A 144,179-nucleotide genomic window follows, 5' to 3' on the forward strand; every position below is an offset into this window, starting at 1 on the left:
TAGTATCGAAATCTACATCAAGTCAAAGCCCCTGCAGTTTCAACTATGCTGACAAACAAAAAATTTAAAGCTGTAAGATTCTACAGCAAAACACATCTTAGATGATTACACATGTTCCTTTCTGTGTAAGGTGGGGTGCATTTTTTCTTTCCTTGTCTCATTCAAATATTAAAAACAGAGTTGTGAAACAAACTCATACCCATAGAAAGAAAATAGCCCAAGAGTACCCATGAGAAATAGACTGGTTACCTAAAATATTTCTGAAATCCAGCACAGAAGTGATGGGGAAATGCCTCACATGAAGCACACAATTTCTGAAGTCCCAGAGAGTTTTCCACTTTCTGTAACTCATGCAGCTAATGAGGAACTGAGACCTCACAAATCAGACTGCTCTTGAGAAACAGATTCCTCACTGTTTGAACAAGGAAGGAAACAAAAAGAAATTGAAAAAGCAGTGGAACTGATGTATAGCTCCACACATTGAGTAAAGCGGGCTGAACTTCATCTTCCCCTATTACCTGCATGCTTGCTTGGTTTCATTCCTACAGAGAAATTGTGCTTGGTTAGAAACAGACAAAATTCAGGCCAGGAACTGGCTCTGGATCTGGCTTTTCTCAGGAGTGTACAAATACACTGCTGTGCTACTGCCCACAGAGGAAAGCAGCAATTGAAGAATCTTGCCATGGAAAGATTTATCATCTATAGCCTCTGGTATCAAGCCCACGTCTATGACTCTGTGATTCCTGATTGTAATATACTCATTCTTTGCATCCTTAAGCCAGCCTATATCAATGAATGCATTGCTTTGAGAAAAATTCAATGTGGTTTTCCTACTAAATATCATGGAGGGAAAATATTTGTAGTAAAAATTCTGACAAACATTTTGGTTGTCTTGTTTCCTTGATTACCTTCTATATATGACATGAGACAGTGTAAAAGAAAAAAAGAAAACTAAGTCTTTATAAACTCTTGTAGGTTCATTTTCTATTATCAGTAGAAATTATTTTGTGTGCAGGCTCTTGGCAGGCCTGGAATTTACATATAAAGAGATAAAACAGCTTCACTAACCCAGAGGTTGCCAGAGAAATCTTGTCTGTAGTAATTCTTTTTCCTCTACAATTACACCAAACACATACATAAATTATTAAATCCATTATTGTGTATCCGAGTCATTCTCTTGCAATTCAGGGTCATCAAAGTCCCAGTTTACTCTGAGCACTTATTCCATCCAAGTGTGTTTGGAGGCCCTTGGTAAGGTCAGAACCAGTCCCGTGTGCAGGACCAGGGTTGTGTTTCCTGCTCCAAAGACTCTGGGCCCTGTGCACCCTGTCCAGGGCACTCTCTGACTGCTCAGCCCCAGATGAGGGGCTCAGGGCTCAGCTGCAGTCTCTGGGCTTGGCTGGGCTTTGCATTCCTGCAGGCGCTGCTCCGGACTGAGCAGGGCCACAGCAGGAGCCACGTGCTCTGCAGCCTCCTGGCCACACTCCACAGCCTTTTGGCTAATTACAGGGGCTGGCAGCTGCTCTGCCTTCATTCCAAGGCAGGCCCTCGCTTCATCTGCCTCCTGCCAAAAATAGTCCGAGCTCAGAGAGCAACAGAGGTCATCTCAACTTGGAAATCTCAATGTTTTCTGCCTTCCTTCTCAATTTCAGGCACTTGTATTGTGGATAAATTTCACTTAGATGCCCTACAACTGACTGTAATAACAACCGTAACTATAATAGAAGAACAGGAATATCTGTCTAACTACAGATACAATATATTCTTAATCCCCTGCCCTCAAACTGGCAGAGCATGAATCCTTGCTTTTGCCCTCTATACAGAAATGTCACAAAAAAAAGTCTTTTGGAAGAAGATACATTGGCACCTTGAACAGCACCAGTGTTTCTACTAAAGCAGTTTTTTAACAACAGAACTGACCTTGGGCTTCTCAGCAATGTCTTGGTTTAGGGCTGTAGTCAAGAGATGTGAGGAAGGGATAGAAGGAGAGCCTGAAAGAGGGCAGAGAGCTGAGCAGGCAAAGGTGGCACAGGAGCAAAGGCTCGGTGTTGCACCAAGTTCACTGACAGTTAAAAACCTGTAAGGAAAGAGTTCAGGTTTGGAGGACAGCAGCCATTTCAGAGGGACTCTGAAAAGAGCCAGGAAATTATCCTTTTCCAAAATTCACCAGCTCTTTACTCCTGCTCCCCGTGGCCACTGCCCTGTGCAGAGGGCTGGCTGAGGCACAGCCCAGTGGGAAGCTCTGAAGTGCACAACTCACTGGTCCTGCAGCCCAGGCTGGGAGCCAAGCAGAGCAGGGACCACTGGTGCTGCTGGGAGGGCTGATGCCAGTCCCTCACTCACTGGAGGAGCTTTCTCCCACACACACCAGGCCCTCCATCAGCCAAGTCCTGCACTCAGCAGAGAGCTCGGCTGCAGAGAGGAACATGCTGTTCTGTCAAACCCCATCACCTCTGACACAGGCAGAGCAGGTACCTGCCCTCCAGGGAGCAGCCCACTTTGCTCATGTGGGCAGCCAGCCGTGCTCTGTAACAGAGCCCAGGAGCAGCAGGGAATATTCCTCTCCACTGATCTTTCCCCTGTGATTGCACCAGGCTGAAAACCTGTACTCAGTTCACTCATGCCAGACCTGCTCCTGAAGTGGCCTCCAGGTGCACTGGTTTGAGCTGGGGCTCAGTGCTGTCCTGGAAGTTTCAAAGGCTTATCCTCAACAAAACCAAAGGGGCTGCATTACACCCTTCCCACCCCTACAGAGGCAGCTGCTTATGTGCATAGCTCCCCATCTCCAGCACCCACAAGTCCTTTTATTTCAAAGCTCTTTGACGTCTTTCATTTTCCCCTCCTTCCATTTTGACTAGCTGTGGCCCACTGGGCCATGTCTGACCAAAAGCATTTCCCAAGCCACCCCCTTTCTGGTCTCCATGCTTTCTGCAGTCCTTCCTGCTCAGTTTTTTAGAGGCTCAATGCCTTCAGTTCAGCTAAGCTATCATCAGCTCTTCCCATGTGCCTCCCATCCCTGCTCAATCTGAGTCACACCAGAAGCACAGACAGATCTTTTCATGGAGAACATTTTCGAGCAACATTTTGGTCTTGTGGACCATTTAAAGTAAGTCATCAACATAATTATCATGCCAAAGTATTTTCCCTGGTAAGTGTGTCAAGTCCTGTCACAGCTGAGATCAAAGGCCATGCTTCTCCTCCCAGCCCTTTTACAGGATTGCTCCCACTGCTATGACACCCTCTGCACATGGGAAGTGAGGGTCAGGGTACCAAAAGCAGAGCAGGAATAAGAGAGAACAAGTTTAACTCCACATCCACTTTCCCCATGAGCTCAGCCTCACAAATGAAAACTAGAGCTGGCAAAATGAAGTGCTGGTATGTGAAACAGTGAAACAATAGAGCATAGCCCTAAGTTTACCATTGTGTGCTGCTGCTGGGCACAAACCAGAACAATGAGGGGTTCTCCAGCATCACCTTTCAGTGCTTCACAGAACTGCTGCTGATAGGAACTGTGAAATGTGACCCAAGTCAGTAACAATTGCTTGTTTAATTGATACACTTTGAAAGATACAGCTGCCTAAAACAAGTGTAGAGGTTTCAGACACTGGGTTCATGGACTAATGGCATTATGAGTTAATATTTAACTGACAGCAAAAACCATCTATATTGTTCATTCCTTTCTTCTTGTTACTTTGAGTTTGCTAATAAATTTAAATACCCTTCCAAGTGGACCTGGTAGTTTAATAAAGTGTTCCCTATCTGCCCACATTCAGGGATGCATTCACAGCTTTAAAAGAAAAAAAAAGCTTAATTTCCACTTTGTATCTTGCAATTTCTTTTTCTGGCTAATGCTTTCCCACTGGGAAGACTCCCTTCTAGCTTAAACAACATGCTAAAATATTGTTCCTACTTTGGCCTGTGGTGCCGAGGCAAAATCCTGCTCATTATTTGCTTTGCAAGACACGGAGCTCAAGTGCTGGTTTACATGCACACACACCACCCTCATTTTGGGCTTCCTTACTATTCCCTGTTGGGTTTTGTGGGTTAAGAATTTATGAGCCATGGACACTGCAGTTAAACATCCTGGCCACATGCAGCTTTGCACAAGGCATAAAATCTAATATTGAAAATCAAATAGCATTAGCACTGACAGCAAGTACAGACCAGTGACCCCAAAACGCCAAAGGCTTTCAGGTGCTGTTAGAGCAGATGAAGCTCTCTGGCATTTAGAGAAAAATGGATGACTTGGCAGCTGATTAGTCATCCAGCAAAACAACCAGCCCAGGCAAAACAAAATAGATGGTGGCTTTGGGAGCAGAGGGTGAACAAACGATGTGTGGCTGCTCATCAGTGTTCCCCCTTCTGCACGTGCAGAGACACCAGCAGTGTAACAAAGCCAGGCCAGTGTGCTTCTCTTGCACAGCAACAGGGACAAGCCTGCCAAGGAATACTGAACAACAGCATTGTGGAAAAGTAGATCAGTTTACTAGAAGAGGCAAACAACAGTGTGTCTGACTGCTGCCATGCATTCCTCTGCCCAGAAACGCGATGTAAGTCAAGAATGAGCCCGGAGCATCCTGGGCTGCCAAGCGCTGCGGGCAGGAGAGCATTCCGGGCAGGAGAGGGAACACCGTGCTGCCAGGAGAGCATCCCGGGCAGCACAGGGAACACCGCGCTGCCACCAGAACTGCCAACACCAGAGGGCACTCCCCGGCTGGAGAAGGAGCACAGATTGTGCTCGATAAGGCATATCGGCAACAAATATTTCAGCAAGTTTAACAAGTCAAGCATCTTTCTGGTAAGATTATTAAGAGAAACAGATGAAATAAAACCCAAAGAGCCCACATTTTATTTTCTTTCAGCTTTTTAAGTCTTTCAAGCTTGAGGGATTTTTGTTGAAGTGTGTAAAACCCAACAGACAAGGAATAGCATGAGACAGGCTAAAAGGACCCAAACACCAGTACACCCACTGCCTCTGAGATGTCAAATCAATCACTAATAGGGCTAAAGCTTATATAAAACAAACACTGTGGTACTGAGGACGGTCACAAAATTCATCATGTTCAGGAGGGGAGTTTTATTTCAGGCACAATTTGTTCAGCAAGTTCCTCTCCCAGGCACTGCGCCTCTTCTCCTGTAGTGCCCTTGTACTAAGGGACATTCTCTGGAATATCACTTCCCTGATTCACCAGCATTTTGAGACTGACCTCCCACTGGAGCTGGATGCCCCACCTATACTCTGGGACAGAGGAAACAGACTGCAGTTTGTCAGGGCCCTTTTTGGGGAGCAGTTTGGTCACTGACCTTGTAGCCTCTATGAGAGACCAAGGATTTGCTTACAGGGACCAGGAGCCATCCCCAAAAACTGCAGACCCTGATCTGTACTGCTTTGGCATTGAGGAAAGCTCTCTGAAATTCTACTTCTCCCCCTCAAGTTTACAAAAGCATTTGAACAAGGACAGGGCTGACAGCAAAGGGGACCAAGTCAAAGAGCCAGAAGTGCTGTTTCTTTTTGCAGATGTTGGTATCAGTGACACAAGTGGGGCTTTGACAAGGTGGCATAGAAGTTCAGGTTCAAAAAGATTATTTCAGACTCCCATTGTAATGTGCTCTGAAAGCAGAGCTCAGTAGGAAGGGAGACTTCCAGGAGCCAAGGTGAAGGCAGAAGAAAACCATGAAGACTCAAAGTAATGAGGTAAAATTCACATTTGTTAGGAGTGTCTAAGGAAATGAAGGGCCAAACCTGAATCCACATTTTGCATCCAGCCCACATTTTTATAAGTTGCCTACTGCGGACAGGAAGCCTATTTGCCTGGACAGATCTGTCTGGAATGACATTCATTTTCAGAAGGGCTCTGCAAGAGCCTTGATAAGGACTGCCAGTGAGATACATTAGTCCTGACCCTTTCCCACAGCATTTTCCAGGCACCAGCACCATGGTGGTAACTGATACCAGCAATTTTTTCATTCTCCTTCCAGCAGCCAGAAGATTATATTTGATTGAGCTTCACTACTGATTAATTTCTGTCTCCAGGGTTCTCTGCCAGCACACAAACCCACTAAGCCCCCAGTATTCCTTTAGCCTGTGACTCATAGGAGAACCCAGCATGCAGTGTGTTTTCTGCTCCAAGACTGTGATCCTAAGGAAATACTCAACTAAGTCTCCTTTAGAGGCCTCTGGAAATAACCACACACAGTCCACTGTCAAGGTAATGTGCTGTTAGACCTGGATCTCACATCTGACATATCTGCTACAGGAAAAACACCACAAAACCCAAACAGGGCCTCAAAGCAAATAGCCAAAATCTAGCTTCCCCGCTTTTCATTTTCCTCTGGGACATAGAGTTCAAAAATCAGCCCAGCAACACCCAAAGTAGTACCAGCCAGCACAGCTGAGGTGGTACTAGTGTTAAGAAAAACTTCAGTTTTAAAGATAGCAAATACCAGTGCTGGGTCCCACACTTTTTGTCAAGGCAGGTGATGGTTTTAAAGAGATTAAATGCAGCTCCACTCTGAGCTTAGGGCATGATCTGTCTCACCCAAGGCTGCAAACACAACCAGAGAACCTGAGCAGAATTGTGGCTATTGACTGCAGTGCTGACAAGTGTTCATCTCCTGAGGCTGCACCCACTGAACTCGCACAATTAAGGAGTTAATTCCTTCTTTCCTTTCTCCATTCCTGACACACAAAGTCATCATGAGCATGAGCTTCTTGGCTTAACATGACCTTAGTGTCATGACTTGGGGCCAGGTTCATGACTTTGAAGCATTTGGAGTTGACAGTTACCCATGACTGGGGCTTACGAGCTGCAGATCATGAGGGATCATGAAAGCCAGAGCAGTTTGCTTACAATGACAAACAGGAAGGATTAAGATGTTTTCTGGACATGGTAGAAAGCTCTAACTTGAATTCTTTTACTTTTTTTTTTCCTCTAGAAGAATCCCAGCCAAAGAGGGAGCCAATATTAAGCACTACAGTCAGTGACAAGTGCCTTTGAGGACAAGAGCCATCCACCCACAGAAAAGGATTCTTTTCTTTATCTACAACTCAAGGAAGGAAACACAATTTTATTATTGGGTTGGCCTAAAAAATAAAAAGAAAGTACTTCTATTCAGGCAGTTAGTTTCATATGTGGGCCAAACCCTCAGCTTTTGTAACATGGTGCAGTCCTCAAAGCCAGATTTTCAAAAACAGAATGCCAGTTTCTCAGCTCAGACTGAGAACCCACAAATTGGCCAGACCATCAGCAGTGTTTTGCACATATTATCTCCTATTGGGACAAAATCTTTTCACATCTGCCTGTAACTCAATGAAACCACAACAGTTACATCTGCAAACAATTTGGCCCACAATATTTTCCTCCCTAGTCATGCTTATGCAAAGGGAAAAAAATGCCACTTTTACAGTGACTACTTTATCCACGTTATTCACATGTACTAATGCCCACTAGCATTGTTTTCTAGAATACCCAGGAAAAAGCAGAAAGGTGTTTTATTTTATTCCTCCCAAAAGGGAATTTCCACAAAAAACCAGTCAATTTTAACTCCAAAATACAACTATTCTATAGCTAAGCAGCAGAACAACTCACTTGGAAATGAAATTTCTCCAAAAGCAATATCACAGCTCCCACTCATGCAAATGGTTTTCATTTGCAAGAGTGGTCGTTCTTGAAGAAAGGACTCACAATGGAATTGGATTCAGAACTCTAGCACTAAGTCTGGTGCTAGAAAGGACATTAGAGCAGAAATCTGCAGCTCACATTGTGTTAGGCACAGACAGTTCTGACTAGAATAACTGACAATTACGTTATTCAATGGCCTTTTGAGTCTCAGAAGCTGGCAGCAAACCTACTATTTCAGCTATTTGGATAAAACTGTTCCTGTCTCTAGGGTATTGCTGTTTATTTGCTCAACTCTATTAATTCCATCTAAACCAGGTATTCAGAAAATGTGTGATAGCAGAATTGATCAGTCAAAACATACCGAACATTCTTTTCCAGAGGATTGTGAAATAGCTCATTTAAGGAGTTCTTTTGCAACATCTTTTGGCTGCACTGTCCCTCCCACCAGCTTGTTATAAGAATCATAGAATTACATCTATTATTGCCTCACTACACTTTCTTTCCCTACTGATTGAGATAAATTATCACAGAGTATTCTCAAAAGACCCACAAGGATCATCAAATCCAACCTTTAAGTGAATGGCCCATAAAGAGATGGAACACACAGCCTTGCCACCATTAGCACCAGGCTCAAACCAACTGAGCTAAGTATTTTTACTTCATTTAGAGCAGAAAGTTACTTTTTCTTCCCTAACAGAACTCAAACCAACTGAGCTAAGTATTTATATCCATTTTTACTTCATTTAGAGCAGAAAGTTACTTTTTCTTCCCTAACAGAACTGTTCCCCACCCATTCCAAGAAAAGAAAGTAAACTGTCATAGCCAGGCCCCAGGTAAAACTGTAAGAGTGCTCACTTCCCACTGCTAGAGCATATTTAAAGGTGGGCAAATGGAAATGAAAAGATAATGGAAAGACACAATCTTAAAAGGAAAACTAGAAAGCTACCTACAGCTTGCAGACAGGAAGGAGCCAGATCCACGTGCCTTAAAGGTTACTTTGGGCAGGTAAGAGACTGGCTTTCTGCACCCTGCCTGCCCTGTGGGGTGTGCTCACTGCAGCCATCCACAACGCTCAGGGGCCATGGAAAGGGTCAAAGTGAGGGGCACTGCTCACGTCTATCCTTGCTGCATTTCCCACAGTCAGAGAGGCATCTCTCCATTTCCTGGAAACTGCAGCATTGTGGCAAGAATGCAGAAAAATAAACACAAAGCTATATCACAAATCTGAATGCTGGATTCCCAGCAGAATAAGGGTGAACAGCATTTGGCTTTTAGGAAATTATGGGTTACTGTCAGAACACAGCTTTGATTTAAGCTCTAGTTGGTCTGGTTCAGGCTTGTGTCCAAACCTTTTAAAAACCAGTTCAGTTCGAACAGTTAAAGAAAGCACTATAGGGTTTACTGCACTTTTTCCTTTAGCAGTGAAATGTTTTGACTGGAAGCAATTAGGGGCAGGAGCCTTTTTTTATTACATGCATATTCAGGCCACAACACTGATCCTGATGGGCTTAAGTGCAGCAATAAATGTGGTGGGCACCCGTTGTTTATTCTCACTCCAGAGTAACTGGTCAGTTTTACCATTAGGTGGCACCAGAGAATACTTGAACATCACCAGGAAGGACCATTGGAACTGGGATAGTCTTAATTAAATATAGTCTCTTTGCTATGCATACGAGCTCTTTAATTACTTACTACAAGTGATACACAGTTCATCAGAATGCAAGTTGCAGCTACAGCCAAGATTTATTAGCAAGTGGTTTTTAATCACACATGAGAAGTATTTAACATGAAATTGCCATACAGTCGGATTTAACTGAGATGAACGGCTTTGTGGGGTTTTATTTGTCTTACTGAAAAGAAAAATATATTTCTGCCCAGACAATTCCAAATGTGGGCTGTTAAAAAAGACCCTTTCAAGAGTCTCTGTGCGTATCTGGTACAATTCCAGCAAGGTCTATGAATAATTTACTAGCTAATGAGCTCTTTTCTGTTTATGAAATAATACTCTTAAGAATAATAAGGCAGGACATAAGCAGTAGCCATATGTTTCTTCTCAAGTTCTAGCCAGACAAATGACCTGAAAATTGCTGTTGCAAGAACTTCCAAAGCATATGGCTAAGTACAGGGAATTTGTTAACTTCTTGTGTCAGATCCAAGAGTTTCTAATTATCAACAAAAGATGGCATACCAACCCAATTACTCCTGATATATTCCAGTCAAAGACAGATTCCAAGTAACCATAGCTGTGTGGGTGTATGTGGTTTGAAATAACAGGAATCACTGCAAATTTAGTGTAAATAAAAAAACTAGACCCAGAGATCACATCCAGACAAATGTGTCCCAGTGTGCTGAATGTACTTTCAACAGGAAGCAGGAATTTTTAGGCATTCTACCAACGCTGACTTTGAGCCACCATAAACTATTAGAGGTACATTTACTTTCCAGCACTACAGAAAACTCCAGCAACAGCTTATTTCATTTGTCAGAGAGGAAAAGAAATGTATCTTTCTTACATAACAAAACAAAAATATACCAAATATTTGACAATTTTTAAATTATTAATTACAGATTGCTTTTTAAGACAGCCTTCTCATCCAGCTGGATAAACAGCAGGACACTGGTATATTATGAATATTGCTGATACATCTGACTAAGCAACTGAGTGCAGTGCCATGTTCTTACTCACTGGAATCCTTAGCCCCAAACCCCTGGACACAATGTGTTTTCATACCACGCCTGAATCATAGAACCTCCAGCCATTCTGCTTGACAGCAAGATGGAAAAGCAATGATATATTCACAACAATGGACCAGAACTCATAAAACCTCTAAGGGAAAAACATCAGGAACCCATTTGTACACTAAACAATATTTCATATTCATACTAAAATTTATTACATCATCTTAAGAGCCATATAAACTGTCAGGGATTATTCCCACTGTACTGGGTCAGTGTGTCAATCCAGGTCAACAACAGCATTTTCTTCACTAAGTTAAGAACGTTTCTGGGTTAATTTTTGTTTTAATGACACATCTTGCAAGGAAGGTGAAGGTCCACAGGTCATTTCATGCTGTGGTTATGTCTGAATTCAGCATGTTGAAAGTAACTGCTTGGGTCCTTTTTTATTTAGCTTCCAGTGACTGACTGTTCAAGGCTTATGACGTGGGTGGTAATAAACATACAAAATGCCAATTATCCACAGACAAGCCAATGACTGGGATGCTTTCCTCTCAGTCAGCCACAGCCCTGCAGGCACTTCTCAGCCCTGGGTGCTCTTGGGTTGAGCTGCTCAATCCAGAGCAGATTCCACTGCACTGCAGAGCTCTGGCTTGCTCTAGGGGGAGTAAAGCCTGACCAGAGGCTGCTGGAGAATCCCTAACAGGCCACAGGCTGAGCAAAAAGCCTGAAAGAAACCATGACACCAGTGAAGGGAGAGTAAAAACCCTACAAAGCCCCAGAACCACCTCCTCTTCCTCAGGATTTCCAGCCAGACAAGTTGATAATGAGAGAGACTGGTCCATTCCAACAAAAGTAAGCAAAATCTATGGAAAATGATCCCCAACTACTTAGTACAGACTAAACATCAAAGTAACTGCATGGGCAAAAGATGTGTGAGAGTCTAGAAATGCAATCTTTTCCTAATGGCTCAAGTTTCACTTGCGTGAAACTGAAAAAACCACCAATTTAACTAATCCTTCCTTTATTATACTGCCTTTAAGAGCTGTAAGCATAAAAATAGGCATTTTTTTAAAGCACAACCTGCTCTAATTTATGCATAAGAAAACAAAAGGTGAAAAAACACATTTTGGATCTGCCTAAATTTATATAACTACAGTAGAAAGATCCCAAAAAATCCAAAAAGTAATTCTGAAATTTACTCTGTCCATGCTATCTGACTGTACATGACTGATGTATTTGTCCCAAACACAAGATTAAGACTAAACTGTTGTTCCTTATCATAGCAAATAATACCTGGCACTGTCCATAGGCATTTCCAATATTAACCCACCTGTAAACCAAAGAAAACATTTTCTCATAGCTCAGGAATCACAGTGCCACAGCAGCTCATTTCTAAGACCCAGGAATGCTGCTTGTGAAACTTAACCTGTTGTGAGCACATAGAAACTTTTCAATGATTAGCTATTGTTTTATCAGCTCCATGACAGAAAAAGATGAGTTTTCACCAGAATGGTAATGATATTTAACTGATAAAGCTGCCTCAAAACCAGAATATAGAAAAAATACTATTTATTAGTATTAGTAGCCAACAGGTTCTCCTAAGTGCCCTTATACAGCTTTTTCTTACTAAAGTGTAGGAAAGGTACTCAAATGCCTGTGCCCCCAATTAAAATACCTACTTTTAAGCAGGAAGCAATCCACTTTCCAAAACCCTATTCCTCACTGCATGTTATGTTCCACTTGTCATGCTTTGTCTCTTTCAGGCTTGTGTATAACAGTCAAAGATAAATTTTAATCTCCTTCTCATGCCATGCTGTTGGGGATCATGCTTTCCTCCTGAAGTGCATTGTTTCACATGGCACAGCTGGAAGTATCACTTCCTTCCAGCAAGAACTAAGCAGAAACATGAACTCAATTAATTAAACCTATTGATTTTGGTGATTTTGTTTGTACACATGAAGCCAGGCTTAAGTACCACAGTGAAAAATGCCTTGATCATCCCACACACTGTCCACAACCATCCAGCTATGTTACTATCAAGGTATGCATACACAATCAGTCAGCCTGAGCTACTTCAGTTGTGTCGATAGAAAAATACTAATAAATATATTTATATAATATATCTGAAAATACTAATAGATGTGTCCATGGTTTTGTGGTATTAGCCAAACATTGATGCTGTGGTATCCCTGGGTATCTGAACCCTGCTCTCCCTCCCCTCCTGAGGGACAGGACACTGCAGGTGTGTCTCTTGACCACTGCACTCTGCAAGGAGGTTCAGGAAGTCTGTTCTCCACATCAGTGCTCAGCATCACTGCAATAGTTGTTCAGCCACTGGGGAGGATTGTCTGTTGTACAGTATTTTTTGATTTTTTTCAATACACAATGATCAAGTAACCTTCCATCTTCCCTCACCTGTACGCCCTTTGTCACCCCACCACTGTGCAGTTTGTTACAGAAAATGGGTTCAGGAGAGGCACAGATTAATTAAGGGAGCATCATTTGGAACACAGCACCTGTACAGATCCCTTGGGCTGCAATATTCTCAGTTACACCTCAAAACTGAGAGGCCTCGCCTCCCTGCTCTTACATCACTCTACAAAAATCACAATGCTCTTCCCAAACTCCAGCAGCTCTTTCTCAGGCACAGTGGCTGTATGGAAAAGCATTGCTCTTGTCAGTTGAAATCCCTGCTGCACCTGTTTGGATTGATTTAGCTCAATGCTCTCAGCCAGTGCTTTTGTACTAGATTCAAAAGATTTATTTTAAATATCCCAACAGAGTCAGATAAGACACACTCGGCCCATTTCAGCATAAAATGCAAAACATTCTTAGAGCAAAATGTGCAAAACTCCCACAACTATTTAAGTTAATAATTAAAAGGCCTTCCCCTAGGGTTAACCAAGTCAAGTTAGTTATTCATCTCATTTAAAGTGCATGTACTAGGACCAAAAAGGAAGACTGTTGGATGATTTTGCATTTCATCCACGTGCATTATAAGCACATAGAGAAGTGCAATATGCTTCCAGAAAAGCACAATATTGCTCCACACTTTGGCATTTGTGACAGAGTGCAGCAAGCCACATACCTTGAAGCCATCTAAGCCTCTCAGATTGCTGTAGAAGACATACCTGCATACCTGAAACTGCTCTGGTGACTGCCCCAGCTGAAACACATGGCATTCACATGGAATGTAGGCAAGCTGGCAAGCTGTACATATAACAATGCATTTACAACGTTACTTGCCCTTCACACCTGCTCTATAGACACCTTTATACCTTACACCTATGGGGACTTGTGGCTGGCAGTCCCAGCCAGCCACTTCTCCAAACAATGCTTTAAAAAGCAAATTTACTTTAATCTCAGTGTCGGTCTCAGCTTCACAGGAAGACTAAACCAAAGGAAAAGGTAACACTCTCCCTGTATAAGTGCTACAGTAAATGACCACCCTTAAGGTGATCATGTTCTGAATAAAATCTGTTCAGGACTGTGTGCTATCCTGTGCCCACTACCTCCAGCCTGTCATCAGATGACTGCTTTTTTAGAAAAAAAGAAAAAGAAAGGCTCCCAGTCAGGCAGCCCTGCTATCTTGGCACACTGGAGAGTCTGCTGAAGGCAACAACAATTATTCCAGAAAAACATCATTAAAATAAGTGCTTAACTTTAGAAATAAACACTACATTACTGCATAAGTATTTCAGACGATTCTAAAATGCCACAGAATCTTCTGGAATCCCAGGCTTTTCTTTACTCTTTGTAGCCTATTCATGTATAGGACAGAGAGCATTCCTACATGATTAATCTTGCTAATAAATGCATTTAGAAGCAGCCCTTTTTTTTTCAAGGGTGGTATAAACGTTTGCCCAAAAATAAACAAAGCAGGGGAATTTTTTTTTCCTTTGGACAGCTAGTCTTTAAAAATTAGCATTCTAGCATTTTGAGATTCAGGTATTTATCAGAAAAACTAAAGCACATGCTTGATGACTTTATCAAAGAACATTCACTACACTGAGATCTCTGGATCAAATCTATATCTGTTTCATGTCCAAAGACATTTACTCCAACATATCTGTGTGAAAACATCCAAGAGCAAAATGTATTCCTACATGTCCACTGGAGTTCTTGGACATTTACAGTCACTGACCTGCAAAACACTATTACAGACTTGTTTTAGGAATGTTATTCAGTCTTTTCCGTGCTTCCTGTCTCTGCCTCTGTGGGCTAGTAAACTTGACTTGAACAGTTTGGTTACATTAACCTAGCTTTCCTTGCCATTACTATGATATTTTTCTTTCTTGTGAGTACTGTGAGTCATTTCCTTAAATCTTTGCTGGTTTGGCTGCAGTCTTCAGGATAGTAGGAACTGCCAATGCTCCTCTTCTCCTCCTGGTTTTAATTGTGCTGTGTGCAAGAACTATTTCTCTATTAGAGTAGATTTATCTGCTTAGTTGAAACAATTACATTTTTGCCTAATGCAAACCATTGAAGTTCAGCTGCCATCATAAGTTCCTCAAAGTCATATAAGGTTCTAGGTGTTGAGGGTCTAAACCAAATTTTTTGTGACTATTGTGATAAAACCCCTGCAGATGAGCAGAGAGCCTTTAGAAACATGGCCATGCCACTGTATCCTATCTTACCTTCATTTCAGCAGAACAAATAGAAAGAAGTCTTTACACCTAATTATATAAAATCAATGCATTCTCACAGCTCAAATACTCCTCTGTGTATTCCTAGGCCTTGGGCAGAGGAAAACACACACACAGAAAAGGAACAAGAAAACTAAAAACCCATCCAGGGAGCCCCTGAGGTAACAAGAAGAGGCAGGACAGGGAACCACCTACCTGAAACACAGAACCAACACCAACCAAGGCAGAGACAGAGGCTCAGAGCCAGGGAAGCCCAAACCAGGAATAAGCTCTGGGCCAAGCTTAAATGGAGCTCCTACAGCCATGGGGACAGGGTGTGGGTGGGGCTCAGCCCGGGTGGGTCTGATCGGGGCAATTAAATCCTGTTAGACACAGAGGGAGCCCTGGCACTGCGGGAGAGGGGCTTCCCAGGGTTCAGGGATGAGTAGTTGTGACAAATAAAAACAGCCATGTTTTGGGTGCTGAATAAATCCAGGTGCTTTTTACAGACTAGTGACTCACCAAGTGCAAACAATTTTATAATAATGAAGCTACATATTAAACTTGTATGAAAGAAACAAAGCAAAACACAAAATCCTCCAATCCCATTTTTTGTTCAGTTTCTGATAGAGACCCCAAAGCTAATCTCAGCAGCTATTACCCTTTACTAATGAAGGGAAAGTGCATTAATTACTTCAGACATTATATGCAATATGAAAACCTTGAGAGACTGAAGGAACCCCTGCAGTGTAAAGATTTTTTTCTTAGTTGAGGAACTACTACAATAATTGAGTAAATCTCATCTGCTGAGACAAAAAGAAGAATCGATTTTTTGAAATGCATCATTGTTAAATGCAGTACTTTAGCCATGCAGGATGCTAAAAAGGATGTACACTGCATCATATCCCAGTAAAAGGAAAGAAATATTCCAGAATATTCCTAATAAAGAAAGTTGATCCATTTGGAATCTGAATCCAGAAAACACTTTTACCTATCTGTAATTTTATTTTCATTAGTTTTGGAAAAAATGGAGAAAAACAGATTCAGTATATATTTATTCTAAATCAAAGTATTAAGTCCAATTGTAAACCTATATCAGAATTTAGTTCAGATACCCTCTCCTTCAATAAAATCACTTTTTCCTGTTTGACATTTTATGTGAGTGAAATAGAAAGAGTTTAAAACACCTAAAAATCACTTGTGAAGATTACAGTGTAAAGAGGCAAGTTTCAAAACAGGAATATTTTTTCTTAATCCAGGAGAGGTTTTTTCCAGTGGCTTCTGAAGAAGAGAGAGAACCTTTCTTGTTCTTAATTAAGGAAAGAACATGGTTATCACATTCAGGATTTATATCAGAAACCAACTTTTCTTTATTTATAGATTAGTAATGCAGTTCCTTTGACAGCAATGTAGGATGTTGACATCTGACATTACAAGGAGATTGCCAGTGCAGGATCATTGCTCTCATCCTTTTTGGTTCTTTAGAGTGCCATATTCAATTCTAATTCATGCTCTTCTTCATTAATTACTCTCCTTACAAATATCAATCTTCTTTTTCTAATTGGTAATATTTAAATCTCTTGTGATAGTGTTTTCTGATTAGGTTTAGAATGTGAACTGTGACTTTGCTTCTGAGAGCCAAAACAGCCAGGTTTCGCTCTTGCCAGAAAGCGCCCGTGCCATTTCCAAGAGTGAAAATTCCTGGACTTCTGAGCTTTGTACATTTGTTTCCAATTCTCCTAACATTTCAGAAAAGACAAGGTTCACATAATCCATCTGTTGAAAACTCTTCCAGAGATTAAGATGTTTAAAACTGCATGGCTCTAATAAATAACAGTGTATATATAAGGTTATACAGCACATTGAATGTTACCAAATGTTAACACCTCGTGTGTGATCACTGAGACTTTTAAGCTGAGATCCAATGGTTTTTCTGCAAGGTTCACCAAGGCTGTATTTATTTCCCTGCTCATTCTCACAACCATTAATGGCTCTCTTTAAAATCCTTTGGTGATGGGTGAGGCACCAGAAAACAGATAAAGGTCAAATATAGTGACTGTCTGTAAAAAGGCAGAGAAGGAACCAATAAATTCTGGACTAGTCAGTTTAACTCCTTCTCCCAGAAATATTCCAGAGTAAAAAAAGTGATTGGAACAGGTAATTAGGACAGGTAACCTAATAACAAGAGTCACACACAGCAAGTATAGCTATGACAAGAATAAATCGTGCTAGACAAATGTGCTACTGTAACAAACCAGGAATGATTGCAGCAGCAGCCACCACTCAGGACTTCAGCAGAGTTTAAACCCTATTTCCTGTGACATTCCCATAAAAGACAGCAGAAGTTGTCAATGACATAAAAATGTGCAATAAACATCCCCACACAGGATGGTTGTGACCATCGGGATGGAAGGATGTATCAAAATAGACAGATATTCTGTCCTGGGCCCACATCTGTTCTGTGTTTCACTAATGATTCTATGAGAAGACTGAAAGTATGCTCTGAGGGGCATAAAAACTGAAGCTGCAGAAGTACAGCATTAGTGCAAATAGATGTCAAAAAACAGGAACACAATCTTTAAGAAAAACCAGGATTAAATTCATTTGGGACAAGACCAGGAGCTGAGCAACAGTACTCAACACCAAAATACACCAAAGAACAATTAGTTAGACAATGGTATTTTCAGAAAAGAACTTGGGGTTTACAGTTCATCAACACAAGCCATGCAGACAGGAAAAGCACTGAATAAAAATGAATATTCAGGAGTACAGGTTGTGAGGCAGCAGGTAAGATCATACCGTTCTGTCCAGCACTGGCCAGACCTCAGCTGGAGAACTCTCCAGTTTTGTGCTTGTATTTCAAGAAGGATGTAGCTTACTATGGAAAAAGTTTGTTGCAGATCAACATGAAATATGACCTCTGAGAATGAGCTGAAAGACTTAGGAGTATCTAGCTTAATGAAGGTAACTCTTAAAGATTAATCAATGCTTGATAAAAGTATTCATAAGCACCAAAGTCTGATAGAAAGAAGAAATAATTCATTCAATGTGTCCATGGTGGACAGGACAAAAACTAATAGCTTTAAGTTGCAGGAAGAATAGTCCAAGTTACTTATTAAAGGGAGAAAATACTTCTTGATGGTAAGTGAAACACAGGAATTTCCTGGATAGGTCATGAAGACCTCATCATTAGAAATTGTAAAGGAGTGAATAAACAAGTATCTATCAGAAATGAACTCAGCATAGTTAGGAGATGAACATTGAAGGAGATATTATCTCTTTCAATCTTTTTATGGTTCCATAATTCTGTATCACTAAAAATATGATTCAGAATCTCTCTGCCCTTTCGGTTAGAAAAAGAATTTATTTGGGGAATTTCTAGGGGTGGAAGAGTTTTTGTAATGGCTGTGGAAGGCATTTTATTTATTTGCTGGTGGGTACACAGTACTTTAGAACACAGTAGGACACATTATATTATTCTGAGAAATTGAAGTTATTGGGATTCAAATGGGGAATATGGCATAACATCATGAAATACAAAATATTACATGCTCTTCTGTAAAATAGTGAATGCAATAAAGCCTTTCAAACCACCACCAGCATTAATTTCCAGCAGCAATAACCTCCCAAATAACAACCCCCAAATTTAACACTCCTTCTAGAAAAGCATTTCTAGACACTACAGATGATGAAAGAATCTGTGTGCCACCTTCTCTTTCCCCACCCTCAAACTGCAGCTTTCCAAGCTGCCCTTTTTGCACCCACCTCGGGGAACTACAGAAAAGAGCACTTTGCTTCATCGTGGTGCTGTGAAGCAGAGAAATTTGAGATCAAGAACAATAAATAAATGCAAGCTGTGCAATACAGACTGTGCTGTATTAAGGGTAAGTTCCACTGTCATGCTCTTTGTTTGTATTTCACTTCTCCTGCAGACACACCCAGCCCTCAGCCCCATGCACTGGGAGCAGCCCCAAAGCAGCCCTGAGCACATCCAGTGGTGCTCCCTGCGTGGTGACCCTCACTTCTCATCCCCAGGGCCAAGGACAGAGCCACAGCCTTCCCAGGAGAGATCCTGCACTGCTCTCAGTCTGGGGACTTTGTGCAGCCCCAAACATGTGGGATTTATTACAGTGGATCACCCAGTCCATGAAGTTCCTTTAAATCCCAGGATCTGTTTCACCCCAGTGAATGTGGACTCTGCACAGAGGCTGAGTGTGACAATGAAACATTCTCCAATTCAGTGATGCTTTCTCTGAGATTTGCAGATATTATGTGTGTGTGCGTGTGTGAGGTGAGGGACCAGGAGGAAAAAAGAAGGGAGAGAATTTAGCAAAATAGACATGGTACACCAGAATGAGAAAGATCCTGTTATTCTTTTCTTTGATCAAGCTATTGGCCCCAGAAAAAATGGCCAACATAAATTATATATGCCAAAGTCAACTTCAGCTGATTTTCTTTCTAGCCATTTGATCTTGTATCTGCCAACTTCCACCTATTTCCCCAATTTTATCCACATGTAATATTAGGTAGCCATTAAAAATGTGTTTTTCTACTTAGTTCAAGTTTTCTGTGTAACAGGCATTTTATTCTTCCCCTGCAATATACTAGGAAAATAAAATGTCATTTATTCAATAAGTGGTAGAGTACCGAATTTAACTACCAATAATGATGCCTAACCACTGTATCCTTTTAAAAGCATTTATATGGATTTAAGTAGGAAATCAAAGAGTTTACTTCTTGTTTTTTAATCTAAAAGCACATTAAGAAAGGGTTCTTTTCAGCGAATAAAAACTAAACTGTGGACAAAATGATTTTTAAGAGGTCTTTGATTGATTATATTATTTTTATGGCTGCTGAAAAAAAAGATTACTTCTGGGTTCAACTAACTGATGAGAAATAAGGTTTCTGTGGCTGTACTGCAGGAACGGATAAAACACAAGGAAAGAGACCACCTGGACTTCCTACGCTGTAGGAATCTCTGACTGTAAATCTCACTAATTTATGAGTGGAAAATACCCAAATAATTGTTTTGCTCAGAGGAGCTAAGCACCTGTAGTTGTTAGATTGTAACTGGTGCTGTCAACACCCATCACTTGTGAATATTTGGATTGTGCAACTGACAGGTCCTGGCATTTTGAAGACACACAACTCCAGCTGGTGTTGCTCTGGGGTGAGGCAGCACACTTCCCTGAATTTCAAGTGTTTTGATAAGGACAATGTTCACTTTCTCATCTACCAATAAAAACAAACAAAAAAACCCGAACAAAACCCCAAACAACCTAAACCAAAACAAACAAACAAAAGGTGCTTGAGGACTGTAAACTCCTCAACTGGGAAGGAAAAGACTCTCACTCTTTCCTGAAACTGCCCCACACACCTATAGTGAAATCACACTACAATATTGAGAGAAAGCCAGATTGCACTGTTTTCAAGACCTACATTCATATTTTGTTCTAGAGTTTTTGACTTTAGGCACTTTATTTCCTGGGGCCATGGGAAGTATCAGAGGACCTTGTGAGCAGTGTGTTGTTACCTGCAAGCTGCTGGCTAGCATCCACAGAGGCTGAGAATGCCTCACTCCATGCACATAATGCACAACTGGAATCCTGGGTGTTGTAGAATCCATACTGTCATGGAAGTAAGGGGGAAATATGGGAAGATTTGGTAAGTCCAAACTGGAACTTTGTAAAAATGAGCACATGTTGAGACTGGGCACAGTGCAGGTCCCTGGATCTACCTGGAGTACCAGCAAATCTCCTCACAAATGTTAGCATGGTCCTTCAGGCTGATGTTATCAACAAGGTGAGGTTACCATCACATCAGCTGTAATTTTTGTACTGCCAACCAAAATGCATCCAGTAACCTGGTTTGGCCACCAGATATGCATGGATGCTCCAGCTCTGGAGGAAACAGGCATCTGCATCACAGCAGTGTAGGATACGCTGAGATTCCAGACCCAGTGCTGTTGGATCATCTTCTATCTGGCAGACTGGAAAACAGCAGAAAAGTGTGATTAAATGAAGCAGAAAGCTTTTGTTGGAGTGTGTGGTATGCAACTTTTTGTGTCAGAAAGCATTTCTCTGATTCAGGAGAAACAAAGCAGACCCAAAGACAGTGGGGTGCCTGTGCTTCACTCTTTGTCCAGGTGGTTTGGGCAGTCACACCTGGGCAGTGATGGGGCTCCCGGGCAGTGTCCGGCTGCAGGACCAGCAAAATGCCACCAGGCCAGTGTGGCAGCTCATGCTGGTGTTTCCTCTACAGCACTGCGTGCTTCTGGGCTCAAACTGTTTGCAAAGTGGTGTGAACTGTGCGGGAGTACATCCAGCTGGGATTCTGGGTGTGGATAAACGCAGTTCTGCTGGGAGGTGAGGGATGCATAACCCAGTCACTTGAGGTGCAGCCGCACAAGGCGCTTCTCCCTGACGAGGCTCCGAGCGGGGATTCGGGGCCCTCCCCGGCGGGAGGGGATGTGCGAGCCGCGGCACCACGCACCGCCCGCAGGACACGGCCGTGGGCTCGGTGCGGCTCAGGACCGCCGCCCGCCTGTCCCGCACCGCACGGTGCTGCCGAGCCGCTCACAGGCTCGGGGGTCGCCGGCTGCGGCGGGATCCCGGCCGGCACAGACCCCGGCTGGCAGGGCACCCCGGCCGGCACAGACCCCGGCCCAGCGCCCGGGGGCGGGGGCGGTGCCGCTGGGGGCGGGGGCATCTCCCCTCTCCTCCCCTGCCCTCCCTCCGTGCTGCCCGCCCTCCTCCGGGGCCGCGGCGCTGCCCCCTCCCGCCGGGGATATCCCCGGCCCCTCCCCGGCGGGCGGCGGCCCAATGGAGGTGGGGATGCTGTGCGGGCTGCGGGCGGGCTGGGGGCGCCGCCGAGCCGCGGACGCCGCCNGCAGATAGCGTCCCGCGGCGAGGCGGCCGAGTGGGGCCCGGGGCGGCGGCCGCCGCGCAGCGCCATGGCGGCGCAGTGCGACCCGCTGAGCGGGTACCTGCCCCAGCCGCTCTCCGACCCGGGCTCCAACAGCGAGCGCAGCGCCGACTCGCCCGCGCCCGGCTCCGAGGAGGACTCGGCCGGGCCGCCGCGGCCCCTGCACAGCCCCGAGTGGGGCGAGGAGCGATTCCGGGTGGACAGGAAGAAACTGGAGGCCATGCTCCAAGGTGAGGCGGGGGCGGCCGCGGCGGCCGTGAGGGGCGAGAGGGGGCCGCGGTCCGCGCCGCGTCCCGGCTCCCCCTTCCCCGCCGGAACGGGAGCCCCGTCCTGTCAGCCGCTTCCCTGGGCCCTGGGTCGGCGGGAGCCCCGTGGGCCGGTCCGCGCTCCGGGCGCTGCCGTGGCCTCCCGGGCCGGGGCTGCTCCCGCTGTGCCGGGAAGCGGCTCCTTGAGCGCGCCGGGCCCGCAGCCCGGGCGGCCAGATGGNGCCGGGGCTCGTCCCGCGCCGCTGCGGCTCGCAGGGTCCCGGTGCCTCGGAGTTCGGTCTGTGCGAGCGGGACAGCCCGCCCGGGCAGGGCGCTGCGGGCTCTCGGCTTTCGAGGAACGGCCCGGTGCGCAGGGAGCCGCTGGAGCCGGCCGGAGGAGCGGGGACGGCTCCGCAGGGCTGACAGCGGCCGCCGCTGCCCTGGGACCGGCGCGGCCCTTGGCTCCGCTGTCTGGGGTTGTTTTAAGGCTTTTTCTTTCCTTGAGGCTACATATTTTATCCCAGTATGTTTTGAATTATCTGCTCTCAGTGGAAGTTACGTAGGCAGGTTTTGACAAAACAGGAGTAGTAATTGCTGGTTTTGTTGCTAAAGAGCACATGAGTGGGTTTGAACCAGCTGAGGATGCTGCTGAGCGGGGTGGTTCCCTCGGGGTGTTCCAGCTGTCTGGTCCGAGGAGCCCGTGAGAACCGAGGTGAGTTTCAGGCCTTCCAGTGTCAAATCTCAGGGTGTGTCTGGATCAACAAGAAGAGACGGTGGTGGTTTCAAGAGGGCGCTTTTTCCTTTGGAAGTACTGTTTTGTAAACATTTAATGTTACACTAACATGGTAACTCACATATTTGTGTGCATTTTCAGAACAAACCCTTGTCAAATGTCTTACCTGGAATGTCACAGAGAAGGCGTTTTGGTCACTTACTGGAAGTTTTAGGTGCTCCCTACATGAGCATCCCCTGTCAGGGCACCTGCCTTCCTCCTCGAGGTGGAAGGCAGGCTGTGGGAGCGAGCAGGAGCTGGTGAGTTGGGCTGGTCACTGAAGAGCTGCGGTTTGACTTGGTGACTACAATGATTGGAATTTTTTTAATTGAGATGGTCTCTCCTGGGGGTGAGTTAATCTTTAATCAGTTAATACTTTAGAGCTAGTAGAAAAATCTCATTATGTAATGCAGTAAAGAGAAAGGAATTTGGAGAAACAGAGCGGCAACAACTATTTATAAAGATGTGCTCATCAAAAGTGTCTGAAAACCAAAACCACATGGGTATTTCTGTGTAAGAAGTGGTAGAGAAGGGTCAAAAGTTAGAGTTCTGTAAGAAGATGAAGGTTGCCTTCACTTTTTCCTCTAATAGCCAAATAAATTTCCATTATCTCATCCCTCACACAGTCCTTTTTTCTACTGCCTGAGGTAGTAAGCATGAAGGAGTAAACAAAGCTCCCAAGCAGAAAACAAATACTCTATAGGTTGTGTCACCAGTGTCAAAATGTAACGCTTTTCTTTGCTCCTTTTTCAAATTTTATTTCTTACCTTTGTAAGAAGAATAAATTAGTAAAAAGGATATGAATGGTAGAGCATAGTGAGTAAATACAAGCAGAAATACAGACAGTAGCCTGTTTTTTGATATGAGGTTGCTGTATGCCCCATCTAGAACACACATTTTTCAGGTGATAGTTTGAGGAGGGTTTGTTCAGATAGTTATCCTTTTTGTGGTGCAAAGTTTATATTGGACTTGGAAATAAGTGGCTTACTGTTAATGAAGAACTGTTTATTAGGAAGCAAGAAGCAAACATAGTAGCTCTTTCTGTGAGAAAACCGAACTGTTCTGTAAACATTTGGTCACTTTCCGTCAGTTTCCTGTCAGTTTCCTCTCTGTGCTTTACGAGTATTTGTCTCATCTCTTGACTTTCAAGAACCTCAAGCACCAAGCAGCTCTGTCAGGGAAGCCAGATCTGTACCTGGTACCCAGAAATTCAGTCAGCTGTGCTGCTGATTACAAGCCAAATTTAATTTTATTTTTTAACTTCTCCCACCCTCCCCACCTTTAGTTTGTCTGTCTTTTGGGAGTGAAGCTTTGGCTTGCCCTATTAGGAAAGGGACAGTGGAAAGGAAGCAGTGTGAACCATCTCCAGGAACAAACTCCAGTTAGATAATTTGCAGGGCTGTGTTCCCTATGGTTTCTAATACCAGATCCTTTACTGGAAGTTCTTAAAATATGCAGAAATTGCATAATGGAAAAGAAACATCTTTTCAATCTAAGTCATGATGAGCAGATTTCTTATTTCTAAAAGTTATCCAATTTTAATGCTTTTTAAAAAAATTCAGGCTGGTGTAAATACAGCTTTTTGTTCATATTAGATGCTTGAAGGCTCCTCTTTTGCTTTTGCCAGCTACTAGATAGCTTGTTTACATTTGGAAGAGTTACTTTTTAAATTATTAAAAAACTTAGAATATCTTCTAAGTTTTGCAAGAGTGAGAATGTATTATGGAAGAGTGAGAATGTATCATCTTTAGTTCAGTTGTCTTTAAAGCCAAGGAGCATCTGTTGAAGGAACTTATCAGGAAATGTTCTCATTCTTGCTCGGGGGTGCCTCGGTGTTTTTTGTTTTTTTGCTCATCAACATCTGTTGTTTACTGTACTAATCGTGAAATGTAAGAAAAACTGTCTGGGAGAAAGGATATGCAGCAGCTCCATGTTCAGCTCAGTGCTTCTGTTACTTTTTGCATTGCTGAGTTTTATATGTGCTGCTGCTGTGGTTATTTTCATCTTTCCCAGTTTGTGGGCAGTTTCCTGAGGGCAGGGGCTGATCCCAGCAAGGCTCACCTGGGAATAGCAGATTGTAGCTCATCAGGGACTGGGGCACCTCGGTGTGAAATACAGAGTAACTGCAGTAAGTGCTGTAGCAAGAGCTCAGTAGTTCTCTTCCAGAAAAAAAAAAAAAAAAAAAAAAAAAAAGGAGGGGCAGGTAGTTTGCTACCAGTTGTATCTGAAGCAGAAATCAAATCAGACTTGAAGGTGTCAAAAAATTTCGGTAGATTTGAGGATGCTTCTGCTACTTTTTTTTTCTCCCTCCACTTCAAAATAATTGTATTGGTATTCCCTGAATGGTTCTGTTTGGAATATCAGAAATTGCAAAAGCTGTGGCAAAACCCTTTCAAATAAGAACTGTTTTTTCCTTGTGTCCATCTTTTTTCTGTGACTGTTTCATTATTTGCACATAGATGACTGGAATTGTGTCCCATAAACAAACCTCAGTCTTTAGAGTGGGATGTAAGCTCTCTTATGCCTCATGTCTTCGTCAGTTTCTTGGTGAACAGATACTTTTAGAATATTTTTTCTAGGAGGCCAATATGAGTAAAACAGATCAGCTCCTCTCTTCAGCAGTGACAGAAGATGGTATTTCCTAGTAGCCCAATTAATTACAGCTGCTCTGCACAAATTCTGGTTAATGCTCAGGTGACTTCATATTGTGGGATGATTTACTTAGTGTGTGAGTGCCTGTTACCATAGGAGCTGAATGTTATTGTAAAGAGGCAGAACAGTAAACTTAGGAAAGCTGTCCAGAAAGTGTAATCTATCAGCTGATGTTGCAGCAATCAGTAGGCTTAGACAAGTTGGCCATGAACATTAAAAAAAAACCCAAACCAAAGAAAGCAACACCTTTTTTTTGCTTGCATGGTGTCTCATCCTTGGTTACAAAATGTTATGCCAATCTTGCATTTCAAATAATCCTTTTTTCTTTGTCATGTTCTTTGGCAGATGTAAGGATTTTTTATGTGGTATGTGTGGTTGAAGCACTCACAGTTAAATACTTTTTGACTTTATAATGTACTATCACACGTTAGTAGTTTGCTAAAGAAATAAATCCATGCTGTTTTTAATAAGAGTCTAAATCTAGCAATGATATGTGGGCCCATATTATATATGGCTCTTTCATTAAAGTACAAAACTGTGCTAGTTAAAATTCTGTGTTTCTTCACTTTTTGTGTTTTGTGCATCATCTTTCATTTTGAGGACTCTTCAGCGTAATTTTAATTAGGGATCTAAAACTTTATGGGTGGTGGGTTTTTTTGTTCTGTGTTTTTACTGGTTTTGTTTGGGTTTTTTTTTCCCTTATGAGGTAATTCAGCATTTGTCTGACTATTTATTGATAAACACATGAAGAAAAGCACAGACCTGCATGCCCAGCAAACTCTAAGAGCACTCAGTTTGCTCACAAGCTCATTTTACAGAGCAGGTTGTGTTGCTACAAGGTGGGCACCTTGGAGAATAGCACTGGGTGTGGTGCTGGCTGTATTGGTTATGTCACAGGTCAGCTGGAGTAGGCCAGAATTAGAGGAATCGTGTAAATGCTAAAGATTATGGTGGATCAGTGGTTACTTTCCAGGCAGTAAAAGTGCTGTCGCCAATTCACTATGAGCAGTCAGTGCAAGCTGCTCATTGAGGTGCCCTTGTGTAGCTCTGTCCTGCCACTGCAGCATTGAGTGAGTTCCCCCCCATCCTACTCCCTCTGTTTTGGTGCTCTTTGCCTGTCATGGGGAGCTAAAATAATGCTCAGCTACTAATTTTCTTCCCAAAAAACCCCTAATTTTTTTAGGGGGAAGTGACATGAATACTTAGATAACTTTTTTTTGCATGGTTTAATCCACACGAAACTTACTGTAAATTGTTCATTCCTTTGCCTAAAGGTCACCCAGAGACCATTGTCAGATCTTGATTGTACTTATGCAATGCCTCTTTCTGATGTCTGGATGATAACCAGCTTTTGTTTGCTGAACCATCAGGTGAAACTTGTGTTTAAACAAGTATATTTTCCCTGCTTAATGCATAACTGTTGGAAAGTTTACTTCAGTGGTTTTCATAGTCTTGTGCACTGGATTGTTTCATCTACAGAGAATGAGAAATCAATGTGTGGCAGGCAAAACTTGGGGGAAGTGGAGTGAGGGGGAAGAAAAGCACTTTTATTGGAATGTGCTAAAGAAGACAGATATTCTAAGAAACTCAGGCTTCTGCTGAGTGCTAGAAACAATGGTTTTATTAGAGGCTGGACCCTGAAGATAGAAATTTTGGGCAAGTTGGCTGCTTAACAGGCAATTGTAATGTTCCTATGATGGTGCATGTGCAGGGAGGGCAAGTTCAGTGTTAAATGAATTTTGGAGTTTTATGTTTAAGTGGCTAAGCAGGAATTACTGATATTCCCCTGGATTTTTTGTGTTTGTGATGGTGATAGTAATCTGTACAATAGAACTTAGTATACTGTGGTCCTTCAAATCATTAGTGTACCTTGCTTGCAGCTGAAGTTAAAAATACTCAGAGTGCTGGTGATTTACACTCCTGTTTACAGTTCCCATGTCCCTCTTGGAGCTCCAAGGGTTGTGAACTATGCCTTGTCTATGACCAGATTTGTACTGAAATATTGTACTCCTTATTTTAGTAGTTCCTAACCACGGCTGATTTTCCTAGAGGAAGCAAGTGTTGGGTTTTTCTACTAAATTGTGAGATTTCTGTTGGTGGTTTTTATTATATTTTGTTCCTTGTAATGTGTCAGCATAACCTATACAAGGACATAGTTGTGGGGAAATTGGAACCTTCCTAATAGTATTTACATTTGGTTTTTAACTTATATGTAGCAGGAAAAAAGAATCCAAGTTCTTTGTCGGGTTTTCAAATCCCCAAAGTGCTGAATAGCCTATTTCTACAAAAAATAAATACATGAAATGAATTTGTGTGACTTGTAGTTCTTGCATTCCACTATTAACAATTGTAATAATACCACTTTCTCAAGTTTCAGTGTTCAAGTAGTACAACGGACTATCATGGTTTGGCATGAGCTGCTGAGTTAAGTATTGCTGGCTTGCACATTCCTGTTGGTTATATTGTAATCTTTACCTCTGCTGGAAAATATGTCCTATTTTGAGTACTCATTTCAGGCTCTTGGCTTTATGCCTCTCAAACAATGAAACATGCTAGTTTTCTTCAATTTCAGACCTCTGTGTTGAAGAACTAATAGCTTTGTAAAAAATCTTTTTACAGTAGTGACCTTTGCTGTGAAGACTCTTTGGTGACTTGCATGAACTTTGAGCTTAAAAACTGGTGTGACCACATGAGTTGGAGTTCAGCTACAGAAAACACATACACATAATAAGCTATCTGAAGGAACAAGCACTTGATTTAAGGTTTAATTCTTTAAGATGCTACCTATTGATCAGTGGTAGTTTTTAAGATAATTTTGACTTAAGCCATTCAAACCATTCTTTGAACATAGCCTCAGCTCTTGTTCAGTGTTTGTTTTTGTTTCTTGCCTCTGGCTCAGAGCAGTATGAGTGTATTGCATGAGGCAAAGGAACTCTTCATGTTTCGGTGACTTTTATAGCTGATTTAGGTAAAGATATCTTCAGTGATATCCTCTTCACTGGAATAAATAGCTTCATGTTCAAGTTCTATTGATGTTTTGAAGGACCACTCCAGAGTGAGAGTGTTATCTCACCAGATAATACAGTCTAAGGAATCTGAGTAATCAGCGAGTTCTCTCATGTGTGAAAGCAGGTTTTGGATATTGGGTGGAAAAACTCTTGATGTCTCCGCAGGAAAAGATGGGTGTGATGGATAGGGGATTGAAAACAAATCCATAACCGTGACCACTAAGTGTCTGGATAAGTCGCTTGCCTGGTAGCATAACTCCATGTAATTTTTCTGCTGCAAGCCAAATTTCATGGAGAGGTTGATGGGCAGGTAGCAACACTGTTCTGTCCTAGCTGTTCTCCTGCTGTGCAGCTCTGCTGAAGTAATGGACACCAGGACACAGAAACTGGGAAGGCACACCATAGGTGTGTGCCTGCAGGACTGTTCCAAGAGAACCTTTACTGGGAACCCACGAGCCCTGAAGCTGCTGATGGTGATGCATGGGTGGCAGACAGGTGGAACTGCAGGGCTGCAATCTCCCTGAGGCTGGAGAGGTGTGGTGGGATAGCTCTGGGGACTGGAGTCCTGCAGTGGCAGGGTCTGTAGGCTGCTCAGAGTGGGATGCTGGGGAGGAGGTGTTGCCCTTTTGTGTGGGGGAGTGGCAGGATTGCAGGGAGCTCTGCCTTGGAGCACGCCACCAGCCATTTGAGAGTGCAGGCTGAGTGCTGGCTGGTCTTACAGATGGCTGCTACAGAACATCTGGGTGGGAAGAAGCAGCACATGAGCCTTCAAAGAGCTGGAGAGAGCCTCCTGTTTGCAGTTGATCCCCATGGAGGAGTTTAACCCCTCTGTTCTCTGATGGGGCAAGAGCCTGGCAGGACACAAGCCATGTAGGAGGTTTCTGGAGTGTTTTTCTGACAGGTGATCTGTTTCTGCTTCCAGACAGGTGATCAAGGGACTGAGAGCAGGAACTGGTTAGCTGGGCTTTTGCCTTGCTTGCAAGGAAAATTAATCATGAATGTCAAGATGGAGGGCAGCCATTCAGAGGGACCCTGGCAAGCTGAAGAAGTGGCCCAAAGGAGTTCCTTGAAGTTCAGCAGAAGGGAACAAGAAGTGCTGCAGGCAGGAGAGAAAACTGTCATAGGCTGGGGCCTGACATGCTTTGCAGCTATGGTGAGACACATCAGGAGTGCTGGGTCCAGCCCTGGTTCCCCAGTGGCAGAGAGACATGAGCATTCTGGAACAAACCCAGCTTCTGAGGGACTGCAGAACTGACACAGGAGGAGAGGCTGAGACATCTGGGATTGTTTAGCTTTAATCTTGAGAAGGCACAGGGAACACCGTATGAATTGTGTGTGTCAGAGGATGTAAGCAGATGGAGCCAGAGTCTTCTCAGTGGTGCCTAATGACAGGACAAGCAGAAAAAATGTCATTTTATGACTTTTCCTCTTTTTCTGAAAAGGAAATAATCTGTAAAATCTGGAGGCTTTCCAGTTTTTGCAGTGTTCAGTGCTGAAGTGAGGTCACTGCTGTCTTTTTTGGACAGCAAAGGAGTTAAAGAATTCTTAACTACAATTTCAATTGTTGAGTTAAAATACTAAATCTGAGATTGGACTGTAATATTAAAGCACAGTGTTTATTAATGTTAGATATTTGATATTACTAAAAATACATTTTTAGGTAAATCCTTGATCAGACAGCAGTATTAAAAACAGCATTTTGCAGCCTGAAGCATAGTTGATAAAGTTGTGATTGGTTTAGGGGTCAATTTGCCTTCCTCAGGGCATTGAGAAACATCTGCTGGGAAAACTGGTCTGTAGACCCCACCTTTGGCAGTCCTGGTAGGATTTGGTTGTGCTGGCCCCCAGGAGGATCCCTGCAGGAAGGCAAGTTGATGGCTGGGTTGGGCAGCTGCTGCCAGGGCAGGTCTTGTTTTTCAGGCACATGAGGGGTGCAGGGGGCTGTGTCTGGCTGCACATCGTGGTGTTGGGGTGCTCTGGCTCACAGGAGCACAACTGGGGGGTCCCTGCAGCCTGGCTGGGTGAGCTGGGACATGGATCTGCTGTGGCAGCACGTGACTGCTGCTGCTTTGCTGCCTTCAGACAGCTTTTGAGGTGATAGTCCTACAAGGATGTAGCTGTGGTTATCTCTGAGCCTCCCACCTGCTGGGGGTTTGCTGAGCTCTGTCGGGTTTGCTCCAGGGATGGGATAAACTACCTGCGTGCTCAGGGGCCATGGTGGGAGCTGGCTGTGGGCTGCAGGGCCTGCCTGGTTCCAGGGCTGCAGTTCAGGGACGCCGTGCTCTGAGTTACACCACATCCTCCTAAGTTTTGTGTTCCTGCTGGTGCTATGTGAGCAAGCTGTGAAAACAGGACCTGGGAGTGCAGCTGGGCTTGGAGCACAGTCCTGTTATCTCTGCTGCTTGGATTCTCTTGTGTAAACCACAGAAGGACATGTTGCTCAGTTTGTCCTTCCTGGAAGTGTCTTCCTTGCACATGTGAGTGACAACAAACAGGAGGTAGCTTGTTCTTTTGGTTTCTTTTCCTGTGAGGGTGAAAGGTTTTTTAAGAAATACATTTATAAATGTATCACTTGTGGTGAGAAAGACAATAATAGATGATGCATTTAAAAGGCATGAGATTTCCAGTCATTCTGACTACCTCCCAAATGGCCAGCTGCCAGCAGCTGTGTCTTGAATTTGGCATCTTGAGATCAACAGTTTAGAAATACTGTGGAGTAAAGCTCCTTTTTATTGCTTAGACTTTTTTAATTGCCCAGGTTGATATATCCTAAACCTTTAAAGATTAGATTTTGTCCCATTCCTTTAGGGGCTGTGAACTTCTGGGGCATGCTGGTGGCTTGAGGAGGTGCTTTCCAGGACACCCACACAATCTGCCATCTGAAGATGTAGTTAGCCCTTGATAAGTGATAGTGTTGTATGCAGCTAAATGTTTTAGCTGTTACTCTTTCTAGAAGAGGTCCAGTGAAGCCTAGTAGAAATTTTACTGGACTGGAAGGAATATTCTCTGGTTTGCTGCTTTGGGACTTTGAAAAAATTGCTTTTCTTTGCCCCATCTGATTTGAGTGCTGAGCCTTTTCCCAGAGGTAGGAAGCTGGTCACTGTAGCTGGTGCCAGCCACAAGGCAGCTGCATTCCCTATTCTGTCGCAATTCCAGGGCTTGCCTGGCATGTAAAAGTTGCAATAAAACTTGTGAAAAATACTCCCTATGTATGAATCTTGATAAATTTGTATGGAGAAGCTTTTTCTCAAATGTATGAAAATAGTGATTCCCCTTTCCTCTTTTGGCTTTTTTTGCTTGTTGGGAACATGTGTAGCTGCAAGTGAGGCATGAGCCATCCATTTTCCATTTACTAAACTTCTCTGCAGGTCAGGTCTGGGAGGCTTTGTAAAATCTTGGTTCCATTTTCCCCTAGAACTATGTGATATGAATCAGGTCTGTCAGAATGGTTTTTGAGGAAAAATAAGCAGCAGTCATTGTGCTTATGTGGTTATTGTCAGGCTTGCTAAGGAATGTTTATTATACTGGGCTTTTATAGGTACTTCTTTTCCCCATCTCACAGAGAAGTTTTTCTGGTTGGTTTGTTTGTTTTCCTGCCCAACATGTTAAGAAGCTATGGGTTGATAATTTTTTTATGTCTTTCAGCCCTTTTCTACAGCTTTTTTAACTTGCAAAAGTAACTTCTGTTTGTAGGAGTTATAATGGCACAGGATTTTGATTTGGCTGCTAAGATATTACAGAGGTTTTGAAAGCAAAAAACTGTAAATAAGAGTGCCAAGGAAAGGAAAAACAAAGCTTCATTCCAGATCATTCAAATGAAATATATCTGCAAGTTCAAATTATGTACTTAAAAAGATTGAGCTATGTGTTTTCTCACTTACTTGGCACAAAGTCTGTGTAAAAGCTTGAATGATTGTCCATACTAGTGATGGGATGACAAGCAGAACAAACCCAAAATGCCATTCTGCTGCTTGTGGAACAGCTCAGATCATGGGCTTAATGTGTTTAAACTTGGTTCTTGGAAAGGAATTTTGCTAGATTTCCTTGTGAGGAGAACTTGCAACATTTTTATGATCAAGCTGAGCTAAATGGTCTCCAGTACAACATACCTGAAAATCAGTATTAAGGCAAGTAAATCTGGTCTGAAATAAACAATGTTAAAAGATAGCTGGAGAGGGAAATTGCTAACAGTAATGATTTATCCTGTTGTTTTGGAGTGCTGCTTTTGTTTTCTGAATCATGTAGGTGTATCTGTGCTGTTCTTAGCTCACACATCCCAGAGCGGGTCAGGAAAGGAGCACAGGGGCTCACTGGTCCTGCCTCCCTGTTCGTCCTGCAGCTCATGGCACAGAACTGTGTCCAGCTGGGTCTGGGACATCTGCAGGGAGGGAGGCTCCACACCCTCTGGGCAGGCTGTCCCAGTGCTTGGTCACTGCACACTAAGGAAGTTCTGTCTTGTGTGCAGATGGAACTTCCTGGGCATCAGCTCCTGCCATTATCTCTTCTACCTTGCTATATAAACCTTTAAATTTTTTGATTGTTTTGATAGTCTAAAGTTCCATGGTGAGGTTGCCACATACACCAAACTTTTAAATAGATTTTCACCTCTTTCTTTTTTGTTTATAAAGCATTTTTTAATTCTACATACAGGTAGAATTTTTTTTTACATTTTAAGCAAACTTTGGTTTGGGGAATCTGTGTTACCACTCTGAATTAGTGGTTTAACCTTTAAGTATGCCTTTTACCTTATTGCAAATCACTTTGTGTGAATGGAGGGCTTTGATTATGTCTATTTTGATTGGCTCTGTTCTGTTCAGACTGTGCCTGCAATAAATTTATGGCAGTTAAATATACAGGATTGGTAACTTAAAACCAAGCATCTTGAGAGATGGAAAAATGAAATCCATAATTCCAAAATAAATATTAAGTCCATTATAAGTGATGCAGTGAAACATTTTTGTGTTTAGTTACATTGATGTCTTCTGAAGATATCCCCATGTTCTTTATGGTGAGATTGTGTTCCTTGAGGGTGTGTGAACTGGGATGTTGTGTAATTAAACCAGGAGCTTTGTTGTAAAGGAGTTCTTGTGCAAAACATTGCAGTGTGGTACAGAGCCATGTGCTGAACAGAAAGGGGTTAAAATCACCTGCATTTAAAACCATGTCTCTGTGTGTGTAATACTTACATTTAAGTGGAAAAAACATACATGTATTTATGTGTAATTGAAAATGCAGGATACATTTGCATGTCACCCTCGCTGAGATATGGAAATCCTTTTCATTGAAGGAATATGAGACTTGGTGTCCCTTTTTCAGGATGTAGAAGCACATCCATGGGTGAGAAGTGCAACAGAGTGGTGAAATAGTAAATTACGTTAGATGGTCTTTGTTTATATGCAGCTGGAGCAGTTAAAATAGCATTGATTTAAAGAGTCTGGATGTGGAATACATTTTTCAAATACTGTTTCATATAGTGGAAAAGAATCCTGGTATGTCTTTAGTTTTTTAGTTAAACAAACACAAGTGCTGTTTTTCCTTAGTAAATTTACTTCCGGAGTGTGTATAAAATAGTGGATAAGAGAGAATCTGTTTCTAATCTGTTCCATGTGCAGAAACAGTGAATAAATTTGATCAAATCTTTAGTTCTTTATAAGCAATTCCTTTTCGAAATAAGAACATATTCTGCACAATTTTCTTTTCTCCCTCTGTGTGGAAGACATTACCATCATCAGAGTGCAGAATACATGGACTCTCAATATGTGTGAAATTTTTCAATGCACTGAACAATTGAACATGTAATGATGTTTTCTGGGTTGCCTAGCAGCACTCAGGTTTTTTACTTTAAGTGGTCTTCAGTGACATCTTTAGATTCTTCAGAGACTTGGCAGAAATAAAAAAAGTCATTCCAGTGTTTGAGACATGAGGAATCATTTAAGCTGTGGAAAAAAAAAAAGAGTAGGGTATTGCAAAGTTTTGTATATATTTAAACATTTACAGAACTTTATATTCTGTGTTCTTGTAAATGTTTGGGGGAAGTGAGTGCTAGAAGATTATTCTGGTGGATTTTAAGTATAATTTTAGGTATTTATCACCTGAGAGATGCAAACTTAGACAACAGATGACTTTTACCTTTACGAAGGCCATCTAATCTAATTTAATATTTCACCACTCTCTCTAGCACTTCTCACCCATGGGTGTGCTTACTCATCCTGAAAAAGGGACACCAAGTCTCATATTCCTTGGACTGAAGTTTTTTTTACTTGGTTTATATGTCATTGCAATTATGTTTTCTGTGTTTATGTAGAGAGCTGAGGGTTCCTGGTGTTTTGACTTGAGAATATAATGCAAATCAATTAAAATGTAAAATGTTAATAAGCTTTTTTTTTTTCCTTAGAGGATATCAGCTGCATATTTACAAGAATCTTTTCGCTGGGTGTCTCTCCTGTATCACTGCAGAGCTTCTGTTGGCACTGCCTTTCCCTCCAGGCTTGAATAGCCAGCAGAGAGCTGGAGACTGGTTTTAATAACGTGTTAAAGAATTAAGTGCTGTCAGCTTCTTGCTACAGCTCTGTGCTGCCTGAGGCTGCTTTTGGTGTCTCCCTTCCCTGCTCCTGCTTTCTGCATTGCGTGAGTTAAAGGAATGTTCCTCTCCAAGTGAGCAGTGGCTCGCTCTGGCCAGGGCAGGGCTGAGCGAGGCGTGGGAGCAGCGAGTGGCTGCGTTCAAGGAAAGAGTGACACAAGGCCTGTGCAGGTTGGCCAGAGCAGAGGGTTACAGCAGGGCAGCACAGCCAAGTCTGTCAGACAGATAGGAAATTTCAGAGTGGGAAATCTCAGGACCCGAGAGGCGAAGTGAGACGTGACTAAGAGGATTATCCAAGTCCAGTAGCTTTGGATGTGCGCAGGAAGGATCTCCCCATACATTGCACAGCAGCCAGGCATGCTGTCTGGAGAGGAGCTGCTCAGTGCTTCTGTTCAGCCTCTCTCCTGCTCTCCTTCTGTTTGTGGTGTTTGATGGGAGGAGAGGAGGAGGAACCACTCACCAGCTCTGTTCTGCCCCCTCCCAGCAGCGTGATGGATCGAGATCACTTGAAGCATGCTCAGCATTTCTGCACCTGGTACCCAGACTTTGGGCTTCTCCTCCTCATGTGAGTGAGAGCAGCCCAGGGGCAGGCAGGGAGAGCTGGGAGCCTGCAGGGTGGATGAACACAGCCTTTTTCCATCCTCTCCTAGCTGCCCTTTCAGAGAGAGAATACTCATTGTTAAACACTGCATTTGAGTGTAGGCTTTGCTGTGTCCCTACCCAGGATGGGCTCTTTCTGTGTGGTGTGTGTCCCAAAACAGCTACTCTGGCTCATCAGACCTGCCTCACGGGCTTGGAGGCAGTGGCAGGATGGTTGGGATGTTTGGTATTTGGGTGCATTTTGTTTGCTGCAATGAGGCAAAGTCAGATGCTGTGGTGCATGTTGACTTCCATGTTGAAAATGTGAACTGGGAGACCGTGGTGTGGAGCTGCTGGTCAGCATGGATTTGCATTTTTCTGAAGAGAACAGCCACAGCCATAAAAGAATTTCTGCAGTCTTCTGGACAACAGTAGAGGCTTAAGGAGTGTAGTCACTTTGTAAGAGATTGGTGTTGTGCTGTTTTACTCATCTTAATTACTTGCAAATGATTAAAAAATAATTGATGGAATATACATATTTGCAAAGTAGCTCAATTTTACCCAGTAGAGTGAAGGTAATGGTAAACTTATAGATGGAGTTTCTCATTCTGAAACACTTGAAAGTACTTAGGATTTAGGTTAAATTACAATAAAATCCTTTCTTCTACCATTTTAATAATCAAAGAAGTAAGAATGTGCTCTGAGTAATTTTATATCCTGTAAAAGGGTTTAACATTAAGCCAAGTGAAAACATGGTTCTATAATTATAAAATATAATTATCTTTGTGGTCTCTTGTGATTCCCAAGTGATGTCATCTTCCTTCTCAAACATTCTGCTCTTGGGCTGTATTTCTTTTACTTCAGAAATACAAAGTCAGTTTCTCTTTTGAGGCAGTCCATGATTTAAACATTATTGAATTAAGGGAGAGTATCTCAGCATTTTTAAGAACAGAAGTAGAGGTGAAGAGGATATTTAGGAGGAAAACACCTTCTCTGGTAAGTTAAATAACTCTTAATTCAATTTCTTTAATGTGCTCTAATGACCCTTGTTTGTTCTGCTGTGAGTGCTGGTTACTGCTGCAGTGGATCCCAGGTTGGCTCCTTTTGCTCCAATACAGACTGGTTTGGGATGTTTCTGGCAGGAACTGGTTCATTACTGCAATATAGAGATTGAAGTGGACTGAACACCTTGGGGACTGGTGCTTGAGTGGTCTCAGCTCCCTGGTGCTGTTTCTTCAGCAATGGAAGAATAGTTGCCCTTCCTGGGGAAACCTCTCTGCTCTGTGGGCAAGTGGGCTCCGTGGAGGCACAGTGAGAGCTGGTTAACATTTCACTATGACAGTTTAGGCAACAAATTTATTTGCTTTTCTAAAACAATTTTCTTCTTCTGACACCTTAAATTTGGTGATTATTTTTTATTAGGTTACAGAGAAGATTTGTATCAATTTCTGCGAATTGGTTTTGCCAAGGCTGTGGGTTTGTAGTAGCCAAGCAGTCTCATGATTTCAGGGTAGAACTTAAAGAGCTGAAAAGTATTTTATGGTGAAGTCCATTTGAGCTGTAACAGAATACCCAAATTCAACCAAAATCAAAACAGAAGAAAAAAATGCAAACAGGAAACATTGCTTTTTTTGGCAGTCTTAATAATAATGGTTTATGAACTCCAGAAATGGAGTACACCCTCCAGACTTTCACCTCTATTAATTCTAGATGGTTTGGGTTTGTTGATTTTTTTTGTTTGTTTTTTTTTTAATTATGCATGGTTGAGATAGGCAGAGATTTTCAGAATATAGTGAGATTTTTGACTGTAACTTCTGGCTGTTACAATGTCCTTTCCTCCGCAAGAGTAATTTGTGAACTTACATGCTTGTCCTTACAGAACCATCTATTGGTCTCCATACCACTTAATTAGTGCTAATTGTATGCAATGCCTCATTGTTTTCAGTAATGTGCCAAAAAAAAGTAAACAATAGCCAAAATCTGTTTTAAAGGAGCAGCTCAAATAGTTGAAATAGCACTGGTAAAAAAACAGCATGAAGGAAGAAACATAAATTAAGGGATAAAGTCACTGTTGGCACAGTAGGAAGCACAATACTCTCATGTTTATCTCAAGAACAGCATAAATTGTGAAGATTGGAGCCACATCTGATGGGTCATACTTGTACTATGACATCTATGCAATAAACTACATGCAGTTGATACTTCTCTGTTATTTTTAAGCTCAAGATTAGGTGCTATTGATGATGGAATGTATTGTCTTTAGAGTAAATAAGGTCTATGTATTTATAATTTTATTGTTGTTTAGAATATCTGGATTTCAGTATCAGGAGGTGGTGTTTGAATCTTGGGCTTGCATTTCTCTGAGTATATGGACTTTTTTCAACTGCAAAAACAGGCTTGGTACAAGAATCAACCAGTCTCTGCAAACTTAGGAACTTGGAAAATTCCTAGGGATTAATTGCAACTCTAGGAAGACCCAGTTAAATAAAGTCAATAGTAGGAGGCTTTGCTTAATGCTTATCATGTGTGGGTAGGGCTGTGTTTGCCATTTTTCTGCAGGAGGCATAATGCAGTTTGTTCTGAGTGGACGCTTGCACTGTGGGGAGGATTTCTCTGAGCTGGAAATGCCCATTTTCCCAGTGGTGTTTGTGTGTGCTGTGTGACAGCCGGGCTGAGCACAGCTGCAGTTCTCTCCGTGGGGACTCATTCTTACCCTTTCTCAATGCATTTGTGATTTAGGATCCCTGACTGCCAGTGTAACTTAGTGTTTAACCTCCTTCCTCTTCCAGTGCAGTTTACTCTGCTTAAAGACTCCTGAAACATGAATTTTCCACACATTCAGCAGAGGAGCTAGAGCAGCAAGTCCTCCATTTTTTTCCTTTTCTTCTTGGTTTTATAGCTAATCCATTTTAACTGCAGGAAAAATGTAATTTTTCTGTTGGCTGCTTTGCACTGCTTTGGTTCACGTTGTGGAACATCTTGAAATCTATATAATTGTAGTGGAAGAAGAATGTTTGGAATCTTTTGTGGACTTTTTTTTTTTTAAAGCAGAGCTTTCTGGATGGTGAAGAGCAAAGGCTGTCATGGCTTTTTAAACTTTTCTGTTCCTCAGTAGCAGGCATTTTTATATTCAAGGGCTCCATGATCTGTTCTCTCCCTCCTTTCTTAGGAAAACAATTGTTGGGTTGGCAATTTTGAGTAAAATACTTAACCTTAAATTTTCAGTTTGGATGGCTTTGTGGCTTATTCAGCATTATTCCAGGCTTTGCATAGTTCTTGCAAACCTGTGGGACTGCTGACCTGGCTTTTTGGATCCTAAGTTGCTCGGTGTGATTCAAAATGCTGAAATAAAGGTCAAAGGCTCACTATATTGAGAAAAACACAGTTTAAGAGGTTGCTCTGTGGAGGTTTGTTTTTTTTTTTTTGTTAAATTATAAGAGTAAGAAGCATTAAATGTCATTTTATGTTATATATATTATATGTTTACTTTTTAAAAAAACTTACAAGTTAACTTACAGAATTTCCAAGTCTAAATCTCACCCAATATGTCAAAGACTTCTTTCCTAAGGGCTTGATAAATCTTTGAGGAAGTAATGGAGGACTTGGAAAATGACAGCTTTTTCTGGGATTGTGATACTTGCATGCATGCATTGCAATTTGGTGTTGTAAAATTACATGGCTTGAAATAGTCATCAGAGAGAAAGTGAGGCTGAGTTACAGCGTGTTCACCTCTTACATAAACTGTGTGATTTTTATTGGGGCTGTTTTGTGTCTGCTATTCGTTGTTCATCATCCACTCCTATTACACATTTTGATAGAGAATGAAAACCTAAAGCAGTTTTTTTTTAAAAAAATTCCTTAGCCGGGTCTGCTTAGGACTGGAACAAGGCTTTGTTGCATGCTTTATTTTTGTTTTTAAGATGAACTACTAGCTGGTGTTTACTGGAAACAGTAGCCAAATGTGGGCACATAAGGGGCATTGACCAATCTGCGCTCCAGGGTGGTGATTGTTTTTCACTGAAATACAAAGCTGAGATCCCCTTGGCTGTCAAGTGGCAGCAGTGCCATTATATTTTTACTCTACAGCAAAACTGAGTGCTTGAGGCTTGGTTTATTGTTAATTCTGTTGAACATAAAACACTCACGTGGTTCGTTTTTGGTTGAAGAAACTACTGATGGCTGTTGCAAGCACACACATATTCATTTTTTATTGATGGGTAACTTGTTTCTTTTGCAGAAAGCTGACCCCAGCACATGCTTATTTATGTCTGGGAATGCTGACTTTGAGCTAGTTCCCCCTGCTCTCCAGTGGACTGTATTTCCTTAGGAAGGTTTGCAGTTCAAAGCCCCCTTGCCTGGTGGAAACAAAGCTGTTGTTTGAGTTAGAAATCACGCATTTGTACAGCGTCCCTGCTTTCCCACATCCCAGCACACAGATGTGGTTATTGTAAATTAAAATACCCTGTTTGTAGGACTGAATTGGAAGTACCTTATGTATGTGCCTGCTTGTGCTTTACATCATATGAGTCACACACAGTTAGGGATTTCTCAGGAGCAAACGTGGCTCCATAAATAAATAAAAGAGCCCTTTTTCCTGTATTTGCTGTCTTTATCATTCCTAGCTAGAATTATTCTCAAGAGCAATCCCTTCTACTGTTCCCTGTGTATGGCTCTTCCCTGTGCTTATGTTAAAGATCTTTGGATAATATTTTTCCTTTTGCCAGGCTTCTTTGATACATAAGTTGATGTTTTATGATGCTTATTTCTTGTTCTTTTTGAAAGACGCTCATCAATACTTCTGTACCTCATTCGTAAAAGCTTGCTTTCCTGTGGTTTCCACTCTAACTTATCTGCTACCATGGCAATCTAATCATTATCTAATTATCAGATGACACTCTGGAAAGATTTTTTTTGTCCAAAAACTGGCTGTGGTTTTGGTTTTATTCACTATCAAGTTCTGAGAGTGACATACCTTGATTATAAAGGGTACTATAAAATTGGTGAGTGTACCATGTCAGCTCAGCCTCAACAGATTTGGTTGTGTGCATTAATTATGTTGGTTAATTAGGGTTACTCCAAAGAACACCAATTGCCAGCTAATAGGGCAAATAGCAAGGTTTCAAAGTAGACTTGATTTTTCTCTTTGGTTCACTGACATTCTTTCCACATTACTAAGCTTTCCATGTCACTTAAAAAGTGAGTGTTTTGGCAAAAGCTTTATGAAAGCATGAAACACATGGGCAATATTTATAAAAACTGGGATATTTTGCAAGTGCAACATGTTGAGGGATGTTACACAATGCTCAGCCCATAGTGGTTTTTATGAATAGTGGTAATGTCATTCTGTGTTTGGTGATAAAGAATTGGTTTTGTATTTGTTACTGGAAAAGGAGCTGATTTTTGACGTAATGCAGAAAAAAAAATTGACAAACTTTTACGGAAAAGGTTGAAATTGAGTAATGCTGGGCAAAAACAGTAAAACAGTCCTGAAAGCAGCATTGCATTAAATCAGCTGCACTAACATCTTGTTACTTAAGCCTCTTTTTGTTTGCAAAAATATGATATTTCTTCAGCTAAAGCCCCCACGCAGGAACTGGAGGCAGAAGTGGGCCAAATATTAGTTCCTTACTTGTTATTGTTTGTTTTTCTAGATTTTGGCAGAAATTGCACATTCTTTGTTTTAATTTTTCACTTCCCCACACTCGACATTTTATATCCTTTAAGTTTACAAGTTTCTTTCCAGTTTATTTTGCATGAACTTAAAGGGTTTTGTATTGTATCAGCTCTTCTAAGCAGGATTTTGAACATAAAAAAGGAGAATTTAATATCAGAAATATCAAGGTTTCTAGATAAATGAGTTGCGTAACTCAGAATTACAGTTGTCTAACCACAAAACAATGCTTTCTTGTTTACTTGTGGTCATTAATTTAGCTTAAGCATTTCCTGCACTGTATCACAAGGTTGTGTAAATGCAGCTTTGTAGAGTTTTCCTGACTTATATATTTCTTGTAAACAGCAGTAGTAGAAATAGCTTTGAGTCCATAAAAATACAAATTAGATAGCAGGGGGCCAGATGCAAGTCTTTGAGATTGTACACTGAAGTCAGTGATTTGCTTGTTCTTGGGAAGAAAGGAATCCTGGGATTTGAGGAACATATTTTGGGCCTGTTTGTGTAGGCAACATAACTTCAGCTCTGCACTTCCTACCCGGTCCTCGAACGCCTCGCTCAGTTTCATGAGGTTTGGACGGAAGGTTCAGCAGCCCACAAAGGCTGGCTTTCAAGTCTTGGGGCACGCACTCCCAAGTGATGTTTATTTAGGGTTAGTCTGATGCCCACGGCAGAGTTGGGATAGGTTTGAGCAGTCCAGGCCTCTGCTGGGGGTTTCACCCCTCTGTGGGGCTGATTCCTGAGTGCTGAAAAGTGCAAATGAGGATTTCTCTCTCATCACAAGTGTAGCAGTTCAAAAGCATTGCCAGGACTTTGCAGTCCCTCAGAGTTTCAGCTACCCCATGGCAGGACCATGCCCCTAGGAGGTGACAATCACAAGGAATCCAGTGGTTAATGCAGCTGGATTTCTAAAGACTCATCTCTTCAGAGCCTCTGGGTGGAGGGAGCTGTGCATTTCTGTGCATCTCCCCTGTAGCCAGAAGGCACAGCTTGGAAACCAAGAAAAATTAACTTGAGCATGTTAATTTATATGAAAGCATGGCCCAAAAATACATACAGGATTTGATAGCTGAGCTATAAAGTTGTTCATAATCTTTATCTCTAGAAGATGTTAATTTATTTTTGTTTAAGTACTGCAAAATTTGCATCTTTGACGAACTTTGTTTTCTTAAGATAAGATAAACCTGAATTTGGGAGGAGTCACCCTGTGAAGAGGGCTAGCAGCCTAGATCAGTGCTTTAAGGTGAAGGGGCAGTTAAAACTTTTCTCTGTGTGTAGCCTTTAGTGATGTCTGCTTCCAGCAAGTCTGTGTTCAATTTCAGCAAGAGCTTTGGGATCTTTGAGGGACAAATCTCAGTAGCATTGAGGTATTTGGATAAATATCACTGTATGTTCTGCCAGATAAGATTTTGGTTTGGGTTTATTTTAACCTTTAGGTGACTGAGTTGTGGTCTCTTTCCTTTGACTCTGTCACACACAGCCTGAGCTCAGTTTTGTAATACTTGAGCCATGGTGCATTCTTTGGAGTGTAGAGCACTTCTGCACGAAACAGTAATGAATCTGTGACTTGGCTGCTTGCTTCTGTAGCTTGAAATTCCACTTGTCTATGCCACCTTACCCATGGTTTGGCAAGAATGCTCAGGTTTTCTGAAGGAGTAGATGGCAAACTAAATACAGCATTAGAATGATTTATCCTCAGGTGTTCAGCTCCTCTGCCACTGTAGTGGAAACAGTTGTAGGTTTTCTGTAGTTATTGATGAAAATTAGTGAGGAATAGATGGTGAAAAAATGTAATTATTTTCTATGTGAATTCCACAAGGATTCGCTACCATTCAGCAGACTTCTCCTAGAAGATGATTTCGTTTGAAAAACTCATTGGTAATAAAAACAAACACGACCAGTAGAAGTGCAGAATTTCCTCTGCAGTTGTATTTTTTCGCCCAGAAGGGGCTTTCTCCTGGTGCCAGCTTAGGCAGTGTTTTTCTGGATACATACATCTGCTAAGTCTCAGTCCAGAACTGTTTATATCTGTAGTGCTGCCTCAGTGGAAAAGCAGGTAGGATTTCCCAGGTGGAGTAATTTCATTTTTTAGGAGATTAAAACATAATTGGTTTAATTTATTTTAAACACCCTAAAATCAGAATGTTCTTGCTTGTTTAAGGTAGCTGTCCTCTTTTTTGCTAAACAGTCCACAATTCTAAATTAAAAGCTAATGAATTATTCTTAACACCTTATGCAGTTCACATCTCCTAATGTGGCATGATTGGAGCTGGTATGGATGCCAAGCTTCTGGCCAAATTTTACCAGTGTAATGTTAACCAGTGCAGGCTTTTATCTTGCTATAAACTGTGTCTAGAAATCCTAATTATACAGCTTGACATTGTTGATTCACTGTGAATGTGTATGTTTTTGTTTACATGCATGCACATAAATGGAATAATTTAATGCTTTGGCAGCTGTATATAGCAGTTGTGTTTTTTTAATATGAGAACTGTTCATAAGAAAAATTCATGTAGATGATGAAAATGTGGACATAAAGCCAGCTGTGAAAATAAAACTTGTTCACCTTTACCAGAAGGGTCTAGACTTCTGTTGTGCTTTGATCTTCTTACCTAAACAATTACTTCATTTCCTTAGTTTCTTAAAAGCAGAAAGATCTTGGTGTTTTGAGTAAACTCAATGGCAAAGTAACTTTTATCACTGTATTTTTGTGCTGATACTTAATTTGGATTTCATGCCTAGCAAGTGGATGGTGAAATGGATGACAAGTTGGTGCACATTTTGTTGTGGTGATACACAGCTCTAGACTGGATGGATGGGTGAATGTACTTCCTCTGCTTCCACCCCTTGGGGGATCCATCCCACTCTCTCTTTACAAATCTGCTTTGCAATTTCCTCAGTGATGTTACTTGAACAAATTGTTTTGGTTCTTGGGTCAAACTGATGAACTTGCCTTCTTCAAATGTTACATGGATTATGATGGTATCCAAGAATAAACTGGCACCCTTTTTTCTTGTCTTTAAAGCTATGAATTGAGACACAGGGTATATTCCTGAAAATGGGGTTGTGTGTGCATTTTACCTTTATCTTTTTTCTTTTTTTTTTTAATGAACTGAATGTATCAGCCTTGCCCCAGTGCTTATGCCTGCACTTACTTACATTTGTTTATCTTATGCTTTTCTTCTTGGCTTTTTAAACTTTTTGTCCTTTGCTACTTAATGCTGGTTTATAGCTCACTTATCCTTCTCATGGAGTGTTTAAGTGGGTTTACATTTTTCTGCATGTATATTTAAGCTGGTGATCTTCATTTAGAGGGAATAAAAGATGCAAAAAAGTTCCAATTTAATTTTGCAAATACTTAAGTCAACAGCTGATGTCAAGTAGGCACTGCTTCAGTAGTACTGTCAGTACTATTACATATTACAAATTACATATATAGCATATTACAAATTTGGTGTATAGGAGTGATTCTCAGTTTTACCCTGAAGTGGAAATTGACTGTTCTAAGCTGAACAGCCCCCTGCTAGAATTCCTCTATTGCCACATGCCTTAGAATCTGGAATTAAAATACAGCAGGAAGCCTGAATTGGATTTTTATCTGGGGAATAATTTACATCCAAGGCAAGTAGTATATTCTGAAACTGATGCATGCAAAATAGAAGACAGCAGACATTAAAAATTATCAGTGTAAGGAAAAAGGAGATGCCAGGCAGCCTGGATGTGTGGATTTGCAAGTGTTACCAGCTGTATGGATGTTCAGGAACAGGAGAACAGATGCCTAGAAAAGGGTTCACAGCATGTGTCATTTAAAAACTGAGGCTGTTGGGTTTTTTTATTCTGGTAGAGACAGAAATTTAGAATGAGTGGGCTGGGACAGAAAAACGAAACTCTTGTTTTGTTCTCCAGATATTCCAGTTTTATCCAGGAAGCTGAAGAGCATGGAGTTGGTTGAATTTTAGAAAAGCAGGAGACTTTGTAATTCCAAAAAATGGGAGTTTTTTGTCCCTGTCAAATGTATTCCAGAATCTTGTTCAGCATAATGGGCACATATAGAGGCAGTATCTCCTTACTGTTGGAAAAGGCCTTGGAGCTCAGTGTTTAACCTGCATTGCAACAGACTTTAACTGGTTTCCTATATAAAGCTTTGTCTTTCACTTAATCTTGGCTTCTTTCCTTTAACTCCACATCTGTGAATGACTCATAACAAGCAGGACCATCAGAAAAATATTGTGTACATTTTTATCCAAATCTGTAGGGCTTTTGTTTCTAATTTTTTGACAGCCTTGCTGCATTCTCCCCTCCCATGCAATGAATCATGCAGTATCTGTACTCATACCTGACAAGAAAAGTGGTTGTGCATTGAGGGAAAGTTGAATGCTAAACAAATAGAAAGAATATCCCCAGCCATCAATCTGCTGAGAGCAGAGCTTTTGCATTTGGCAGGTATCCTCTGTCAGCCCCCGGGGCACTGCTGATATTATGATTTTCTTTCCTCCTGTAAACAGCGAGTCCTGTTAAATGGATACTCTGGCTTGGGGCGGAGTTGGATCTGTCAGGCGCTGGCAGCAAGGGAGGTTCTGCCTCCTGAGGCACTCAAAGGCTTTTTTTTTTAAGCTGTCTCATCCAGAGTCTCAAGGCAGTCCCACCACAGAGCTTTTTAGAAAAATGCCAAGCTTTACATGTCTTATTTCTCCTGCATTTCCATGAATGCTTTGGCCCATTTCCAGATGTGTGACAGCACAGGGGCAGGTCACTCAGCTGTCCTGTCCCTTGTGGAGTGTTTACAGTGGCCACACTGAAGGGAAAGGGCAAAATGCTACACCCTGGGTCCTCGTCTTCCATATTTTTATTTTAAATACTTTCCTAGGAACCACAGCCCCCATATTTAGTGCAGGTTATGTGCATGGCAGCTCATGCACTAATGATAATGGGGGTGCCAACTGAGGAAGGCAAGGTGGAAGAAGGGCTGGAATGGCTTCATCCTGTCACAATGTTGTGGTCTCTTCCCTTGGGTCAGAGAGGAAGCCTGGAGTAGTGGACAAGTGAGTTGTGTTGCTGTGCAGAGAAGTATTTTATAACAGCAGTATGGTGTGATATGTTGAGTTGATGAGTGTCACATTCATATTTTCTTAAAAATCCCTTCACTCAGGTTTTTTCTCCTGGGAAGCTGAGAAGCCTCAGAGAAAAAAGAAAATAATTATCTGATTTGCTTCTCCTGTGGTTTGCTCCTTTGGAATGTGTTTGGAGATTGTTTACTAACAGGTGGTTGTTTCATTGGTTTCTCATGTGAATTGTTTTGACTCATTGGCCAATCAGGCTGTGTCAGGACTCTGGAAAGAGTCACGAGTTATTATTGTCCTTTTAGCATTCTGTGAGTATCCTTTCTGTATTCTTTAGTAGTATAGTATAGTATTCTTTAATATAATATAGTGTCATAAAATAATAAATTAGTCTTCTGAGAACATGGAGTCAGATCAACATTCCTTCCTGCCACGAGGGTCCCTGCAAATACAGTTGGTGAGATTTTCCTGCAGCTGCTGGAGCTGCCCATCTCCAGCTGCCTCCTTCCAAACTGCCTCTCTTTGGGTAACAGGTCAAGGGAATTGATAACATCTAAGCCGTGTTTGAAGCGGCAGAGTGCTCTCAGGGCTGGCTGCACACTGCTGCTGTCAGGTTTTCACTACAAAGGATTTGGAACAAATTAATACAATATGATTTTTTTTTTCTGGCCAGCCTATAATTTTGGCTACAGAGTTTGAAATTTCCTGGAAAATTGAAATGCTGAAAGGCCTGTTTGAAGGTAGGGAGGCAATTAACTAACACCTTGATGAAAATAATAGAAGCTAAACCACATCACCTTTCCTTTACACATCACAGTATAGGTGATGCTTTTTGGATGTGACTGATTCCACTTTGCATCTCTCAGGGAGCTGCTTGTCAAAGAGCAAAGGAAGGCTGAGGTCACAGATGCTTTATTTTTATATATACATGCAGCAAAAATGCTTTATAAACATGAACGTCATAGAATTGTTCTCTTCCCTTTTTATTGCTGCCTCCAGTAGTATTTCAAAGATATTTTTCTCAGAACTGGGGGAGCTATAGTGCTTGAATGTACTTAATGTAAGGTTTCAATCAGGTTCCACTCATGCTCATAGCAATGGATCTTAACAAAGCTGTCTCATAATTCACTTTTTGATAGGCTCACTTATAAAAAAGTGATTATCAGCACAGATAGGAATTTTCTGTCTTAAGAGGATCTATTAATAGGGTGTTCAACTTGGCTCTCATTTAGGTGTCAAAAAGGCATCTTCAGCCATTGATTAAAATGCAAGAAAAATATGGCTTGTAGTTTAAAATCTGAGGATAATAGCGGAATTATTTAATGAAAAATCAAGAAGTCCTTCTTCCTTAGAATTCTCTTCTTTCCTACAACCTGGCAGCTGTGTACACTGTTTGCTTGGATATTCTCCTTTCACAGTACTGTTAAAGTGGTTGCATACTTGAAATGGAAAACTTGTGTTCATTTGAGAGTCCTTACACTTTCAGGAAATCCTAAGTGAAGTTGTGCTTTGTTTGGTTTTGTTTTTCTTGTTGACTTCAGTTGAATTTTATCAGTTAAGCAATTTCCAAGAAGCCCTCTGCTGATCCCAGAAGCAGGATCATTGATTTGCTCTCTGTCAGTCATGGGAATGAAGACTTCAGTGAGGCTTTGAAAATCTGCTTGGAGGCATCAGCTGGCATGTCTTCTGTAGGAAACAGCAGAAGTCCTTGAGTGCATCCGAAGGGTGATGTAGGAGACTTCCAGGAATATTTTACCCAGTTAGAGAGATGATGGAGTGTTTGTGGCTCTGGCAGTGAGCAAGTGGCAGCCAGCAGAGCAGTTTGAATCAGGTAATACGGTGCTGACAGCTACTCGGTTTCCCTGGCTTGTTCTGGAGTGGCTGGCAGGAAGCAGAGCAGTCACCTCATTATCCTCATTAACTCCTCAGTGCCGTGCCACCACTCCCTGGATGCTCCACATCCCACCAGGCAGCGCTCCTGCTCCTGGGGATGAGCTGCACCCGTGTGTGCCTCTCCAAGGAGAGATGTCCACCAAGGAAAAAGGGCTCCCAGAGCAGCCCCAGCTTCACTGCCTGCCTTCAAGCTGTGACTTGTCTCTAAAAATAAATAAACAAGCTGATTTATTTCTATGCAGAGTCTTGGCAAGACAGCTTTTTCCCCAGGGATAAATTTGTTTTGCAAAATTAGAAAAATCTGTTAGATAGCGTAAATTTACAGTTGTTATGTATTAAATTATTGGTTTTAGATAGTGTTTTGTAGTTATGCAACTCAAAAAATATTGATGGTGGAATGGACAAGGCAAGCTGCTTTCTGTATAACACAATTATTTTTTCCTTTTTTCCCTTTCTATTTGTTTTTCCCCTTAGCTTTCAGTCACTAAATCTGCCAGGTCCCTACAAATACTATGAGGAAATCTAGAAATATTTGTTGAAAATCAATGTCTTTTTGGTCCTTAGAGTACGTGTGTTGTTGTTTTTTTTCTTCTTGCATTCTTTCTTGGCAATGCGTGCAGAGCTAGTGGAAGCAAGTGTAGTTTGTTTTAAGGTTTTTCTTTTTCTCTGTGTTGCTGTTCCCTTTATTCATCACAAATGATGGGTGAAGCTTCCTGAGTTCTGGTTGTAGAGCTAGTTTTGGTTATTTGCCAACAATCTTAATTTTAGTATCAACAATTTAATTTTAATATAAAATTCAGGGGAGTTGAAAAGTTAATATTCTACGTGAATATGACTAGTGTTAAGGGGAGAACGAAGATGATGGATGTGTCACCTGTCTGTGTTTACAGTCACATTTTGATGATGCCAGCCTTGATCCAGGGATTCTCCTCCAGCTGGCAGAGGGTCCAGAAAGAGCCCGTGGGCCCTGGATGGCCAAGGGGCTCACTGTATTTCAGCAGCACCCCAGACTCAGCCAGGTTTGTTCTCAGCACTGGTTTGGTGTGTCAGATGCTGGAGCACAGCTGGCCTCTCTGTGGATAGCTCAGCAGTTGTGTATTGAGTTCCTGCTAACAGGAGGAGATACACTGGAACCCACCCAAAACTGTCCAGATACTTGACAGGCTACTTATTGTCATTTACTGAGCATGCTGAGATTCTTCCAGCTCTTCCTTGGCTGCTCTAACAGAGGAAGAATGCTCCCTTATAAACATTTTAAGTTTGTAGCATGGATGGTTTTGTTTGGACTGCTAAAATTTTTTATCTGACTTCTTAATAAAATGTGACACTTTCACCCTCAGTCCCAGAGTCCTTTTGTCACAAAATGTGTAGACAGTGGATAGTTTCTGTAATAGTCCAGATACCATGCAGGTCCTGACTTTGTCATTACTTTTCTGTCAGCTTGTTGTATGCTTTTTTTCCTCTTTTGTTGAATGTTCCAGTAATTTCTCAAGGATTTTGGAGCTTTTTTCCTTTTGCTGGTACCATCAGTTGACTCTGACCTGTCTGTAGTGAGCATCCTCAAAACCTGAAGATTGCTCTGCATATAAGTTTAAGAACATTTGAATGTCTGATTTTCATTCACCAACTCTGGAAAACTCCATGAAATAAGACTCCAAAATAGTGAGATTGCTATGTGTAACAGGTTATTTTATGAAGTTTGTTATAATTAATAAAGTTAAAAGAATACATTGAAAAGCCAGTTAACAGTATCAAATATTTAGATTTTTCATAGAGATTTCTTGCTTGTTTAAGCTGTGCTACTTCTCTTGCCAGACACTATATTTTAGTTGAGTTGTCTCTGAGACTTCTTAGTACCTAAGCTGAAAACTGGAAGTGAGGCTGGCTTTGCAATTACAAGAAAAATGGAAAATTGTTTTGTTTGGATTTCAGCAAATTCAATTTAAGGTCAAATTTTTTTCTTTAACAATGTACGCTCTATCTTTTTATTCCTAAAGGCATATTTTCAGCAATTTGGCTTAACTCTGTGGTCATGGGGGTGGAATTCTTTATCTTGGCTTGATATAAGCAAGCTCTCAGAGCATGTGTGGGTTAGTGTCTGCCTTGGTGCACAGGAAAACACAATCTCTTTATCAGGTGGTTTCTGGTTCAATGAAAGAAGTTTTTGGTTGGGTTTCTTTGTGTATGACAGCAGCTTGGTAACTTTGGAGAAATAGCTCCGGCTTTCAATAAATAACTGTCCATTCCATTTAAAAAGCTAATAAGAGGAAATAAAATTCAACACTGTTACGTAGCAGTTTCAGAAAAAACTCAAATCTAAGTAACATGAGGACACTTCACATAAATGTTATTAAATCTTTCTCATTCAGTGGATAGGAAAGGTAAAGGAGAATTGAGCACTTATCTTCAGGTATGTTATTCTACAGGTTCTTGAAATCATGCTGATTTCTCTAGATAAAATGAAAATAATATCTGGTTATCTGTCATGTTAAAGAGTATTTTAATGCAAGGGATGATTTTTTTCATCACAGTTGAGAGCTGAAGAGCAGACCATGCTTTTTTGTTCTTTTAAAAATGTAGTCTTTCAATGCAGACAGAGGAGGAAGTTTGGACACCAATCAATATAAAGGCAAAGTCACCAACTCAGTCACACTCAGTTACCCTCAGTTTTTGGTAACTTCAAGAGTTTGGAAAATAAGGCACAAAACTGATGTGTGAGATCAGCAAAGTTACGGTAATTCGTTTAAAGACTTGACTTAATCGGTGTTTCTTGGGTTCCCTTCCTGTAAAATATGACCTGTATTGTAATAACTTTTTTAATAACTGAAATAACATTTGAAGTGAAAGCTCAAATTCATTTTTTCCATGTGAACCTAGAAATTACAATTGGGCCTTTTTATGATTTGGTGATTGAGTAGACAAATGGTGCACTTCTTGCGTACCATAACAGTTAACACCTGTTTCAACTGTTTCATATTTGTATTGGATGGAACCTCAGCAATCCAATATGTCTTGAAAAGCAAAAATCTAATATAAAATATTTCATGGTATGGAAGAAATTACAATAAACAGAGTATAGCTTAAAATATAAAATGCTTGTTATGCACATTTACATAGGTTTCATCTGTGTTTCTGAAACCAATGTAGCCACCTTGTGTAAAAGTAATCCTAGTTTTTGTGAGGGTTGGTTAAGTGATTATTCAATACCATAAAGTAAATACTGTTTTCTAAGAAAACAGTATTTCCTGAGTTGGCAGAAATGAAGCAGTTTGCCAGTGAGAGGTCAGGTACAACTGGATTAATTAGCATTTGGTTTGTGATTTCTCTCAAACCTGCTTTGGGGACAGCGACCACTGGCAGAAGGGTGGAGTGGTCTCCTACGGCACGTGCCAGGCAGTAATGTCACTTCTTTATGTTTTTTGTTACTGGTGTGGTATTTTGAATTCAGTAATTTCAGAAAATGTGAAACTTTGTTCATTGAAATCTGAAAGTTTATTTCAAGTTTAGTAGAGATGGGCTCTGTTGTACCTTCCATTCAGCTCAGGTACAGCACTGCTGGCCCTCTCAGCCTCCCACAAAAGCTTGTTGGCTGTGGTATTTGATAACTTGAAAACTTCCTGTTTTTCTGAATAAAGCTTGGTTTGGAAATCTAGTTATTATTATTAAGATTACAAAAATAATTTGCCAGAGTGCATTGACAGATGTAAATATCGTGGGCTTCTTAATATGATATTTCAAAGCTGAAGTTTATTTTGAGAGTCGGGGTTAATACTCTCAAGATTTGTTTAGAAAATGTGATCTTGGCATGTGATGATCTAGGAGATTTTTTTTCCTAAACAGGAATTCAAGTTTGCTTTTATCTCAGTTTATCTGATTTGAGGTAAACCTCAATGCCTTACTAAATTGCATCTGCTTGTAGAGAACACTGCAAATGATTTGCATTTTAATGGTTTCTGCATACATTTCATAACTCTGGAATGCTTCTCTTGCTCATTTCCCTGCAAAAGATGCTGGGTTTGTCTTGCTGTAACCAAATCTGTTTAGCTTTTCAATTATAAGAGAAGTGGATAAATTTGCCCTTGGTTATGGCTATTCCTCCTCTTTTCAGAATTTTCAATACTTCCTTTATCTACTTTAGAGAGCAGAAAGGCTTCAAGATAATTTCACATGAATCACAAACATTTCAGACACATGTTGGAAGTTTTCTTAAACATAGGTGCTTAGATTGGGAGTAAAGATACATGCAAATGTAATTCACAAACTACTGATAGAACTTAAATTTCTTTAACTGCAATTGCTCCTCATAAAAGCCAGATGAAATTTAGGAAGTAAAATAAAAGAGTAAGTAGATAATTGGTACAAAGAGTCAGATCATATGAGGATGGAGGAGAAAGGGAGACAATAGCTAGAAAATAGCTAACCTCAAAAGAATCATAATACATTGATTCATGTAGTTTGTCTTCAAGTTTTTAGGTTTTTTCTTTGATAGTGAAATACATCATTCTAAGTGTAACGAAATACTTTAAGCCACAATTCTGAGCATATTTTCTTTATTAATTCAATGCATAATGGAGATGGTAATGACTAGATCACCTTAATATAGCAAAATGAGGTATGGTCAGAGGCATAGCTCTCCCTGAATTAAATAGTGCTGCATCTTGGACATGAAGTGACAAAATTCCAACAGATTGCACTATCTCTTAACGTGTGAAGAACTATTCTAAGGGACAGACTTTCAACTTCATTGTCTTTCCAGAAACCACCATACAATCTGCCCTGCCTTTTCACAGCTATCACAAGACCTGACAAATGGGTTATCATAAAGCATCTTATGTGCTGAAAGTCCTAATGAAAGACCCTATCTTTATAATATGTGGTAACAACTAAACCTCCTAGTTACTAACTAAAGGTATTTATGAAGTGCCATTTGCTCCAACTTTCCTATTGTCTCTGCTGTTGTGGGTTTTTTGCTGTGAACCCATTTTGGAATGTTTTCATTCCCTCTTCTTTCCCACTTTGTCCGTGCTTGTTGGATTCTTTCTGTTGTGCCATCAGTTGTTGGTGGGGCCAAGCTGTAAATCAGGTCACCAGAATGATTCATATTAAAAATAAACCTACAATAAAAAGCTTGGAATCCTCTTTGTCAGCATTCTACTTAATGCCCTGCAGAGCATCACTGCTATTATCTTAAGCCATCTCTTGTTTGTATTCAGTTTGGAAATTATGCATTTGCAGCTGGAACAAAATCTGTCTGTTCTCAAAACTGTGGCTTCAGCCACACATCTGTCACATTCTCATCTCCAATTTATCTTGTGTACCCACTGATTAAAAGCATGTTGGTCCCATGTTCCACTTGCAGTAGAGTGGTGGTGCTCTCCTCCCTTCCCAAAAACATTCCCTATCGTTTCCTCAGTTAATGGAAAGCATGTCAAGAAATGTGCACCTATCAAGGGGCTGCTTCAAGGAAGTTGTGTTTTTCTGCTCGCATCAGTAGCTTGTAAATCTGGAAAACAAACCTTCCCCAGTTGTTTTCTCTGCTTCCAGAAGACATTGTTCTGGTGAAATATGAACCAGTTTGCTCTTCTCATAAAGGCACCTAAGGGTTTTGAAGGTGGGGAGGGATTTTTTTTTTTTTTCTCAGACTTGTGGAACTGAGGAGTCTGGAGTTGCTCTGCAGCAAGATGAATGCTTGACAGGCTTCATTTGCTGCCTCTGTTCTGGCTGCACTGGAGTTGAATCATGAACTTCTGAACTGCATTAGATAAAACTTGCTAGTGAGCTCTTCTCTGTGGTATTTAAGTGTTGTTATTGAGATTTTGAGAAGCTTATTTCAAATGTAGTGGCACTTCTTCCTCTGGGGTAGAAATCATCTCAAGCCTCCAACCTATATCTGCTCACTCGCATTTGCTATCACATTGCATTAGCTGAGTTAACAGTTCCTCAAGAGTTTGGAACTGGTTGTGTAATTGGAGGAGGAGGGCAGAACTAAGCAGATGAAACATAGCTTTGAAGGCAGGGTGATGGGGTGAGCTCGAGGGGTCTGTTTTGTACATGAGAAATACAAAGTGGCTTCAGTAATCCTCTACCATTCAGGAAACTCTTTTCCACCCTTGGAGGTCTTTTTGAAGGCACCCCTTTCTCCAGGGAAAAGGAAGTTATGCTCTTTGTAATCAGTTGGAGCTGCTGTGTTTTGAGCTGGTTGCTAGTTCAACACAGATAACCTGCAGCATAAGCTATGTGCAAACAGTTGTATCATTTTAAGTGCAGTAATTTGCATTAACCAAACATGCATTTATGGGTTTAAATACAAGTGGGAGATAATCCAGGTCGTGGTCTTGAGATCGCTGAATAATGTGATACTTGATACAGAAAATCTTGTGCTCTCCTAGCTTTCTTTTGATCCTGCTGTTGGTAGAATTGCTGGGCAAAGTATGCAGTGTGACTAAATTGTAACACTTAGACCATGTGTATTTTGTAACTAAAATATCTATCAGTGTGTTAGAGCTCGAGTACCCAAATACCAAGGGTTCAGACTCTGTCCTTGGCAAGAGACTTGTGAAAGGTTAATCCGGGTATTACTCAGCTGTTGACAAATGTTTATTGCAAGAGAAAAAATACCCAGAGTTGTTATTTTACAGTAGCTGGTACTCACTGAGAATTTCTATATGTAAGCCTGCAAATTGTCTCCTGTGTATTTAGTAACCAGATCCCACTTTTGTTTTGCAGCTGCTGCAGAGGGCAAAGGGAAAAGTGGGGAAGACTTTTTTCAGAAGGTAAGAAAGATATTTCAGTTCTATAACAGCATCTGACTAGAGAAAAAAAAAAGATACCAATTATTTGTGCATGTGATCAATTAATTAAACTTCATGTGCAGTTTCCACCATATTGATCAAATTTTTAAAAACTCATTTGAAGTGTCTCCTTGCTGCCAGCCATGCATGGAATGAGATGAGGAAGGTTCTTTGGTGTATGCTCCTGTTATCCATGCACAAAAACAATTTAACAGTTAAAACAGTTCTTTCACTGAAAATGTTAAAATATGCGTGATGAACATTTGTTATACTTAAATTGTTAACCCAGAAGATGTTGTGAGGTGGTCTTAAGGATATTGTCTGTGGATAAATGCTGCATCCTGTTATTAAAATACTGCCTTGCAACTTACTGTGATATTGTTGAAAGCATAAATATTTGGTTGAGAAATGCAAGGGGCTTTTAAAAAAGAGATGCACAATCCACAAAATGATTCAGCAAAGTTTGTGGTTGGACAGGAGGCACGGAAGGACTGGAAAAAGGAGTCCTGCAGCAACTAAACTACAAAATAAAGCATGGTCAAGAGTGTAATGGCTTGCAAATTATTTTTACAAAGCAGCATAGTATTGGGGTTTTTTTTAAATTTGTTTTGGTTTTTTTTCAAGAATAGTATGAAGAACATTGAGTTATTTTAATGAAAAGGTGCATGTTGCAGGCTAATAAAAATGATAAGCTGTGTTGTCTTTAGTACAGAGAAGACAGTGCAAACTTTTCTGTATGCTGAAATGCCATGACACTCCTTTTGGACTTGTCCATTGAAATAATTTGCTGTATTTTGCTAAAATTTTAAGTGGTTGTTTCAGAAAGGAAGATGTGAAAGGTTGCTTTACCCTGCCTGTGACTGTGGGATGCCTTGATAAAGGCTGGTGAGGGGGAGTGTATATGCTGCCAAAATGTTTAGATTTTCAGATTTATGTTGCTCTTAACTGACAGTGAGGGTTATTTTTCCAAATGTGGTGTTTAACTGTCTGATATTAGTGTGCACGGAGGAGAATGTGTCAATAGTGCCTCCTTAGGATTTTATCAAAATACTTTAAGTTTTTTTACTTGTTTCACAAAGCTAAACCATAGTAGTCTTTGCTTTATTCTAAACATTATTCATTTTACCACAGTGTTTTCTCTTCAGATAAGTCTGCTCATAATTCTTAAAGATGTGGATGAAATATTTATTCTTGAGTGCCTTATCTGTTTGATATATGCATTTGATTACTTGATTATTTACTGTAGATATGTGTACCTTACAATTATGTAGTCACTGCTGTAATAGCAGAAAATACCGTGTTGAATTCAATAGGAAAGCAAAATATGCTAAGCTTAAAGTATGTCAGTGAGTGCACTCCTTATCCACACTGATGATACAATTGCTATCCTGGCATTTAGATCTTGTCATATTTGTGCATAATTATTATCTAGGCACAGTGTGGGTGCTGCAGTAGCTTAAATCTGCTTCATTTTAGCTGGCATTCTTCTTAAAATATCATCTCCAGAGTGTAGATTTCTGAAGTTTCTGAGCACATACACACAATGCTACAGCTAATAAAACCAGATGGAAACTATCTCCTTTGAGTTCTCTTTTGTTGGAAGAAATCTCTGGACGGTTGCTCATAGCTTACTCACCGTCGCTGTCTGTGCAATTTCCTTTAATCAGAGTTAAATTTTTCCTCTCTCATGTGAAATGAATAAGGCAGAGTATGTGGAGGTAGAATGAAGACTCATTTCATGTGTTTCAGGTTGGTGCAGTGAGGAAGAAAGTGATTTGTGGCTTAGAAACACATTGCAAACTAAGGCAGCCGGACGCTTCCACAAAGTCAGTATGAAGCTGCGGCAAAGGCGTTTTTAGAGCAGTTCAGATAATGAGACTTCAGGACATTACTGGCAGGATTTTGAGTGGAACAGGGAGGGAGAAGTGCATCCTTGAAAGGCCACATCTAGAACATGAGGGCTTTATTTGCAAAAATAATGCTGTGTTTGGTATGTTCTGATGAACTGCCCTCAATGTACTGAGGTTGGCTGGAAGTGGTGTGTGAGGTGGAAGAAGTTTTCATAGGAATGCTGAAATGGCAAATGACAAGGCCAAAATTCAGGAAGGTGATTCTGTATGTCAAGGCATGCAGACCAAGAGGGAGGAGAGAGGAGGCTGTGCCTGGGGGGTTGGCAGAGACTCAGCCTGCATTGTTAAGCTGCAGAGAGGCTTTTGAAGAAAGTTAATACAAGGGTTTGGTGCTAAGCAGTCTTTTGCTGGCCTTCAAACATGTGAGAAAGCAGTATTACCTGGATTTTCATAGTCAAGCAGAATCTCAGTGGATGTGAACTGCTCCTACTAACTTTCAACTTCCAGAGTTTAATAAAACTTTAAATGTCAAAAAACATTATTTCACTGAGCATTTTAGCAGAAACAAGCACATGTAATGCAGTTGCTTGTGGAGTTACAGAATAATCCCCAATTCTTGGTGAAATTCAGGTAGTTTTTCTACCCTTTTGTGGCAGGGAAGATCAGGTGAAGAAGTGCCCCTTCCTCTGGTCCTAAATTCAAGTGAAAAGTAGATAAATGTCTTTTGGTAGTGTAATTTTTAAAAGTCTGAAGACTTTATCATACTTTCTTCTAATATTTCTAAACTGTAGAGGGAAAAGCTAACATCATCTAATGAGGATTTTTCAAAACCACTGGGAGCTACTAATAATTTAACAGGAAATAAGTAAATAATGGCATAGTTTTCTCTGTAGAGCTTTTGGATCTGCAGTTCAGCAACAGGTAATCCTAAATAAACATGGATTGCTCTGCTGTTGTGTTACATACTATTTATGTAAAAGATCCTTGTGGGCCTTGCTCTCTAAATTGTTTTTCTTATTTATCCTGTGAGGAGAATACATAATATGAAGTTATTACATGTCCTTGATCCAAAGCCCATTTTCAGTTGGTGGTGGATGTTTTCCACCAAGTTCCACAACATCTGGTTCATGCCTCATAGGAAGCAAGGCCCTTTCCCCAGCAAAGCCAGGACATTGTTCCAGGGAACAGATAATTTATGTAGCCCTATAGAGGTGTGTGGCACTCTTATATAAAATGTAAGAAGGTGGTGATTCTCTGTCCTGAAGAGTTCATAATCCAAAACAGGTGAGGGTTGGCCCTGTGGACAGAGAGGAGTTGCATGCATCATTTTGGTTTGCATTTAGCTCTGTCATCACCAAGTTGGTTTCTTTTCTTCTTTTTAAACACTTGGGAATCCTAGTGCTGATGGTAATCTTTCATTCTGAAACTTCTTTGGACAGGAGTGCATCTGTAGCCTTCTCAAGGGCCTGTGAGCAGTGGGGTGGGTGATAGGTGAAGGTTGTGGCTTTAGTGGAATTTGGGTGGAGTTCTTGGGACTGCACGTGCAGAAGGTGGTGACTGGAAACGATGCACTCATGGTGCTCTGCACAGGTCACATCCAAGCTCTTCATTTCAGTATTATTCAGAGTGCATGTGGTAGTGTGGGCTTTGGGAGTGTGCCCACAGGGGCTCCTCAGCTCTGGCTTTCCTGGAGTTTAGAGTTCATTTGCAGAGCTTGGTTTTGTAAGCAGCACAAATACTATCAGCCAGCTCCAGCGAGCTGTAACTTGTGTGTTTTACTGGTCCTGAGTCTTTGACATTCTTTCATGTTTTGGGTTTCTTCTGTACCTTTATTAAGCAAACAAAAGTGGTGTTTGCATGCATTTGCCCAGTTGCAGATATTTAGGGGTTTTTAAGATATCTCTGGATTTAGGCAAAAAGTGTATTTAAATAATGTTTGTGTTTCTCTTGGCTGCAGAGTCTGTTATTCCCTGAGGGAGACATAAGTGTGCTTGGAGCTGTGAAGTTGCAACTGGGCAAATGTTTCACGTGTGTACTAACATCTCTTCTGTTAATTATTAGGAGATTAGGAGTGTAAGGGAAGACTAGTGGTTTCTTTCCATTTTTCTTCCTGTGCTTACATGTAGGATGTTTAAACTGTAGCTTCTCATTTTATTAAGTATTAGCACTGTGGCAGTTACTAAGGCCACTTTGGAAACATGATGTGGTGAAACCATCCTTTAAAAACAGGTGATCTTTCAGTCCAGGTATTTGGAAACAGCAGTAGCAAGAGGCTGAAACAGAAAACAAACAAAGCCAAAAATAAACCCCCTGTAATTATTGGAAGATGTGAAAAATAGCTATATCTAACTGCATCTTTAATCATATTTCTGTTCAAGTCCTCTATGCAGTAGTTATTAATGATTGTGCATTTTTATTTATTTAGGAGGCTCTGGCAGCAAAGGCATCAAGGAATCTTCCTCAAGCCCTGTTTGCTTATCTAAGACAGTAAAAGAGCTTGGTTTGCAACATCCTGTGTTTTCTCTTGTATCTTTGAAAAATATCTTTTATGTTGTTCTGGGACAAACCTAACTGTTGCAATATTTTTACACGTGAATATATTAATACAGTGTTGATGTATGCATTTTGTAAGTATAGGTAGTATATTCTGATACAAAATAAATTTAATTTTCTGTTTGCAGTAGGTCAGGCTGGAGGTGGATCAGTCTCGCTTTTTAATCTCTGAACGTGAAGCATATCTAGAGGTTCAAATGCAAGTGGCTTAGGGCATTTTCAGGCATTAAAAATACTAATCATTGACCTGAGACTAAGATGTCTCAAGCTAATTATTATCCATGTTCAGGACCAACTTCTGAAGGGCTTTTCGTGTGTCTTCAGCCATGACTATTCCCGAGCTGCCTATTTATAACTGTAGTTCCCCCAGGGCTGTGTTTCCATTTCTGGTGGCAGCCACTCAGCTCTCTGTCTCTTGCACTGTTATTTATCTGGTGGTGAGACCTCATGAGCTGGTGGTGATCAGATATTATCATGGGTCTTGTCTCTGTTTCAACCACAGCAGCAGCTTGGAGCTGCAGGAACTGGTTCCACACATTCCACTTTTTCTGGGTAGAAATCAGGATCTGCACTAGCATTAAAATAACCTCTTGATGTAGAGCTTGGCTCATAGCATGTGACAGGGCTAGATTAAGGCCATACCTTTCCAGAACTGGCTTCAACCGCCTGGCTGGGATGGGAATGCTGGCATCCAATTTACACTGAGCTTCCTCTCATTTAGCTTCCTGGGAAAAGGAAGTGACTGCTTGGAGTGGGCAGTGTGGATTAGAGCTGAAAGAATGTCAGTGCAAGTTAACATTTGCAGGAAATCTTGGGATTGAGACATTTGTCTCCCTTTTGGCAAAACCCCACCCAGTGGAAAGGAGACTGTTTAGGTTGGATCAGTTTCTCTAAAAAGGTAAATCAAGAATGCTTACTTAACTTTTTGCTTAGTTCAGGCAGAGCTGAGTGGTGGGAAGGCTTCATTTTTGTGGAAAATGGCACTCATCCCATCTGTAGTATAGTGATCATTCTGCTAAGGCAATGGAGTAATTCCAAGGATTTTTGGTTTTTCTTCCATTTCATCTCCAGTTTCTCTTGTGCTGCCTCTGATAACAATGGGTACTATCTTGATATTTTACCTGTAATACGAAGTCTTAGTTGATAAAGTTCATCTTTATGCCACTTTGTTGCTATACTTCACACTTTGTGCAAGATCTCTTGCATTGTAAAGCAGTAGAGAAGGAGTGGTTTGTCACCACCATCTCAATTGAGGTGCTCAGTGCTTTTCATTCTGAGAGTTAAACCCTCCCTCAGAAGAGAGGAAAGGATTTCCTTCTCAGAAATGTTTGTACTTTTACCTTGGGTTAAAAAAAAATAATATAAAGGAGACAAGTATTATAATGATACACCTCAAGAATATACCCTGGGTTTCTGGCTTCTAAGGAGGAGAATTGCTGGTTTTGGTTTCAGAGGAGAGTTGGATGCATATTGGTGATTTGAACAGTGTTCTATGGGACTTCATTTTTCAGTGATACTTTTCTTATAATTTTTTTGATGTTACTTGTGCAATTCATTAATGCTATACAGACAGAAACTTCTATAGATAATTTTTTGCATGCTTAAATATTCCCTGTTTTTGACTATGCTGTGTCATGTATTTCAAACAAAAGTGTTACCTGTGACCCTTGACTAGTATTTTCATTGAGTGTAAGATAAACATTTAAATCAAGTGAAGGACTTCGGTGTTTTTCCATAGGTAAGGGCATTTGATTGATTAATTTTTAGTCTCACTTAACTGTTCTTGCTGTATTTGTAAATTAAGTGCAAAGTTCTGTAAACATTTTTTTGCAGAAGGTTCACTTAATGTAGTTTTTGGATGCAGCAACAATACTGCAATATTTGCTTAAACAAGACCCTTGTTTTAAGAATCATCTTATTTCTTTTCAGGTGAAGTGAAGGTTAAAATAAAGATGAGGTGTATATGTGCATACATGCATTTGTTCTCATCCTTTCTAGATGAGAAAAAATCCGTTACTGGAAATGGAAACAATAAAAATTCCAAAGCCATATCCATACAGGCAACTTTCCCAATTCCATCATTAGTGATTTAGAGCTTTTATGTACAGTCTGAAAGTTTCATTTCTAAAACTGATGTATTTTACTCTGCTGCCTTTTATTGCTTTTATGCATAATCTCTTCATTAGTTTTAGTATTTAGTATAAAAGTTTTGATGGGCATTGATCAAAACTATGAATAAAATACATTGCCCATGATGTTAACCTTGACCTCTAATTTTAGCTTCAGCATCTCTTCCTCTTGCACATACTTGCCCTAATTCTCTGTGAATACTTTGTGAAGATGGTAAATTTGTTAGAGTCAGTATGGGCTGGCAATACTCCTTGACAGCAAACAGCCTGTGTGCTGCTCTGGGGAAGCCTCAAAGTCTGCACAAAAGTATTGGCCCTGAGAAGTTGTAGGGAAGTGGTGTTGGTGTTCTGCTTAGCTTGATGCGACACTGTGTAGCAGTATGCAGGTGGGAAGCAGGCAAGTTTTCCTTCTGTTCCCCTTTTATATATCAATCAGAAACACATCAATGTTTTTTGATAGTTATTTCAGCATTTAATAAGAACTTGAAATGAAAAAGCACTTTAACAGAGATGGACAAATGAGTAGGTAAAGATCAATTTCCTGCAGTATTGAAGCAAATGACTTGCAGTGGAAGCATGAACAAAAACATATGAGAGTATTGATCCTTATCCATGCTGCTTATTCCAGACAGTAATGTCTAAAATAATTTACATATTACCTTTTTCCAAGACAAGTAAAACTAGGGAAGAAGGATTAGCCAAGCAGTCACCTTTTCTGAAAATGTGTCTGGCCTTCTGACAGTTGGACTATAAAATGGGAAAATGAGGAGCCCTGTCCTTGAAGACACACAGGCACTCATGTCCTTGTGTGTGGGAATCCTGTTGTACCACTGCTCCTTTCTCTGCAGACACACAAGTTGATCCTTGTTGTGTCTGTGCATCCTTTGGTTGTGTATTTTAAACAGATTGCACTTACCACGTGTGCTGTCAGTACTGACACACTGCAGTCAGAGCAAACTTACTAAAGCATTTTCTGTATTTTATGGTTTTAATTCTAGTTCTCTGCATAGGAGATGGGGGTTTTGTCATACAGGAGCACAAACTGGAAGCTCTGGGCAGTATAATCTGGAATGTGGGGGTGCCTGGGGCTATGTGCCATTGCTGCTTCTCAGGAACAGCCCCTCCTCCTTACCTGCAGAATTAGTGCTTACATGGGAGGGTCAGGCTGTACTGTCCAACTTTGAGTAGTAGATGTGACAAACTGTGAATTCTTGATTGGAATTTTTTATGTAGATGACCTCAGGAGGAAAGAAACCACAACAGGGTTTGGGATGTGAATCCATTGCTATACTCACAATGTTGGCCAGACTTCCACATCAGCTGCGTACTTCCACCAGGCTTTGGGCTAAGTTTTGTAATCTCTTCTTTAACTCCTTATATTCCTCAAATTTCCTCACCAAACCAGTAGTCCTTGATGCTGCCCTGCTGATGTGCTCTGACAATGCAAGTGCTTTCTCAGGCCTCACCAGTTTTGGAGTTTGAATTCCCAATGGGTAACTTCACACAACCCTCTTCTGAGTCTCTTTCTTCCTTCCCATCCTCGTTCTTGCCTTACTTTCTCCTCCCCCAAACCAATAAAACAACAAACCATTAAATATAATAATTCTGGTTCCAGCTACACCCATTGCTGTGTCCTTGCTGCCAAAAGTCATGTTCAGGGATTAGTCATCCTCTCAGATTGTGCTGTATCACCTCTTATCCATTGCAAGAGATAGAACTAAGGATCACCCCATGCAGAATTTCATGTCTGCTGTGACTCTTCAGGTCTTGTCCTATGGAAATAAATTTTTCTTTAATTTTTATCTAAGTTATATTCCATGATTCAAATAAACCATAAGAATGAACTTGTTTATACAGCTGTAAATGCATGCAAACTGAGGAGACTAAGACAACTTTCCTGAAAGCTGAAGATGCAAGACGAACACTGAAAGTCTGTGAAACCAAGTATTCCAAGACTAGGCATAACATCTTCATGGTGTAAAGTGAGATTGTCTCTCAGTTACTTTCCCACATGGTATTGAAGTCCAACCTGATTTGAATTTGTTCTTTTCCTCACTTGTGTGGAAAAAGAATCTCATTTAAGTGGGGAAAAGTGGGGAAGGAATTCAGACTGGGAAACTAGAGAAACCCACTAGTAAATGCAGGTTCCTGTCTGACCCATTTTTCCTTTCACTGTGATTAATACCTGAGGCAGAAAAGGCCAAGATGCCCAAATCCCAAAGGTAGGAAGGTCAGAAATAGGTATCTTACCAACACGAACTATAAAGAATAATACTTTGATTTAATGTGCCTGCTTTAAATGAAGAAGGGTCTGTTATATATGTTCTTGTTCATCCACTGTGTGTAAAATACTTCCTTTGAATTCTGAAATACTTGTGGGCTTTGGGGGAGTTTTGTTTGGTTGGTTTTGTTGCATTCAGGACATTCCAGTTTCCATCCAAAATCAGCTAAGCAAAACATAAAGCATAAGAAAAAATAATTTCTTACTGTCTTAATGTAAAAACTCCCCAAAGTGCTTAAACTATAAACTTTTCAAGCTGGAATACAAGGAAGCCAAAAGCTTGTCTTCCAGCTGCCTTAGAGTTAGGGTTTTTTTTTTGTTTTTCTTGAAGGCCCAATGATTTGCAAATGAAGCCAATTTTTTCAGGGTCAGAGTACAGTCTGATTTGTTTTGTTGGTGTCTTCCAGTGTCTTGTCCTCTTCTGTTTTTTCTCCACTGAGAATAGCTTACATATTTTGGCTTGTAAACACTACAATTACACTTGAGGAAAGGGGAGGAAGGAAAGTTGTAGAAAGACAATTTCTTAGGTTTTCCTTTATTTTGAGAAGAAGCACGAGGTTATTTGTTGGGGATTAAACCTTGCTGACAGATATGCCTGATCCCTTTGGTCAGTTGATCCCTCAAGGCGAGGAGAGCACTGATTAGTACTCACTCTATCTCTTATTTTGTGTGGAAATAAGGGAAGCTATGCAGAGGTGGTGTTCTGCAGAGATCATGAACTCTGAGTCATCCCTAGGCTGAATTTCCTCTAAATGTTATGTAACTCAACTATTTATACAATTGGAATGCATGTATTATAGCTGGAGAGCTTGTGAGTTCTCTTTTTCATGTGAGAGCAGAACCCCTGTTCTCAGGGTATGTAGCATAATACTGTTTTCACTAATGAAGCAGTTCTATTGCAACATGCACTTGAGGTTGTCATGGAATTATTCCAGATTTTTCAGGAAAAAAAGTAAACTCTTGGCACTTAAAATTCCCTGGGTTTGAATGGTAAAGCTGAAACAAAAAGTTGATGCAACAGTGATCTATGCAGTCTTCAATACCATCTTTACTTTCAAGTTTAACTGCTCTAATAAAAACTTGATTCCAAGTTTTCCAGAGCTTTGGGACATTCTGCTGTTATAATAAATACAATACGTAAGTAGTAACTTAAATACAATGATAGTTAAGAAGAAAGGAGTGTACTTTAATTTTTTTAAGTGTTTTTAAGGAAGTCCTGATTTATTGTACCATTACAGCCTGGAGTTGAAAGCCAGCAGAGACTGAGCATTTTGATACTTCAGTAAATGTACTTCATTTAAATGCAGCCTGAATTTTTTTGGCCTCTCTAGCATAGGAGATAAACTTGTCTTTGTAGGGACCAAACTGAGTTGTCATTTTTGGTCTAATGTGGCAATTTTTAACATTACAGAGAGCTTAAGGATAGTAGATGGCCAAAACTCAGTGGCTGGCAGTCAGACTGCTTTTGTCTTGAAGATCTTGTATGCATCTTTCTCATATGTCCCCAGAATGTGCAGCTGTGAAGTTGTGGGCTTTCCTTTTATTTTAGTTTAGCATAAGAAACGAGGAGGATTTAATTTCTTCAAGACAGAAGTCTCCAACCTTTATTGCGAGGGTAAAGAACTGAAGGGATGTAACACTTGCCCTGAATGACATGCATTCTTCTTCTGTCTCCTCTCTTGTGGTTCCTTTCATGTTGGATCTTCTGTAACTCAGTCCTGCACCGTTCTTTGTTGTAGCATCTCCTTTTTCCTTTTAGCTAGTGCCTTCCAATTTTCTGTGTATTTCACTGCCTGTTGCACAATTAAAATAAAATCCTCACCCAAAGCCTTTTATCAGAGACAAGTGAATTCTTTGAAACAGCTTTTTTCACATCTGGATTGAAAAATGGTGAAAAGTATATGTATGTTGCTGGTAGAATTTCACCCTCCTGGAAATGTTTTATTTCAGCTGCAACTTATTATCCAATAGTGCTGAAACCAAAAATATAGTATAATGAAGTCTGGCTGACGCTTTCAGTTTTCCCACATGGCATGCTAATCTGGAAGTTGTTATGGTGTCCTTGGGATTTGGATGTAGAAGATAAGAATTAGGAACTGTTAGAGAAATCTGCCTTAATTCTGAATTATACTGTTATGGAAAACTTACTGGTATGGTGGCTGTTTTCTTAATGCATGACTCTTCTTCTTGGAAGTGGCTTTGCTAATTATTTTGACATTTTAATTGCTTTCATTCCATCTTAAGTATGATGAGAGGTATGAGCTCAGCCATGTTTGTTGGTGAGATCTCGGTATAAAAGAGAAGTCCTTTAGTGTCAGTAGACATGCCCAGCATTTCTAGGAGCTGGATTTCCATCCGTCTATCTGAAGTCTTTGGTGTCATGCAGTTCCTTCTCCTGTGTTACAACTAAATGGGTTGGTGAAGCTCTGTAGCTCTGTGCCAGGATGAAATTTCAGTATAATCTGCCTGTAAAAGGGCTGATGGAATTTTCACTGAGCCAAAGGCAGCAGCAGAATGAGAGCTGACACTGAGCTCAGTGACTGCATGGTTTCACAGTGGAAGAGTGTGTGCATAGTTTTTCCCTGTTGGCTGGCTGGAGATGTACAGGTAGGTTACACACTGTGTTGTAATAAATACATGCTGTCAAATGTCTGCTCTGACCTGCTAAAATGAGAAGTAAGAATTCTGGAGTCTGGAGAAGTTTATAATGAAAAGCTGCTTTTGAGTAAAGATGAGGCAAACCAATATATTTTGACTTATGGAGACTCAAAAAGACTCAATTTAAATTTGATAGGCTTTACTTAAAAACCATTTTAAGGTAACTGAAGAAATATTTGTGTTGAATTGTAAAGGTTTGAAACTCCCTCAGAGATGGATGTGGAGTCTGCTGTAGCTATTAGTGGTCATTTGAACTTCATGGAAGCTGTTGAGCATTTTGGGTTTGCTCTGTGGAATTCTTTTGAATGATCAGAACTCAGCCATGCTTATTAACAGACAAAAGTTCTCAAGAAAACCAGAGAAGCAGTTAATGGCTTGTGCTATTTAAAAGTAATAATATTTAACAGTTTAAAAAATGGTAAATATGATATTTCCAGAAAGTGAATATATGCTTTTACAGGAGAAAAATAAAAACTTACTTTTTTGAAAATGCTTTCTTTTTAATAGATTATGGAAGAAACAAATACGCAGATTGCTTGGCCATCAAAGTTGAAGATCGGAGCAAAATCGAAAAAAGGTATTTTGTGTTTTTCTTATTATGCCGTGGGATTAGTTGTTAGCATAGTAAAACCAAAGAATAAAGAATTGGATTTTTAGAGTCATACATCAATTCTGGTCACCTGAAGTATTTCCATTTCAGTTGGCTGTTTCTTAAAGAAATTTTTTGTTGAAGTTATCTTGGCTTTATATAGGTATTTGATACACCAACCCATTTTAAGGAGCTTGCAGTTCTATGAGTATTTATTTAATCATAACTGTTGTATTAAGCATGTATTTAACCTTCTGCTGTATAATTCTGTATCTAATCAGAGCAGTTCTTTTACAGCAGCCAAAGCCAGTGTTTCTGGTAACATTTCAGATGAGTGGGTGTTTTGTGGGGTTTTGTGTTTGTTTCTGTAGAGTACAAAGATGAGTGTTGGCCAAGCCCAGCAGAACAGTAAATACTCATTGTGTCCCTGACAGGGACAGCCTGCATGCTTTTTTGGGTTCTCTAAGAAAACTAAGTGGAGCTGTTTCTTAGGAATGACCAGTATTAGCTTTTAAATTATGTTGCTTTTGGAAGTCCAGCCTCTTAGTTTGAACTAAGTATACAGTCTGGATATCTTTATTTGAAATAAACTTTCTTGTTCTGTTCTTAAGGAGTCATAGCTGTGACTAATTGAAAGCAAAACTTGCTTTCTCTTCTGCATAAAAAAAAATGAGATTGGGAATACTGCATGTGTTTCTATCCAGGCTGATACATATTTAGAAACAAAGAAAGTGAACTTCAGACAATTTCTCTCTATGTTATATATAGAATGTATAGGTGGGGGTGTGGGCTAACCTTAGTAAGTGAATAAGATCTCTTGGGAAGAAAAATGATCTTTCTAGAAAGGTTCAGGATTAATAAAATTTTTATGGTGTAAAGTGAGATTGTTTCTGAGGTACTTTCCCACATGGTCTTAAAGTCCAAATTGATTTCATTTTTTCTTTTCCCCGCTTGCATGGAAAAAGAATCTTGCTTAAATGGGGAAGATTGGGGAAGGAATTAAGACTGGGAAAAATGCAGGTATTAGGTATGTAGGCATTAGTATGTGGAACTAACATTTACAGTAATGCAGGAGTGATAAGGTCTCTGTGCAAAGCTGGGGAGTTCTGTGTGCCCTCTGCTTGGGGTGCTGTGAATTGATGCACACCTAATGCTCCTCAGCAAGAGTTTGTATTTCTTCTAAGGACAGAAAAGAAGAAATAAACTGGTGCCTGTAACTTTTCCCCCCTAATTTATGTGGACTTAGTTCTGAAGATGAAAAGCATGAATGAAAGGCAAAAAAAGAGGGTTAAGAGAGATGGTTGGTTGGGTTTCTGCTTTGGTACTTGGAGTAGCAGCTTTAAAGTAAATTAATTTAACCTCTTTATTAGTGACCTCAAGTAGAAGATAATGTGGTGAATCTCTGTCAATACATGGAATTAATTTGAGTACCACAGGAAATAAAACAGCTAAGAGTTATGAGCTGATAAAACTAAAATTGAGGAAAGGGAGCACATATTCCAGCTGGGCATACTGAGTGTATCTGCAATGGGAATGATTATCCTGGAAAGTCTGTGTGCCAGAAGAAACGTTAGATAGTGAGATATTGATGGGCTGTAAACAAGACATTTTAGCAACATGTTAAACTATTAAAAAAAGTGTTTCAAATGCCTGTGGATTTCAGGGTGGCTCTAGAGTTAAGACTTGTACTCTCTGGCCAGCTCTGGTGTGCTGGGTTGTGTGTATATACACCTAAGATAGTAAATTACAGCATGTCTACAAAGAACCTCTTAACCCTGAGGTTCCCATCCCTTGTAAAATAAGGTGTAGTTTATATGTTCTGTTTACATTTAATACCAATTGTTTGCAATTCTGTAACTTTCCATTTGCAACTACAGCAGCTGTTTATATAGGGGTAAATATCCCAAGTGTTTAACATACACTTAGCTTCACTTCATGACATTTTGTGATTGAGAGGAGAGCCTGCAACAAATAACTGGCTGGCTCTCCAGGGACTTGAACTCAGAACATGCATCTGTGCCTGCCTCCTTGGCTGGAGCGGAGTGCCTGAGTCATTCATGAGGGAGCAGCAGCCATGGATGGACACTGCTTTACCCCAGCCCTACACTGGATCAGTCATCACCAAGATAGCCCAGATTTTTTGTATAGTTTTGGAATATAATCTGCCTGCGGTTTCAGCAGCTTCACATCCTGTGTGGCCTTAGGTCATTCACAGCTTTCCTCCCAATATAAGGGGAAAACAGTCATTAGGAAAACATTGCTTTTCTTTCTGTGATATTGGTCAGTGTGTTATAAGCACTCAGGGCTCAATAGTATCATTCTTCTCGCTGCTGGTGACAGTTTTAATTAGACATTACTGATACTGAATCAATAAGGAGAGACCTTGTTTTGTTTTGAATTGAAACACAAAGGTATTGAAATTTACAGCCAAGGTGTCCATAGTAGGATTCAGCAAGGATATGAAGATTAAGCTATCTACAAGATCCAGAACCTTTTTGTGATCTTTTAGAAAAAAATGTGTTATAGTGAAGCTGAAGCATCAAGAGGGAGATGATTTGTGAACCTCTGTATCATTTCTTTTCTGTTATATGGATTACAAGTTTAAAATTGATGAGTCCAAAATTCTGTATTTTAAGTAATTCATTACCTTACACTTGATAAATATTTTCTGATGGGTTATTTGAATTGCAAAAGACCAAGGTCTGAATTTAGCATAAGCAGATTTTAAAAATTTGCTAATTCATATTCATTATTTAATGTGTTTTCTAAAACACCTCATCACAAAGCTAAATTTGAAAAAAACTATTATCAACTCACAACAGTTTCATAAGGGCAAAAGAGGAATTTCCTGGTTTTAATGAACACCAGATGCTGTAGCCTTGCTCTAGTGATGAGGAGGGTTAAAGTATTTTGGAATAAATGTTTAGAAAACACACAAACATATAAATCTTCCACAGCATCTTAAAGCAAGCCATTCGTTGAGGTTGCCAAAGAGATCCCATAACATTAAGGATTTAGGGAGGGAAGTGAACAGTTTAAAGCTCTTCATGACTGATTCCATCAGTAATGAAAGAATTGGCACTGGCACAGTTTGCTCTGCTTTGCACTGGTGGTGTAGAGCTCAGGGTGTATCAAAGCCTCGTGTTCTGGAGGTCTGGGATCTTCTCTAGTCTGGTCAATTAAAGACCAAATTGAGAGACAGTGACTTTGGCTCTCAACATGCTTTTTCACTCTGTTGTAGTTACTGTTCCTTTGGAATGCTGTTAATTGTCTTTTAAAGATTTATTCAGTGGTATGATGGCATGGGTAGGTTGCCAAATCCTAAATGGTCAGATGCTGTAGTTCCACAAACATTTTCCAAGCAGGCATAAGATAATGGGATTTTCCCTCTCCCTTTCTGAAATGCTGACCTGTCTTGTTCTTGTTGTCCAGCCCTTTCTGCTGTGCTGTCATTGGTGCTCACATGGCGGACCAGGTTGCTAAAATCTAGCCATGGATAATTTTTACTTTTGCAGAGGGGGTGTCCTTGTTAATTTGCTAGGTGTCTGAGCCCTAACTATACATGCTCATATGTTTCCCTATCTGTTTGTATAAAACTGGAATGCTTAATGCCTTGGAAGCAGGTGAATGTCACGTTAACCAGCAGCAGTGCTTGTGGATGGTATTGAAGCTGTTCTTTAGGAAATGGATATATGGCAGTTCAGATTTCACCTCTATTCCTTACTCCTTTTTATTTCTAATCCTCCCTCCCCCATACCCCTGCGTCCCTTTGCATTCCAACAGCCATAAAGAGGTTGTGGGATATGTGTGTCCTCAGAATGCAGCTTGGAATGGCTTTTGGGGAGCAGCCACCGTAAGAATCCTTTCAGCTCTTGGAAACTTAGTGGCTCTAAGCAGGAAGATGATCAGAGTTGGAGCAGGGAATATTTTAGGTTGTTAAAAAAGATGGTAAGGGGAAATGCAAGATAAACTGAACTTGCAGAGCAGGTAGTACTCTGGGGTCTCTTCCACCATTCACTTTTCACTTTTAAAAAGGACTTGTCTTGCTCTTTTTTCTTCCTCTTACTCCCATATTTTCATTCCTCTTCTATTTTCTTTAGTCTCCAGCTCTTTTTTATCTGTATCATATCTTGAAATTACCAATTTCTTTTCTTTCACTTTTAAGCTGTTGTTACTTTATTTTACCTCTTCTCTTATTTGCTGTTTCTGGCATTGTGATTTTTTGTTTTGCTTTTTTCTATTTTTCCTGTCTTATCACTGATGCATTTTAAGTTGGTCAATAAAAATCTAGTCCATGTTTTATTTGTACTTTTTCCATTTGATTTTACTTTTTACCAAGTAAAAAGTAAAATCAAATGGATTTTTACTTTTTTTTTGGTCTTTTTTAATAACTTCAAAAAATTTAAACTGGTCTCTGTTATCAAAACATTTCCTACATGCTGTTTTTAATTAGCATATCTCCAACACCAGTACAGAGCATGTTAAATTCATATCCAAGGAGAATAGCAAAAAACATAGTGGTGCTGAAGGCACTGGAAGGAAGGCAGCAATATCTGGCATTGGGCACTGCTGGCATTGATTGCCTGGCAGTTTGCTTTCATTATTTTTCATTAAACTTTGCCTTTGGCAAATTATTTTGCAAGTGCAACTGTTTCCCTCTTTGCATCCTGAGCTGTGAAGGTAACATGCACAGTGAAGATAATAACTGCAGTACCAACCTTGAGGCAAATAACCAGAGGGACTTCAGCCAAACCAGTTAAACCTCACTCTGGTTTATTGGAATGTTGTTTAGGTACAAGGGAAGCATTCTCCCTGTTTCAGGGGATGTTGTGATAAAAGGTAGAGCCTCCTCTTTTGTTAAAACAAATGTCACTGCTTAGTGAACTCAAGGCCAGACTTGTGAGTTACTGCCTTAGATATCTAGAGTAAGCTAAAATGTTTGTAGTTTCAGACCTTTAAATCAACTTTCAGTTGTTTCCCAGTACTGTGATAGAAGCTGAAGTTTATATTTTCAGATGAAACAGGGAGGGAGAGAGCAAAGAACTGTGGTATCAGGCTGTGCAGCCTTAGGAAAGTGTGCAGATAAAATGCCAGGTTATTTCTTCTTTTGCCATAAGCTTTCTGATAGATCTGATTTTAGGCTTTTTAGATAATCTGCTTTTCTTTTCAAAATTACCTAATTTTCTCAATTCAGTTTGTCAATACAATCTTTTTTGAAAGGAGTGTGAACTACTTTTAAAGCTAAACCTCTAGCAGTGAAATATCCCAGGAGCGGTTAGTCTGAGTAGTTCAGAGTTGTGCCTGCCTGTTCAGCGTCCCATTGCAAGCACTTCATCATTTACACACATGTTCCATGGAGGGATTACATCACTGCTTAAAACAAAAGTGCATCATGAGTTATGCAATATTGCTCTTTGCCCTGCAGCTGAGCTGAATCCCACATTTGTACAGAGGAGAGACTGCCATGCAGAAACTCCACACTGCAAAAAACCCACCTCAGATTAATGGATGCGAGTAGGACTTTGTCAATGCTTGTGTCCAAACCCAGTATTTTATTATTAAATACCAGTGATCATGGAAGAGTCAGTAACCCTCCACAGCATCATTATCTAGAAGTCTTGTGAACTTTACACATCACTATAACCTCTTGTAGCATGTCTGGAAGTCTCTAGAGTTTCCTTCTCCCCAGGCAACACCCAGCCAACCAAAAACCACAACCCCAAAAACCTCCACCAAACCAAAACACCCCTAAGCAGAGCAAAGGGCTCAATGAGGCAGATGTTGAGAAACTTTGAGTAGAGGGAAAAGCACTTGTGTGGTATCAGTGAGGTTTGGACCCTTGCGTCAGGAGATTCTCATTGCATTGATGGTATTTTGTAGTAAATGCAAAGTTTGGTGGGATTAATAGATTTCTCTGCTTTCATTTATCACTGGGATTGCTGAAACACTGAAAGGGTTTTTGGTCTGGGCCACTAGACCTACATTACGTACCTAATCTTTTTCTAAATACTAGGTGTCTTGGTGTTCTTCAGATGCTGGCATGTCTGCAAAGTGCAGTTATATAACCTGAAATTTCCCCAAGAAATTAGCCAAGTCCTAGTTCAGTCAAATAAACATAAAAACAACTAGAAAATGCCTAAGAGTTTGCTTCTTTGTCTTATGTAACTCCTAAGCAGATAATGCTGTGCTCTGTGTGGTTATGTGCTTATCTTCACTGAAGGAATGGTGAAAAATTGGAAAATTGCAACAGGGAAGTGGTGGAGTTGCCATCCTTGGACGTGTTAAAAAAAAAAACCCCACCAAGCAGTCATGGCACTCGCTGCCATGGCTTAATTGACAAGGTGGTGTTCAGTCAAAGGCTGGACTTCATGATCTTCTAGATCTTTCCAACCTTAAATCCTGTGATCAAAAAAAACCCCCCACTCGCTGCCATGGCTTAATTGACAAGGTGGTGTTCAGTCAAAGGCTGGACTTCATGATCTTCTAGATCTTTCCAACCTTAAATCCTGTGATTCCATATAAAATAGTGACTGTTAGGATCACCTTGTTTTTTAGGTCTTTGGTGCTTTCCTTTTCTTTAGTGCTTTACCTACTTGTTACTCCTCCTTTATACAGTTGCAGCCATAACAGAGGGTTTTAGTGGTTTCCTTAAATGACTTCCTTCTTCTGGGCCAAAGAGACATCAGTTATTTTTTTTCCTTTTCCACACTTTATATACATTATGCCTGATTTTAATTTTAATAAAAAGTGATTTGGAACTAGCTGTATTGTAGAAAAACCACAGAAATTAGAGATTGTGGATTTCAGAGATGGCTTAAGTTGCATGAAAATATTTTCTTACAGAAGCTACTTTTCTTAGTCACAGTTGATTTTTTTTCTTAATTCTTTCAATATAGAAGTGAATCCTGCTACTTTTTTAAAGACTATGCCCAAGTGAAATGTGGGGTAAAAGTACTCATGTTAATAGGATTAAAAGTCCTCCTATAATTTCATTCAGTTCTAAAATTGCAATATTTTCATTTGTAGCCATATATAACCTTTAAAAGTGCATTAAAGTGTTGTGAATAATAGGAAACAGAACTTCATGTGCTGGAATTGCTTGTGTGCCTGCCACTGCTTACCTGTGTTGCTGATTATTAATCTTAAAGGAAAACACTCTTTAATTTTTTAATATTTTTTAAACACTCTTTAAATTACTGTAGAAGAAATTGATGTTTTGTGATTCTCTGAATGCGACAAGGCACTGAGTTTTATTTTGCACCTGTGTCTTACATGCTGAATCAGCCCCACCTGGGAAAGTCTCACAAGCATCCCAGGACTACCAAGTGCTTCAGACCTGTTAATAAACCAAGAACTCTAACAGTGGTTTTTCATAAGCTGGGTCAACTCCTGCTCTTGACCTACTTTCATATCTTTGTGTGCTGTTTCTAGTTACAATAAGACCCCAAAACCAAACCTGATCAAGTGAATGTGGGATATAATCAACTAATTTTCCTGCCTTAAATTCAGTGCTATGAATAGCCACTTAATTGGTTTAGAGCCTGAAGCTCCAATTGAAAAAAAAAAGGGGTAGGGGAATTAATCAAGTCCTTGGAGACCTGCACTGATATATGGAGTTTTTGTGACAAACTTGAGCTTCTCACCCACTAAGATACTTTTGAACACTGTGCCAACTGAAAGGCTGTACCCTAACTCTTGCTAGGAACTAAGCATGTATGGAGTGATGACTCTTCCTGTTCCTGGTCTTTAGCTAAGGATGAAGGGATGTAGAGTGAGGGAGAGAAGAGAGCATCTAAACCTCTGAAGTGCCTGGATGCTTAAGCAAACAGAGGTAACTTTTGTATTGGTCTCTTATCAAGGTTTAATTTGTGTAGTCTCAGCACTGATTTCAGTGTGCACATCGATAGAAGTGTTGGCTCAACTTGCCCAAGTTCCTACAGCTTACAGAGAAAGTAATGCACTTGATCCCAGCTGGAGCTCTGCCAGCCACTTGAACCTGCTGCTGCTCTGGTGCCTGCCTTTGCTCGTGTGGATCCCACCCTTCAAAGCAAGGAAATAGTCCTTGGCTATTTCCCGTCCCTACCTGATGCAGTGAGGTGAGGGGGTGGTGGTTTGATGGCTGCTGTGAGCCCCTGTTCCCTCAGGAGAGGAGCTTTTCACCTGGGTTACACAGCAGGCAACAGAAAGGATGGGCTTTGGAATTCACTTCATGAGTCTTTCCCAGCTGCAAATGGAAAGGGGATCCCAGTGCCTTAGTTTGAGACATCTTCATGTAGTAGCAGTAGGCACAGTGGGTTTTGATCACCAGACCCCAGGACAGCCTTATTCCACACGTTGTGAATATTGATAAAGGTGCACTCACTTGTACCTTCTCCAAGCACTTGCCAAGGCAAGACTGGTAACTACTTCTGCTAGAAACAAAATCAGGGGAGGCATGATTGGCAAACAGCACAATTGTGGTCTTCCCTCTCTCTCCTGCCCTGCTGCATGCTTCCAGCCTGTCCCCTGCCTCCATAGCTCCCTGCTAGGCAGCTCAGCCCTGCAGCCTGGCATGCCTGGTGCCAGTCCCACTGACGCAGGGGGCATTCAGGGCCGCTGGGCTATGGGGGCCAGCGCTCTTTTGTCAGCAGAATTTTTCCTGAAGCTGCTTAGTTTTGGTTCCCAAGGTGTAAAGTTTTGGGTCTGACTTTATACCAGCTCAGTAAAGGTTTTCTCAAAAATCTTGGCATTTAAATGCCTTTTTCTTGTTGGTGCCCATGACAACAGAACCATTGGTTTGGGTATTCTGTGTCAGCTCTCTCTCTGTGCAGCAAAATTCCTTTGCAGCTCTTATTTGACCTCACTGAGAATAGAAAAAAAGATTCACCCTGTTATGCAATTGTCCAGCTAAGGACTGTGTATATAAGTAGATTTCTTAAAAAAAAATAAATCTGCTCATATCTTCAAAGTAGATATGATTCTGCAATGGAATTGAAAGTTGCTCATGCCAGGAGATAAAGGGTGCTCTGCAATGTTTCTTGAGAATGCTGGAAGTGTTTGGGGAGTGGGGAGTAAGATGGTTTCTTATCTGTGCAGTTGCTTCATAAAATAAAATTTCAGTCAAATCTGGTAAAGGGTCTGGGAAATCACAAGTTTTTTCTGTTCCTTGGAGTGGCATTAAACTTTTTTTTTTTACTTTGTTGCAGCAAAACTAATGGTATTTGTATTACTCTAGTACTTTTTCCCTTTGAGAAGGGATTATTTATCCTCTTGAGTACTTTCCATGAGAGAAGATGAACTCTTGGTGTTAAGTGTCCATAGTACATTTTTGTTCTTTTGTCACCATGTACTTTTTCTTGGGTTTGGTTGGAGAAGTGTTGAAAAAGAGCAAGTGTCATGTTTCATTTTTTTCAAGTCTGGCACACTTCTGCTTCCATGTGTTTCAATCCTAATGGTTGAGAAGGCATAAAGGGATGCTGAGAAGTTCTTGCTATCAAAACAATGCATTAATGAATGAAAATATCTGACACTAATATGAGTAACTGAGTTTGCTAATTTCAACACACTTATTCATTAAGCACAATCAGGCATTGTTCAGTGAGTGGCAATGATATGTCAGGTTAGTAAACAGGGTTTGAATTCTTGTTTTGATTTGGAACAAAAAATGCCTTGAGTGGAGGAGGCCAGAACCCTCCAGCTCTCAAAGGCACAGAGAAACCAAGATGCATGACAGAAATCTACTTAAGAGTCTTTCACAGTTTGAAGGGGAAAAGATCATATGTCCTTGAATATTACTTGTGAGAACACTACATTTTTATACTTTGAAGCAATTATATCTAATGTGTGATATTCTGTAGCTGACCAAAAAGATTATAATCCAGTTTCTTGATACAGTGTTTCTGTGACTTCCCCAAAGAGGCTTTCCTGGGGACGGCAGCACTTGCAGGTAGGGCTGGCTGCTGCATTCCCTCTCCAGCCCTGATCAAGTCCTATAAACCTTCTGAAATTACAGGCTACATTAATATCATCCTCTCCCTGCAAATTTGATGTATTGCTAGGAAAATTCTGATGGTTTTGTGTGCTTTGATTTCAAGCATTCTTTATACTGTGCATTCTAAATATAGACAGAGTCCGTGCCAGAGGCAAAGTGCAAACTTACAAAACCATCATTGATAGAAATTCTAGTCTCTTTAATGACTTCCTCTGGCAACTGTAATTTGAATCATATGATTTTTCTGAAGTAGCAGTAGGAGGGAATATCTGAAAAATAGCTGTAACACAGTTTTCAGAATTTTAGACTTTTCATCTTTACGAACTTAACCTTGCATAAAACTGTGCTGGTCATTTAATTCCGTGATTACTTGGCAAGATTATTTTGCCTGTAAAGGAAGTCAGATCTAAAGAGAACAAAATTCCAGGCATAGTGTCTTGGTGATTTTTTTGGTCCAGATTTTAAATGTTTTTTAAAAGTGTGTTTTTATGGTAAATGCTTGTTAAGCACCCTGGCAGTTTTGGTTTTGGAATTGAGTTTGTTTATCTGGGGAGACCAAAACCATCTGGCAATACTTGCCAGCCATGGCCAGTCTCAGAGGGCTGTTGGCAACATCTTCTCCCTGTATTAACTCCTGTGAAAGGGAAAGGCAAATAAGCTCTGTTAATGGGAGCAAAGCTGTGGGAAAGGACAAAGTTGGGAATGAAGTGGAATGAAGAGAGACACGGAGAGGAAATGAAAGGCTGATGAGGAGACTGAAGCCAATTGGAAAGAGGTAGGTGGGATGGCAGGGAATGTGAGGTTGGAGTGGGAGTCTTAAAGAAATGAAGATTTTGAAAGAATAGAATGATAAAGAGTTAGTGCCAAAGATGGTGTAAATGGGGAAACAGATGGGAGGTGCGAAGGAGAAAGGTGGTGAGAATGCATATTCCAAAAGGTGAGGGAAGGATTACAGCCTTCTGTTCATAGGTGTCTGGCATGGATTTCCAGTGCATATCCTTGCCTTGGAAATGAGATCAGACACAATTGAGGTTCTTACTTAACGAATATCCTAGGGAAAAGCTGCTAAATGCTGCTGTATTGATGTGTACTTTAATTACTGTCCTAAACCAGTGATTCAGTGTCTAACATGTCACTATTCCCATTTGATGTCTTTGTGCAGCTTCCATAAAGTTGCAGTTTTGATGGCTGCAATTTAAATTTGTTAAACATTTACCAGATGTCTGGTCTTGCATCAAAACATATGGATGACTTAAAATACCAGGAACGCAAAATATGAATTTCTAGTCCATGGGAGCTGAGGATATTGGCAATTTCTACTAAAAAAAAATCACAAAACAGAGTTAGAATGTGTGCAAGTAAACCAAGATGGCAATAAAAAGGATTAATTTTGAGTGCAGCTTTCATCCAGCTGATTGGATTTGTGTCCAGTGCAATGTCATATAATGTAAACTTGGTGTTGCAGTGCTGGAGGAGAGTAGTAGCCAAGAAAGTAAGCTGTGAAAATACTGGGCGTCAGGAAAGTGCAAGCTTTTTTTGTGGAATTGGCTTAAAATCCTCTAATGCCAAACAGCTCCCACTGAGATTTCCAGCAGTAAATTTGTAGCTGTATGTGTGCAAATTGCAGTGTGTAGCTCCCCTCTGCTGGTCCTGCTGCCCTGAGTGCAGTAAAGCTCATGCTCAGCTCTCCTGCCTCTGCCTTGTGGAGCCTTACAAAGGGGAATTGACTTTGCTCACAGACACACGTCTGGTCACATCAAAGAAACCTGGATATTCAGATTGAACGTGTGGTTCTGTGAGGGGAAGGAATACTGGAAGTGGATGTTTGGGTGCAGAATTTTTTTATTCCCGTGGATTTGCTTACTGAAAGATGCTGCAAGAAGGAGTGCCTGTAGGAATGCCATGACAGTGTACAGAAGTGCATTTGGGAGGGGGGCAGATTTTGGATTCCATAAGTAAAGATGGAGGTTCCAGAGTGATGGAGTTGGGGGAAAAAAATTAACCAAAAGAAACCACCAATAAAGAAGTTCATTTATAGCATGAATTACTGGTGGGATGCCAGAAAAAGATAAGGAAGCTACTACAACATGGGTTATGCTTTTAATCAGCTGACTCATTATATTGGAAATTGCTTCTTAGCAGTGTAAGCAGCATATCAGCCCAAAAGAAGAAATTATCAAGAAGTGAGAGACTCTTGCCCATTAACTTTGTTCTTTTTTTCCTAGTATACATTAACAGACACAGATATTTTTTGCGTATTTTCCACTCCATCTTCTGTTATTTTTACAACTAGAACTTTAGCCTCCTTCACTGCCACTATCAGCAGCTGCTGAAAATGAACATCTGCCAACTTAGACCTGAGTGCCTAAACTGCAATTTCTAAACCTGTGTCTGCAAGTGGTGCCCTTTGCTGTTCTGCTGTCATCTGCTGGCAGGGAAAAGATGTGAGCAAGAGCTGTGGGGAGAGGTGGTGCTCTCTACTTCCTGATAATAATATGAATTTTTGCCTTGCTGTCTTCTTTCAGTTGCCAGTGCCTTAATCACCCTAATGACACAGCTTTTTTTTCTTTTTTTTCTTTTTCTTTTTAATTTATTTTTATTTTTGCATGGGCAGGCTAAAGGTTATCCAGAGAGTGAGGGATGCGAGGCCATAGCTGCTACCTATATTGACATGAACCTATGCCCAGCATTGCCATTCAGGAGTTAGATTGGCATGGTGGAGTATGGGGAGTGCTGGGTCCTATTTTGTGTTTTTTCTCAAGCAATTCTCTGGTTTTTAAGTCTAATATTTGCTGGTAATTTTTGAAGCAACTCTCATGCCTGATAGAATACACAAGTATTTACAAAACTCCTTTGTTTTAATGATGGTTGAAATTTACCCAAGCAAAATCAGTTGCAGGCAACTTTATGAATATAACATAAATGTATTATTGATAAAATAATGAATTTTCAGGGGTTTTTGCTATACTTGTGAGCTGGAATTTGATTTTGCTACAGTTAATGAAAGATTTGTATTCTCCCAAAGTATTTAGACAGCTAAACTGTGGGGACAATTTTCAGCTGACTTATGTTGTTTGTCCACAGCTGTCATTACATTTTCCTGATGCAAATTGGTGGGACATAAAATATTTCTAGGAGATGGCTGGAAAAGGACTGTAATAGGTTTTTTTCTTTAGAGAAACAGTTACTGGAAAACTAACATAGGGATTTTAATTTTTTTTTTTCTTCCAGCTGTGGATGTAGAACTTGAAACAATGCTGATTTTCTTTGATTTTTCTCAGCATTTCAAATGGAACAGCACTGCCACCATTTTTCTGAGCAGCCATACTCTCTGTCTGGAGGCCCAAACTTCCTATACCTCACTTTATTCCAGTCTATTTTTTTTATAGTTTGCCAAGAGTGACAGTGTTTGCATATTTTGCCATTTGAAATGTGTGCATGCACGTGAATTACTCAGTTTTTCTTTGACCAGTGGCTGCTCTCCTCAAGATGAGATGTAAAGGTGGAAAAATTCCACTGTTTCCTGTGTTTATGATGTTTGGCTTGTGAATATTTTGAGGGGAGAAGTCTTTTTAGTTTAAGTACTTCTCCCAAGTATTCACTTTCAGTACTCAATGCTAAGCTTCGTAATTAACCTGCACAGTACCTGTTGCAGCTGAAGGATTTCTTACCTCAGTGCAACTTTGTAAATGGTCAATAATTTCTGTAATGTGTTGCTGTTAATCAGTGTGTAATTGACTTAGAGATTTAAAGTGAGTCTCTTGCTGACATTGTGTTGATTGTTTGGAGTGCCAGATTAATTACAGCACGTATTGTAGTTGCTGTATTATGGCCTCCATCTGCTTTTTATTAACTTTCTCTGTAAATGAGAAACTGTCAGTGCATACTGTTTCTTATGTTCTGAAGAAAAATTCCCTCAAACCCCACAACTGTGTACTTTAAAAATTAAAGAACCGTTGTGTTTAGATCACAAGTTTATTTCTTTTGTTTCTGGAGCAGCTGACTCAAGCACAGATGACTCCTCCCTGTTTTGCAATAAATAAATGGACAGAAAGACCATCCCAGGCCATTTGAAACTCGGCCACAGGAGTTGGTGTTGCTTCTCTCTGATCTGAGCAGTTAGACACGCACAAACCCACAGCATCCCTTGTGCCAGCAGCTGGCAGCAAATCCCTCATTTGCTGGAGTCACTTATCCCAGACTGCTGCCACTTCAGAAAGCAGCCCCAGCCATTAATTCTGCGGGGTAGGTGACAGGCAAGGAGGCTTTTAAAGAAAGTCACATTTGCTTGAGCCTTTTATCTCATTTCTGTGCTCGGGGGTGTGTGCCTGCAGCCACCAGAGCTTAAACTCACGGGTTTGTACTGGCTCAGAGGAAGATGAAATGTGTTTGTGGTCATTGGTGAATATTTTAAGGAAACTAGGTAGCAAAGGAGCCAGCAGGTGAGCATTGTACTGTAACTACACTTACATGAGAGTGATTTGAACTTTGGTCACTCCCGTAAGAACAGGAAGATTTTGGGCTTTTCTGGTTTTGATCAGGGCTTGCTGTGTTTTCTGTGAAGAGCAGTGATTTGCTTACACTTGGCCAGACAAGGGAGGGGTAGAATACAAACACAGTTGTAATATGAAGGGAATTATCAAGGGGCTTAACATTCAGTGAGTGTGCTTGGCACTAAGTATAGTAAAACTGAAATTTCAAGCCCTGGAATGTAGTTATATAAACTTATTGCTGTAATTAAATTACTTGAGAGCACAAATTTGTCACGATCTTTCAGTGAAAATTAGAATTAGTTGATGTATCAGTTTTGGATTTTTAGGAGCTTCTAGCAAGCAGAAACCTTGCAATGTGCTCTGCACTGCATTTGCAGGTAAACTGGAAACAGTGTTCCACTCTGATGCCCATCTTTCTATTTAAACTCAATTTTTGGGACACCAAATGCAATTTATCGGAGTGACTGCTGAAATTCACATTGCGGAGATGCTCAATAATTTCTGCTGGTGATTAATTTCCCAGAGGTGAGTTTTGCTATTAATGTAATACTGGGAGAGACAGATGGACAGAAGTGATGCAGAGAAAATTCATCTGAGAACAGCTCAGGAAATCAGGAATGATTTTTTGATTTGAAAGCAACACTGAGCATCTTTCAGGTGTCTGGTGTTTTTATTTCTCAGTATATCACAAAGAAACTACCCTTGCAGAAGAACAGTGTGGGCAGTGTTTGCTTGCTCTGAACCCCTCCAAGAAAAAAAGCAGAAGTTTTTAAGTTGCTGTTCTTCAGGGGATGAAGGTTCTCTTCCCAGATCAGCTGCAAAGTGCCTGTTATCTGGTGGTCCAGCCAGAGAATTGCTCCTTGCAGTGCCTGTGTCAGACCAGCTCACAGCTCACACAGTGGTGCAGTCAGGCACTGAAAGGTGCAGCCAGGGATTGGATGTGGGAGTGCTGCGAGGAAGGCTGAGCCTCAGGCGTGAACTTCAGCTCACGAGTCAGATGATGTTTTTTATTTAGAAAAACACAGTCACAAGGACTTGTTTAAGAATGTGTGTGTGTGGGAAACTAAAATTATCTCATGATTTATGCATCAGAATTGCAACCCTGAGTATGAATCCGTGTGCAGTGAAGACACGGTGGTGTTATTTCTGATAGGAATGTTGTGGCTGTTGTCTAGGTCCTCTGTTAAGCTTATTTTACAATTCTGCAGCTTTTTTTCTTCTCTGTATTTCTTATTTTCTTTCCTGGGCATTGTTATTCTGTGTTTGTGCTTTGAGATACAAAGGCAACAGACATTTAAGTCATGAACTGTGAATTTGTTGTGTCCGTGCTGAAAAAAAAAAAAGCCATAACAGGCTTTGTGTCCTGCTGAGAGATTGCCTTGCTTTGGGTGTCTGCTTGGGCTAAAGGCTGGAGAGCAGCTGCCCAACAGGCAGCAGAAGGGCTGCATGGCATGTGCCTTTTTGTGGCTGTCTGTATTTGCAAAATGTCCCTAAAGGCTCTTTTTAGAAGTAAAATAAGGAATTTAAGCTGATCGTGGTGGTAACTAAAGTTATGTAACTGAAATGGAGTGTCTTGGTGATTACAATTAATTCATTCTCGTTTCTTCTTTTCAGGTTTTCTTCTTCACCTTGGCCTTCCCCTTCTCCCTTGAAATCTGGTCACTTTTCTGTTTAAATTGCCTCTGTTGCCTCTTCCTTGTCTTCCCTCTTTGCTTGTGCTTTAAGAGAAGTCTTTTCAACTTCATTTCCTCTGTCAGTGGTCCGAAATCCGGTCATCAATAGTTTATTTCTCCAAACGTAATGTTGTACAGGTAATCTATTTTTTAAAGCTTATCTGACGTTTCTGGCTAATTTTCACTTAATTCTGGGCATTCTGAACATGATTTTTCAGTGCTCTTCTGGGTTATTTCAAAGCTGCTAGGAGGTCCAAATGTGGGATTCAGCTTATCATGTGATTCATGTACAAGAGCATCTCATTTCTTTTAGTTTGTGAGGCTTACATCAAACAGATACTTCACTCTAAGAGCCATTTTAAGTAACCTGTTGAAGATATTGATGTTTTCTTTTGAGCAACATTGAAATCTTTGAGAAACAAGGTTCTTTTCTCTGCTCTACCAGATGCTGTGCTGCATTTCTTCAGGTTTCTGTGTGTGTAAGGTCGGTGCGTTACTCAGTCTCTGCTTTGTGAATATCTATGTATGTCTGCCTCTGTGTGTGTGTGTGGAAGTGTGTCACTATAAATGGTGGAGAGAAGTGAGGAGGGGATTGCTGGCTGCACACCACGCAGTTGTTACAGGGCAGGGTTGAAAAGCAGTGCTTTGGTGGTTAATGCTCCTCAGGTGACAGCGTGGCAGCAACCAACCTGTGACAAGAGTGAAGGGCTGCGTGGAAACTGCCTTCCTTGGGGGGAACAGTGTGCAGAACAGTGCAACAAGTGTTTGCTTTTTCTCAGCCTCCTTCTCATGTCCTGAGCTGAACAGAAATTCTTCTAAAGATGGTTTGGAGTTAGGTGCCACTAATGGGGAAAGTTAAGAGTGAAAAAATGCTGAGAAGACAAAGAGTCTTTCAAATGTGTGCTCACATATAGGCAGTGGCTCTCGTTCCTCCCAGGGACATTTCATAATCAGTTGTTTGTCCACAACAAAACAGATCCCCCAGAATGTCCAGAGCCTCAGGATATGTCTCCTCTGAAGACACTATTAATTGCTTGCAGCCCATGTTGAGGTTTATGATACTCTGAGTAGGCTTTTGATCATGCCCAAGTTAGCTGGGTGAGATCTTGTTCAGAGAAAATGATGCTGCAGTCTAACTTCGGATAAAAAGCAAGAAAAAAGACAAGCTCCAAATGAAAAAAACTACATGTTATTCTTGCATGATACCTCTGAGAATACTCAGGAGTCTGCAGTAGGAAATGGCTCATTGCTTTCTGCCTTAGTACACGAGTAGCTTTTTCCTTCTGTGGTTTAGACACTGGGAGGAGAAGTAAGTGCCCTGACTTGTATTGGAGAGAGGATAAGAATTCATTTAAACTGGTAAGCCAACAGCACCACGTGCCCAAGTGCTGAATTTACATTTTATTCAGTCAAGCTCCTTTGTGTGTGCCCTTAATCCTGAGCATTTGCTCCATGCTTTTAGCCTTAATGTTGCTTTTCCATGGCAATGCTTTGAGCCTATTTCAAGTTTCTCTTGGCTATTGCCAATCACCTTCTTTGCTGAGGGTATGTCCACTCCTAAAACTGTACACACAGTATTTCCTAATTTATGAGCATTAAGTAAATTGTTTCAATTTAATTATCCTTTGTTCCATATTGATAGGAAGCCTTAATTGACCTTTTTGTTTATTTCACTTGTTTTATAAGTCTATGTTTTTTCATTTTACTGTAGGGTGATCAGAGTATTTGCCCTTTCAGATGAGAACATACCAACTTCTATGTGTTAATTTGTTGTTTGGGTTTTTTTTTCTTTTTAACTTCTCACATAGCTTAGTGTGTTTTTGTTGGTACTTTTGGGACAGACACTCTCATAACTTGTCCCTTAAAAATGTTGGGTCTCTTTTGTCTTTTTGTTTGAATGGCCCAAGTTCTGTAATACTCTTGGGCTATTCAGATCTTAATCAGCCACTCGTTAAGAATGACTGTCATCTGCCCTGGTGTTGCCCAGTTGTCTGGCTATTTTTAGAGTAGTGGTATTTTGGTATTTGTGTTACTTAAGACTGTTCATCCTGTAAACAAGCTGGATGCATAGTCTGAAGAGCTGCCCCAGACATTAAATGTAACACTTGAATTTCAGGAGAGGCCTACACAGTTAAATGGCTTCATTATTAGAAATATTTCTTGCCTGGGAGAAGTTGGTGTATCTGCATTTGCACTGGCACAAAATACACTTTTGCTTGGAGGAGTTTTGTTTTGTTTGCTGAAGTGTCACACACAATAGTAGCAATAAAGCTGGAGGCTTGCTGCTGTAGCTGTGGACAAAGACTGGGGAGGTGAAACTCTGCCAAAGTGTGGAGTGAGGAATTTGAGGATAGGAGCAATAAAAGACCACTTGAAGGCAGGAGTCTGGCAAAATGAAGACTGTTGAGAAAAATTTCCAGCAGTGTCTGTTGTGTAACTTCAGCTTTCTATTCTATGTAAATATTCCTCCATTCTTTGGAGGGGGGAAGGCCTGTTAAATTTTTTTCTTTTCCATTCCTAAAGAAAATTGATGGAAAATATGGATTATTCTAGAATAGAATTTTTAATAGTTTGCAAGACACTAATCGTGTTATTTCTTATGATTTAAAACCATTAACAGGGTCTGATACTACACTTTAAATAAAGTGTTAAAGCCTTATATGCTTCTAGCACACAGATGTCTTCGAAGCCTTTGTGTTTGCAAACAGCTTGCAAAGCTTTGGTGTCTCATGTCTTTATTTATGGTAGGCACCTGCTCTTTGCTCACTCCAGTTTTATATGGAGCATATCCCCAGTTATATAATGGAGCTTAAAGAACAAGGTGATTTTTTTTTTTATCCCCTCAGTAAAAACAGGCATCAAACCCCCTGTTCCTTAGGGATGAGGGATGATTTAGCATCACCTGGACAGAAGTTCATGGTTGTGGCCATGGGGAGTTGTGCTTTTCTGCACTGTCAGTTCCTGACACCATCACACGTGGCACAGGTTTGTGCCTGACAATCCTCTCCACACTTCTGAGAGTGACATGGAGATTTCTGGGGGCTTTGACAGTGCATTGCTGCCATCACACCTGTAGGTAACTCAAATATTAAATATAGAGCTTTAGCCAACCAAGGTTTTTGTCTTAGTGCCTAAGACATGCTAGGATTTTTTTTTCTAAATTAAATGTAACTATTAATCCGTGGAATCAGCTGCAAAGCAAACAAGCTATTTGATTCCATAGCTATATTAAGAAATTTTGTTTCTGTAACACACACAGAAAATCTGGTTATTATGATGTAATTGTCTCTCTAAATTCTTAACTGATTGCTGAAATGTTTGTTGATTGTTATTTGGGTACCTGTAACTTTTCCTGCAGATCATCCCTAGTTTCAACGTGCTTTCAACTCATGCAAGGCCAATTCAAACACCTCAAAATATTTTAGTTACAATTAACTCTTTTCAGGCACAATTTCATGAGGATGTTGTATTTAAATAGTGTTTCACTGAAGGAAAGAATGAACAACTCTCAAAGAAAATTTCTTTGACTTAAACTGACCTGCTTCATATCTATTTCCAACCACTGTGTCCTTGAGACGTCAGTTAAGGAGAGGGTACTTAAGAACAATTTTGAAAGCTTTGGTAGGATATCTTAGAATTGTCACTGGCATCAATGGATTCATTTTTTGCTTTGTGGGCTCTTCTTTGGTTTTGTTTTTAAACTGAGCAATTGAGCTTTTTTTCATCTTAAAAGAACAAACAAGAGTAGAAATACAGGATGTTTGTCTGAAGCTGTCAGTATCAACAGAAAAGAGGTGTCCAGCTGAGATGAGAAATGGGAAAAATAGGTATTCTAAACTGTATTTTCACTCATGAGAAGGCAAATAATATTATGGAATGATAGTAATTTCCTTTGGTACTACTAGGATACCAGGCTTGATTTTAGGTAATTTTCCTATATATAATCAAATGTGTATTTAAATACAATGTTTACAGATATGTGAAAACCAGCTCCACAGTGGTGGTGATGGTCTGGGCTTGTGTTTTTCCTGGTTGCATCTGAAGAGTGCTTGGAGCACACACAGTGTGCTAGAATCTGCTTCTGGGAATTTCTGACTGCAACATCCACTTCAAATATCATTCACAGCTTAAATGCATTAGAACCACATGGCTTCCTGTCAACTTTAAAAAGAAAAGAAAATTTGCCCTTAAGACTGTTTTGTTGGGTTTTTGTTTGACTTTGCTCCATTGTGAAAGGCTGAAGCAGCAGATTTTTGAAGCCTCTGTAGGTTCTGTGTGCATACCATGTTTTTGTGACTACGGTTTTTCCATTTAAAAAAATAAAATATATCTGTTTCTCAGAACTCAAAATGCTGCATTTTTCTTGACTTCCATGAAACTTGGCAGTGAATCCTGTGTTCCTTCAGTGTTTTTGTATCCCCAGCTGAATGTGCTCAGAACTTCTCAGTGGTAAAGACTAGAGGCTTATTTTTACTGTTGGAATGAAAAGAGTATCCAGGCATGACTTAGAGTTTCAATTTTCAATTGAATAGAACAGGTTTACAGCCTAAAGTTGTGTTATTTCACATTTCTTTAGCAGGGAAGTAATTTCAGTCATTCAGATGATGCGAAAGGCAGATCTCTTGTGCCACAGCTGTTTTCTCCTGCCATTGAGAATATATTTATTGTTATATTCCCTAAGATGCATGTATTTGCCTAGCATAATGAATTGCATTCACTCAAGAGTCAGAAGAGGGTTGAGAATTTTTGTTTGAAGAGCAGTTCATTGTATTACAGGAGAAAAAGGCACTGCAGAAGGGCAGAGGACTCAAGAACAAGAGGCATCACCTGCAATATCATACCCTTGTTTCTAACACACAGAAATGTGGGTGGTAGTTGGGCATTTCTTGGTTTGTTGTAACTGAACTTGCCTTTCATGTTCTGCTGGTAATTTTGTGCTGTGGCACTTTGTGCTCCTGGACACCAGATGGTGCTGCTAAACTGGCTGATGTGTAATTTTCACACTTGGAGTAATTGGTCCTTGATTTAGTTCCAAAGTCAGGTCTGTGCTCTCTGACCAGGTGTGTATTATGGGATGCAGAACTGCACCTGCTAGCTCAGCCCAACACCTTGTGTTATTTAAGGACAGTGGTCTGAAAATTATCACATAAACCAAGTGGGCTGTAGAATCAGTATTTGAGATCTCACCGGGCAAAACTCACCATCAGCTGGTGTTCCTGCTAATTTATGTACTTGAATTTCAGCAATTTGCTGTAATAAAGTGACATTTGAATGGCATTTGATAACTGCAATCAGAAAACTTTGGGTGGAGACACCTTTAGTGCCAGGTTAAAACTGCAAAGAATATTTGTAGAGACTGATTAAATATATCAAAGTGATGATGAGGGAGGGTTTGTGTTTGGTGGGCTGCCAAAAAGCTTTGATTGTCTGTTGTTACTTTTGGTTTGAGAAGATATGGTGGCTTAGCTATGTAATTGCATTGCAGACAGTGTTTATGATACTGTGATATACATTTGGAATTTGATTTCTATTTATTTTAAGTTGGTTCTCATGTTTAATGAATTCATCTGGTAATCCTAATTGTGGGGCTGAAGGGATGGAATATGACATTTTGGCCTTCAGCTGAATCCCAAAGGTTGGTGGTATGGTTTATCAGTGGATTATAAATAATGGGCTCAAATTTATTTGAGCAGTGAGGAAAATTTTTTATAGATATTGTACTGTATTTTTCTTACAAGTTTATTTCTTTTATAGATCCCCATATTAAAGTTTCTGGAAAAAAAGAGAACGTTAAGGAAGCAAAAGAGAAAATCATGTCTGTCTTGGACACAAAAGTAAGAAAACTTTCTTAGAATGACACCTTAGCCCCTAATTTTGTGGTGACATTGATCTCTTTAATAGGCACATTTCAAGAGAAAGTATTTATAGAAGCTCTGAAGCAAAGTCTCCAATAAATGCCTTACAGATGTTGATATTGGTGTATACCCACATGTTTAAACATTTTGAGAGAAAAATACTTGCTTGAAGCAGCTTTTCCAGGTCTGAATTATATAGAAATAATATTTCCAGCCACATGGCTAAAAGCATAGGTGATTTGTTCATTTGGGGTTTTACCTCAAAATCTGAGATACAGCTTCACTGCAAGCAATAGATCATGTAACCACTTCAGAGAACCTAAAATTTTGTTTCTGTTTGAAATTTGATTTTAGGAGCATTTATGCTGTTTTATGTTTAACCGTTACTCCATTCTTAGACTCTGAAACATCAGGACCAGAATTTCTACAACGTCTAGATTTTGGCCAGGGGTCTCTTCTGTTAATCAGATATTATTTTCATTCAGCAGCAGCTCTTTTGGGGCAGTGTGTATGGCTCCTGTGTGTTTGTCTGGCACCTTCCTGGTTCTCTGAGCAGATTGCCAAGAGGAACACTTGAGTGATAAGCACCACTTTTTGAGCAACTATTAACAACATTATTTTGAGCTGTTAACAATAGAGCTTTTAAGAATAGCTGTAGGCAGTGTTTTGTGTTTTAAAAATTCATGTACCAAAAAAAGAAAACTGTTTAAGGAAGAAAAAACAGTTGGTCCCATGGCTTTGATTTGCAAAGTCTTCGTAATGTATTCCTTTCAGATCAAATAAGGGTGCATAACTTCAGTTGAAAAAATACAGAATTAAAAGAAATCAGAATAAATTGCAAAAGGACACTTAAGTCACAGTCGATGAAAGTTCAAGAATATTTTAAAAGCATTAGTTGTTTTTGAAGATTCATCTTTGGGGTATTTATCTCCACTATTTATTTCCTCACTGGAAAGAAAACAAGACCAAATTAATATCCAACAGATTCCTATAAAAAAACATCATCCTGGAGTAGAAGTTAAATAATAGCAAAAATACTTTAGAAATACAATTTTGATGTCATTCTTGAAGTTACATTACTTTTAAAAACTCAAATACTTAGGTTCTGCTGTGACCAAGTCAAACTGTGGCTGCTTCATTTCCAGAGCAATCGGGTAACCTTGAAGATGGATGTTTCACATACAGAACATTCTCATGTGATAGGTAAAGGTGGCAATAATATTAAAAAAGTGATGGAGGAAACGGGATGCCATATCCATTTTCCAGACTCAAATAGGAATAATCAAGCAGAGAAAAGCAACCAAGTAAGTGTTGTTTAATACTGAGCTTGTTTGTGTTGTAATTCCTGAGAGTATAAAACATTTCTAAACTTCTCTCATCAATATGGGTTTTTTGGAGATGGTGTATTCATATTCAGGGAAATAGATTTTTGGTTTTTAGACTGTGTGGAAAGAACAGGGCTTTCTGAGTGAGAAAATCTTTAAAAACAGATGGAAACAATTTGTGATGGCTCATGAATCATTTTAATTTTTTTAAGCTAAAACTACTTTGCACATACAGAAGTCAGCAACTTAGTGTGAATGGTAGAGAAGTGGTATGAAAAAATCTGCTTTTGTAATTTTTTTTCTTGTTCAACACAATGACTTATTCAGCATATTGATTGGTTTTTTTTGGTGCTTTTTGCTTATGGTGTAACTTTATTGAAGACTAAACTTAGCAAATAGCCAGCAGAAATGAATGTCCTATTGTAAGAGTTCAACTTCATTAGAATAAATCATTGAGCCTGAATTGTTCATCTTTCCTAGTGCTAATATTGGTGGAATGTTTACTTTCAAGTCTCTCATCCTTGTACTTAGAATTCCCACTTGTGCATCCTAATGGCCGCCGAGCAAAATGCAGTAATTTCAAAACATTCAAGAAAACCTACTCTTGTCTGAATATTAGCATTGAGCACATGTATAGAGTAATAATTCCATTATTTAACTAAAACACTGGTTTTTTTGATGTAAGCTTTTTTTCTAGTTGCTTAAATAAGATGCTGTAACCTTTTTTAGCATTGGCTATAGTTCTCAGCCAGTGTTTAGAGCGCAATTAAGATGTCAGCAAGTGTGAAATGTGTTGATTTTTTTCTTAGATTTGTTTTAAGGCGAGCACAGCTATCTGAATAACTTCTCCATACCTCACTTGAAAATATGATCCAATGCTTTTCACATTCTTGCTCTTCCAGGTGTCTATTGCAGGACAGCCAGCTGGAGTGGAGTCTGCAAGAGTCAGAATTCGGGTAATGCTCTAGCTCAGTGTAGTGTACCCCTAAAAACACCTGTCAGGGGAAAAATGCTGGGGTTTGAGAACCCCAGGGTTGTCTGGTGACAGCAGAAATGTAGGAACAAATGTGAGTATCCATATGAGAAATATGCCAAGGATGTTATAACAGTGATTCACATTCTGGCTGAATTTTTAACTGGCCCAAAGTGGGTCTTGAACATGAAGTCTACACTCTAAGCACGATGTAAATTAATTCCATACTGTGTAGAAGATTATATCTTAACTTACCTACCACAGATGGCTTGTGGAAGCTCAGGCATCCTGTGTGAATCTATGACTTGGGAAAGGCAATTACTGCTTCTCATATTTTAACCATTTTCATGTATAATTTGTGTAAATAATTCAGTGTCATTCTCCACTTGTAGCTATTTTCTATCTTTCCCTTGTAGTTTCAAGTCCTAAGTGTATTTTGGCATGGATAATGAAAAATCAAATAAATTACCAGAAGCTTACAGCAATTTTTGAGCCAGACATGTCACACAACCTTATTCCAAATGCTCCTGTTATTTTGGAGAAAAAATCAACCAAACAAAACTCAAAAAAGCTTCTGCAAAAAAAACCCACTCTAGGATTCCTGGAAAAAGAGGTGCCTTTTTCCAAGTGACAGTATATTTTTATCCAGGAACTCTGGGTAGAGGATGTGTTTTGTCAGTTAAATCATCACTGACCAGTACATTATGATTGAGGAATAAAGTTGTTGTAGTTTGACTATGGATCTGGTTTTAAATATCTTATCTTCATTATTGTTGTAGGAGCTGCTTCCATTGGTACTCATGTTTGAATTGCCTATTGCTGGAATTCTCCAACCCATCCCAGATCCTAATTCTCCAACCATTCAGCACGTGTGTCAGACATACAACATTTCAGTTTCCTTCAAACAACGCTCTCGAATGTATGGTGCTACAGTCATTGTCAGAGGGTCACAAAACAACACTAGTGCTGTGAAGGTAATCTCTGCTCCTAAGAAGGTTTCTGAATGTCATATATTTATAATTTATAAGTCTAAGATGGTATATCTTGCCTCATCAGCACATGTTATTGTATAATTAATTGCAAACCCTGAGGGTTTGAATTTTTTCCTATGCTTAACTTTTAAGGGTGAAGTGTAAAAATGCATAGAAAATAGTTTTAAGTTTAGGATTTAGCATTGTTGGTGGTAAGGTTTTAATCCAGTGTTCACCTCCTTCACACTTGCTCAGGTTTTCAGTAATTCTGGAATATGTGCTGGTCTTAGCCATCTTTTAATTCAAAAACAATGCAAACAAAAACCACAAAATGCACCTCCCATCTCAAATTGTTCATTCTGAGCTTTTCTCAACACGCACACATATATAACCTTGAAAATTGTCCAATCAGTCAATAGAACTGAATCCAGTGCTTGGAGGTGTGAATTTGACAGCCAAGGCAAGGAGCTGCCAGGAGCCCGTTCATCTTAATAAAGTAGAAAAGTGTTCTTGCTAGGAACTGGCAGTAGGAGAGATTGATACAGTCCCAGATGGGTGGATCTCAAGCCAGTGAGAACATCTGAGCCCAACACAGAGAGGAAAGTTTTGCAAGTGTATACCTACCCAGATAAATCCCTGCTGACTTTGACTGCCTTTGTGACCACAAAAGGTCTGTTGGGACCAATCCATGTGGCATTGTATTACTGCCTGTTTCAGAGTGGCAATTAAATGTTGCATTTGACCATAAAATGGGAGCAGTGGGCAGTTTTGTTACCTTTAACAAATCAATTGTGGTTTTAAACCCAACAGCATTTTCTTATTTGCCTCTGGAGTGCATGACAAGAAAGAAAGAAAGCAGTCTGAGTTCTCTTTTTGTGGGCCCTGTTTCACTGCTTTCTCCCATTTCCCCCCAGGAAGGAACAGCCATGCTCTTGGAACACCTGGCTGGGAGCCTGGCCTCTGCAATCCCTGTGAGCACCCAGCTGGACATCGCAGCGCAGCATCATCTCTTTATGATGGGTCGAAATGGCAGCAACATCAAACATATCATGCAGAGGACTGGTGCTCAGATCCACTTCCCTGACCCTAGTAACCCACAGAAGAAATCCACTGTCTACCTCCAGGGCACAATTGAGTCTGTCTGTCTTGCCAGGCAATATCTCATGGTAAATACTTTCAGTGAAGCTTGTGTGAAAAAAATTGCATACCAGATCATAGAAAATATGCTTGCTCTGCCTGTATTTACAGCTCACATGTAAATTAGCCTTAGAGAGGAAGGACTGCTATTCACACTGCAAACTGCTGATTCCATTTTTGTCAGGGTTTTGTCAGTGTTTGTAGTTACTGAAAATACTTGTAATCGCTGGTAACATGACTCAAAAAATAACCTTTTTAATATAAATGCAACATAACCCATTTTAATTTGCAATAACAATATGCCTCTGAGGCATATTTCTGCAATGTTCTGTGGGTGTTGGGTGATGGGTTGTGTTTCATTTGCCAACCTGTCTTTTCTGTGTTTGTCAGGTAAATAGGTTTCTTTTGAGGGAAGATGTCAGGAATTCCTTAGTTCCCATGTAGGCAAGTGTTCAATGAAATTGGGAAACCATAGGGAATAATTACTTATTTTGATGTCTTGCATTCTTTGTAGTACCACAGCTACAGTTCTGTAAGGCCTTTTATAGACATAGCCCTGGTGAATATCATTATTTGTGGAGATTTTTGGTATATTGGACTTCAAACTTAACAGCAGCCTTTAGCCATTATTTTAGTACTAATATATGTACACATTTTTCATAAATGTGAATACTGAGGGACAAAATGTGTGAGAACTGGACCATTGAGTTTTTGGGGTTTTTACTCTAAACCTTTAGTATTTCAAGTGTGTAACAGATGATATCCATATCACTAGGAAATATTTACGCAGCTGATCTAGAATGGGGAAGAGAAAGAAAAAAGTTAAGACTTAGGCAATGGGGAATTTGAGATTTTTTTACAAGTGTTTTTCCTTATTTTGAATAGTTTAACGGGAGACTTGTAGTATGGGTGTCCTGCCATCATTTCCTGACAAGACAGTGCTGGTTGGAATGACAATATTCAGTAAATCATTTTACCCTTGTGCTACCAAACTCCTTGTTCAGAATCCTGGGACAGGAAGACGCACCTGTATTCTTCCATACAGGGAAATGACTTTCCCTAAAATGTCATCCTTCCTATTTTTTCTGAACTTACAGAAACTTCCTTATGTCATGGTGTATAAATGCTGCAATGTCTGTAGTTCAGTTTATTGCTATTATTTTTATGGGAAAATGGCCAGTTACAAGTGTTAGGAATTTTTTGTGCCTTTCTTTTCAGGGTTGCCTTCCCCTTGTGCTCATGTTTGATATGAAGGAAGAAATTGAAGTAGAACCACAGTTTATAACACAGCTAATGGAGCAGTTAGATGTCTTCATAAGCATTAAGCCTAAGCCAAAACAACCAAGCAAGGTTTGTACAAAGCTATTATTTTCCTTTTAGGCTTTCATGACAAAGTTTTAGAGCTGATGAGTTGATGTGTGCTCTTCCCCCCAGTTTAATGGATTGTAAACTTGTGAAAGCCATATGTATTTTATGCTTGAAATACCAGTTTCAATGATCCCGCAGCTCTACTTTAGGGTGATTTGACTTTCATTAAATGCTTAATAATGAATAAATTAGCTTTTGTATAGAATATATTGATAAAGTAGAAGGTGTTTATTGTAAAATGTTTAGGCCAGTGTAAATATGACACTCTGTTGTTTAAAATGCCAAAGCAGGCAAAAGTGTTAAAATTTTAAATGATCATTCCATTGTGTCAGTATGTGAGCTTCCCTGTGTAGGGATATATATAATCAATACAAAGAAACATCCTGTACAAAATGTACAAGAAGCAAGGGGGTTTTGTAATTTAATTTTCCAGAAACTTATTACCTTATTCTCAGACAGCTATGAATTTAATAGGTGAATTTAAAATGAACAGCTGGGGTTTTGTCCACTTCAAGGTATAAAGCTCAGGTAAAAATGAAGATAAGACATTAATTATTGATTCAGTTATCTAGCTCTTAAGGTGCTTAACATTTGGTCTAACAAGTAGCAGTAAGGTACTGTAGTAATTAATTTTTTTGGAGAGGTGTTCCATCATTCTCATTGCAAATCCTTATGAAATCCCTAATCTTGCTCTCCTGAACTTCACACCCCTGAATTTAAATAGTTGCTAATGGATGTTAGCTCATGCTGTCTCACACTGCTGTGGTTGTGGGAGCCATACAGGGGTATGAAGAAGAATTATCTGTGTTATGGGGAAGTGATATTCACTGGGTTTCCTTTTTTTGTTGTTTTTTTCTTTCCCTGCAGTCTGTGATTGTAAAAAGTGTTGAACGAAATGCCTTAAATATGTACGAGGCACGGAAATGTCTCTTGGGACTTGAAAGTAGCGGAGTCACCGTAGTATCAAATCCCTCTACTGTCTCATGCCCTGTTGGTCTGTCTTGTCCTGGTTTGGATATTTTGTCCTCAGCAGGACTAGGACTCACTGGGCTTGGTATGCATTCATTATATTTATATTTTCTTTAATATAGTTTTGTTTTAAACTTAATTGATTTGTACTAGAAAAAATTACCAGAGGCAAGTTTTTGCATAAGGAATCGCGTTAAAGTGTCAGAGAATTACAACAGCCTCTGGCCTCTCAAGGGCTTGTTGTTATAAAACTTCTCCAAGGCTTTTGTAATCAGATGTGGGACTCATCCCCCTAGAAATATCTCTGGAAGTGTGCAAACTACTCAGCTGAAAGGGAGGGAAATACAGGTGAGGTGGGGCATGGCTTTTGCAGCTTCTTTGGCTGTGTAATGTCCCAGGCTGCCCTGAATTTGGGTGGGTGCTTAGCCTGGCAACAGTACCAGGAAAGGTAACATAGCAAACACCACATTTCAGGTCAGTATCTCACTATAATTGAGGGATCCACATGCTTCTAGTTTGGACCTTAACCAATAGGAAATACAGGACAAAAATGAGTAAACATCTTAATTTTACAGCTCATAGATCAGAGTGAAATTACTATTCTTATTTTCAAGTTCTGCCAATACCTTTGTATCAGAAATGTATAGATAGAAAAACCAAGTAGTCCCAGAAGAATGGAGTGACAAATCTTGACACAGATCCTAGAAACTCTGAGTTCTCATCTAACCAGCACTGTCCCTTTTGACCTGCCATGCAGGAGTGCTGTGTGGCTCCATCTCACATGTTTCCCTCGGGTCACACAGTAGAAAGTGTTTGTGCCATTTGACTGTGATTTTTAATGCTGCCTCTGTGACTGATCTTGTCATGCTGCACTTTGCAGGTTTGGGGTTTTTACCTTTTCAGTGTGTAGTGCTGAACTACTTTGTGAATGCTTTTACATGAAGAGCTGGTTTGGGGGAATGTTTTGAGAGTGATCAATGCATTTGGGGGATCATTTTCAGCCTGTATTGAGGGTGCAAAAAGAAATTGGATAGTTGTTAGTGTGCAAGTAGTGGTTGATTCACAGGAGCTTCTGAGAAAAAGGTTATTGTATGAAATGAAAGCAAGGTGGTGCAGTACAGTTCCTTGCTTGTCTCTGTGATGCTGCTTTGAAACAAACCATCAGAAGCAACAGAGGTGATACAAAGGGACGCTGGGGCTGAGAAGCAGCCAGTGCAGACTCTGTTATGACATGAGGTTAGGATGCAGTACAAGGACATAAAAGATGCTCTAATTCTTCTTGGATATATCATGCCCAGTTTAAGAACAAAAATTCTTAATGTGCTCTTAATGTGCACCAAATGAGCAGCAGGTTTAGTGTTAAAATTGGTTTGTGCAATAAAGGCTGGTGCAAATTACCGGGGGGTTTGTTTGTTTCTTTTCAATTGGTACTTTTGTGAAAAATGTTTTCCTGTAAGTCGTGTGTAGTGCTGAACTGCTTTGTGAATGCTTTTACACGAAGAGCTGGTTTGGGGGAATGTTTTGAGAGTGATCAATGCATTTGGGGGATCATTTTCAGCCTGTATTGAGAGTGCAAAAAGAAATTGGATAGTTGTTAGTGTGCAAGTAGTGGTTGATTCACAGGAGCTTCTGAGAAAAAGGTTATTGTATGAAATGAAAGCAAGGTGGTGCAGTACAGTTCCTTGCTTGTCTCTGTGATGCTGCTTTGAAACAAACCATCAGAAGCAACAGAGGTGATACAAAGGGACGCTGGGGCTGAGAAGCAGCCAGTGCAAACTCTGTTATGACAAGAGTTAGGGTGCAGTAGAAGGACCTAAAAAATGCTCTAATTCTTCTTGGATATATCATGACCAATTTAAGAACAAGAATTCTTAATGTGCACCAAATGAGCAGCAGGTTTAGTGTTAAAATTGGTTTGTGCAATACAGGCTGGTGCAAATTACCAGGGGGTTTGTTTCTTTTCAATTGGTACTTTTGTGAAAAATGTTTTCCTGTAAGTCAAAACTAAATATTCGTCTTGCATAATTTTTGCAGGCCTATTAGGTCCAACAGCCCTGTCAGTCAACACCTCAACTACTCCAAACTCTCTGTTGAATGCCCTCAACAGCTCTGTGAGCCCTCTGCAGAGTCCAAGTTCAGGCACGCCCAGTCCCACACTGTGGGCAACATCTCTCGCTAACACAAACACCACAGGTCAGTGGAAGTTTAATGTGAATTAAATGAACTGTGCAACACCAAGTCATTAGAATTGCAGTTGACAAGTCAAGATTAATTAATTATTTGTAACCTTAATTCTTACACTTACCTTAGCATGGATGAATAAATATGCAAATTTAAGGTTATAACCTAATATATGACATGCTGTCACAGGCAGTGTTTTCATCTGTTTTATGTAGAAAGCAAAGTTAACCTACCCAGATAAAGCATTATGGGTTTGGCATGCAATTCTAATGGAAACTTTTTTAGTAAAATATCATAGCTACATAAAAATTTAGATAAAATAGTGTAATGGTTGAGAAAGTTAAATGAGACACTTAATCAACATAACTGAATTTTGTTGCAGGTTTTTCTGCTATTCCACACCTAATGATACCATCTACTGCCCAAGCAACTTTAACTAGTATTCTGCTGTCTGGAGTGCCTAATTATGGTCAAAACACTCCATCTCCACCACCAGGCCTGACTCCTGTTGAAGTCCACGTTAATGGCATGCAATCAGAAAGTAAAAAAGCTTCACCTTCTTTAAATGGTCATGTAAAGGTAAGTGATACTACACTGGAGAATCTGATTTCTTTATACTAGACCTCTACTAAGAAAAGCTGAAAGAGAAACTAGCTGTATTAGTAGATTTATAAAGCTTCTAAGTTTAAAAATACTCAACCGTGTTTTTGAATATGACTTAAAGATGGAGAAATAGAACATTCAAAGATATTGTTCTGCTGTACCAGGAATGAATTTCTCATTCTCCTGCACATGTAGAAAAGGGAAATTATTTCAATATTTCCTTAAGCATAATAATCACTTCAGTGATTTTTGACAATCTTTTCAGGCCTCAAATATCAAGTATGCTGCACTGTCTGCCACATCACTGGGAGAAAACGTGTTGAGCACAAACCACAGCGATGGAGTAAGGCAAACAAGTGCTCATGGTGCCTCAGAACAAGTGACTGCCAAGGCAAATAGTGAAGAAGGTGAGATTTTGACATGGCATTCCTTTGTCTGGTAGTGTTTGTACAGTCTGTGTACAGTTCATGATACAAAAATGTAACAATATTCTCTCCAAATTGGTTTTGCAACCATGTTTAAGGAAAATATCACTGGATATGCCAGATTCATTGTCAAGGAAAGTAAATAGAACCTGTAGTAACCGAGCTGTACTGTTGATAGAAACACCTTAAATCAACATAAATGTATTTGCAACATTTTACTTATTCCCTGGGAGTAGAGGGATATAACTTATAAGGATTTTAGTATTTTTACAGCACCTTAACTAAACTATGCTGTTTTAAATTGTTTTATTTTTTCTTTTTAACAAAAGGAAATAATGTTACTGAGAAGGTTTTTAGCAGAAAATTGTGTAGTTCTAACCTAGATGGCACTGGGAAACAATTTTGTGTGTTTTGCAGCAGCATTTCAGTTATGCTGCCCTTTAGAAGGTAAACTGTCCCCATCATTCTTGGAGGGGGGGGAAATCCAGCTGCACTTCACCTTGAGCAAATATGTGTAAAGGCCTTGTTTTCCTGTAATATCAGTAAATACTGATCAAGGAGATCATCTCTTATTTAGGGTTGTGATAATTTGAAATGCTGATTTGAATAAAAGGTACATTGCCAATTTAGGGTAATAAATATTTCTAAAAACATGTTCTAAAGCTATTTGAACATGAAGTGGGGGGAGCTCTTATTCCAGCAGAAGTTACCTCAGCACCTGGCAAAGTCTATTAAAACTGGGTATAAAATCAAATTTCTTTAGAATACTTAGTCACTTTGAATTTTCAGTCTCCATGTTTTGTTCTTAATTAATATTACTTAAATATTTTAAGAAAGAAAATACTAAGTGTGACTACTATATATGTGAATACTGACACCTTTTTTGTTCATTTGAACTTGCACATCTTGACTGCTTAACCTTGAATACAGTCAGGAGGAAGAGGAGGTTTTCTCCCATAGTTCACTCCCTCAGAGAGCTCCCTGGAGCACAGCAGGGTGGTTGCTGAAGTCTCTTTTCTTGGCCTGGTAGGTTGCAATGATGCTTTTGTGGAAGTGGGCATGCCTCGGAGCCCGTCACACTCGGCGAACACCAGTGACCTGAAGCAGATGATGAGCTCTTCCAAGCAGGCCTGTGCCAAGAGACAAACGGTGGAATTACTGCAGGGCACCAAAAACTCCCACTTACAGTAAGCTGGGTGTATAAACACAGATCAGGGGAACTTCCACAGCACAAAATTATTTCACACGTTTTTGTACACAGAGGGAGTGGTTTAGTCATAAGATACTCCAAGAACTGATTTATTTGGCCTTGATTTTCCATCACATTAGGCATTAATATAGCCCCCTGTGTGTCTGATAACTGCAGACTTTGAATGCTTTTTGTTCATCCTGTTTGGCTTTGGGTTTAGACATGTCTTTTCCCTTCCAGAACAGAATGGAGATCCTTGTCAGAGGAATTTTCATTACTTGTTTCTAACGTTTGCACTTTGCTTCTTTAATGATTGCTTAGAGAATAATTTCTGACAGCTTTTTCCTTTTGAGTGTACCTGAGGCTGTTTTCTTCTTAGGACAGCTGTGTTCAGGGCATATCAGCATGTTCTCAAACACTTGTCTCAGTGATGATTTTGGTTGGGTTGGCTCTTTAATGACCCAGCAGTGGGAAAGGCTTGTTTGAGTCATAATACATCTTGGCAACACAGGTTTTGTTCTTAACGCAGTGTTTTTGTCCGATGTACTCATGTTCTCACTGTTTGTTTGGGAACTGTTTATCATCACTCTTTTGAGACACATATTTTCTTTTGCTTCATTTATTTGCACTATTAAGGCTGTGATATGTACTTAATTCTGCTTTCACAGTTTAAAAATCCGAGGAATCCTGCTGACCAAATTTGGTTGTTTGTGTGTCTTGTTCTTTTTGTTGAGGACATAGTGCTCACAGTTTCCTTGGGGGTAGTAGTTTACAGCTTCTAAAACATGGTAACTTTTTAAAGTAAGAGTTTATACTGTTCTAGAGTAGCCCAAAAATGTGGCCGAGTTGAGTGGAAAAAAAATTGCACCAAGAGGTAATGTAGGCATGAAAGACTGCAGTTATTGGAGCTGTGAAAGCAAGCAGAACCTATGTCAACTTTCTTAGTCTCTATTATGCAATGTCTTTTTATCTTACAACAATGAACCTGTTATAGCTGCTGGCCTGAGCAAGGCTAAACAGGAAATCACACTGGCTAGGACTGCATGCAATAATTCCAGATACCAGACAGCTCAAAACTGTGTCTATAAGCTATACCTTGTATTTGGTGACGTAGGAAGGAGAAACACTTGTTTTCCTTCACTGCCAGAAAAAGGCACAGGAGAGCTGAAACGTTTGGAAACATTGCTAGAAGCGCTGAGATCTTTGTGTGCAGCCATGTCTCAAACCTGGCTGCCAGGCTTCTCAGGGTAAAGCCCAGTTAGCAGGGCCGAGGTGAGCGGGGCTAACGCTGCCTTTGTCCCGCAGCACGGCAGACAGGCTGCGGGCAGAGGCTGAGCTGGGCGCCCCGGAGAGCCCCGTGGCTGACAAGAAGGCCCCGGGCAGCGAGCGCGCGGCCGAGCGAGCGGCGGCCGCCCAGCAGAACTCGGAGAGAGCGCGTCTGGCTCCACAGCCCTCGTTTGTAAATATGCAGGTAATCGTGCTAATTGCACAGTGAAGTTACCATAAAATGCAGAGGTGGCTGGCCCTGGAGACTGAATTGTCTTCACCAGTTTAGTAAAAGCCTTCACAGCCAAGACATCAGCTGTTTCGACTGAGGAGTGGGTTGTCAATGAAAAGTCTTGAAAACAGAAAAGCTCTTATGCTTCTGTTGAGTAAGAAAAATTTAAGTACAGGAAATTGTGTGGTTGTATTTGTCTCCACAAGCATCATTTGCCTGTTAGAAATCTTACATTGTCACTTGGAAAAAATTATAGCTACAAAATACATATTACAACTTTTCATACGCAATGACAGCTCGGTTAATTACAGCCTACAAATATAAGCTACTGCCATGTTACTGCAAATCTCCCCAAAGAGGGAGGAGACCCCTTTGACTGTTTGTCAGGAAGCAGTAACAGGGTTATTTTCAGGGTTATTTTCAGGGTTATTTCAGATCTGTTGAAGTGTGGGCATAACCAGACTGCATGGAGTACTGGAACAAGAGGAAGACTAGTGTTTTGCAGCCCTTCTCTTCAGTTATTCCTCTAGTTACTTTCAGTAGAGAATGCAATACTTCAGGGTAATACAATATTTTTATAGTTTTGTGTTTAAATTTCCTAATTTGTAATTTGGCAAAGTGTAGCTTGTTTATTAATCAGGGGTATTTAAACTTCACATCTTCCGTTGACATAGCTAGAATACAAGCAAAAGTTCTTCAAATTCTCTCAAAAACTTACGTTCTTTTCCTTTCACAACATGAGTGCATGGAGGAGAACCAAACCTGAAAGATTGTTGAAAATAACTGGTGCCTGGATTTGCGAAGATACATTATCTTCTTTGTACTGTTAAGGAACGTTTTAAATGCTAAGAACAGATAGTTAAGGAAGAGAAACTATGCTTGAAAGATATCTTACTTTAAAAAATTTAAGAAAAAACTCTTCCTAAGCAGTTTTTAAATACTGCTGCAGCCTCACTCATATGCAAATCAGGTAGTTATTAAAAATCTTTATCCATATACTTAAAGTGAATGCTTTAAGTAACTAAGGCTCTAACTGGGCTACCATAAAATTATTGTGCAGTATTTCAGGTTTCTCCTAGATATAATCCCTGGCCACTATGAAAATGTTTGTTTTCACAGGGTTGAGTACTGGAGTGACATTTAGAATTGCAATTAAATTATCTTCTGTATGTTTAATTTTTAGGCATTTGACTATGAACAGAAGAAACTACTAGCAACCAAAGGTATGTGGGTGAACAGTGACTTCTGAAAAGTTTATTAGAACATGGGTGAAATGATTTCCTGAAATTTCAGTTTTGTCTGATTTTTAATAAAATCTGAAAGTGGTTATGAAACATTTGTATATTAGCCTTATGTTCCAAAAAAATTCTTAATACCAACCTAGTATAAAATGCAATATAAGCAGCTTGCAGATGGGATGTGTAAGTACATCCATGTGCAAATAATCAATATGGTTTTCAGAGAGCTTATTGCTCTAACACTTTGCTTTATTTGGATGCAAATTAAACTTTGAAGTGTTTGCCATATCAGCTAAATGGCCTCTTATTTCAGGGATAAGTTAAGTTGTAGAATTGGTAAGGGACTTAACCATATCTTTGACCCTGTTTACCAAATTACCTGTTCACCAAAAGAAAAACAGAAGGTCCTCTCTTTGAAACAGATATGATTTTTTGTGGGCTCCAGTCCTTAGGATTTAACTATCTTCTGGCATAGAAGATTGCTTTAAGGGTAGGATTCAAGCTGTGTAGCAAGTGGAGATGTTTAGGGTTTGCTGGACTCAGGCTGTTAGCAAACATCACTTCAGTATTATGTTCTCAGTACCTTGACTAAGGCTGAGATTTACTGATTTGTCTCTATTTTCAGCTATGTTAAAGAAGCCAGTTGTAACAGAAGTGAGAACTCCAACAAATACGTGGAGTGGTTTGGGATTCTCTAAATCAATGCCTGCAGAAACTATCAAGGAACTAAGAAGAGCAAATCATGTATCATACAAGCCTTCCATGACAACTACATATGAGGTATATAAAAGTATACTGTAATTAAAGTTTACTTTTAGTGAATGATACATTTGTTTCTCTTGAGAAATGTCTAACTTCTGGAAAAACAAAGCCTTGCAGATAACTGTTCTAAATATTTTTTTACGGTGAAAAATATTTCTTACATAAATATTAAGGCATATGGAATACATTCAGCCCAACACACAAAGTTACATCTGTTTCACAGATAAGTCATAGAGCATAGACGTCTGCTTCTTAAAATATATTTGTTTAAAGGAGTTTTGAACGGCTTACAGGACCAAACATCTCAGTAGTTGCAAAGCAGCAATAGGGAATTTGTAACCTAATGAGAATAGAGTATATATGACAGATAAACTATATCATGTGTATCACTGCATGGTGGAGGAGAACAGCAGAACAATCAGCTCATCTTTCCTTCTGGGACAGAACTGGAACAGCTGTCTCTATTTATACTTAATTAATACTTGCACTATTCACTGGGCTCAGAATTTTCCCAGGCAGAAGGCAGACAGAGTCCAGCAATTCTCTTCAGAGTCCCAGCACAGGAATCTTGCAGGGTGTTTGATCCATTCTTCTCAAAGGCATGCTGAAATTGCTTTTTAGTGTACTGCCTTGCTCTAATCCTTCCCAGCTTCCATGAAGACACCTTTGTCTCTCCTGCTTATATGCTTCTTGAAGTAAGGGACTTCATAGTCCTCTAGGATATACCTGTCTGTTAATGCAAAAGAAATATTCAGCCAGGATAAAAATGTGCCTTGGAGTTCTCCACTTGGCATATCAACTTTCTGAGCCATTCAGCTATATGTACTCGGCTTGGCTACATGAGATGCAGTGGTAACTAGGGAAAAGAAAAAACTGCAACCAAAATCTGCCATTTTCTTTTGCATACTTTCCTGTCTTGGTTGAGTTGGGGTGGGGTTTTCCCCCAGGCCTTTTTGTCTAAAATCTCTAGATAGGTCTGTGATTCTAACAAAGAACAGTGTTTCTTCAGGGGCATCAGTTTTACTAAATAGTGTAAAAGATTGCCCCCTATGTGTTGCTTTTCAACTGCAATTTGGTACATGTTTATAGAATTAAATTGTTAATTTCCATAGTTTTTAGCTCATGTAAGTATGGGATATCCATAAGGTCGATTTCTTTTGGGTATGTTCCTGTGGAATACTGCTGCCTTATTTTGCTACATTCTGACTCACAGTGATGAGACTTGATAATAAGTATTTCACAGGTGTATGAAAATCTATTTAAAAAGACCCCAGACAAAACAACTACAAATTCTCACAGCATTGCAGAATTGTTATTGTAGTATAGTGTGCAAGAATGTTGTCAAGTAGTGTGTACTTGGTCCACTTATCTTCAGATAAATGTTCTGTTTTGTTCTCTTCGCTGTGAAGGGATGTAGTCAATAGACTGCTTTGTCTAGAATTTGTGTGGGAATTTGATACCATGGAATGTTTTGGAAACAAACTTGGAAATACCGAGCAATTTATTTTGAATTGTGGTCTTTAAATAACTTCTGCTTTAAAACTGTAAACTGCATATGTTTTAAGCACACCTGCTGTTTTCGTGTCCGGTTTGCAATTATTTGCCTATTGATCAGCTGCCAAAAGAATGTTTGCTAGTGTTAAAAGCTGCTTTTTGAGCGAGCTGCTTCAAAGAAAACATCTGAGTCACAATGAAAGCTCTGTTTTCAGCCCAAATTTTCTTTCTGTGGTTTGCAGGGTTCGTCCATGTCTCTCTCCCGGTCCAGCAGTCGGGAGCACCTGGGGAGTGGCAGTGAATCTGATAACTGGAGAGACCGGAACGGGCTTGGACCCACCGCTCACGATTTTGTCTCCTCAATTGGCAGCCCCAAACGGAAACAAAACAAATCAGGTTAATAAGCTCTTATTATCTGATTAAAAGAAAATAACCATGTTGATACCAATATTTATTTTGATATGAATGTGTCCTGACTTCATGATGGATTTAAATTACTGACACCATGTAATTACTTTTTTTACAAATGGAGAAGTGTAAGCTTGTGTAACATGATAATACAAATAATGGTCTGAAAGGAAAACTTTTAAGGATATCTGTTAAATGCCACACATCCTTGCTGAAAACTCCCTGCTGTCATGGAGTGGGTTTTTGAAGGTGGACTGAAGGCAGACCTGTAAAAAGGCGTGTTTCTAGACCTCTCTCATTCTGCTGTGTTGCTGGTGCAGCAGCAGCCAGGGCTTTATTGGGCTGTTTGCTCACTAGTGAAGTCATAGTCAATCCATGTTGAAACTGGATTTTAAAGCATGAGTCTCCACATGGGGATAAAAGTTACAAGAATGTTTAGTAACAAGAGGGAGTGGCTGCAAAGAGAGTAGGTTTAGGTCAGATATTATGAAAAAATTTTCCCTGTGAGAGTGGGTAGGCCCTGGCACAGGGTGCCCAGAGAAGCTGTGGCTGCCCCTGGATCCCTGGAAGTGTCCAAGACCAGGCTGAATGGGACATGGATGAACCTGGGATAGTGGAAGATATTCATGCCCATGGCAGGGGGTTGGAATAAGATGATCTTTCTGGTCCCTTCCAACCCACACAGTTCTATGAAAGGAAGCTTGTCCATGTGTTTGGCATGGCCTAGCATGATTTTAAGTACTGGTTTCTGTGGATGCAGGTTGTATGTTTTTCAATTACTTTTTAAAAATTGGAAGTTTAAAAATTGAAATTTTACTTTAGCTGAACTCTTGGAAATTTTATTTTTTGAATAAGTTAACAGATACCTTTCTGAAGGAGTGAAAACTGGAGATAAGGAATACTGAGTCCATACTACCTATTGCTTTTTGGGGAAATAAATACTGTGATTGTTTATACTTTTTGTTGTTGCTTTTTCTTTTAAAAGTGAATAAACCCAAATCCCAAACTCAAGGTCCATACATAATAAAATTTGGACATGGTAAGAAAGGATAGCTCCAATTAGAGAAAGTATTAATGGTTTTAAAAAGCACATTAGTTGAGCTGTGAATGGCTGCACATCAAATTCTAAGTACTTGAAGAACTAAAGAGATGACAAGTTTATTTGAAATCAATCTATTGATGTTTTCAACCTCATTGGACAAAAATGGAAGTTCTAGGTTAATTAAAATAATTAAGGATTAAAAATGTGTTTACATGTGTGTTAGAAGAAAATTACAAACACAAATACATTGGCAGTGAAGGACAGTGTTCTATGGCAGCTGTAGCTTTCCCAGAAAATTAAATGTGTGGATAAAGGATAAAACAAACAGTGATGAGTTGGATGGACAAAAGTAGATCTATAGAAAACAAACACCAGAACTTAATTTACAAAAAAATTGCTTTATGTTGTTCATTCTCTCAGACTATTGGGAGGCTTTTTTTTTCTGAAAAATAAAGATTTAAGTACTTTGTAAATGTAATGATTTAGCTGAATACAATGTTGGTGGAAAGCCCTTCCCTTCTGTGATGTGTCTGAAAAGTGCACTTGTTCCCTTCCAGCTGAACACTATCTCAGTAGCAGTAACTACATGGACTGCATTTCCTCGCTGACAGGAAGCAATGGCTGTAGCCTCAACAGTTTGTTTAAGGGATCTGATCTGCCTGAGCTCTTCAGCAAGCTTGGTTTGGGCAAATACACAGATATATTCCAGCAGCAAGAGGTTGGTGTTCCTTTGACAGGCAGCTTTTTTGTGTTGGTAGGATGTTTTCCAGCACTAGTTGTGCTGTCTCTTCACCAAAAGCCACTTAGAGCTCACTTTGTGACAGGATTTTCATGAGCTGTTCTTTCAGAGCTGGGTCACACATCTTACAGTCGTGGTAAATACTCAAAACCTCAAGACTCATAAATAAGGCTAACTGATTTTCTCTGCTTTTCCTAAGCTGGCTACTTTTAAATTTCTCTTTTTCTGTCACAAATGTAGCAAATTGAGCAACTGTGTGAAGCAGCCATTGAAAAGCCATGATTGCTGTTTACTTGAGTAACTGGAAAAGGGAGCAGGGAAAAAAAATTAAGCTATTCCGAACCACATTTATTACTTAATACTTTTGTGGAAAGACTTGTTTTGCATACTTTTCCTTTTTTTTTTTTTTTTTTTTTTAATTCTAGATTGATCTGCAGACATTCCTCACTCTTACTGATCAAGATTTGAAAGAGTTGGGAATTACCACTTTTGGTGCCAGAAGAAAAATGCTGCTTGCAATCTCAGGTAAAAAACACAAAATACCATTTATTGATTTTAAGCGTTGTTTGTATTCTTCTCACTGAAAGTATGTTTATAGCCAACAAAGGAAAAAAAAAACCACATTGGAAAGACTGAAAAGTAAGACTAGAGTCTACAGAGGTAATATTAGCTTGCCCCTCACCAGAGGTGCTTAAACCCAGGCTTTAGAGAGCTTTCCCCTTACCTAATAACAGCTCACTTGCAATAGTCCTGTAAAGCTGCAGCTTGGTAGAAAAGTTCATCTCACATTATGAAGTTTGATGCCCCAAAATTGTGGGTCCAGGAATTTCTGGGATTACAGGCGCTGCGGGGTCTGAACAGCACTACTCACAACAACAAGGCATTTTCAACCTTTTGGTTCCCTGTCCATTGTATTGATTAGCAGAGCAGTCATCCTGCTGGGAATAAGTGCCTGCTTTAGGGGGTTTTGTGGTTTGTTTTTGTTTTTTGGGTTTGCAAATGTACTTAGTTCAGTAGCAGTCTTGAAACTCCATGGAATCTCTCAGTGTATCTAGCACAGAGTTTGTTTACAAGAACAGGAAAGTGGGGAAAAGAAAAATATTTTAGATGAGCTATTACTAATACAAGAGTAGGGTTCATGTTAAATGAGAAGTGAGATCTGTTTTTTTCTGAATGTCCTTGGTAAAATGCTGGTTCAGTTTTGTGTTTAAAATAAAGAATTGTGCATTGAGAAATTATCAAGTTGGTAACAAGCTTTTCTGTCAATCTCAGTCTACACTGCGTGGTTGGGCTTCCAGGAAGATTGCAGTCTTTGAGTATTATAAGAGAAACTTCTAAAAGTTCCAGCTGTGTCAATTTGATCTAAATCAATATTGCAAAACATTATCTACCTCACACTGTATCAGTGCCATATAAGAATTGTCCCAGGTAGAGCCTCTGAGTATTAAGCTGATTCTCTTATCATCCTGTTGGACTGTTAATTGAAGGAGTACATCACAGATATTTTCAGTGCCCACCCTATTTGTCTAAAACACTTTGTCTGTTTAAACAGAAGTTATGCATTTGACATAAAACATTAAAATTAATTTCTGATGGGAGATTTCTGTGGGTGTGCTTGACCCCTGCAGAACTGAACAAAAACCGAAGAAAGCTCTTTGACCCATCCAACATCCGTGCCTCGTTCCTGGAAGGTGGAGCCAGTGGGAGACTGCCGCGCCAGTATCACTCGGACATTGCCAGTGTCAGCGGGCGCTGGTAGCAGGAGGCTGGGCTCAGAAATCAGCTGGAAAGATGGACATGGCAATCCTGTGGACAGCCTTCACTGCACACCACCCTCTGCACTTTGGGAGTTTGGGTGTCAAGGACCAAAGCGTTTTGTCTGCACAATACTGTGCCAAAAAAGTCAGAGAGAACACGTTTTGTCAGTTGTCTTTCGAAACACCAAATGTGGGTTGCGTTTTACTCATGTAGATTGGACAGAATTTGCAATAATAATAATATAGGGTTCTTTGTTTAGTATTTTATTACCTATAACTATAATGTATGCACTGAATTTTGTACTTTGTTGAATGAAGGAAGAATGAAGAGCTGGGATGCCAGAGAGCATAGATTTGGCTTTATCAAGATGGATTTTTCTGGTACTGCTTAAAATAATTATTGAGGTCTTTCTGCACTTTACATGTTCTGATTTCTTGTCCTGTGGAAATTTATTTCTCTTTCATTTCCATATCAATTTTTATATTGGCACTAATCAAATTTTTTCAGGTGTTCCTACCTTAAGTCACATCTCACTATAATGGTACTAGAAACTGGTTCTTATTCAGATTTTTGTTTTTCCTCTCTCTGTCTCCCAGGTAGTTATCTGAAGAGATTGTTCCAAAATCAAGTCACTTGGTAGTGGACCAGTCCTATTATGCTCTTATAAAGCAGTCTAATGCTGCCTGCAATAATACTCACTGTAACAAATGCAATGAAAGACCAAAATGAACCTTGCAATATTAACCCTTTTCAGTCAACATATTTAACTGCTGCCTTTATGCTAAAACTGTTTTTAATGGTTGTCTCAAAGCAAAGGGCTATTTTTAGTACCCTGCCACTAAAGGACACTTATTTATATCAGACTTTTATTTTTAGATTCTATACACCTACAATACGTAACAGATTAAACTGATCTACTGCAGATTTATGGTAGAGACCAAAAGGCATTCATCAAACTAGAGCTCTGGGCTGTCAGTTTGATTAAACAGACAACTAATCTAATTTGACAAGACAGCACTGTTGCCATTTAATAAATGACACATGTTACTTACATGACTATGCATGCAGCAATGAAGTGACCTACATAAAATAGGTGTGATAGCATCTGTTTTGTTCCATCTAGATTTGTAATTGTCAGCTGCAGAAGTGTTTGAAACTCTGGAGATGAACTATTTCTGAAACAAGTTATGTTCAACAGAAAGAGTCCATGTTATAAGTGGCTAGAGCTTAATTTTGCATTCTTATACTGTGAAAGTCCAAAAGATTTGGCAATGTTATTCCTCTGTCTTTACAGGTGTTGTGTTATGGGTTTATGAAGGGTTTCAGTGTAATGAAGGAATCCATAAAGTGCCTCTTTATGCAATGCTTTGTGTAGTTTCTAAGCATTAATTGAAAAGCATTCCCATGAGAAATATTGTGAATTACCTTACCTCTACTGTAATGTATTATTTATGTTCAGTGTACAAGCCTTTTGAGATGGACATAAACCACTGTCAAGGGCTCTTAACAAGAAGGCATTAGAATAACATTTACAGTAGTTGGGGCTTATGCAAAAATGGGTGAGAGAGTTTTGACACTTTCCATGGGTAATTCTTTTAAGGTGAGAATGCAAAATGACGTATGGCAAAAATTGCACACACAAAGGGAATTTCAAGAGACTATTACTTGAGGGCATAGATGATCAAGCAATAATATAAAGTCTTGTGGTTAGCTAAAAATTGCTGCTCAGTGCTTATTTCAGCCATATCTACTTAATGGTGTATACCTGGGTGACTTCCCCTGTAGATCAAGTAGCAGCTTTGTCTGGTTTTAAAATGGGACTGCAGATGTGACTGGCTAAGGCTGTACATGGTACTCACACAGTTGTTCACAGCAACTTCCTCTGCCCAATGCCAAGAGTCAATATCCACGTGTCTAGAAGAGATGTGTGTGTGTTTGTGTTGCACAGGCAAGAGCAACTTCATGGAAAGCCTCTTGGAAGCCACATAGAACTTCTCATTCTAAAGCTATTTACACTTGTGCTTACTTCTAAGCATGGAGATAGTTCCATTCCCATGGACTATTTATGTGCTTACAGATAAGCTGCTGTTTAAATGTTTGCATTTGCAAGCCCAGTGCTCGCAAATCAAATTGTATTCAGACTCCTTATTTCATAAAATGTTTTTAATGAACTAAATACTCAGCAACACTTCGTACAGAATTTTCCGCAACCCCTTCTTGCTTATTTTGCCTAAACTTTAAAGCATCCAAAAGTTTTGCACTCAGATTTTTAGTCTTTTGTAGGTACGTGCTATCCATCCAGACGGTACTATACTCAGAAACTGATTTTCTTACAGTATTAAGTTGATGTGGTCTTTTGCTGAGCAGTGCTTATTTCATCTACACCAAAGTGAAGAATTTCCCATGAACAACATTATTTTTCAGTAGGGCTTCACATTAAAAAAAAACCACACTGGAAGGTAAAAAAAATTCTCACTTACTTTGATTCCACAAAGGGAATATAACAGTACAGTGTATCGTATTGTTAGTGTTACATTATGCACAAATATTTGACTTGCTACATAAAATGTTAGTTTTAAATCTGTGCCTTAACAGTGACCAGTTATCTGTAAATATAGAGCAGATACAGATTGTATTTTTGTGGGTTGTGTCCTTTTAGTGATTTTTTTAAAAAAATGAAATTTGAAATTAAAACATTAAAAAATGGAGATTTTCAAAACTAATCAGTGTTGCATAAAATAAATTTATATAACTCCCTTGTATTCTGATTGGTTCATGAAGTATTTTTATATAGACCCAGTTCCAGGGATGCTTGCTTGTTAATAAAATATAAAAAGCACTATTTGACATAATGGCAACATGTTTCTTTCACATGTAAATGCTTTATGTGTTTCACTGTTCTTTTTGTATCACATGCAGTGTCTTTGTCTGGCTTTAAGTGAGAATGCTTTTTTGGGGGGCCTCTCCTTAATCTAAGAGGAGTTAAATTATAACAGGTTCAATTCTTAGCGGGTTTATTGGTTTGGCTGATTAATCCTGTTCTTCCTTTGGTCCTCCCATTTTAATGACTGTTTTGGTCAGCTTAGCAGAGCTGTGTGTATTTTCACAATGGTCATTGTACTGTCACTTCCAGTGCAGGAGTGAGGGGTGGGGAGGGGGAAGGGAATTCTTCCTTCAGGCTGCTGGGACATGCCCAGTGAGCCTGGCCAGAGGCACAGCTGTCACACTGCGGTGAGGTGCCCACGACAGGCACAGTCAGTCCTGTTGTTTGCTCCACAGCTGCTGGTACAGGGTCAGTATTGCTCTGCCCCTCTCAGTGCTCTCAGGCATCTCGTTATCCCTGCCTAACGTGGTCCCGGTTGTACAGACACAGCTCTCCAGTAGCTGTTCCTGGCTCACTGACCTTGCAAAACCCAGTTGTTTTTCTGAGTACCTCCTGAGAAGCGAAGGTGTGGGAACAAGTCTGTGAAGGAAATAGATCAACAAACCGTTCTGCTGAGCACGACTGAAGGGTGTGGTGCTGAGCACCAATTTACCAGGCATTGACATAAATTACATGGAAATTTACAGGCAGGTGGGCTTGCAATTTGCACAGTGTTTCTGATGTCTGACCTATAGAGAGCTACAAGGATCTGAAGCAAAGTAGTTTCCTTTGTGGACCATTTATTTGCTTCCAACAGCTTTAGTCAGTAGAGTGTAAAGCTGGTGTGGGACAGAGAAGGAAGTGATGGAGCATTAGAGGTTGTTGGCTGCTCTGCTTATGGCACAAGCAGTGTTCCCAGCAGCTGGCATGGCACAGCATCAACAGGATTGCTCCCTGAACAAACTGGGCATGCCTCTCTCTGCTACCAGTCAGTGGAACAAAACTGGTGATTTTCAGTCTGAACAAAAAGTTGCATTCTAAGAAATGTTGCCAATACACAAGAGAAAATAGATGGAGTCTCTAAGCTGTGTAAAGATTGAAAGTGAAGCATCTCTCTTTGCTGTTGAATCCCATTCCAATATAACAGTTGCTGGAGGAATCTTGTTTCTCCAAAGTCCTAGAAAACACGGTTACACCAGTTTTATGAATGCTGTTGTAAGCTGGTCAGTACAGGTGATGGGCAGGGGTATTCAGAAGCTTGTGCTCCTACTGCAAAGTAAGCCAAGGAGTGTTTGATTCCAGGCAAGCCTGGACACTTGGAGCTACATTTTATCCTTGAAGAACCAGCTTCCTTTCCATCCCAGATACTTGAGCAGAAGGAAGGTTTGGTTTTATCTGAAGCTGCTGCAAAATTTTTAAGGGTGTCAGAAGATGTAAAAACTTGGAAACTTGCAGAAAAAGTTGCAATATGCATGGTTGGTGTCATGTTGTTGACAGCTGCTTTGAAAATGGTGAGCTGTAAGGATGTTTAAGCAGGTGAGGGGAGTCTTTTAGCATGGTTAAAGATAAAAGAACTCTTATTTTGAATTAGGTGTAGTTGTGAGTGAGGACTGTCTTGTAATCTGAAAAGCACACAATAAACTTGTACTTTGCTATAAAATTCCTTTATTTTTATTAGTGTTAAGATAGCATCTGGAGAAGAAGTAACAAGCATCCAGAAATTACAAAAGGCTTTTTGTAGATGATATATTTGTATTAAGGAAAATTTGAGTTTTATCTTTGTTTCCTGTGCTGCAGATGTACTTTTTTATAGTGTTTATAATTTTAATATTTTACATGCCTTCATGAGTTAGTAAAGCAGACTTTAAAAATTAAAGTAGTGGAACAGTGATACTTGCCAATTTTGAATATTGACACAGCTATTAGGAGCAGTTAAAGGTTAATAAAGATTTTTTTTCCTCTCACTTAGAATAAAGGGTACTGTTAAAGAAACAGACTCAAACAATGTATAATGTTTTTGCTTTAAAGCATCATCTAGTGTCAAATTTCCCTGCTCTCTTAAGGAGTAAGATTTGGGGAATATTTTCTCTGAGAAATGCAGAATGATTCCAGATGTTGATGAAAATATGAAGAAAGATGAATACATTGTGATGGAAATTCCCCAGTTTGTGCCAAAACTGTGTTGCAACTTCATGGAAACTAACAGATGGAAAAAGCAAAACATAATATGAGAAAAAAAACCCACCTAAAATAATTATATAATGAAGCAAAAATTTGTCACTTCTAACAATGGGTGATTAATGTTTTAAGAAATAACGTTGCTACTAATTTAATAACCTTAGGACCATAAACTGATATGGATGTTGCTACACTTCTTTGTTGTGACAAAAATCACAGTTTGTCACCCACAAAGGGCAGAAGAGTTGAAGAGGCCTGAAATGGACATGGCAATAACTTATGGTCCCAAAACTAAAGCCATGCATGGGAGCTGAAATCTCATGCTATGTATATACAATATCAAAGTGAAGAGGGTGTGAGTATTTTTGAGATTGCGAACATAAGGAATCTTCTGTAGACAGTAAAGTTTGCTGTATGTTACACATGAATATACTAAGGGAAAACAAAATAGACCCCAAGGATAATTTCCTTTTGCTTTCAGGTGATCCAAAGTTCAAATAAAATAAAATATTCACAACCCTTTCCTTTAGCAGGGTTTTTTTCACCATGCAGCTGAACAGTGTTTTGGTTCCTCGTTATGTAGTTCAGCATCTAGAAATCACTACAAACAAAGCTGACATGGTGAAGTTAAATTGGTGAAAGATTTGACTCTTGCTTGGAAACTGGATGGGAAGCAACTAGGTAAGTAATCCCTGTGGGGCAAGAGATGTTTTGGTGTGGCTAAGTTAAAACTAGCTTAGTGCCAGCAGTGTTTTTCTTTGAACCAAATGGTGACAATAGCCAGCAAACTGGAATGCTGAGGGCATCTGTCATGTAGGAAGGCTCGTCCTGAGCATGCCTCCAGCACTGGTTATCTTCCATCTTCACTGAAATTAGTTGCAGATGCTCCATTGTTGACTCTTTCTTTCTTTCCATTATACTTTTGGACTCCAAATGCTAGAAAGGGCAAACTTTTAAATTTTACATGCAGCTTGATGAGCTTTTTGCTTGCACAAGCATAATATTTTCTTCTTTTCCTAGGAGTGATTAGTGTGGACAGTATCCAGAACCACTAGAGTGGATGAGAAGTTTGAAATATTTTTTAAAGGGATTTAAGAGTCATGAGTGGAGACTGGAAATAACACTTCTGGCACTGCTGCCTTTCCTGGCCGCTGGTGGTGTCTGCTCACCTCTCCTAGATCTTGGCTCTCCCCTGCTTGGCTCAAGTTTCTGCTCTCTTCTGATCAGCACTCAAGTTTCAAACAAGTACTTCTGGGAAGTTTGAGGCATTTTAACTTTTCAGGCAGACTAGTGTTTGCTTTTTGTGTTGGACTTTAAAGCTGTGGCAGTGAGGATACAGGTGCTAATGGTCATCTTTGGCCAGTGTGAGGAAATAAATTTGTAAGCACAGCATAAACAGTACGTTGTGGTTACAAGGCTGGAGTGGATGAGGGCATAACTTCGTCTTGTGGGCAGTTGTTTGTGAAGATTAAGTAAAGGAAATGTTGGTTTGGTTGGTTGATTTTTTTTTAACATTCATAGAAAGGAGCATCCTTTTGCATGGTGTTCTTATTACAGTTTGAAAATTATTTTGCAAAAGTGACTCCACGGGGCCCTTGCCTTAACCAGTAATAAAAGCACAGTTATTCGTAGACAGAAGGATTCCTAAGGATCCATCCACTTCAACTTTAATTTTTGGAGTACAACAGCACATTTCTTCCTTGCTTCCCACCTGCCTGTAATATTTCTCCTGAGGCCAATGCGTCCATGTTCTTCAGCTGCATTTTTTGTGTGGTTTTTCTGTGCCCTGGCTCTGCTGCAGACATGAGGTAGTGAACCCCCCTAACAGAATTGCATCTGATCTGGTTCCTACTGCATCTTCTCACTGTGTAAACACATCAGGAAGTAGGAAAGCATTTCTGGAGTGAACAGATGTGTTGGTCTGCTGGAAGCTTTGAAACCCTGTATTTTCAAGTCCTCCTTAATCTTTGTGATGAATTTGTAAGCTTCAAGATGTTTTACATCTGGTTCTGTTTGTCAAATTCCTTTCAAGTGTTCCGTTTTTTGTGATTATACCATCTGTGATAAAATGGGCATTAAATCAAATACTACATAAAGATGCATTGTCTGTTCAAAGCTATACTAGAAATGGAATATTTTGTATTTTGTATGTTTGGCCTATTTTGGGTTTAAGTGAAATTTTATAGACATTTCAGAATTTGTGTTTATACATAAAACCCCAAATTGTTATGACAAAGAATCACAGACTCTGTTCCTTCCACCTTCCTTCCTGAAAGCAGATAAGTCAATGTTTCGTTTTAAAGCTTTTTTTTTAATCTAATTGAGATTTTTCAAGCTCACAAAACTTGGCAGAAAACAAATCAAGTTTTTTATGGTTCCTGAAGGCAAATGACTTTCTGATAAACACTCCCGTGTGTCTTCATGTGCTATTCAACGTGGGAGGTGTGCAGAAATATCAAAAAGATGTTGAAAGCTTTCTTGCTTGACCTCTTAACTCTTCACCAGGTCAACTTTTCCTTTGGCTTGAATCTGGTGAAATTGTTCTGTGTTTAAGCACAGAAAAGAAATCCATGGTAGAACAGTACTTCCTTCCTCAGCGCATGCTGTGACCTTGCCTGCCTTTTTTGAAAACAAGTTCTCCAGGCTTCTAGACCTGATAGTATGCTGTATAAAATGTCTAGTTGCTACATGTTCACCTGCTCAGAAATGAGAGGCTTTGCACTCCATGGTGAATGGCTTTTAATTTGTGTACCCAAGGGAAGCAATTAGTTCATGTGTTTCATGCTCAGGCATGGAAGGGCAGCACACCAAAACAGTATAAATGTTCAGATCTTCTTTTTCCCATAAAAGCTGTCTCTTGCTATGCTGCTTTGGTGCAAGTAGAGTCCTTTCAGTTCCTGGTAAATAAAGAGGACTGCCCCAAATTTGTCAAAACAAATGTTATGGTTTATCTCCTGGCAGTTACCCAAGTCTCTATAAAACTGAGTTTTACTCCATGGGGGCCCACAACTGAACCCAATAGTGGTGTATGCTTTCTTAATGGTTTATTTTCCTTTTGCAGCATTCACAACTCTCATTATTAGCAATCCTAATGAAGAATTGAGCCAGCATGATTTCTTATTATTTGCAAGTGTAATATTGCTATGTTATAAACAAAATGAGGAGCTGGATGGTCAAAGGTTAGCATGAGCAACTATTAGAAAAACTGTGGATGACAGTCTCCATATTTGACTTTGGGAAGAGTTGCTTCAACAGGTCTTTAAGAGAAAATATTGCAAATCTTTGCTTTGCCATTGCTTATTAGTTGGAGTGGTAATACTTAATGATTAGAGAAGGAAACTGGCTGTGTGGTGCACCTTTTAAGAAACATCACCAAATCACTGCTCTGAAGAGGGAGGTAATGTTTAATTAATGTTTTTAGTATCTCTTCATTAACTACATAAGTGTGGGTTCATTCACCTGCTGAGAAAGGGTTTGAAATTTTTCAATAAGTGATGACAACAAAAATCTCCACTATTCATTTTCAGTGATGGGCCACTTTTCAGTGGGGTTTGGAGTGGGCAGCTTTTCTTCTAGGCAAAAAGTCTAACCTTACTTTAAATGCAGATAAAGTCAGAATCTGTTTCAATCCACTTCTGAATATTTGTTATATAAATTGCATTACTTTGGATTTCCCCAAGGAGAAACTTGCAATCAAGTCATGCTTTGATCTGTGTCCCTGTGGGTTGGCTAGATGGGGTTTCGCTCCTCTTCCTGGAGGTTTTTGGATCACTGTAAACCTCTTCTCCACCTTTCTCATGGTCTGGTTGGCTGGTTTACCTTCCTCTCATTATCCCCCTTTGCAGGGCTCCCAGGTAAACCACCGCTGTCCCAGCCCTAAGCTGGGTATCTCACAGGACAGGGTTTGTTGCTGGGATTTGGGTGTCCCACAGCTGGCTACAGGGTTTATTGCTGGGGTTTGGGTGTCTCAGGGGACATTGCTCACAGAGGGTTTATTGCTGTGGTTGGTACGGTGTGGCCAAGCTGTGGTGGGCCAGCTCTGGCCAAAAGTCAGGTGCCCACCTCAGCAGGGCCGTGCCACGTTGGGTGGTGATCAGAATGGGGATCTCCCTCACTCTGTACACGAGGAATGGATTCCACCTGGGGAAAACTGACTTCATTTCTTGACAATTAAAATACATTTGGGTGGTGAGGAACAAAGGGAAATGAACCCTGTTGCCACCTGTTTCTTGTCGCTCAGCCTCCCTTCACTCCCAGGTGCCCGGCAGCGTTTTCCTGCCTCAGGCCCTGGCAGCCGGAACCGGCTGGAACCGGCCGTGACCCACCTGAGGCAGCTCTCACAACGACCCTCGGCCCCACTGCTGCCCCAAATCCCATCTTGGCCTGGCCGAGGTGTGTGTGGAAGTGGCCCTGGACAGCTCAGACACAGAGGACACTGCAAGGGTCAGGGGGCCACCTTTAGCACAGGGAGACGACCCCTGGGGCTGCCGCTGCCCTCACGCCTCAGGCCGCGGAGCTGAGCGCATGCAGGTGAGGCTGGCCCGGCTGCCATTTGGGAGTCCAGGTGCACCTGGAGGGGCTCCTGGGGTGCTACCCAGGTTGGGATCATCTCGGTGATGAGTTGCCCCCACCCCTTTCCTTCCCTGGGCAGGATGGGGTTCCTCAGCACCGTGGTTTGGGGTTGTCGACAGTGTGGGAAGCAGCTGCCTCCATTGCCACAAGCTGCTGCCTGAGTCACCTGGAAAAGGAGAGTGTTGGCCCTGGTGAGCAGAGCAGGAGCAGTGCACTCAGAGCACCCACAAAGGTAAGTCTTCTCTTGAAATTGTGTAGAAGAAGCAGACTGATTATGAACCTCGGGCAGCATGGTCCCTCTGAGCTGTCTGTTGTATCCATGATGAGGTGTTTCATATCAGGGTTTGGGTCTGCTGCTCATCAGCAATATGTTGTCTCTGTGCTGGGTCATCCTGAAAGCCTTTAGTGTGTGACCACAAAGGGACTGTAGAGGACATTTAAGTCACAAAATACTTGATTTTCCTTGCTTTAAAATGCTTCTTTGTAGCCAAGTGTATTTTGAATTGCAATCTGGCCCATCCAAGGCTTGGCTTGTCAGTGTGAGTGCAAATTCATTAAACCCAAGAGCACCCTGAGGAGGGTTCCCTGCACTGCTGCTTGCTCAGTCTCCAGCTCTGGGTGCTGTCTGGGCAGAGGCAGGGTGTGTTTGTGTAGGATATTCTGTGGTTTTAAAATACATTCCAGTGCAATAACTTGTGTGATGAATTTAGGGCTTGGCTTTGGGAGAGGATTGTGTGTTGTTCACACAGGTCAAAAGTCATCCAAATCATAGTGTAAAAAAATGTTTTTGTAAGAAATAGGCTGTTGAATATATTTAGTTATTTGCTAGCTGTATAAATCTGACCTTGCATCTTTATCCCTTAATCTGTGCTGATTTATGCTCACATGAACACAACAAATAATAAAAACGTTCGTTATTTAAATTGACACCACTTTAAAATGTCTGATAATAAGGAATTACTTTCTTTTTAGTCAGCGATATTTCTGTGAGGCCTGGGAGGAAAGGCAATAGCAGATGGCAGAAATTTCCAGCAGCAGGCAGTGTGGGATGCACACCGAGCTTTCCCAGCTCCCCTGCCGCGGCAGCACACGGAGGGCTTGGCAGGGCTGGAGGACGCTGCTGTTGTTGTGCTGCGAGAGCCCGGCTCTGCGAGGCGAGCCAGGGCTGAGGGAAAGGTGACAAATGCCAAGGGAGGGGATGCCAGAAGCACCGCAAATACTTAGCCAAACTCGTAATGATGCTTTGAGGTTTTCCTCTCTCTAGACCTTTTATGGCTTTTTCCAAGGCAAGAGATTGGAATTGTGGCTTTCCCCCAGCCTGTGCCTGAGTGCAAACACACACACACAGAGGTGGCATTTTGTAAACCTCTGCAAAACATTCAGAATCTCCACAGCCTCTGTTGTCTGAGACAAAACGAACTTGAATATAGGAGAGCTCATCATTCAGTTAACTGCTGACACCTGCACTTGCCATCAAGTGTTTAAAATAACGCCTAATTGTGCTAGGAAAGGAGCACACTTTTTTTCTGTTACAGCTTTGATTTTTCAGAGCTGGTAGAAAATTTTATGGAAGCTTTTAGGTTAGTTGCTGTTTTACACCATGCATTGTGTTTTCTGGCAACCTATTTTCATTCAACCCATCCAAAATTATAGGATTGTACTCCCCTTTGTAAGTGATCTCTGTAGAACTGATGCTTGAAATCGCCATTCCAATGGTCAGATTAGCATGTGCAAGTCTTTGCTCTTTAAGTTTGTGTTGATGAGGTTGTTTATTTTAGGGACCTTAAAATTTAGGGAGTTCACATTTGCTCTGGTATGGTGCAGTGAGAAATGCACATCCTCTGTGCTGTTGCCCTGGTCTGTGGGAGGCTAAAAAGCTCCTGGAGTCAAAGAGGAGTACAGGGAGAGTTGCAGCTCAAATTTAGGTCAGAAGCAATAAAAGAAACCTCCCAGAATGCTACTGATTAATCATTAAAGTGAAAGATTTTTTCTTCCTTTGCATGTAAAGCTACAATATGTTAAAATTGCACTTGGTAGGTTAGTACAACACACTTAGATTGAGCTGAAGCTTTGTCTGAGGACGGTGACCTGTGAATTGTATTTTTGAATCTGTCACTGAGCTTTCAGGTAGCCAGGGGCACTGTCTGGACTCGTCAGGAGTCATGGAGCAGCTGTATTTTATGAGGGTCTGGAAACCTGCCGGTAACAGCCTCACAAACAACATCCTTTGGCCAAAATTATAAACTTCATTAGGTCAATATAGCTACACAAACTGAAGAATTTTAAATGTACTTTTACAAGACAACATAAAAACATCACATGCCTACAGGCTCCGCAACTATTGACGACTGAGAAAATCATCTAGTGCTTATTAAACCTTCTTTTGTCTTCTGAATTAGGTAGCTGAAGTAGGTCAGTGTTGTTGAGTATTTCTCTCTTACTTTTTAACCAAAGAGAAGATAAACATTTTCACAGTTTAGAAATTTCTATACTGAATAACTCTGCATTTTATATGGCTTGTGAAATTTCAGTAACAGCTGCTTCATTTTTTGTGTTTGAGCACATGATTTGTGGAACTTTGAGAAGGCTGATAAAGGCTTGAGGTTAGGGAGCCAATGACTAATGGTTTATTTCTGTGAATGTTGTGTTGTGTTCTAAATAACTTTAGCTCTGGTCACAGGGAGAAATCACAGGGAGTTGTTGATGTTCTGGTATATTTATCCCTGCTCTTCTCAGTGGTGAATACTGAATATGTCCTACTGGAGATGGGAGATTTCGTGCATCTCCTGTTGTTTGTACAAAAGCTTAAGGTAGATTAAGTGTTGTGATAAAAGCTGATTGTGAGAGTTAATGAAAGTGTGTGGGGCTTTGTTTTTGTTGTCTTAAACCACTGAAAGGTATTGTTTGCATGCATGTGTGAATGTGGGATTTTAATGCAGTTTTCTGCAATGTGCTACTTTGTTAGTTGTTTCAAATTTAAAAGATTAGTTGAACATCCATCTTTAGAAGACCTGAATTTGCAAAGAGGAAGATCTTCCTGACAATACATGAGAAATGTATTTGTGCTCCCAAGCAATACGAAGAGGAGAGATAAAACTTTTATAAATGCTGCGTACTGCACAAATATGCACTATTTTACTTTTATTTTTAGTACATACAGCTGTATATACAAAAAAAAAAAATTAAAAAAAATCAGGTTTGTAAAGCCCTGCCTGGTGGAAGCAGGCAGTGGCATACCTGGGAACAGCTGCACTGGGGTAGGTCAAGGTCCAGCTGGTCCAGGACTGTGCTGCCAAGAGCCACAAATATCCCCTAGGATTTCCTCTTGGCTCCAGCAGATTACTCAGAGGCTTCCACACAACAGGATCAGCTTTCATTTTGATAGTTATGTCGAGAATACGGAAAAAAGATCTGCCATTTGATTTTCTAAATGTCTTTTTTTATTCTGAGTGCATGTGAGGTGACACAGTCTGGGTGCCTGCCTGGAGCAGTCCAGTGACCCTTTTTTGGGTGTCCATCTCTCTCTGCCTATTTTACAGGCAGAGGCAAATTGCCATTGCTGCTGTAACTGTAATGTGGCTTCTTCAAACTCTTGTTGGTTGCCTGTCTTAGTGGGGCTTGGGGTATATGGTCTGGGGCTTTTGTGGGGAGCTTTTTTCTTTTTATGTTTAAAAAAGTTAACCCCATTTGTTGTTCTGCCCTAGTAAAACACATGGGTGAATATGGTATGTGGAGAAGCAGTGTTATCAACATGGGTCTGTGTTGTCCATGCTGTAAAAAAGAGGTGAAACAAATGCTTCAGTGGCTCAGGCCATGCTCCTTCCTTGATGATACAACATTCTATTCATGAGTGATGTTCTCGTGGCACAATGCTGGGAAAATGACGGGTTTTCTCTCTATTTTTTTTTTTTTTAATAAGAAAAGTGTTGGTTTTGTTGGAACACTTCAAAGTTCTTGAAGAAATTTCCAGAGCTTCCCCTTCCCAAAAAATGCTGCCCTTGATTTACTGATGCCCCTGTGGGATGAAGTCATCAGGAGAAAGTTCTTGTTTTCTTGTATCTTTTTTCCTACACAGCCTTGTTGCTTTATTAAATTCACCAGAGCAGACATGTGTTTTAAGTCTGATGACTTGTATTACGTTAGGAAATCCTCCCACAGCACAGACCTTTCTAAACATTGTTTGTTGACTTACGGGAACAAGATTGTTGCTGGGGCTGACATTTGTGTGTGGCAGCCACATGCTCTGGGAGACAAGGACAGCTTGGTCCCTTTCCTGTTTGCAGAGTGAAACAAGCAACAACAGCAAAATAAAAATGCTGTTGTCTGAGAGGGGTTTTTCTGTGTTCAAATGCTTGGCAAGGCAGCTCAAAGAGGCAGCACTTCTATTAAAAAGAGGTGTTTGCAGCTGGGAGGCTCCTGGAGCCTTGCACGCAAGTGTTTAGGGGTGGGCAGCATGTCTGCATCCATCAGCCTGCCTGAAAGGATCAGGGCAGGAGCTTCCGACTGAAAATCAAACAGGCACCCACTTCCTCTCATCCTCATCCACATCCACCAAAAAAGAAGAGAAAACTTGGGCAGGGGGAGTATTTGGCAGCTCCCCAAGGAATGCAATAATCCCAAATGTGGTGTGAGAGCACTTCACGATTGCACACTGGCACTGGCTCCCGGCGGCTGCTGCCAGTTTCCCTCCCACGTGTGCTCAGTCTCGGAGGTAATGTGAGTCTGGATGCTGGACAGTTAATCAACTGCAGGAAAATTAACGTTTTGGAGACAGTTCTTCTGTTGCGAGGTGCTTGGTGTTTAATAAGACACAGCATGCTGCCACGTATTGCATATTTGCAGGACCCTGCTGGCTGCCTGCTCTGTTGGCTTTTGGCTCTGGCTGGGGTTTAGCATTTCTCTGTGTTGAATTTCTCCTGTTGCCATTGCTGAGGGGAGGATGGGCTGAAGTCTGGCCCTGCCTGCTCTGGGTTTTCTCCAGGACTGCAAACCCTCAATGGAGCAGTATCCTGTTGTCCCTTGGTACCAGTGAGCAACTGGGACAAAAGCTGGCCATGTCCTTGTGAGGCTGTTGTGGGCAGAGGGTGCTGGAGAGGTTACCCCATCACCTAAGGGTGCACAGGTGCTTCTTCTTCTGCTGTCTGTGCAAATGGGAGGTCCTGAACAGTTCTGCTAACAATGGCTGCAAGCCTGCAGGTGTGGAGGCAACATGCCCTCCTGTGGCAGATTCCAGCCTTGAGGACAAGGATCCCTGCAAGGGGAGGGTTCCCAAAAAGGCCTGACCTCCGTGGCAGGGTCATGAAGGCAGAGCTGTGGACAAACACAGGCCAGCTGTAGAGAAGAGAGGAAAGGAGCTCTGCATGCCAATTTAGCACCCGACAGCAGTCAGAACCCTGGCAACCCGGGTAAAAGCCAACCCATCCCTAAAAAACCTTGAAAAACCTTGGAGTCATTCTTTTGCTATGATGAAATATATTTTAAAAAATCTGCTCTGAAAAATAACTCCAATAAGATTCACATGCAGTGTTTTGCCCTTTGCTGCCTAGATTTTGGGTAACAGTAGTGGTGTTTCCTTCCAGCAACAGTGATTTAGGGAGTGGTGTGTAAGTGATGTATGTAAATTCCACATCAGCAGTTATGGCCCTTTGGGATATGTTGTGGCCCAATACAGGGACCCCGTGCTCTGGCCCAGCTCACATGTTTTGCTCTGGAAAGGCTCAGTTTTTTCTCTGTCCTACTTGCCAATACACGTGTACAGCTGTTGTAATTTTTTTCCTTGAGCTTTAGCTCTGGTTCACTTTTATAACTTAAGTAACTGTATGGAAAGTGATAAAGAGTAGAACCTGTGTCTTTATGATATAGTATCTAAAAGAGACTGCAAGTGATACACCCTGACTCTTATGGAGGATTTTTCATGCTGGTGTTGCTCAGATAGAAATCTCAATTACTTTACCTTTTTCCAAGTCATTTAAATGCTCCTGTCATTCAGCCCCACACCATTTGAAAAATGTAGCAGTAATCTTGTTTGCTCATTTACAGCTTCTTACAAGGCTTGGCAGCTCTGCCAGCCTTCCTTAACTCGGGCTCTGATCTCTAACTTGATAAAACACCCACAAGCTCAGCACTGGAAATATACAATGGGTTGAAATTGCTCTTGTGAAAGGGTTTTGTTTTGTTTTTCTTGTGGTTTGGTTGGTTTTTTTTAATGTGGAATGGTTTTAGGACATAAGGAGAAAACATTCACATAGCATATATCACTGACCTTCACCTTCAGAAGGGCTCTTTCTGTGCACTCTGGGGAACAACTGGAGAAGTTCCTGCCAGCCCAAAAAGCTGGTTGATGTTGAGCAGTTGGGACAGTGTGTTGTTCTCTGGGGTTATGCTCACAGACCAGAAAAGGAAGTCATAGTTTGGAAAACAGCAGACACATGTGGCTGGAAGAGGAATGCAGCATTAGGCTGGTCCAGAAACAACTGAGGTAAGGATTTAGAGGGGTAATTTTGCAAAAGGAAATCGCTCTCCTCCCACCCGTCACACACAGGCAGAGGCAGGGAAGGGTGGCCAGACAGACACAGAGGAGGGGGGGATGTTTTGGACTGACACAGCAACAGCATTGTCTGGAGAGCAGCAGAGACTTTGTTGCTGTTTCAAAATAAACAGAGGACTTTGGACACAGGAGAAAAACCAGCAGCTCCTCAAGAGCACATAGATCCCTGCCATCAGCAGAGCTGCACTCTCTCACCACAGCAAGAGCAAAGCTTTACCCCATTTTCAATGAGAGCTGTGAAGAGTAACTCTGGTTTCTGGCATTGGTTTGCTGGCTAGCCAAGAGAGGAGTCTCTGGAGTTTGAGCTACTGCCCATCTGGGTCTCTTCAGCCCCTGGGGACCACTTGCCTTTCCAGGCAAATGCTTTTGAGGAAGGACAGCACATAACCTCTTGCTCCTATGCTCTAGACGAAAAACCACTATGAAATCTGTATGGTTATTTCAACCTCTAAGGAACAAATGAAAAATATGAGTGAGGAAAATTTTTAACCTTTTCTCACCAATGAAACTGGTCCCAGGATGCATTTGCTCTTGTTAGGGAGACAGTTCAATTTAAACTCTAATGCTTTGTTTTATTAGGGTTTATTTTGTCTTCATATTTATCTTAGATGCCTCTCTAAAGTGCTGTCAGTAAAGCAGAAGATTTTGCAGCCAGCTGAGAGATCCAGGATCTTGAGAGTGTTCCTATAAGTTCAGCAGGGCTGCTCCTGCCTTGGTAAAATGCTCTTCATGCTATTCCTTGCCAGTGCTGGTGTGTGACAGCTTTCCTGGTGTTGGGTGCTGAGATTTGTTGATGTTTGGCCTTTCTCAAAGCAGGGCTTCTTTCTGAGTCCACCTGCTGCTTTGCTTAGTGCAAAAATGTAAATTTTGCACTGTGGCTCCCTTGTACTTGAGCTCTTTTCTCTTCTGCTGTTCTTCAGCAGACCAGGACTGGCCAGGGTCTGTTAGACTATTGATTTTTTTGTTTTGTTTTAAAATTATTTTTCCATCACAAGGCTGCAGGCACAGCACTACTTGGTATTGATTTCTGACAGCATAACAAAGGGTATGGAGGTGTTGTGTTTGCAGGGACAGCTGGGCCCCTGCCTTGTAGAGCTGTAGGGACACATCTGTGTCCCCCTCATGCCAGAGGGGAAAGCACAGGGGGAAAGGACTGATGTGAGAGGGGAAAGGCAGCACCCGTTGAGGAGCTGATAAAAGCCCTTGAATTTATCAGCTGGGCTCTCTTGACCTCTAACTGCAGAAACCTGGAGTTTCCAGAATCTGAGAAAACCTTTACCATTTCTCAGTTTGCTCCGAAAATATAAGCTCCTGCCTCAGTACTCAACAGTGGCTGTATTTGTTTGACACCTAAATAAAGACAAAGCAGAAGTGGGTGGCACATCACAAAACAGGATATTTTCCAAGAACCTGACCCCACTATCTTGGGTTTGCAAAGGTCTGTTCTCCTTTGATTGTTTTGTCCCATCTATCTAAAACTGCAGTCACACTTCCAATATTTGTCTGCCTGAATAACTTCCAATGGGGCCAGGACCCTTGCAGCTAGGAATCGTGCTCAGGATATAGTGCTGTGTGCTTTTGCTGTCCACATTTTTGTTGGAGATTACCACAGCTTGGCAAAGCATTTGATCTACATCTGGACATGACATTTAATATTTCAGTGTTGTTTTTGCAGCCTACTGACATACACAGAGCACAATATCGATGAGGGATTTTAACTGACTCAGAGTGGAGAAAATCTGAGAGCTCAGTCCTCTGAGCTCTCTGAAATGTTCTCAACTCCAGTTGCACCCTAGAGCTGTACATGTAAGTCATGGTTCACTGATAGTGCAGCAGCAAGGACCAAAACCTGCAGGCTATTTAGCTTAGAGCAAGGACAGAGGTGCAGGCAAGAGCTTGACGATGGCTTCTGTGTTCCCAGGAAATCCAAAGTTTTGGTCTTAGGATGAGAATGTGGTGGACAGCTACTGTCAACAGGAAAATACTTTCCCTGCTATTTTTTGTTCCTCCTCTCCTTATGCCCTCCCCGTGTGCCTTCCGAGCTGATTTGTTGCAGAAGTGCAGGGCAGAGTTTTGGTTACAGGATGTGGGTGTTTTGTGAAGGCACAGAGGCTGCCAGGGACCACATGGCTGCAGTTCACCTGGGAGAGGGGCAAATCCTCCAGTGCTCTTTAAACCCTGCTCTCCTACCAGCATTTACAGGTTGAAGAAAGATTAAAATCTGGGACCAATTCAAGCATTTATTCAAGTCCTTTGAGCAAAAGTTAAATATGTTCTTAAATCCCTATTGCAACAATTCAGGGTGCCCATATAATAAAAGGCAAATCACTTTACCAGGTTTCAGGGAACATCCATGTGTATGAAAAGACCCCATCTCATCTATTTTTAATACATCTCATATGCCACTTATACCACTCTTTTCCCTGCCTTCCTGGTGGCCCTCTGGCAACATGAAGTTACCTGAAAATAGATGAGATAAAGTGCGCAACTAATGGATATAAGGACAGTTTAGAGATTTTTCTTTGTAAAGCAGGAAATTAAAAAAAAAAGAAAAATCTGTTCTCTGTTCTTCTGCTTAGGTGTGAAATTTGCCAGACAGCTTTCAAGACATGTAGATACTTAATTCCCAGGAAGAAGTGGGATTTGTCTCCATAGTAATAAACTCACTTTTTTTAGTGAGTTGGTGTTGGTGATAAAAGATAGGCAGGTTTTCTCATCCAAGCCTGGATATCCATTGCTTTATCATCCTTATCATAAAGAGGCAACAGAATAAAATTTAATGTAATAAGTTGGTGCATTTAATAAGCTAACAAAGGTTTTATATTTAAAAAACTAATCCCAAAAATGAAAATAAACCACCCTCAGTAAATCCAAGAATTTAGGCTTGAGTTTTTTTCTTCTCTTCATCTCAGTTTGAGCTTCCTGATATTTATTCCCAAAACTGTTCAGCCAGTACGTGCATGGAGAATGACAACTTGACTAAACTGTTGATATGAAATTTCAGCAATCGAGTATGTTACTGCAATTTACAAAATAATTTTGAACTAACAGACGTTGCAGAACTTAGTGGTAGTTTGTGGTTTTTTGTCTTTTTTAATGGAGACTATGCAAACTTGTATTTTTTTGAAACCTAAGTGAAACAAAACTTTGGAATCTGGGCATATAGAACCTTTTCTCTGCTTAAAATCTGTATCAAGTGTCACTTCATGAGCTGGGCATGGACTTTTACTAGGCAGATTTTTTTCCCTGAGGAGCAATATCATCAAGATATTTGTGTTTGCCTTTCAATCTGAGCTCCTTAGATAAAAATCAGCTTGATTAATTGTGAACTTCTTGTTCCTTGCACAATCATTTTAAAGATTTGAGGGCCTGTAAAGGCACAGAAAGTTCTGATGAGTTTTTCTCACCTATAGGATAAGGATGTGAGGAACTAAATCCAGTTATACATACCTCAGTGGTGATTTTTTGGAGCTGCACTTGCTGCAGGTGAATTTGCTAAGCTTTCCACCTTAGTAGCCACAGCTCCTGAGCAGACAGGAATTTACTAGCAACTAAATTTACTCACTTATAAAGCAAATATGCTTTGGAGCCCCTGTATCCAACATGGTAACACTGTAACTGAGTCACTGGACATGAGCTGTGGTCTAGGACTGTGCAGACCCATTGCTGAGAACAAGTGTAGTGGTGTTTGTGAAGTCTCAGAGCAAATCTGAAGCCTGAGATCTTTTTAACTTGAGATTTTTGTGAAATGTGCACTGCAGTAATGTGCTAATCTCACAGCTTCTGAAAATATTTACTGTTAACAATGAAAATATGTTGGTTTTTGAGGGATACTTGCTGCACTTCCAGAAACTATGTCAAGGATGGAACAAATTCTCATGTTATCAGCCAGGACAGTTTTATTGTCATTCATAATAGAGCTGAGAGTGCAAAACACTGTGTTTCATTAGAGCTTTGATATTAGTCTCTTTAGTGCATTTTGCTTCCCTTGACATACTCTGAATAATTGAAATTGTATGAGTCTTGCAAAAATTGAAAAAGAAAAATAACTACACAAAAAACCTGTGTGAATATTGTACAAACATCTTCATGCTCAAAAAATTATTTCTGATCAATTTGGTTTTTATCCAGTTTCCCCCATATGTTGGACTTGGTGCCACATTCCTGCACGCACTAGGAATGAATTATATCCTGAGGATTAGGAATAAGCTATTTACAGATGTCTTAATAGCAATTGTTCCTCAGTTTTTTATGAAAACCCATTAGAAGTACATTGTTAATAAAAATTTGGAACACTCCAAAGGTTTCCATACAGTATTTAAACATTCAGAGAGACAAGTGGGTGACATTAATCTGCTCATCAAAGCCAAGCTTGCCAAGGTACAATTCTCTCAGTGGAGGGAGTTGATTGCCACAGCATTGGTGACTGCCATGGCCCTGGTGTGGAGGGAGACAGGGAGGCTGTTGCTTTGCCTTCCTCACTGGTGAGGCTATTGGGGAAAACCTTCCCAGAGGAGTGAACCTGGCTTTTGTGATTGTCTCCTTAGGCAGCTGTGGGAATTGAGGAACTTTTGCAGCCCAGTCAGCTGGTGTGCTGCCCTTTACAGAATGACTCTTTCAGTAAAGTGTGGAAACTGGCCCAAAGTCCTCAGTGGCTTTGGACTCTGTGGGGAGGGCACAGCACTCGTCAGTTTGGGAGGCAAGGGCTGCAGTGCTCCAGACTGGTGGGTGTCAGCAAAGATGAGGATGGAAAGTCCAGTAGGCAACTCAAGAGGGGCTGCAGGTCCCACCATGCTGCCATTGTGCTGTGAATTCATGTCAAAGGCTTTGGAGCATAGGCTGGGAACACAAAATCCATCATCAAAGGCAGAACTGTATAACTTCTTCACCCAGGAGAAATCTTTGTGTTAAATGTATGGTAAAGCCCTAAAGCTCAAATAGAGTTTAGGTCAGCATAAGCCTTTCTCATAACCATAGAAAATGCAGTTTAAAGTTGGGAGGGGCAAGCAGTCATTTCCCATTTAGCTGTTTCTGTATTTCCCCATTTTCTTCTAGCTAGAGAATAATGCCTCAAAATTATGAAAATATTTTTCCCACCTTCGCTTTCTGCTGTGACTGCAAAACAAACATTTTGCAACTTTGCTAATAAAACCCATTTTCACTGACTTCCCAATCTGTACCCAGCTCAGGCACTGACTCAGCTGTAGTTCAGCAATAAACCAGTCTCCAGATGTTTGGGGCTTGTACTAATAGCTGAGTTCACCCATTTGCTCTCCAATGATTTGCCTTTTGGCTGCTGAGTGTTTGTGACAGACAGCTGAGTGCTGGCAGCCTGAGAACCGACTGCGAGGTCAGTGACAGCTGCATGGGCTCAGATTCAGAGATCCCTTTGTCTGGGAGACAAGTACACGTGTGTAGGGAAGGTGCTGGATCTTGCATACATGAAGCAGGAAATATCAACAACATTAGCTGGTGACCGTGGACACAGCAATCCTTAAAATAAGGCAACTGTAGCTGCCCAGTTTCTGAGTTACCTGTCTACAGCATCCCCTGTGCACTGCAGTGTAATTTGCTCTCTGGTGTCACAGCCAGATCGTTTTTGCTGTCGCTGTTTGTGAAGACTGACAGAGTTCCAGTCAGATTCCCTGTTTCCTAGACACCGTAGTGCAGGCAAGGTCCCACACAAACCTTGCTTCATTAGCTCTGCCATCTCGAGGTCTTTCTGTCAGCAGCTCCTTGGGTATTTAGCACCATACTTGAAAAGGAAAGCTTGTCCCAACCTGGCTATTCAGTTCCCTTAAGTAGGGTCTGAAGGACCTATGCTTGCTCTGTCAAAGCTGTAGTAGATGCTGGGAGGATTCTAGTTTATAATTATATTTATTTTTTTTTCTGAAGCTCTATAGTCTGCTTTGTATCAATTTAACTGCATTTCAGAGCAAGCCAACTTAATTAATGGTTTCCCTCAGGATCTCAAACAGCAGTGTATCAGCTTTCTTACTGAAATCCATAAACATTAAATTATCTCCAATTCATTTCTTCAGTCTGCAACTTTTCCAGTTTCTTTAAAAAATAGACTCAAGATTGTTTGCCAATGTTTTCATTTAATATTTAATGAACATGTGTTGTTTTATTGTAAAAACATGAGTCACCTTGACCTTGTTTTCAATTAGCATTTCATGCTCAGATCTGAAGTTGCCTCATCTGTTGAAAATCCAATTTTCATGGGAGACTTTGGAAATTTTAATTCCAAATTGCCAAAGAACCAGTTTTTCTCCTCCCTTACAGACAGCCCTCTGTCAAGAAGCCTACTAAGCAGCGAAGGGTCGCCCTTAGACTCCTTAAAAATAATGATTTGCTGCTGAAAAACATTCCACACCAATTTCCCTCTCTGCTGTTGCTATGCCAGCAGCTTCCTAGATCAGAGGAGGCCTCACCTTCTCTTTTTCTTTTTTTTTTTTAACTCTGCTATGAAGACATCCAAGCATTTGACTGTGTTTCCATTTCTGTCTGTGACACTTGTGCTGCTGAGATGGAGGCAAAGGCTGGTGGTGAGAATCACGTTGAGATCTGCACCCTCATGCCGAGGGTGCTCTCATGGAGGCACTCAGGGTGCAACCATCTGCAGAGCCAAGGCTGGGCAGTAAAGGGAGTACAGAGTTGAAAAGGTAGCATTAGGATGCAGGGTTTAGGTCTCCAAGGAAGTGGAACAGCATTTGGAGAAATTGTTTGCAAGAAAGATGGGCTTCGCCTCAGCCAAACCTGGTTGGCTGCAGTTATTCTGGTGGCATAATACTTCTCTAAGGCTTAGATGAGTTTCTTTTTCTAACTGGAAAAGCCACTGTGCATGGAAGACTTCAGAAACATAAGAGACACATCACAAGCGGTTGAAATAATGAAAATCCTGTAATCCCAGGATTTAAAATGATAGGATATAATAAATTTGAGAGGGAATAGCAAACTCTATTGCAAGTAAATAGCCCCTGTCAATCACAGCACCTAAAACCAGACAAGAAACAAATACTGTACATATAAACAAACAAAAAAGGGGCATGAAAAGAAATATCCAGTTGAAGTCAGAATATAGAAATAGAAGTTACATCAAAAGTTTGGTAGAAATGGAATGTTGCAGTAAAAAGACACAAGTCATACAGGCATGGCAGCTCACACCATGAGAGGGTAAACTTCCTAAGTTTTTTTAAGGTGGTGTCAAGAACAAAACCACCTACTTCATATAGTGTTTTTGGATGTGTAAAGTTACTGTGAGGACTTCAACACGTTTGTATAGGTAATGAGCTTTTGTAGGATGAGATGATTCTGGTTCACATTTTTTTTTTATTATTTGGCTGGTTTTTTTAATGGATTTATAAACAAAAATAGAATAAGGGAGGAACAAATGGCCAATGTTCACGTGGGAATATGATCTCCATTGAGAATGCAGAGCAACCCACTGCTTAATGAACTCAGCTATGTGGGAAAACAGGTGACCAGTGAGAGACAGCACTGCTGAAGGTGTCAAGTCATTTGGGACAGCTCAAGCAGATGTTACTCAGGATTATTCAGAGTGCTAGGACTATGATTCTTACAATTCTGAGCAGCTGTATAAAAAAAGGGCAAGGAGTTTGTATTGCGAAAAACTGAATTTGACATTCAATAGCAGTAGCTCCAGCCATACTAACCCATGGATGGGCTCCAAATGAGCTATTGCTTTTTTAGGAAGGAATTGGTCATTGTGGAAACTTGTTTGAAAATGTCTGCTCAGTGCCACTAATGAAGATATCCAATGAGGTTTTCTTCCCTGATGACCACCAGGTAGGGTTTTCCTTATAAAATGTCTGTTGTTTCAAGTAAATTATATTATTAATGCTATCGTGTAAAGTAAATGAACTGCATCTTCCATCCCTCAGCTTAATACTCTGGCATTTGGAAGTGTGGAAGTCCTATTTTAAAATTGGAATTATGTTAATTTGGCTTCAGCCTAGTTTCTAGTGTAAAGGTTTTGCTCTGAATTTTCTCAAAGGCTTTCTGTTGGTATTTTCTTTTAATCTGCTTGTATATAATTTCCTTAGTGTTAGAAACCTTCACTTCCTCTACATCAGGGATTTACACAATTTAATTCAATGGAAATCCAGCACTGGTAAAGATTTTATACAGTTGAGGTGATCTCTAGTTTGCAAACTTGGTGGAATTTCTAGATTTTCTTGAAAGAATTTATAATTTTGTTTTATACACACACTGATTATCTACAGTAGATGTTCACAGCTGCTTCTGTTTGCTCAGTTTTCTCTTGACACTAGTAGGCTTGCATTCAGTTTGAGAATTACACGTGAAAGAGTTATTTAATAAGAGCAATAAATGGATTTCATAAAAGTTTAATTTCTCATGGATTAGTTATTTAAGAATTTTCATTCAGACATTGACTGCACAGTGCTTAAAATGAAGCTTTCTTAAATAGTCAGAAAAGGACCTTGTGGTATTAAATCCTCTTGACATCTCCCTTGTTACTTAAGCCATTTATTTATTTAAAAAAGTAAATTTGTTTTTGCAGTGTTGTAATATGGGCACGAATATTTAAATTATGTTTGGATTCCTGAGTAGAGCAGAAGCAAGAAACTCTTCAGCAATAACATTCAACAAATTGAGAATTGTATAGGAAAATAATCAAACCATGGTAAATCTCCGTCTGCCTTTTCTGTATCATTACAGGCCCAGACACTCCTTCCCTCCCCACCCCTTCCCTCCCATACAAGCTCAGTTTTGCTCACCCAAGTGCTGGCTGGGTGACGTTTATCTTCCCAAGGAACTGCTTTTGGGATTTGTGCCCAAGTGCAGCTGACCAGGTGCCCAAGAAGTAGGGCCCACAACAGTATAGAAAGCATAAGGGAGCAGATTGTTTGTTTTATGAAATTTAATCATTAAAATTAACTGTAAAACAGCTTTTCATTATTGAACAAATATAGAAGTCTAACTGGAATATAGAAGGACTCAGGTTCAAATGTATTTCATATAGAAATATTACATAACATGCCAGTTTTTCCTTCTTCCTGGTCAGTTACTCCTTCTGCAGATTTTTTTTCCTGCAAATTTATTCACTCTGTTGACCACACAGATACATTTGCTATTCCTTGCTAGACAGATCTACATTTAAAAACCATCATATGGTTTTTCACTGGAGTTGCTTTTCATTAATTTTTTTTCTGATAATATATGTAGAAGGATGGAAAAAAATAAGACATTTATTGTTTCATTTGAAGAAGTCACTTATCATTAGGAAGATTATTCTTTTTTTCTCTCTGAAAGTGTAATAGCTGACCTTTAACAGAATGGGCTTATTGTTCTGACAAGATATTCAAGTCCATTTTTAATGAAAATATTTTTTTGAAGCTTCACATTATTAAATGAGAAAATATAAGTTCTTTCATTCTTCATCATTACTTAGGCTGCACTGCTGAAGTCATAAATAAGAATTTAAGTGGAAGAAAGACTAGTGGCTGCTTCTTTATTCCTCTTTTCTTCCTCCCTGCCATCCCTCAAAGTCTGGTACAACTGTAAATCCACTTGTACATAATACATTTGAAAAATGAGTGTTTCTTGATTGCATGGAACTCAGACAAAGTTTGACTTCTAGAATACAAATGCAGCCCTATCATTGAATGTTAATTGCTAATTCCTTAGAGTTAAGCTGTGGAATGGTTGCAACTGTCACAAATATTTTATTTAATATCTTTTAAAATGGAGTTCCTTCCCTGAGTGAGACAATTGGTTCAGTTGAATTACAGACAGTTTCCCAGAAGGATAAGCTCAGTACCTTGCAGCAATTTATTTATTTTCTTTCAATCAAGAAACTAATATGTTGTCCTATTTTATCCATCCTCCGGAAATATCTCAGGAGTAACTTCCATTAAGTGGGCTAATTTGAGCTGATATCAACTCTCTCTTTCCCCATCACTTAGATGGGAAGATTAATGTAATGTAATGCCCTGCTCTCAAATAGGTATCAAGTCTGAAGATCTTAAATGGGATCAAATAGGAGAATTTAGTCTTTCATGCACCTTCCTTCAGCTGGGATATGCCCAAAATTTGCCCCAGTGCCATCTCCAAAAAACATAGCAAGGGAAGAAAATGCCTCTCCCCACACATTGATTGTACAAACAACAGAGGCTCTGGTAGGTGGTGGGTCTGTAACCCTATTGGAAAGATCCCTGTTTTGCCAAGCCATGAGAGGGATGCACTCCACCAACTGAAATACTCATTTTAGCCTCTCCAAGAAAGTTGTTGGTCTACAGGATGAGCACATCCCGGGGAATGGGGGAAAACATCACAGTAAACATTTTATTCCTGAATGCTCCCTCCCTCTGGTACCAATAGAACATTGGTTCTCTGCTGTTCCTGTGGCTTCCAACTCCACAGTCCGTAATGCACAGAAGAGGGTGTGTGCTTTCTCTTTGTGCCTGGAAGTACCTAAAGCATTCGAGGCAGCAGACTATCAACTAGGCATGAGTTTATCTGCCTAGAGACCTGCACAGCTCATCTCATTTCAGGCTCCTACTCAACCTATATTTTGTTTATTTTATCTACTCACAGACCAACCCCACCATTTCATGGCACCACCCTTTAAATTGGCTGACCTGTGTATATTTTTTACTTACGTGTGTGTGTATCTAAGTATGTATTAGTTTTGAGTAAGCTAATGCAATTGTGAGAATTTTCAGTTGTTGGGGTTGTTTTTAATATATTTTTATTGGCAGAGTTGGAAGCCATTGAAATGCAGCCATGTTGGCTTGTGCTCTGTGAGGAACAGGGGGAGGAATTGGTGTCTGCCAAATGGAAAAGGATAAAACTGGTGTAATGATATGTTGCAATCATGCTGCAAAACCTACCACAGTAAATTACCGCTGTAGCAACCTCCTTCCTGTTGCGAAAGGCTCCAACCAGGCTTTCTTGTGTCTTCTTGACATTTCAGTTCTTGAGAGAAAGTCGTCTCTGCACCCCTTAGCACTGAGTGACTGCTAAGCTTCTTTGAGGACAAGCTGAAAAGCAAACATGGAGGCCAGGAGGGGCAAGTGCCTGATCTGGGGCTGGCTGATGCTGCCAGGCATGAGCACCATCAGCCTGCGGTGACTAACCTGTGGGGTTGTGGGCAGGGCACGTTGCTCTTTACTGTGTACAGCCTTTTCTCCCCTGCCCACTTACTGGCAGCTGGTGTTGGTATCTGTAGGTCACATGAAGTTTTCATGGCATGACCTCCACAGCCCAGCCACTGGGCTGCTCTGCCCTGTGCCTGCAGCCGTGGTTTGGCCAGGCTCGGTGGCCCAGGGGGAGGGTTGCCCTCTGACGTGGCCTGTGGGAAATTAGCTGCAGCTCCTGATTCTGTCTGTCCCAGATGCATTTCCTCTCCACAGACATTGCACTGTGTTTGGCACACAGTTGTGTTTTGTTAACACTAAATGAAGGAGTGAAAAGGGAGTGAGCCAGAAAACTGAATTACTGTCCTGGTTTCATAGCGATCCTCTGACAGGGAGGGGAGAAGGTGACAACCTCAGTGTGGGAAAGTTTTCAGGCTGCTCTCTAAGTTGTTTATGTTCTGTGGAGAGAGTGGTTTGGGTCTTCTGAATCCAACTGAATGTTGGAGAAAAAATTATTCATTGGTGTAGGGAAAGGAGGAAAGAGCCTTCTTCTTTAGGGGAAAGCAATGAGATCTTGGTGGTTTCAGGGGTGTAAGGTGATGGCCCTTTGACAGCGCTTTCCAGACAAGCATCATGCACAACTTCATCTGCCAGTTAGCACTAAAACAGTAAAACATTGGGAGGAACTCAGAGTTGCCTTGTACCAGAAATGCACAAACCACCTGGTGTGGTCTGTGTTGTCAGACCAGTCACAGGGGACATCTCTTCCCAGAGGTTTCACCTCCTGCTTGTGGGATAGATGGTGAGAATTGAGAATGCTGGGAATTATACAGAGAATCTGTAAGTCTCTAAAAGCTAAAGCAAGTGGAAACTCCCTTTTCTTAAGACACTTTCCAGCCTTGCAAATGATGGGGATCCCAGTAGCCTGTGCTTTTCCAGGTGCTGCTTTGACTGTTCTTGGATTTTTCACAGCTGAGCCTGCTGTGATGTCTCCCTTGGATATGAGTGAACTCCTAATTTCTCTTCTATGATGCGTACACAATTATATTTTTCTGAAATAAAGCCAAACAAAAAAAAAAACAAAAAAAACAACCAGCCTTGTCCCACCCCAGCTCCCATCATTACCTTCCTGTACTTGAAGTTCACACCAAATCCTTGTGCTCCCCAAGTTCCCAACCTCTGCTGCTTCCAGTAATAATAAAACCTGAAAAGGCTTGTCTTGTTCTCTTTACAGCTACAACAAAATGGATGTAGATGTAGCTGTGCTTTTCCCTTCAGCTATCTGGCAGGGCTCCCTTTCTTTCTCTCCAAGTCCTCCCTGTGAGGAATGAGCACAGCTGATCATGGGGATAAGGATCAGCTCAGGGGAACATGTGCTAGTCAGGGAAATTTTTTCCCTTTGATGCCCATTGCTCCCCACCTCTGATGTCTCATGTGCGTTTCACATTCTCCAAGCCCAGAATCATCTGAAGTCACAGGCCAGAAGCAGCTTCTCTCCCTGGGCTGTGCAGACCAGATCACCCCTAGGGGATTTTCCCTTGTTAATGTTGCCAGCAAAATGTTTTACATGGCTTGCAGAAGAATCAAACTATTTCCCAGCTATGGCCAGTTTGAACGGGTGGTTTTTATGAAGAAATGCTGTCTGTTACATTGAAGTGAGTGGTCAAGAAAAGCCCTAAAGAAAAGCTCTGAATAGGCAGGATCTATTTGCCAATTTATTTCCTTTTCTCTTGTGATTTTTAGCTCGGCCTTCTCTCTTAAAATGAAATCTGATCTTTATGGGAATATCTCATTCTCTATAAAGCCATGATTTTTTTTTCATGAGCAGAGCAAGCACTACATATAAACTGCATGAAGCAGATAAGCTGGAATATGTTTAAAAGTGGATTTTTTTATATAACAGAAGTGGGTGTATCTCATTCATTCATGCATTGGATCTTCTCTATGGAAAATCCATAAAACAAAATGGGAAATAAGAAACCATTTCTCTGCTGCTGATGTAAAATGACAAAGAGGAGGAAGTTTATGAATTATAACAGGTCAAGCAAAAATACCTTCCTGACTACCCTTTCCAAAAAAACCCTGAACAAGTCAGAATCCCTGCATAGTTCTGGGATTGATTTGGACACCAGTTTTGCCATCAAGGGAGTTTGGTTGTATTGCTTGTGGTACTAAATTCTCTTGACCATAAGAACCTTTGATCATTGGTGTCACAGAATAGTCATCTCCAGTTGTGTTTGGGTAATTACTCAAAGTGGAATACAAAGGGAACGCAGTGTGGCTTGGGGTTAGACTGGAAAGGGATGGCACGACTCCAGCACGGGGTTTAGTGTCCTGCTGTGAGGACCAGACACAGAGAAAAGATGAGTGGCTGGAGGCAAGCAGGAGCCAGGGCTCAGGTCTCATTGTGTGGGGCTGTGCCATGAGGGAAGTATTTTGCTTCCCCAGTAGTACCAAAAGTCAGAGTCTGCCCTTGATTGAGGGAACCTGTTGGGAAGCACATGAGAGTGGCCTCTCCCACCCTCTGTCTTTGTGGTGGTTGGAGAAGTAAGAGAAGCCTCCACAGCACCATCAATGGGCAAGAGCTTTTGCTCTTGCCCCATCCTTTATTCCTCAAAAACCTCTGAGAATTCCAGCTGGCAGTGAAGGAGAAGGGGCAGCAGTGCCTCACCGACCATCCTGCATTGCTTTAAATGCCATCGCAGTGAGGAGAATCAGGGCAGTGAATGGCCCGTGTAAACCTGTAATTCACAGCAGCTGAAAGGTGCCTTGCCAAAGGAACTTCGTTTATTATTGCTGTGTGTTGCTCCAGTAACACTGGCTGTCAGACCCTATACCCAGTGAATGAAAATTTGAGCTCTAGGAAACAGGTTTTTTGCTGTCACAGCTAATGGCTTGTCAAAGTTTCCAAGGTAATTCTGATATTTTGTCAGACCAGTTTCCTGAACATTTTAAAATGAACTGGACTAAGTCCTGCATCTGCCTAAGGAATACAGTTTACACATCCTTTAGAGCATACTTTGCTTGTTTACTTTGTTCTTTAAATTTTTATTGTTTGGGTGTTTTGGTTTGGTTTTTTTTAAGCAGATCTACAGCCTACTGTAGGGTTTATCTCTTTATTTTTCTGCTGCTTTTTTTGCTTGTTGGGATGGGCAGAGCTGTGACTAAATGAGCACTCAGCTGGGTGATGTCCTTGCCAGATGCTACTCCTCCATCAGCAGCAAGAGAAGTGGCTTTTTTACTCTGCTGGACCACTAGATGGGGAAATTGCATTTGCATTTTTGGGTTGCAAGATGGATCCTGGCAGCTGGGCTGAAGCTTTTGATGTGATGAAGCGTATCAAGCCTGTTATCTGCAAGAGGTGTATGGTAATGACTCAAGGCTTTGCCCCTCTCTTCAGCACCACCACTACATCTCTGCAGGGAGTTGGGCTCTGCTGAGCTGTGCTGGGGCCCCAGGTGTTTTGGGGAGGTAATTTGCAAAGCCGACCTTTAAAGATGTCCCCTCCTTTGAAAGGTTTCTGTGCAGTGGGGCCAGGAGGTGCCTGCCCCACTGTCAAGCCCTGCATGTCCCCACAGCTTCACATGGGAAACAGGGAGAGGGTATAAATATTTCAACAAATTTCAGAACAGGGAGCTCCTGAAGCCAGGAAATAATCGGGGCATCCAAGAGCTCACATCAGGTTCAAGGCAGGAAAAAGAAACATGAAGCAGCTTGTACTCAGGGTCTTCCTTTTCTTTCAATACTTTGCAGCTGCTGGGCCACTGACTTTTTCATGGTGAAAGCATTTCTGAACAGAGTGGTAAAAGTGGCTCCTGTATGGAGACCACTTATGGGGCAGAGTAATTAATGGGAAAAGCTTGGGAAGATTTGGTCAGCACAGTAATGTTTCAGAGTTGGTTATTCAAGATCTTGCCTCAAGTGTGACCAGTATCAGTACTCAACCATTAGAACATTATGATTTAAATAAAAACTTCTAGGACATAATGAACCCTTTTTCTTGTAAGAGAGCAATAAGACTGGTTATAGTCCATTTTGGATTACTCAAAGCTGTAAGTCCACAAGGTGATTAATGACATGGTAATGCTACTTAAAGATGCAGTTATAAAAAAATGGTGTGCAGGTCACAGGGATAACTTTCCCTGCTGCTGGGTGTGTGACAGGATTGCAGCACTGATTTGACTCAGTGCTACAGTAATTCAATAACAACCTTGTCTGTGTAGTGCTACTTACAGAGCAAATGTGCCTTCTGCTCAGGTATGTAAAGTTTTTTAGACTTTTTACGGACACTATAACTTTGGAAAGCAGCTGTATTTCTTGAAAGGTATTGCTGTACTATTTTGGGGAAGATATTTAAAGCAGTGCACCCATTGCAGCATGAAAGCAGCTACAAAAACACACACCTCTACCCGTGCAGGCAGGGAAATGAGCCATACCAGGAGAAGTTACCTTCACGCTGCCATGGCCCAGTCTGTGCAGCCTGTTCCCACCTCTCCCTGCCAGGCTCTGTGGGGCACAGGGTCTGCATGGAGCCTGCACTGAACATGATGAATGCTTTTCTGGAAGCTTGGTTACCCAAAAACAATATCAGCTCAGAAGGAAGCCACAGGAATGTGTTTAAACAAGCACACCTGCATCTTTTTGGCACTTAGAGCTGCTGTAAATAGCTTAGCCAAAAATATGGATGAGTTTATACATCCTTTCAAATATCACCACTAAGTAACTAGAGAGCCAGATATTTTAGTAGCACTTGCGTGCTTATTCTGCATGTTCTTTATTAGAGAAGTTATGTCTTTGGATTGAAGTCTAGAAATGAGACATTAAGGAAAGAAAATGCATGTGAGCAGCAGGTACAATCATCCTGCGAGGGATTTGGGTTTGCTGTTAAAGAAGACATTTTATGTTTAACCAGATTTGGCACTAGGAGTCTACACTGACTAACTGAGGAAATTTTACAGACTCCTTTACATTTGTGACTTTGGCGAGAAGTTGTTTCTGATGTAGGTAACAGTGTGCTTGGTGTAGGATGACTTGTGGAAGTTTTTCACTTTGGATTTATAGGGATGCCTCCACAAGGTTGTGAAGAACCTTAGGCCAGGTTCTTCACAAATTGAGCAAGTCCTGGTACCGGAGCAGCAGGGCACTGTGTGCTCAGGGGAGCCAAGATGCTTGAGCCAAGCAGCATGACTTTTCTGTGCCGTGGAAGAGAGGCAATCTTTCTATATCGTTGTCATCTGCTTTTGCATTTATACAGGATACAAGTAGGATTATTTGCATTGTAAATATGGTGAGACGGAAATGTTCCTTTGTGCATGCGTGCTCCCCATCCCAATCTATGAGCTCGCCTCAAATGGGATTAATGCATTTTCTCAGAACATTTCAATGGCAGGAGGAAGAGGCAAATGTTCTCCAGAGCATCTTCCTGGATGTCATGATTGAAAATATTCCAGAGTATACTGAGTCTTCACCTCTTGACGTACAATAGTATGGCATGGCCGGGTTCACTGTGAGTCCCTTACACCAAGTGCTGGTTTGGATGAAAGGTAGATGAGCATCAGTATCCCCTGCTTTGATCTCATAGAGTAGTTTTAGGTTTGTTTCTGTTGTGCTGGCGGGGTGACCGTGGTATGAGTGGAGGTACTGTTGGTGGTGGTAGCAGTGCAGGAGAGGGATGGATCTCAAAGGCTTTTGCAGCAGGCTGCAAAAGCTGAGCACTGCTCTGGTATCCCAGGAAGCAAGACTGCTTTCCGTCACATCACAGTGATGGCACTGAAAAGCATTTTCTTACCTTCAAACTGTCTTTCAGAGTTTGAAGATGTGCACAGGGTGGTTTCTGCACTTTAATTTTTTCCAGTCAAGTGGAGGTTACTCTGTATCCTGAACTACAAAGAGCCCTTTTGTGTAGAGGCAGAGGACATCCCTCAGCTCCCCACCATGTTGGATGAAGCTGAGGTCCAAATATACTGCATCAAAATTAGGTTTTAAAAATTCATCTGTGAGCCAGCATGGGGAAATCAAGGAGGTGAGACATAATCACAGTCCAGCATTCCCTGGGATTGAAATGTAGTAGAACTGCTCTTCTTACAGCCTTAGCTTGTGGTTTATGCTCTTTGTCAAGAACCAATCAGGTGTCTGTTATCTTGATCTATTTATGGCCAGTCATTGGCCAGCACAGGAGCTAGCACTGAGTTTTGCTGCTGCTTCCCACCTTTCTTTTACAACAAGGGGTTAAAGGTAAAAGCTGCAGACCACATGCTCCCTGTACAGGATCCATACCTGAGCAAGACAGAGACAGGAGAGAACTGCACACGCTTTGGGTAATATGGCTCACACAGGCTGGCTTTATGGACTGAGTGCTGCAGAGGCACAGATACATGACAGTTTTGTCAGTCCTTCAAGGGCTTCCCAGAGCTCTCTGTCTGAGCTCTGATTTTTAATGGAGGACCATCTGCTGCAACACACAGTTATTAGCAAATGCCTACCTAATGCTTTCTAAGCAACACCCAAGGTAGATGAAACAAATTAAGAAAATATACCACCTGCTTTTCTATTTGTTTAGTTTACTGCATTTCACAACACCTTGTGTAAAGTCAGTTTTACTGTTCCCCTGCCTGGTCTGTTAGATTTTGGTTTTGTGGGGTTTTTACACGCCTCATGGAGGGAACAATCAGGATTGTAAAATCACAAAATAAATAGCTGGAATGCAATAGTGTAGTGCCTGTAGCTATCTGAAAAATGAAAATGGATAGATTTGTAGTAAACAGAAATGTTCCTTCAAAACCCAAATTATATTCCACCTGCAAGTGTAAATTTTTTGTCTTCTTCCAGTTGTTTAGGCTGAAATTCCCAAGCCAGTTGTGAATGGTCCCTTGTTGCTTTTGAGAGCTCTCTAATTGCAAATAATTAATTAAAGGGTAGATGTATCTCATTTGATTTCTGGAATCACTTACCAAATTCTCATCTTTGCTTTCAAATTCCTTTACATCCAGTGAGTTTGTGCAATTTGCATATTCAATTAAAAATTATTTGCTTCTTTGACCTTTGACACACAGCGCGAGCGTCATTTGGCCACCTGCTCTTTCATAGCCAATGTTATTAGCAAAAGGCTTTTAATTACTGAGATATGGTTGAATTCCTGTGAGCTAATGTTTACAAAGCTAACTACCAAATATTGTGTTGCTGCATAGGACCCTTCCTAAGAACTGAGACTCTACTGCTCTCAAATGCTTACTGTACACAATGTGCACCTTCATCTCCCCAGCCTCTGCCTCGCCAGGGTAAGCACCATTGGAAGGCCAATGTTTAGGCTGTGGGAATAGGCCAATGTTTAGGCTGTGGGAATTGCCTGAGGTGCAGCACCACCTGGAATTATTAATCCCATTCCAAGCAGTTTTACAGAGTGACTGCGTCCAGAAAAAAGAGTGAGTACCCAAGTGTCAACAGTCAGGTTGAGGGTATGTAATTTCACTGTTAATTTTGGATGCAGGACTTGAGACTGCTCCTTCATAGTGAAAAGGAAAGGGATGCCCCACCTGGGATAGCCCTTCTACGCTCCCTCCTTGCCAGGGTGGCTACGTTGGGTGGACAGAAGGATCATTTCTTTTCTTTTCTCCCACTAAGAGGTGAGCTACTTGGTCTTGGACAGCTTTGTATTGACAGAGGTAATA

General features: G+C 40.5%; 2 protein-coding genes across 3 annotated transcripts in view; both read left to right on the forward strand.

Annotated features, from left to right (window-relative positions):
* The window catches only part of LOC120507269 (protein NDNF-like), a 5,177-nt gene extending 4,332 nt beyond the window's left edge, over positions 1 to 845 (forward strand). Inside the window, exon 3 of the mRNA XM_039719683.1 lies at positions 1 to 845. This exon is cut by the window's left edge and continues 1,389 nt beyond it. The gene's annotated coding sequence lies outside the window, so the exon portion shown is untranslated.
* Positions 846 to 21,820: 20,975 nt separating this feature from the next.
* On the forward strand, positions 21,821 to 111,990 carry BICC1 (BicC family RNA binding protein 1). Of its 2 annotated transcripts, XM_039719689.1 has the most exons (21): positions 21,821 to 22,080; positions 55,034 to 55,080; positions 67,077 to 67,146; positions 89,049 to 89,128; positions 90,295 to 90,453; positions 91,377 to 91,430; positions 92,227 to 92,421; positions 93,333 to 93,584; positions 94,774 to 94,905; positions 95,791 to 95,977; positions 97,927 to 98,085; positions 98,456 to 98,652; positions 98,942 to 99,083; positions 100,132 to 100,288; positions 101,596 to 101,761; positions 102,972 to 103,011; positions 103,652 to 103,806; positions 105,525 to 105,678; positions 107,290 to 107,450; positions 107,897 to 107,996; positions 109,100 to 111,990. In XM_039719689.1, the coding sequence occupies exons 1-21, from the start codon at positions 21,879 to 21,881 to the stop codon at positions 109,228 to 109,230; spliced, it is 2,940 nt and encodes a 979-aa protein (XP_039575623.1). In that variant the 5' UTR covers positions 21,821 to 21,878; the 3' UTR covers positions 109,231 to 111,990. The 2 variants fall into 2 exon arrangements, with proteins under 2 accessions (XP_039575623.1, XP_039575624.1); XM_039719690.1 differs by lacking the exons at positions 21,821 to 22,080; positions 55,034 to 55,080; positions 67,077 to 67,146 and adding an exon at positions 83,319 to 83,432.
* The last annotated feature ends 32,189 nt before the right edge of the window (positions 111,991 to 144,179 follow it).

This window comes from Passer montanus, unplaced genomic scaffold (assembly GCF_014805655.1).
Source record: "Passer montanus isolate IOZ18808 unplaced genomic scaffold, ASM1480565v1 scaffold42, whole genome shotgun sequence".
Lineage (NCBI taxonomy): Eukaryota > Metazoa > Chordata > Aves > Passeriformes > Passeridae > Passer > Passer montanus.

Coding starts and splice junctions, on each gene's coding strand:
- BICC1 (XM_039719689.1), top strand. CDS start 21,879: ATGGCGGCGCAGTGCGACCCGCTGAGCGGGTACCTGCCCCAGCCGCTC. Junction 91,431..92,226: donor CTGCAAGAGTCAGAATTCGG/GTAATGCTCTAG, acceptor TTATTGTTGTAG/GAGCTGCTTCCATTGGTACT. Junction 107,451..107,896: donor ATATATTCCAGCAGCAAGAG/GTTGGTGTTCCT, acceptor TTTTAATTCTAG/ATTGATCTGCAGACATTCCT.